Source organism: Lepidochelys kempii, chromosome 11 (genome assembly GCF_965140265.1).
Source record: "Lepidochelys kempii isolate rLepKem1 chromosome 11, rLepKem1.hap2, whole genome shotgun sequence".
In the NCBI taxonomy this organism is placed as follows: Eukaryota; Metazoa; Chordata; order Testudines; family Cheloniidae; genus Lepidochelys; species Lepidochelys kempii.
The window spans coordinates 48,036,684-48,180,862 of record NC_133266.1 but is presented as its reverse complement, the minus strand read 5'-3'; the positions used below and the strand labels follow the sequence as shown (position 1 = coordinate 48,180,862).

General features: G+C 39.5%; 1 long non-coding RNA gene across 1 annotated transcript; it reads left to right on the top strand.

Moving 5' to 3' along the window:
- The first annotated feature begins 67,210 nt into the window (after positions 1-67,210).
- On the top strand, positions 67,211-124,633 carry LOC140895314 (uncharacterized). The gene is made up of 4 exons (XR_012154166.1): positions 67,211-67,525; positions 90,101-90,271; positions 120,196-120,271; positions 122,683-124,633. It is a non-coding gene; the product is annotated as an uncharacterized lncRNA (long non-coding RNA).
- The last annotated feature ends 19,546 nt before the right edge of the window (positions 124,634-144,179 follow it).

The window sequence follows — 144,179 nt, the reverse complement described above, 5'->3', positions numbered from 1 at the left end:
TGAGAAGAGAGGTGGCATTGGCGTGATGAAAGGAGGCAGGATGCAATGCTGAGATTACTGGAGGATCAAACTGATATGCTCCAGCATATGGTTGCGGTGCAGGAAAGGCAGCAGGAGCACAGACTGCCACTGCAGCCCCTGTGTAACCAACTGCCCTCCTCCCCAAGTTCCATAGCCTCCTCACCCAGACGCCCAAGAATGCGGTGGGGGGGCCTCCGAGCACCCAACCACTCCACCCCAGAGGACTATCCAAGCAACAGAAAGCTGGCATTCAATAAGTTTTGAAGTGCAGTGTGGCCTTGGGTCCCCAAGGATAACTATAGGCATTTCAACATCCCCAACGGTTATTTTCTGGTCTGGAAAGTAAGTCCCTTGCTGCAGCTGTTCCCACAGACCATAGTTCCTGAAGATGCAAGCATCATGTACCTTTCCTGGACATCCCACGTTGATGATGGTGAAATGTTCCTTGTGATCCACCAGTGCTTGCAGCACCATTGAAAATTACCCCTTTCAGTTTATGTACTGGCTGCCTTGATGGTCCGGTCCCAAGATGCGTTCCGTCTATCGCAACCACCACAGTTAGGGAATCCCATTGCAGCAAAGCCATCCCACTCTGACCTGCACATTTCCCAGAGTCACTACCCTTGACAGCAGCAGCTCAGTGATCACATTGGCTACTTGCATCACAGCAGCCCCCACAGTAGATTTGCCCACTCCAAATTGATTCCCTACTGACCGGTAGCTGTCTGGCATTGCAAGCTTCCAGAGGGCTATCGCCACTCACTCATGAGCTGTGAGGGCTGCTCTCATCTTGGTATTCTGGCGCTTCAGGGCAGCGGAAAGCAAGTCACGAAGTTCCATGAAAGTGCCCTTACGCATATGAAAGTTTTGCAGCCATTGGGAATCATCCCCGACCTGCAACATTATGTGGTCCCACTAGTCTGTGCTTGTTTCCCAGGCCCAGCATCAGCATTCCACGGCATAAGCCTGCCCCATTGCCACCAGGATGGCCAAATTTCTGGGGCCCGTACTTTGAGAGAAGTCTGTGTCCATGTCCTCATCACTCTCCTCTCCGTGCTGCCATCACAACTGCCACGGTGATCTGAGCAGGCTCCACGCTTGCCGTGGTATGGCGTGAGCAGGAGAGCAGAGTGGCAGTGGAAGCAGCGGGTGGATGATGATGCTGACAGCAATATGTCGCCCGCACGGAAGAAAAAAGCACAAAATGATTGTCAGCTGTTGCTTTCATGGGGGGCAGGTAGGCTAGCAGCAGATGGGGCTGCTAGCTGGGAGAGCAGCCTGACACAGAATGGCCCCCTCAAGGATTGAACTCACAAGACTGGGTTTAGCAGGCCAATGCTCAAACCACTGAGCTATCCCTCTGCCAATAGGCCAGGAAGGACTGAATCTCCATTAGACAAAACTTAAGGAGGAGAATGACCTGAGTCACTCCCATTTATGTGCAGGCGCCCTTGACAGACTTTACCGAGATCTGCCAGGAGCACTCATGTCTGCCCAGGCACCCCGACTGACCAGACCAAGAGCACCCAGGAGACGAGGATGGCTACTAGTCATACTGCACTATCTGCTGCCACAGGCAATGAGCTGTTGCTGTGTCATAATGCAGTCCCACGTCTGCCAGCACCCAGGAGATGTATGGTGACGGTGAGCTGAGCGGGCTCCATGCTTGCCATGGTATGGTTTCGTAGTGTAGACATACCCTAGGAGAACAGTCTCCTCACCTGCTTACTCCCTTCCATCCCTGGAACAAGCAGGTTGGGATGAGCAGGGAATGGTGGAGCCAAAGCTTCATCCCCTCTTACCGTCTGGTCACAATTGCTGAAGCAGCACCGGGTAGGTATTAATCTACTGCTAGCCTATACCAGCAATTAATTACTATCTCCCAGGAACAAGGAGGAAACGGGAGAAGCTTTGTGATGCAGAGGTGTGTTTCAACTTCTTATCATTACTGATAATGCCACCCCCCTTCACTCAGAGCTACGCCTAAAGTTACAATCTAGCCCTCTACTGACAAACAAGACGACCACACAAGACCATCCTGTAAATTGCTAGATTTTACAGAAACATTAGGTTTTAGGCCCTATTACATATTCCAATGCTTTCCAGAGTCCTCTCACCAAAAACATTAACATTAGGTATCATGAGAAAATTGTGAATAATGTTACAGATATTACATCAGAGCTGTATAGATTCAACACTGAATTAATATAGGCAGCACTATGGGACATTGGTCCGATCTGATGTTGGAATTCTTGGGTTCCCTTGTTTCTAAGCAGAAAACAAAATTACAACATCTACATAGCTGCATACACCACTGTGGATAAAAATCAGCGAGGCAGGTCCTCTGCTGGTATAACTCAGCATAGATTCATTTACTTCAGTGGAGCTACACAGATTTACACCAGTTTAGAATAAAGCCTAGTCTGAGGTAGGCCCCATTTTAAAAGGAAGAGGCACACATTCTGCTCTCTTATTGTCCAGTGACAGTACGCTTGTGAGACTTCAGATTTGAAGTTTCAGATGGGATGGATTGAAAAAAGGTCTGCTTAGAGAACTGCCAATCAAATAAACCGACATCAGCACTTACTAGTCCTTAAAATCCTTAGTGAAAATACAGTTTTCTGACTAAGTCTAACTTTGAACTTAAAATGCAATAAGGGGAAACCCATGCAAATGTACCTGTTTCCCCTTCTTTTCTTATTCCAATTAGCTAAACTATTTACAGCTATTTTATAAGTGTCTTTAAAAGTATGGAGAGAAAGATTTACTAATGAAATCTGAGAACAGGAAGGTAATTCAATCAATATACAAGAGATTAGATGAGAAAGTAGTCCATAATAAACTGAACTCCCTAGGAAGCAGCTAACCTACATCAGTGGTTTTCAAACTGTGGTCTGCAAACCCTATGTCTAAGATTTCCAAAGGGTTCCGCATCTCCATTTTTTTTTTTAAATCAAGAGTCCTCAAATGAAACAAGTTTGAAAACCATTGTTCTACATCTTTTCTTCGCTGCATCTTACAGACCGAAAAAAAGAAGAAAGTGGAAACAATGCTATGCTCTAAAAAAATAAAAGTGAGTTAGTTATCCCAAAAGAAATCTGTTGGCAACGCTTACTTGACCTAAAATGGAAACTTTACTGTTTCAGAGAAGCTGTACATACCCAAGAGGAGCTCAACATTTATTTTCCTTTCTTTTTCTGTGGGGTTTAGGTCAAATCCCAAGGTGGAGTCTAAGTGGTATGAAGACCCAGCCGAAAAGGTCAAATTGTGTTGTGCAATATGTCATGCCAATATAGCCAGATAACACGGGCGCTGTCTTGTTGCAATTTTTTTTCCCCATAGTAAGACTATCGCAAATATTTGCATTTAATTTGTCTTGAGACCTATTTCCCACAAAAGACGAACAGGGAGGCTTTGGTGATGTAGGGTGAAATGCTGGCTTCATTTAAGTCGATGAAGTGTGGCCACAGACTTCAATGGAGTCAGGATTTCACCTACTCTTTCTGCAGACAAAAAGGAGGGTTCAGTAACTTAATAACTGTGCTAATACTGGTAGTCACACATGCACAGAATGGAATCAGGGAATTCTTCACCTAAAATATTTTCTTTGCTGGACTGTCAGTATAGATTAAAGGAGCATGATGAGCAGCTCCTTTTTGTGCACGGGCGCATACACACACACTTTTAAATTGTGATCACTGGGAAACTGCTTCCACAGGACTGCAATGCCAGTAGGTGCCAGAAAGAAATGTGATGGGCAGATAAAGGGCTCTTAACTCCACCTTTAAAATAGAACAAATAGGATTTATTAACTCTTCCAAGCCGCTATTTACATTTTTGCCTTCAAACATTATCTGTGGCATCAGGAAGAGAAGCCCGCTAACTTTCCTGATTGTATTCTACTGACAGTTTTGCTAGCTGCTATCAGCAGTGTTACACCTGTGTAATTACTGTGAACATTTACAATTCTTGGGATGCTTTTTCCTTTTTTTATAATCCTTGGTGATTTTCATTATGATATGTACCTGCTGGCAGACTTAACATCACAGAATCCACCAACCTCCATTTTCATCATTTGCATTCCTTATTGTGTTCTCTTGCTATCTCATGATATAACAAGGTGTCTCGTATCAAATCTCAAACCTTTTTCCAGACGGGAAAGCAAACAAAAACCCAGCCACAGCAAAACAGATCTATTAGTTCAAAAAGCGTCAAACACCATTCTCCTGTTCTTATTCAAATATTAATAAAACTGTACTGTCATTGGACTCAAACGATCTGTTCCTATTAAAAGTTTCAGTCAAGACCTGTGGACACAAGTGGTTTTAAAATCATTCCCATACTTTGAAACTGCTTTGTTAGTTGGCTTGTGCAGATATGAATTTCTTTCAATTATATAAAACATAGGGCAAGTAGATAAAAATATGGAAAGGAAAAAGATCAAAGGCTTCAACTCAAACCCTCAGAATAATTATTTTTTCAATGAAGATAAGTAAAAAGACTATCCATATTAAGATTTTTCTGGATCTATCTAGATTAAGAAACATATCAAGAATACTTGATAATATTCAGGATGAGTTTTGCATGTAGAAATTATTATTTTAAAACAAACAGCATTCTCTGTGAGACAACTGTTGTGTTGCATTTTCACATACTGTGCCCATGCCATAAAAAAAAAAAAAAAAAAAACACCCTTATTCTTCCAGGTATTGTATTACTGCTTTTAATACTCTCAGAGTAGAGTCGCACCAAGGAGAGTGATGGAAATGTAACTAAACTATGCCCAGATATCACACTTTATGATAAACAGCTTTGGGTTACTTTAGCTAAAGCATCAAGTACGGTCAATAAGTTATCATATTCTCTATATCACTGTAAAGGAAAAAGACTACATGAAGGAGTTTGCTTTGTTTTGATCCAGGAAGGATCCCCGGATGGCACAGTTGAGTGAAAACTGGAGCAACAACAAAAAAAGCCTATGTATTTTCTTTTGAATTTTTGACTGTTTTCACTTCATGCAACTAGTCCAGAAAATGAATTTACTGACAAGAATGTTAATCAAAAAACAGCAAATTTTAAGTAAGACTTGTGCAATAGTTATAGAAACTGATTTTAAAAGATTGTATTCCACAGACTTTTGATCAGGGAACAAAAAATACTATCAGGAAAGTTAGCGGACTTCTATTTCTGACGTCACAGATAATGTTTGAATGCAAAAATGTAAATAGCAGCTTGGAAGAGTTAATAAATCCTATTTGTTTGTTCTATTTTTTGTTCCCATCAAAAGTCTATGTGACGTTTGTGTCCAATAAAAACAGCTTCAATTTCAAATATCAAGCCTTTGCAATTAGCTCTGCACAAGAAATCTGTGCACCAAGAATTATTCACAGAAACAGCTTGACAAATATATTCAAACAACAAATACATTTGAGGAAATCACAATGCAATCATGAATTTTGAGAAGAAAAAGAATCCACTAGCTACATTTTAGTGACTAGATTATTCACTATAAATTATTCATTCAACTCTCAAGCACACGGAGCATGTTTGATATATGGTATCTGGGATACAAAAAGTAGTAAAATAAGTGATCCAAGAATAATCATATCTCCATTAATAGAAGAAGACAGAAACCTGTGGTGATGACTAAAATAAAGGGTATGGCCCCAGTATATATGGCCTCCAGTATATGCAAGAGTTCATTTAAATTAAAAGATTCCTGCAGACCCATGAACTGCTGAAAAATTTAATAGTAGTATTAGTCACATGTGTGTTCAAGTCCCCAATTAAAAATTATTTTTGAATATATAGATAAAATATCCAACAGAAGCTCTGAGGAATCACACAGTAAGCCTGTAGAGAGCTTTCAGTAGGGAGTAGGTAAATTACAGCAATCATAAATGCTGAAAGATACTGAGCAAATAAATGTACAAAGCTTGTGTGTATCAAATTTCCTGGAGAAACTTGGAATACCATCCAAAACAGATGTAAGAAAAATATTGCTACATCCCAATCCAACCTTTGCTCTGAGGACAATTTAAAAAAATGAACAACCAGGAAAGCATGAGCAGAACACAATGATCACTTGCTCTCCAACCAAATACTGGTTAGATTCAATAGGCCTGGTTATTCTCTCACTGGTAAATCAGGAGTAACTTATTTGAAATCAGTGTTGCCCTTGTTTAAAACTAGTATAAAAGTCAGATAAGAATCAGGTCCAATATGTCAAAAACAATAGCATTCAAGTTGATCTTTTGTTAACAACAAAAGGTTTTTTTGGCAGATGGATTATTCAACCTTGTGTCCTGGCAAAATTCCAGAATGGTTACACAATCTGCTTGCCTAAAGAGTCAGGGTATCTGAAACTTCCCATTTAGTGTCCTACACTACTCAACATCTCCCATGGAGTTGCTCAGACTTTCCCACAAATAGAGAAAACTTGAGTGGAGGCTTTTCAGGGAAGAAAGCTCCATGAGGACCCCCACATCATTCCATTAGCGGGAGGCAAAGTTTGCCCTTCTGTTCCCACTGACTTACTTGCAGGGACTAATAGGACTAAATATATTTTTAAAAATTAAAGGACAAATGCAAAGGATAAAAGTAGAATATGTAACTGCTATTTATAAGCCAAAATAGAAGCAAAATATATAGAAAACCCATTTTAAGAAAGTTAGACAAGAAAAAACAAACAATATTAGAACTAACAAGACATGTGCCTTTCATCAGCCTAGCTCTTTTGTTTGGATGTTGTATCCCATTATTCTGCCCTTCATCTGTTTTGTGTCTTTTCAGATAGTAAGCTCTTCAAAAACAGTTTCTTCCTGTATGTTAGTACAGCAGTTCCTGTGACAGTGCGCACTCACCTCTCATGAGCGCCTGCTCTTGGCCAGGTACAAACCTCCACACTCTCTGCTTGTGGTGCCCCCGGCGGGCTGTTGCCCTCATCAGATGGTCCACACACAGTCTAAACACATGAAGGACCCCTTCTGGGGCAAAAGGTCCAACGGGGCATGTCCCTGTGCTCTTGTTACCATCTTTAGCCCTGTCTCTGGGCTCAGTCCTCAGCCCCTTTGGGGATAGCTTTAAGTCCATGTCTGCCCTGGTATAGAGTAGTGCCCCCCAGAACTTTCTCCCTGGAGATTCTTTAAGTTCTGCCCTTCACTGGGGCCTCTAAACAAGCCTTATACCAATCTCAAGGCTTAGGCCACCCTGCCAGTAGCAGGGACCCGGACCCAGGCCCAACCCAATAAATAGCAGCCACTTGATGATCACTTTAGATAAGCTATTACCAGCAGGACAGTGGGGTGGGAGGAGGTATTGTTTCATGATCTCTGTGTGTATATAAAGTCTGCTGCAGTTTCCACGGTATGCATCTGATGAAGTGAGCTGTAGCTCACGAAAGCTCATGCTCAAATAAATTGGTTAGTCTCTAAGGTGCCACAAGTACTCCTTTTCTTTTTGCAAATACAGACTAACACGGCTGTTACTCTGAAATGCTGCTTTCTGTAATAGTTGCTGCTGCTATCCCATGGGCCACTTTCCACATGTTCCTTGCACACCACCCTTATGTCAAGGCTGAAGATTTCACCTCCTGTGCTTCCTCACCCTTCTAATCCTAACCAGCAGCAGAGCTCTTTAGCTCCTGCAGCTCCTTTTTAACTGGGCCTGCTGCACTCTGATTGGCTGCTTCTCTGCAGCCTTTCTAGGCAGCCCTGGAGGACCCACCTTCGCTGCTCCTTTTCTGGGGTGGGGTGTGGTAAGATCATGAGGCCTCCAGTAGGGGGCCTCAAAGGGCCCAGTACACTCCATCGCAGGTCCCTAATCCTGAGTGTTACTGCAGTACAAATTACATCAAACCCTCATAATTAGTAATAGTGAAATACAGACATAATTGAAGAAGAGAATGACTACTGATAGATATAAAGTTATGGGGCTTATATCATCCCACAACAAAGGAAAGAGCATTTATCTGCCCTTAGAAGAAATCCACCTGTCTCAAAGGATTTATGAGAAAATATGCAGGGAATGGGTTGGTAATGTTTTTATGTCTGATGTTGTGGCAAATAGAGTGGGGCCTACATGTTAATATACACAAAGCTAAAATGGGAGAATATTGAAACCCCATTGAATTACAAGCAGAAGGTGTCTTAGAGCTGGATCCATTTCCCAGTGAAGTCATTGAAAAGACTGTTTATTCTACAGGGAATTGTACTGGTCCCTAAAAAGCATAAGGAAATACTGTGTCTCTGTGTATGTCCCCAATGAGATTTTTATGAACTTTTACCATAATATACTGACAAAAATGGAAAATGGAGGAGGGTTATATCTGTGTTCTGCATAATCTCAAAAAAGATCAGACAGACTTGATAAGTTTTCCTCAGAGGCAAGAGATATGATAGTCTACAGCTGAGAAACTGGGATGGATTAAAATATGGAGGCATTTGCACACACTAAGGCCAGTGCATCTCTTATTACAAAACTAAATGTTTGTTCATTCTATTAAAAAAAGAAGAATAGAAGATTTAATGAAAGGGAAAACACAGGTAACTTTCAGTTTCTATTATGGAAAACCTCAAAACCAATGATAATGTCATACGTAATCTCTTACTCATCCCATTTAAAAGAAATTGCATGGAGTAATCAGACAGAATAAGAAAGACAATTATGCAACACAGAGGAGTGACAACAGACTCCAAGTTCAGAGATGAGATGAAATACACAGTGTTGTAACTGGGCACACTTCTGACCCTACCGCACAAATCAGTGTTATGAACAGAACAATAATTCTGGCAAACTGCTTAATGAGGAATGGAAATATGAATGTCCCAAGGTTCGGCACCAGGAGCTGGATTCAACTCCCCTTGAAGTCAGTGGAAAGACTCATTGACTCCAAGAGACTCCTAAAACAGCAGACAATCAAATTTCAACTAAAAAGGAAGGGAAGAAAATACTATACATTTCACACAACCTTTATACCATTCTCCACCATGTTAAATTACTCAGTGTCCCCTATTGCTATAATCATTTTAAATGATGTTTTAACATTAAAGGAATTGGAGGCGGTCAAATTTCTCTTCCTGGTAATAAATCACCATGGTCCAATAGGTCCTCCATAGATTGTTAAAAATGTCTTAAATCAGAGCAGACTGGGCAAGACGTGTTTTGTGATTCAGGAAAAAGAGAATTGTACTCTCTACTCTGCAGGAGACAAAAATTGTTCTGCTTCATGAAGATCCATTGCAATGTGCCTCTTACAGGCCAATCTGCTTAATTAACTCTGACAGTAAAGTATTAGTTGAAGTTCTGAAAGGATGCCTAACTAAAAGTCTTCCTTCATATAACTGACCCAGATTGGGCAGGTTTTGTACCAGCCAGGTGTGCGTGAGCTAATTTAAATAGTCTATTTAGTTTCATAGTTTGCAAAGAAAATTAATATAGATAATTTTATTTCAATGGGCACAGCTGAAGCATTTGGGTCATATTGAATGGCCTTTATATTTAGGATCCTAGAACAATTTGGTTATGATTAAGATTTTTGTAAGTAGAGCTGACTGCTTTACATAGTCTTGGAAGCCTCAGTGATAGAGAATGATATTGTCACCCTGCAGTTTCATCCACCTTGTGGGATCAGGAAGAATTTGTGCTCATGAAATCCACATGCAAGAGTATCCACTCCATGAGTGAATCTAGGGAGTATAATCTGGCCTAGACTAAATCCATTTGTCTCAGTGGTGTTAATTTAGATTTACTATGGTATAATCAAGAGTAGACTTGGCCCATGGCATGCAAAAATAGTCTAATGAATAATAATACAATATAGAACAATTTTAATTTTATTTTTTTCTTCTGTAGTACAGGTTTATTTCAATGACTACACAGATTTAAAGATATTTTAAGGGAACAAGAATTAAAATCGAATTAACTGAAAATTAATCCAGAACCACAAGGAGAAGATTGTACCATTCTTAAATACACTGAACTCTCTAACAAATAAATATTATATGCCAGTTTTTCCAAAACATAAGATTAGGCTATCAAACTGTAGGTAACAGATCAAACTAAATCCAAATCCCAATAGCTAAGAATGGACTGCTGATTGCTGAATTAAATAAAGTAGTTTCTTAGGTTAACAAAAACAGCTGTAAGTCCATACAAGATGCTATTTAAACAAAGCAGAGGAACCAGGCAGAGGAAATGTGCCATAGTAAAAACCTTGAGAACAGGGGAGATACACGTAGAAAGAATATTTTGTTGTCAGTGCCACATCTCTTGTGCTGCTTTAGATCACAAACAGAGGTACGCTCAGATGAGGTATTTTATTATCCATATATTTCTAATCTATTCTTCTTGTGCGTGTGCGAGAGACTTCCTTTAACCTATCTCTCTGGCAACATGATGTTCAAGAAACTCTTGCCAGAGCCTCTTATCTTTATCTTGAAACAGCTCAAAGTTATTTCGCAGATCACCACATGAGCATCCTGAGCCATTGTTGGGCCCTGTCTCTTGCTGACATTCAATATTTAGTCCTCCTTTTTTTTCTCCCAGTACATTTCCTCAGTTTCACTTTCTGCTTTGCAATTGCAAATAAATGGAAACTAGCAAGTTAATTTTTTGATGGCCCATGACATCTTGCAATGATGTGGTGCAGGCAGGTGTTTCAGTGCTGTCATGATTTATTGCCTGAATTATCATGAGATCTGCCATTAGTTATGTTGCATGAAAATGTCATAATAGATTGGCACATTAAAATTTGCTAAGGGATCAACTAGTTTAGATGCCAACATTTGACCTTCCTTAAACTATTAAAAATATGGTGAAAATGCCCTTTAGACTCCCCGAGCCCAAATAAAAACTCAATAATTCAGTGAAATTGAAACCAGTAGAGATACTCCCAAGTGATAATGGTGTAACTGACATCAGAATCTGACCCTAAATATATATGTATTTATAAACAATGCACTGAGGAGCAGCTAGACTATTGAAAAGAAAATATAAAAGGAAAATACCTAGGGAGTAGGTTACACAATATGATCCTGGAAAGGAGGCTGCTAATAGGATCTGGTTTCTTATAAAGTAGGTGATGATGATGCATGGGAACAGGTTACCTAAGGAAGTTGTGGAAGTCCCATCCTTGGAGGTTTTAAAGAACAGATGAGACAATCTGTTGTCAAGATAGTCTAAGCATACTTAAATCCTGCCTCACTGGGAGTGATGGGGGTGGGATGTATTAGATGAGTTCTTGGGGTCTGTTCTAGCCCCAAATGTCTATGATTATGGCAGAATGAAGGCTGGCTAATAGTATGGAAGAATATTCTACTGGAAAGCTGTAAGGTCTGACATACAAATGTAGCATTCCTACTACAAATTACTATTCTGCCCCCTCCCCAATATTGTTTGCAGTGTTGTTGCAGCCATGTTGTTTCATGATAGACGCAGAAGGTGGATGAGGTCATATCTTCCATTGGACCAACTTCTGTGGGTGAAAGAGACAAGCTTTTGAACTACACAGAGCTCTTCTTCAGGTCCAGGAAAGGTGTTCAGAGTGTCACAGCTAAATATAACGTGGAACAGATTGTTTGGCATAAGTAATTAATACATTTTGTAATAGACCAGTCAAGGTGAAGTTACCAGTTAACACCTCTGAAGTCATCAGAAGTCAAAAACAGAGAGTTGGCAGGTCAAAGAGTGTTGTAACAAGTTGTAAATCCTTTGTCTTTATTAACTGAATGCCTACACTTCAACCGCTATAGGAGCACCACTTCAGCTGCCCTGCTGTAGCTCTTCAGCATAGACACTATCTGCACCAAAAGGAGGAGTTCCCCCATTGGTGTAGGTAATCCACCTCCCTGAGAGGCAGTAGGTAGGCCAACAGAAGAATTCTTCCATCAACCTAGCACTATCTACATCGGGGGTTAGGTCGAAATAGCTACAGCCCTCAGGAGTGTGAATTTTTCTCACCTCTGAGAGATGTAGCCATGCTCATGTAAGTTCTTAGTGTAGACCAGCCCTAAGACTAGGATTTTTAGTATTGAGTAAAGTTTTGAATCTAAGCTCTCAGGCTTATCTTTGAAGGTGTTGTGCAGGGTTTTTGGGTTTTTTTGTTTTGTTTTTTTTTGGGTTTTTTTTTTTGAGGACCATGGTTAAGATGTCAGCTATGGTGTGATTGTTCTGTGAAATCACAGGAGTTACTGGATGAGGTACACCACGTATTGTGATATGGATGTGTAGGGCTCATGGATCTTGAAAGGGGTGTTGTGAAGGATATCTATCACCATGCCAGTGGAGATATATCTGCAGGTTTTGCATCAGTTGTTATGGAAGGGTCATGATGAGCTTGGTGAGGTTTGGCAATTGTTTGAAGGCCAGAAAAGGAAGTTTGGGAAAGATTTCTTTCAAGAGGTGATCCCCACTGAGTCTGGGTTGTAATTTTTCTCTCCCCTAATACAATGGCTCAAAATGTCCAGAGCTTGGAGATGTCTAAATCCAAGATCTAAAGTAATCAGACTGGTATAAATTGTTAGTTCTATCTCTTGTCCCAGCCTTTGTACTTCAGTGCAGTGAGTGGGGAAAAGGAAGAAGACAGAAAGAGCAGAGCTGATCCATATTTAGGGTTGCCAGGCATCTGCTTTTCTACTGGAAAGTCAGATGGAAAATGGCACCTGAAAGTGTCTGGTCAGTGTACTGACCAGAAACCAAAAGTCTGGATACTGTGGGTGAGAGAAGAGGTGCCAGGTCATCAACCTGCACCAGCCCCTGCTCAGTTGGGGTCACCTCCTACCTGCATCTCATGGGCTGAAAGGCAGCAGCCTCCCAGCTGGATGGGGAGGGAGGTGGAGAGGATCTAGCAATGAGAAAAGGGAAGAGGAGAGAGCAGGGGGCAGAGCCTTGGGGGAAAAGGCAAAGCATGAAGCGGGACCTCAGGGGGAAGAGGCAGAGCATGAGGCGGGGCTCAAGGGGAAGAGGCAAGGGGGCTTAGTTTTCAAACATCAGAAAGTTGGTAACCCTATTTACACGACCAGTAGAGGTGGTGACAAACAAAGAAGTAAACAAGACAGTGAAAGCTTGGTGTCTGCTTCACAGGAAACTCACATTAAAAAAGTACAAAGACGTGAAGGAAGGAAAGGGGCTTTCCAAAATATTACAACCAATGGAGATATAGTAAAAATTGAACTTGCACCATGATTGAACACTTTATGCAGTAAGACTCTGGCTGCTACTGTAGCACCTACAACCACAATCTACCAGATGGTGCAAAAAAACAACCAACAAATAAAAAAGCCAAACAAAAATTGTAGCTGTTAACTCTGCCTCGTGCAATGAGTCTGAGTGAGCACATGTCAATCTGTTTTCTCCTCCTCATAAATCAAAAATAGCTTTTTCAGACTTTCCCTGTTGTGGACACCGTTCCATACGAGCCACAAAACTGTTTCATTTTTCATCTGTGTGGTCTAGGTCACCCTTGGTCTTTTCAGTGAAGTAAAACAAAAACTCCAAACAGAAAATCTCTATAGACTTTTAACGATTTGTTAAAATTGTATTTAACCCCACATAATGCAGACCTGCCAAATACTTAAAGTGCATGAGGCCAAAGCCATCATGCCAACTTGGAGTTCTTCCATTGATTTCAGTGGGACTACTCCAGATTTACACCAATGCCATTGAAAGCAGGTGTAAGCCTTTGTACAGTACTATACTGCTTTATCATTGTGGGCATCATATTGCACATCTTAGGTACAGCAGAAGGATCAGACCCTATGTGTTTTTCCCCACATTTGTAGAATCCTAGAGTTTAATCTCTAAATACATTAAAGACATGATTTTACCTCCCTTACTCCTGCTGTTGTTACAGGACCCCTTGATAAAAGTGTGGGAGGAGAGGTGCAGTATAAGGGCCGTAGGGAATATAGATGCTATAAGTATTTCACTTAACACTTCATTCAGGGTTATAGGCTGTCCTTCAGTGAAACCTTAAACTGTTGATTATTGCAACGTTATGCTTGGCTGTGGGGGCTGGCGAAGTACAGAATTGGGAAAGCAGTCTCTCCTCATCTTGTTTTAAAAAATTGCCTTTCTGGTCAGTAAGCCTAAATAAATTTGGGGTCTGGTACAGAGCTCAACTTTCTGGGAGTAAATATAGACTACAGTAGAAAAAGCTAGAAAGGCATTTTACAATAGAGTATCTTATACCCCTATGCATATGGGTAGCTACTTATCCAATGAGTGAGAGGAGGGGCAAGCCCAGAGCTCCTCCCACTCCCCACTCATGTACACACAGGAAGTCATTTTGGGTAAGCAGTCCTCACTTTCTCTGGTGGGGTGGGCATCACAATCTGAGTGGGGCCAAAGTCATGGGGCAGCTAAGGTTTATTCGGTCTTACTCCCCTGCCAGGGGCAAATAAGGACCAGGACAGTCCAGCCCTACATAAATAAAACAGAATTAGCAATTTTTTAGATAAACATAAATGTGAAAAAGGTCAAATTCCAAATTTCAAACTTAGCTTTGTGCTTCTTTGCGTCACACACTGGGTATGTTCACTGGAGTTGAATTAAAAGAATAGGGATACCAACATAAAGGTAATGAAAATGTTGTATCGAAAATGTCATTTTGCAGCAATGCTCCCTCAGAAAGCATTTTTCTGTTTACTGTTCAGGGACTTAGACTACTCTGAAATCTAGCTGAAATTGTTTCTTAGGCTGGATGCTGTATTTATTACCAAAATGTCAGCATATTAGGAAAAAAGACTTTTATATCTTTATAGATTTAATGAATCTCCAGGGATTTCTAAGTTGCAGTATAAGTAACAGTAACAAACATCCTTATTTTTCCCACAGATACAAAGGCTGTTTATCAAAGAGGTTTACACACACTAAGTTGAAAGCCTTAAAAAAAAACCACACACACACAAAAAAAATCAATCATTTTTCTTCATTAGTCATTTAAATATACATTTAATCAATACTGTGTGTTATAAGTATTCATCACAATTAGTGGTAGAAGAATTTAGATGTGATCCTGGTTCTGATCTCAGTTAGAACAAAGGCGCTGGTAAAAGTAAAAAGTTTGAGAAACATCAATAACAAATCCATACTAGTAAACCAGCGTGGTAATAACACAGAAGAATAAGAACGGCCATACTGGGTCATACCAAAGATCCATCTAGCCCAGTATCCTGTCTTCCGATAGTGGCCAATATCAGGTGCTTCTGAGGGAATGAATAGAACCGGTAATCCTCAAGTGATCCATCCCCTGTTGCCCTTCCCATCTTCTGACAAAGAGAGGCTAAGAACACCATCCCTACCCATCCTGGCTAATAGTCATTGATGGACCTATCCTCCAAGAATGAAAAATTGAACTAATAAATGCCAGGTTCCAATACCTTTACTCACCTTTGGCTAGATCATCAGGGGATGTATATTGTCATTGCTCCATTGACCTCAAATCTATGACATTCTGGTCATCCAGCCCCTGGAATGGCATCTTACACCACTGACAATCAGATTGCTAATGGATCAACACAGTATTCAGCATGAGTATCAGTGTCAGAGGCTGGCTGTATGCTAACAACTTGCTTTCTAGGGCCAAATTCTTAAGTCTTTACTCTAGAGCACCTCCCCTTGACTGGTCCTTGGTGTAAGAGATCATTAGAACAATAGAGTAAGCACTTGACTAGTAAACTACTGTATTAAAATTTCAAAGTATAATTTTATATACATTCTGGACTTGGCTGCAATACAAAATTGCTAATGTGAAAATATATGTTTAGACTTGAAACTAATTGCATTAAAGGGATAGGAGAATGTAAACCAATTTAAAAGATGTAATAGACTGTCTCATAGCAAAATTGTCAGGTACTTCCTTCTTTAGTTTTAAATCTGCACTTCAGTTCTTGTTCTTCCTTTAACTGTTTCTTTTATGCAGACTCCCCTGTTTTAAAAGTCTCCAGTTTTCTCTTGCCTTTGTCCTCCTGTTTGTTTTGCTTTCTTCATTCTTAAGTTCCCTCTTTTGCACTTTGCTTTGCTTTCCTCTTATGAAATGGCTATAATCTAGTTTTGTTCCATGTTCTGATCTACCACTGACTTCAATAGGAGTTTTCAGAACATAACATGGGGTACAATATGAATGTAGTTTCATTAAAACAAATTGTGGTGAGTGCATTTAGTGAAAAACTAACAGACCAAGCCATAGACAGGCAAAATAAAGGCAGGTGTAGTGCAGAATTTATAACATACTGTTGACCTCAATCCTGACCTGCAACTCATCCTGCATTATCAGTCCTGAGCTCCTATCAAGACAGAATAATCCAGTCTGCAAGATTATTTTCTCATGTGGGCAAAGGTCCCACATTGACCCAAAATGAGACCACCAAGTTCATTTTCTTTTGCTAGTTAAGACAAAAGACATTTCCAGAGATGAGCAGCTAGTTATTACTCTAGTACTGGGGCTGCTAGGGCATGATAATTTCTATGGGTAAGACAACAAGGTCTACATATTGAACAGCCAGTCTCATTTTGCACCTGTGGTCAACTATAGGAACAATATTAATATTTGGACAGCTAACTACATAATTTGGACCATCGTTTGGGCCACTGAAAATTTAGCCCTCAACAGCGTATTCCGTATTAGAACTCACTGAAAAAAATCTCTCTCCACAAGAGGTAGTTTTAAAAACTACAAGTAACCTGATGGCTCTCAGGATACAATACATTCCACTTTAAAAAGAATCTTGGCTCAGGTTTTTCTCAAAGGAACCCAAAATTAAGCTCCTGTTATCCATATTCGGCATGGAAATAAGTGACGTGATTTTCAAAAAAAAAGCTTTCAGTGTGAGCAGCTGAGTGTTCACACCTCTTGATAATCAGGATGTTTATTTAGGTGCCTATGGATTTAGGAACTTGACTTTAGACTCCTATATTTGAAAACATAGGAAAATAGCAAGTATGTAGGAAACATCTCCATGTTCATATAGGTGGGCTGAACTCATTCTTTCATCTTTATCAGTAAGACCTTTACTGCTGCTGCTGCAGTAATCATGTATGTATCCATTTACATGCTCGGAGATACGTTTACACTGCAACCCCTGTTGCGGCGAGTCTCAGAGCATGGGTGAACTGACTCAGGATTGTGGGACTCACGCAGTTTTTTTTTTACCCCATAGTGTAGATGTGTCTACTTGGCTCAGACCCCCCTGCCTTGCTGGGTTTCCGAGCCTGGGCTTGAGCTCCAGAGGGAACATCCACACTGCTATTTTTAGTCCCGTAACGCAAGCCAACATCAGTTGACCTGGGCTCCGAGGCTTGCTGCTGAGGGTTTTGTTTTGTTTTTGCAGTGTAGACATATCCCACATGGCTGTCGTCGTTGTATTATCTGAGCACCATCCAAACGAAAAGAAACAACAATCAAATTGGCTTTTGTTCTTTTCACAAATAACTACTTCCGTTACATATTTTATACTATTAGTAGAGAGTTATTGTAATTGTGAATTTAGTGCAAATAATGGCATTAGTCAAAAATGTCGATGTCGGAAGTTTATGACTTAAAATGTAGCAAAAACCTCACCTCAAGCCATTTTTGTAGGATAACTAAGCCAATAAATTTAACAATTTTAAAAAGAGTTGAACAAAACATCAGGCCAGCCAAATTCCCATGTATATGAAATTTGACTTGTATGCTAACAGCTAAAGTTCCATGCTTGATGCTGCGTCTTGAATCTAGCTGTCTCAGCACCTTGTAGCTTAACTATCCAAGCCTGCCAAGATACTTATTTCAAGAAAGACAGCTAAATGTTTTAGGGATTGAATTGGATCTGTAAAATAGCTGCAACACATTTTCATTTGAATTATGTAGCCTTATAAAAAGAAGTCATCTTAAGCAAGTTGCTAAATTAGAGACACTTAGTATTGTTACATCATTGGGTAATCCAGTCCAAAGCATTATATATCATCAGTTAATAACTGCAGGATTTCAGCACAGAGACTGTAGCAACAGCAGCGGCAACTAAAACAACATTTTTGCTGCAGTTGAGTGAAGTTGGCTATAAAAGTGTGTCTGAAACAGAAGGGAAAGGGGATGAGTAATGAAGCATCATTTCATCCATTCAACAGTCACTAACCACTTAGACTCATTACTAGTAAATGGATTTTTTCATAGTGCATAAAATTAAAATTGTAATTTCAAGGAAAAGAACAGCTGCCACATAAAAGTTAGAATTTGAAACATATTTACAAGAAGATGACCAGATTAGCAGTTTATAAAAAGACGATGGCATATGGGGAAAGGAGAAGATGAAAGAGCCACTATCAGAGGATATTTGAGAAGGCAGGTCACCAGCCACTCTGATCACATTGTGAAAATTATATTTAAAATGGTTCACAGCCATTTTAGTTATCATCTGGAAAAGCAATATGTCAACATCCTTATGAGGTAGATAGGATGTATAATAGAATGCTGAAAATGCAGCAAAGCAAATGCCTTGATTCAATCAATAGCCTTAAAATAACTTAAATAAAAAAATCCATTAGACAGAGTTTATACATGAAGAAAAGAATGCTTTTTTGTGTGTATTTTTTCAGTATTTGTTACTACCTTGGGCTGAACAAGAAGCAGTCCATTTCCTAATACATAATATTGAACTTAATCAGGATGCACTTATCCTCCCAGATAATCAGTTACTCCACTGACAGAGAATATTAATGACTGCTTCTTGTTCAGGACACAGCCAAAATAAATTCCATGTATAGAGATGTACTTGGCCAATACATTTTGTTACATGGGGTTTAATTCTAAGCTTTGGGGCCAAATTCTGCTCAGTTATACCAGAGTGAAGCTAAAGGAACTTCTTGGACTTCATTGGCGTTTCTCTGGATTTATAACGTAACCAAGTGCAGAATCCAGTCCCTGTTTTCATAATATAGAAGACGGTGCTGTTGCAACAGCCTTTTTTATGCTTCACATAATAAGCACTGGACAGACAACAAAAAAATTAACCCTGATTGCAGCCCCTAAGTGCCACTGTAATAGAAATAATGAACAATAATAAAATTACAAGTAATAAAGATCAAATACAGACGAAAGAAGAAATCTAAATTGACAAGCATATTTCTTCGAAAACATTTATTAAGTGCAGTATCTTCTCATTTAAAGACTCAGATTTTTTTTTTAAAAAAAGTTGCATAGTTCAACTTAGTTTACCCATTAAAGAGTAAGGCAGTACTATTTTTACTGACATCACTGAAAGAAACACTCTATCCTCTGTGTCAGCCTGTGGGTAACCAAATACTCTGTTGGTTCTGCTGATATAGCTTGGAGTAAGGAACCACATTCTGATCACAGTTATACTGGTATAAAACCACAGTGACTCTCTCAAAATCAGTGAAGTTGCTCTGGATTTATAACATAGTTAACTGAGATCAGAAATGGTCCCAGATATGTTTATGTACCCCTTTAGATATAAATAGGGCCCTACCAAAGTCAGGGTCCATTTTTGGTCAAATGGGGGGAGGGAGGGCGACCAGATTTCACGGTCCATGACACATTTTTCATGGCCGTGAATTTGGTAGGGCCCTAGGTATAAATAATGTCGTTCTGACTCAAGTCAGATAGGTTTTGGGCCAGATTCTGCCACCACTACTCATGTTGGATAAAAAGCTTTTCTGCGCAAGAAGTTCTATTGAATTGAAATTATTGGAGCTACTCAGGAAGCAGAATTTGCCCTTTTATAATGGGCCAGATCCTAAAGTCCTAACTCAGACAGACTCAGTTTAAAAAAAAAATCTAGTTTATTAAAATATTTCATCTTGTTACTATGAGGGATGCCAAGAATAGAAGATACTTATAAAATATTCATCAAGATTGATTCGTCTGAATTTTATCCTGATACAAATATGATGCATATACATCAATGCATGTTTTTTAAAAATCTATGAAGTAATCTCTTATGAACAAATCACCATTTCAAATGTCATGTAGAGTGATGCCATTATGTCAGCTGCTATCAGCAGAGAATGAAACAATATGCCTCTAGCACAGGATTAAAACAATCCTCCCACATGAACAGACATGTGATAACACTAAAATTAATTTAATATTCTCTTCCCCATAAAGCCTTAAATAAAATAATCATAAAATATTAAATCAATAAACACTAGAAGGATGGATAGATAGAGATCCTCAGCGGGAATCTAAGCACCTTAGAAACATTAATTAATTAATCTTAGCAGCCTTGTAAGATAAGGACATATTAGCAGCACCATTTTACAGAGGTGCAAAGTGATGTCCAGAGAGGTTAGTATGGACCCTTGCACAGAGTCCTACTTAAGTCTATAAAGGATCAAGGTGTAAACGGCTTGGTATTGATGCAAGCTAAATTTGGGTTCGTAAGAAAGTGATGTTCACTGTCCACCTGTATTTTATCTTGATGTGAAAATATTTTGCCTGGATAGAGATTACATACCTACTTTTTCAATCTTTCACAATTTTAATTAGAATAAACCTGCATTCATTCAAATCATTTACCACAGTTATGGAAGATAATTTGGGGGTATAGAGAAAAACAAAACAAAAAAAATCAAAGAACAAAGGATGCAAAAACAGATTAATTTCTGTCTCTTTCCCTCTGTCAACCACACTCCTGCTCTTCCTCTTCTGCTTCTTCTTCTGGACATTTACCTAGGCAGCAGCTCTCACAGGCTGGCAGAGTCCTGTTAATACTTCAAGTCCACAGACATCCATCCATTCTTTAAGCAAAGATACCCATCAATCAGTTATAAACAAAGTTAAAAAACTGCAGTTCATAAAAAGATCCAAGCTTCAATATTAGTATTAATTCAATATTCAGTATTAGCTTCAATACAGTTGTTCCGTTTAAATGTAGAAACTTGCCATTTTGTGGACTTCAACAGAACTACACCAATTCACAATAGTTGAGGATCTGGCTACTACAGTAATGCTCAAATGTTCTGTGCTTCAGAAGGGTATCAAGTCTCCAGGCCATAAGTCTGCTGTCATTGTCATGTGGCAAAGAAGAAAGATGTTCCCAAATAGTGCTAATGTAGATGGTTTTTCTAGTTCAGTTTATCTGAATGTATAAGAGTTAGATCTTGAGGAAATACTTATTGTAACCAGTAGTGCTGTTAGATGTGGCTCTCATCACTCAAAGTCTGTTCTGACTGGATCTCTTGAAGAATTACTGCTTAGGTATAGCTGCTACTTACTGGATATACCCCTACATGCAAATAACACTATACAGGTTGTCAAAACATTACACTACACATGTACACAGAAAATTAATGGAGAGAGCTATGCTTGCTGTTGAATTCATTTTAAGTTTTAATATATTCCAGAACTAAAAAGAGAAAAAACAAACAAACAAAAAATAGACCTCTTGATCCCCAAAGTAATTCACATCAAGAGAAAATATTTTTGTGCCCATTAGAGCTATAAACCAATTAAAATTATGCCAGACAGACATATGGGTTAAATCTCCTGACACTAAAACTGTGCAATACCAGAGGCAGATGAAAGCCTCTCAAAGCTCCTGATATTTTCAAGTAATCTAACAAGAAGTACATTCCCTATGTAGCTTTCCAACAGGCAGAATTCGTGATAGTAAATACATTTAACAACTAATATCACAACAACCCTGAAATTCAATAAAATAAATAAGCCACTGAAAATACCTTAATCTGACTGGAAATACAGAACTTCAAGGCCTCAAGTCAGCCACCATACTAGTTGCTGGCAGTGTCCCTGGGGAGATACGGAGATATTAAACAAGACCCCTGGGGAGTTTTAACTGTTGGCTTATATTAATGCTGCACAGTATAAATGAAAACAGAAGCTGTAGCAAATGGAACTACACGTTCACTATGCTATAGCTCACATTTTATATAGTAATCAGAAAAAAAAATAAAGCCACCCAGAAGAAAGTGTCTACTATTAAATAGATTAGCAATTGAAAATAAAACAAGGGGTTTTAGAGCAAAATCCAGCCTGGCAAGTTTGTGCACAAAAGAAATCATGCCAATGTGGTGCACCAGCATGCCTGGGTGTCTGAGGCATGAACTGGGCGGGTGTGTGGGGAGGCGAGGGGAGTGAAAGAGAATAGAAGGAAACAGAAGAGAGGGATTTTCCAATAACCACATTCAAGGCTGCCTCTGCACTACTTCACTGTCATCTCTCCAGCTATAAAACATATTAGAAAGCAGTATTATTGCTAGGGGAGTTTGTAAACAAACAACCCTAGTATTTAGCCCTGATGGGACGCTGGTGGTCCTACAGCCCCTGGAGGTGGAAGAGGGACAGATCTCCAATGCTCAGCTTTGCAAAGATTAAAGTGATTTAGACCGCTAAATTCCATTTTCAGAAACGACTTAGGCACTTGGGAAATTAAGGCCTTTTCTAAACAGCCCGAAAGTTTGGATACAGGAATGTAAATTGCAGCACACTAGTGGTCTGAGCTGAAACTGTCTGTTTAGATCCTGTGAATGTGAACTCAAAAGGTACCTAATTGGCTTTAATGTAGTCCTGTTTGAAACTAGGTACCTTTTAGTTCGCATCTGCAGGGTCTATGTGGGGCAGTTATGGTGCAGTGTGTTAATACATGCTGCAATTCATACCTCCGTAGTCCAGACTCCAGGGCCATATAGACAAACCCTATGTCTCACTGCAAATTTACATGTATCAGCCAGGGAGAATGATCAGTTCAGGAACAGCATGCATGCTTTTCATAGGGTCTGAATGTGGAAACCTAAAGCGATGGTGCTTTGGGGAACAAAGTAATATACACCCTGAATTAACAGCAAACCTGAACTGTGCCAAATGAAGTGGACAAAACGCAGCTGGCATACCGCATGGAGGCACACATATTCCCAGTCAGTCCATTTCTACAGTATATTCAGACTTTCCAAGAGCCTTCTGACTCCTGCTGCCAAGGAGGACTAACAATGACTGACCTGTACAGCTGAAAATTTCAAATTAGCACTAAGAATGATTTTTAAAAAGAAATTCCACACAGTGAAAACTACATTAAAAGAACATGAAGATTATCAGCAAACCAGAGAAAAAAGGAAATTCTTTCAGTAAAAGATACTCTTACACAGTTGGGTTCAACGGGATAACTTACTGCTGTGTTTTATAGCTGGACTGGGCATTCTGAGAAGGGTGTGGGACTTTACCATAAGCAAACGTGATATACTTCTGCTATATTTCAAGCTTTTTGCTTTCTCAAATCTTTTTTTTTTAGGAGCTTAAAGGCTTTGGACTTTTGGCTTCTTCTGACCCAATTCCTGGATGCTGTTGAGAATATTTTGTTGGTAGACACCAAAGGAAAGATCCAATTTATAAATATGAAGGAGGCATTACTGCAATGAATTAGTCTATTCCTGATGTAGCCATATGGCTCGATCAACTTCAAGTGAAATTGTCATTGCTGCTCTACACCAACCATATGAAAGAAGAAGAATAGGAAAGATAACTATTCTTAAAACATCAGAGATCTGGGTCAAAAGTCAGGGTCCAAAACATTTAAAAAATGGCCAAGAGGCCACAAAATTGGAATATGTTATCTTTATTTATTTGTATCACCACAGCATCCAGATAATTCTGATTTCATTGTACTAGTAATATACAGGCCCTGGCCTGGAAAGCTTACAGTCTAAATTTAGCTGAACTACAATGTTTTTGATTAGTGTAGTGCCACACCGTCTCCAAGATACATTGCAGTGTCTCTTGCAAAGACAAATAAATTAATGGACACTATACAACATAAGCAACAAGGTGAAGATCCGTGGGTATTCCTTAGTCTCCTCACCACTACCGTTCAATGAGAAATTATATTGACTAACTATTGACACTGGTAATCAATCTTATTGTCAGCTGCCAACATTACTCAACTATCCTTTTCTTGGAAATCTCCTCTTCCTGTTTTGATTACTTGAATATTGAAAATGGGTTGACCTTGTTGATCAATGATTTTACATGCTCATCTGGGATCAAAGTTATCTACAGGCTCTTATCACACTAACAAAATCGCTGTTTTGAATTACTGTCAGTACAACAGTAACTGTCCAAATCATAAAATAAGTAATAAAATAAAAAGAAAAGAGTGAAGCTTGCTTTCTCCATCCTGCTTCGCCAGTTCTGTCCCTTCTGACTCACCTGGAGTGAAATTCTGACCCAACTGAAATCAATGGGAGTTTTTCAATCAACTTCAGTGGTACCAGGTTTTCACCCTTGATCACTAGGAGGAGGGTATTGTGCATGTAATCCCACTTTGTCCTCTAGTTCCTTGTGTTCAAGCCACAATTTAAGCAACATTAACACTTCATGACTACATTAGTAGTGGTCAAAAATCTAGCCTCAAATGTCCACTAATATGTGTTTAAAATAGTTTTAGTATCCTCCATGCATTAGTACTATAACCACTGTGGTTTCAATTCAGTGAAAAGTTTTCAGTTTTTCATTGAAAACTGGAAAAAGATTTAAATGAATCAAAAATTCTGTGAAAATTTTTATTTTGAAAAAAATTGTACAAAAATTTAAGTCCTAAAGCACGTAAATCCCTTTTAAAAATTATATTCAGGTTCCTAAATCAGTTAGTCATTGCAATGCTGAGCAACACAACGCCTAAAAATCTGGACCTTTTTGCCTTGCTTCTACTGGGCTTAGCAGCCTGTCCATTACAAGTGCTACCATGAGTGGTCAATGAAGAGCTTTAATCTGGGTTTCTGGAATTGAGTTGTACAACATTTCTAAAGATAGGGTGGTCTGGAACAATGTGCCTGGGACCTGCATCTGTCTTATTTTGCATGTTATACATACTACTGAATTCCAACTTGGATTAATACTCATGAAAAAAAAATCACATGAATTTAATAGACATCTTTTTTGCATCCCCACTGAATTTAATCTTCACTGTCAAAATATACCACCTATTAAAAAAAATCAAATACTGAAAATAGTTACAATTTTTGAAGATTTGCATGAAATACAAGATTAATTAATTATTGAAAACTTTCTACCGACAAAAGAAACACAATTTAAGTCATCCTTCATTATCAGCTACAGATTCATCAACAATGACTTTTCTAGCTCAAAAAAACCCCCAACCAACCAACATACATTAACAGGACTATAAGATCAGTTGTACTTTTACTAGAGCTGGAAGACATGTTGGAACAAGTGACATGGAAAGACTTTAAACAAGTGAAGCAATTTAGCCCAAAGGCGATGAAGAATTTGAAAGTAACAAAAACTATTAAGCAGAATATATTAAAAAATCCAAGAGCCATTGAAAATTATCTGTAAAATACAAAGTGCCCAATCCAATGGCTTGAAAACAATCATGGGATGAATAGGTCAAGGATAGGAAGTGGAAAATGCACTGAAGCAACATTCTAAACTAGCCAGTTCCCATGGGAAATAATCTTAAGTGGACATGAATAAAAGAGGTAAGGAGACTGCTCACATATAAATAGGAGTTAAGAATAAAGAAAGTAAAGCTTTAGATTGTTAGTACTCAAATACATTCCATAAACAATAAAGAACATAGAATGCAATGGGGGAAGCTAATGAAACTTAAAGGGTAGAACTGATTTTATTGTATTGGCCTGTTACATGCACTTGTAGATGAAACCAAACTATGTCCATGAAGTTAAGAGGAAAAAAGATCTCAAGAGTAAGAAATAATTCAGGCATGAGCTATTGAACAGAAATGATCAGAAACACTTCTAACAGACAGGAGAGATAGAGCACACTGAAAGCAGTAAAGTCACTTGCAGGAACAATATGAGGGCAACAAGTTGTTAGAAATAGAAAAGGAATGAAGACACACTAAAGAACAACAGATCATACACTGGATGAGCACACAGCCGTACAAAAAATTCTGGGTGGGGAAAAAAAGACTTGCAATATACTAAACAAGTTCAAGATCCAGGATCTTCTCAAAGAAAACCATTTCTACAAGGTTCAGAAAAAGAAATGGTGATGAGATAGCATCAACTGTCTGGAGTCGTTCACAGACAATGCCAACCTCAGGGCAGACTGTCAAAAAGCAGGACAGATGCCCCAAACTGGTGGTATGTTCTATAATTAGATTTCACCAACCCAGTAACAAATGTGAACTCCTTAAGTACTACAATAGTCTCATAATGGAGTCACAGACAGTCTTTCTTACTACCCGAGCAAGCTTGACTATGTGATAAATTGCCACTTACAGCAAAGATCACAAAATATTTAGGTTACTCTCAGTCCCAAGAGACTAGTCACTTAGTTCAATTTGTACCTAAGATCTCACACAAAAGACAACACTTGTAGCCAATCCTGTAATAAACAAACTGAAGATTTATTAACTAAGAAAAAGTTATTTACAGGTTAAAACAAGCAACATAAACAACCACCACAAATGAGTCTTGTCTACCGATTTAAAGGTGACAGAGTTGTAGCAATCTGTAAATTCAAAATGTCATGCCACACAGCATGGGAATCTCTTTGCTTATGTTTAGGAATCTTTGCCCCTCAGATTCCAGGCAGCATGAAAGATTCACTTTCTGCTTGTCAGGGATCTTTATCCACTCCACAGTCCAAACTGATGGGATGCTTTTATGCATAGATTTATGCATGCACTCTGGAGGGAGTTAGGAATACAGTCAACAGGGCCTCTATCCTTTGCTGCTACACAACATCTCATTTGCTTCAATGGGCCGTCTTGTATGCGGGACAAGCACTTTATCTTAATTAATGCTTCTTTTCTGCTTGGTAAGCTACACAATTACAAAAGTTTACAATGCAAACACTCAGTATAACTTTGTATTATGGGCTATAGAGGTTATAAAAGAGATCAATACATGCAGCATCCTAGAAGCATTTTATAAAGTCTAAACACATTCTTATCAATTTAATATCTAATCTCTATTTTGAAAATGCTAACACACAGGTAACCAAGATTGGTTTCAAGCTATGCATTTGTAAGGGTTCAATGAGGCCTGGGGCCTTGATGTGAGTTAGCACCTGGTCTGCCAGCACAACAGATAGCTATTGTTATTTTCTGTCTAGCATAATGGAAACAGTAATTAATGACAGAAATGACATCTAGGAGAAAAAATGTATTGGCAACATTTCAAAAATACACGTCAAACATGAGAAATATCAATATGATGTGAAAACTAATCATTTTCCCAGTTAACTAGGAGATAGATTAATGCAAAAAAAATGTTTAAATAAACTTAAAACAGTAAGAACAATGAAAGTCAAAGTCATGGATAGAAAAAGCTTGGCAAAGTGAGTAAGGAAGAAACGCTAGTCCCACATTTGAGTTTCGTAGCTTTGCAACCTTAACATTCCTGAAACACAGAGCCTGATTTTTAAGTCTACCTCTCTTATTGCACGTGTAATTTTGCAACCATAAGGGATATGTTGTAAGCATCAGATTACCTGATTTGTGGCTGCTGGGGTCGGTCCTGGGACCGGTTTTGTTCAATATCTTCATAAATGATCTGGAGGATGGTGTAGATTGCACTCTCAGCAAATTTGCGGATGATACTAAACTGGGAGGAGTGGTAGATACGCTGGAGGGGAGGGATAGGACACAGAAGGACCTAGACAAATTGGAGGATTGGGCCAAAAGAAATCTGATGAGGTTCAATAAGGATAAGTGCAGGGTCCTGCACTTAGGACGGAAGAATCCAATGCACCGCTACAGACTAGGGGCCTAATGGCTAGGCAGCAGTTCTGCGGAAAAGGACCTAGGGGTGACAGTGGACGAGAAGCTGGATATGAGTCAGCAGTGTGCCCTTGTTGCCAAGAAGGCCAATGGCATTTTGGGATGTATAAGTAGGGGCACAGCGAGCAGATCGAGGGACGTGATCGTTCCCCTCTATTCGACATTGGTGAGGCCTCATCTGGAGTACTGTGTCCAGTTTTGGGCCCCACACTACAAGAAGGATGTGGATAAATTGGAGAGTCCAGCGAAGGGCAACAAAAATGATTAGGGGTCTAGAACACATGACTTATGAGGAGAAGCTGAGGGAGCTGGGATTGTTTAGTCTGCAGAAGAGAAGAATGAGGAAGGATTTGATAGCTGCTTTCAACTACCTGAAAGGGGGTTCCAAAGAGGGTGGCTCTAGACTGTTCTCAATGGTAGCAGATGACAGAACGAGGAGTAATGGTCTCAAGTTGCAGTGGGGGAGGTTTAGATTGGATATTAGGAAAAACTTTTTCACTAAGAGGGTGGTGAAACACTGGAATGCGTTACCTAGCGAGGTGGTAGAATCTCCTTCCTTAGAGGTTATTAAGGTCAGGCTTGACAAAGCCCTGGCTGGGATGATTTAACTGGGCATTGGTCCTGCTTCGAGCAGGAGGTTGGACTAGATGACCTTCTGGGGTCCCTTCCAACCCTGATATTCTATGATTCTATGCCCTTGTGTGTGCAGAAATGGAGGCTGGGTTTTATAAACCAGGATTCAAATTTTCTTCTTTTGAACAGTGGGGGGTCAATGGGGTGAATTTATTATGGGATTAACCAGATGCGCCTTCAAAGCAATAAAGTCTATTAGTAGGTTAGAAGTCGAGCTACGAAAAAAAAAATCTGCTATATAGAGTTGTGTGTAGAAACTTCAGCCATTCTATTTCATTCAATTTTACATACCCCAAATTTTGCTTTAAGTGAAACTTTTTAGATAAGTTCCTTTCGTATCAAAACCATGTATGTATGTGTATATGCACACATGTTTTCAACTCAAATACAACTTTACTCAAAGATGAGCCTAATTTGGCTTGGAAATAGCCAACTTTGAGCAAAAATGGTCATAGATCTATTAAGGCTGACTGCCCCATCAAACTTTTAGGTCTCTTATCCAAAGTTTTGCTGGCTACTGGACAAACAATTCTTCCCAGCCCATTTCCTCTGGTCACCCAGTCTATTACCAAACCTATGTACTTGCCCAGATGGGAAAAGATTAATCATAACAGATTTACAGACCATAATATATGTGGCTTAGATAATTTCAGGGAAATGCTGTCCAAGAGCTATTCACTGATCTTGCACATGAATTCCAGAGTAATGTATATGCAAAAGAAAGTTTAAAAAGCATAAATAGAACTATTGTATATACAAACATGCATAAACCTTAGCTTCTCATTTCAGTTAGAATTTATAGAGAATAAATCAAGAGAATTGGGGTAGAATAAATAGCAGCTCGTGTAGAGAGATTGAAGGCATTGTTCAAAGCAATCTCCAAATTTAACAAAAATGAGCTGTCATAAATATAAAGGGAAGGGTAAACCCCTTTGAAATCCTTCCTGGCCAGGGGAAAGCTCCTCTCACCTGTAAAGGGTTAAGAAGCTAAAGGTAACCTCGCTGGCACCTGACCAAAATGACCAATGAGGAGACAAGATACTTTCAAAAGCTGGGAGGAGGGAGAGAAACAAAGGGTCTGTTTCAGAGTAACAGCCGTGTTAGTCTGTATTCGCAAAAAGAAAAGGAGGACTTGTGGCACCTTAGAGACTAACCAATTTATTAGAGCATAAGCTTTCGTGAGCTACAGCTCACTTCTTCAGATGCATATCGTGGAAACTGCAGCAGGCTTTATATATACACAGAGAATATGAAACAATACCTATCCCCACCCCACTGTCCTGCTGGTAATAGCTTATCTAAAGTGATTTCCAGCACAAATCCAGGTTTTCTCACCCTCCACCCCCCCACACAAATTCACTCTCCTGCTGGTGATAGCCCATCCAAAGTGATAACTCTTTACACAATGTGCATGACAATTAAGCTGGGCTATTTCCTGCATAAATCCAGGTTCTCACATCCCCCCCACCCCCATACACACACAAACTCACTCTCCTGCTGGTAATAGCTCATCCAAACTGACCACTCTTCAAGTTAAAATCCAAGTTAAACCAGAACATCTGGGGGGGGGGGGTAGGAAAAAACAAGAGGAAACAGGCTACCTTGCATAATGACTTAGCCACTCCAAGTCTCTATTTAAGCCTAAATTAATAGTATCCAATTTGCAAATGAATTCCAATTCAGCAGTTTCTCGCTGGAGTCTGGATTTGAAGTTTTTTTGTTTTAAGATAGCGACCTTCATGTCTGTGATCGCGTGACCAGAGAGATTGAAGTGTTCTCCGACTGGTTTATGAATGTTATAATTCTTGACATCTGATTTGTGTCCATTTATTCTTTTACGTAGAGACTGTCCAGTTTGACCAATGTACATGGCAGAGGGGCATTGCTGGCACATGATGGCATATATCACATTGGTGGATGTGCAGGTGAACGAGCCTCTGATAGTGTGGCTGATGTTATTAGGCCCTGTGATGGTGTCCCCTGAATAGATATGTGGGCACAGTTGGCAACGGGCTTTGTTGCAAGGATAAGTTCCTGGGTTAGTGGTTCTGTTGTGTGGTATGTGGTTGTTGGTGAGTATTTGCTTCAGGTTGCGGGGCTGTCTGTAGGCAAGGACTGGCCTGTCTCCCAAGATTTGTGAGAGTGTTGGGTCATCCTTTAGGATAGGTTGTAGATCCTTAATAATGCGTTGGAGGGGTTTTAGTTGGGGGCTGAAGGTGACGGCTAGTGGCGTTCTGTTATTTTCTTTGTTAGGCCTGTCCTGTAGTAGGTAACTTCTGGGAACTCTTCTGGCTCTATCAATCTGTTTCTTTACTTCTGCAGGTGGGTATTGTAGTTGTAAGAAAGCTTGACAGAGATCTTGTAGGTGTTTGTCTCTGTCTGAGGGGTTGGAGCAAATGCGGTTATATCGCAGAGCTTGGCTGTAGACGATGGATCGTGTGGTGTGTGTGTCTGTGTGTCTGTCTATATGCTGGTTTTCTGCAGGGGATAGACCAGGAATGGAGTCTTAGAACTTTTAGTAAGTAATCTAGCTAGGTATGTGTTAGATTATGATTTCTTTAAATGGCTGAGAAAAGAATTGTGCTGAATAGAATAACTATTTCTGTCTGTGTATCTTTTTTGTAACTTAAGGTTTTGCCTAGAGAGGTTCTCTATGTTTTTGAATCTAATTACCCTGCAAGATATCTACCATCCTGATTTTACAGGGGGGATTTCTTTATTTCTATTTACTTCTATTTTTATTAAAAGTCTTCTTGTAAGAAAACTGAATGCTTTTTCATTGTTCTCAGATCCAAGGATTTGGGTCACCCATGCAAATTGGTGAGGCTTTTTATCCAACATTTCCCAGGAAAGGGGGGGTGCAAGTGTTGGGAGGATTGTTCATTGTTCTTAAGATCCAAGGGTCTGGGTCTGTAGTCACCTAGGCAAATTGGTGAGGCTTTTTACCAAACCTTGTCGAGGAAGTGAGGTGCAAGGTTTTGGGAAGTATTTTGGGGGGAAGGACGTGTCCAAACAGCTCTTCCCCAGTAACCAGTATTAGTTTGGTGGCGGTAGCGGCCAGTCCAAGGACAACGGGTGGAATATTTTGTACCTTGGGGAAGTTTTGACCTAAGCTGGTAAAGATAAGCTTAGGAGGTTTTTCATGCAGGTCCCCACATCTGTACCCTAGAGTTCAGAGTGGGGGAGGAACCTTGACATGAGCTATCATTGAATCATTACACTACTGCTACATGGCTCAGAGGTGTTTCATACTTGTCAGAATTAAGAGATATATGGAGATGATGATGACAGAAAGTAAGAAATAAAATAAAACTGAATTAATAGAATTTGATGACAAAGTAAATTACTAGAATATTTTGAGAACAGCAAGGAGAAACAAATGATAAACTAAAGTAGAGATAACACATGGGGTATCAATGACTGTCAGAGTGACAGAAGAAAAAATAACAGTGGAGAAATTAAATATTATATTAAATATTATTGAGGGCTCAGCACAGATGCATAGCAGAGCGAGTAGGATTTATTTCAGCCAACTTTGGACTCTCTGGGAATAATGATGATGATTGAGGTGGTGATTTGAATGGTACAGCCAACTTGATTAGGCATGTCTAGGAGTTCAGCTATACAAAAGCAGAAGTGATAGAGACTTGGTCTACAGTGGGCTACATGTGATTGCTTTTCAGTAAACTGGTGATAAAACTTAATACTTGTCCCTGGGGTCTGCTCTCAAGGGACACAATCTAATGCAAGGTGTATGTCGACTGCCGAGCCAGACGGAGTGTGCAAGTTGATGGAGTCAATTTATTCAAGAAAAACATAATCCAGGAATAAAAATTTCCCCATGGAGTGTAGTAGAGTTACCCAGGGAAAGGGGAATTCATAAGAATAAACTATTTACTTCCCATATTCTGGCATGCTATATTCTTGATCAGTCCATTGTCTTCCGATTGAGACCATGGAGACTGTAGGAGGGCTCCATTTCAGAGCTGCCACCCAGAGAAAAACATGACTTCCAGGCTGCATCCCTTTTAAAAGTTCTTCCTTAACTGACCAATATTCAGTCAGTCATTTCTAGTCATTCCAATTAGACATTGTTATATAAGGTGACGGGGCTACTGGGCACATCTATAGGCATGGCATCTCCAGGATGCAGCACAGCAGCTCAGCAACAGGGAGAGACTACGGGGCACCATGGAAGATGCGGTCCAGCAGGAAACAGGAGGATCAATATGGAAAAAGGAAAGCATGAGGACCCCAGAACAGCCTCCAAGGGGCTTCATGGGGCAGATGTAGCAATTAATGTAAAAAATGAAACAAAATATTTCACTTTAATTTTTTCAGTGGAAAATCCTACCAAAAAACCCAATCTTTTCCCATGGAAAATTTCAATTTTGATGATACCCCATTTTCCAGTGGGAAAATGCTTTATTCAAAAAATGTTGACCAGATTTAATATTGAGCTTTTGGTCTCCAGTTTTGTTAAAGAATGAATCCACTTTGAGCACTGGATAAGAGGTGTCTAGACATTTTTGAAGAACTTTCAGATTTACATATCCCTGATATCTTGAAAGAGGGTCCCAAGGCTGTCACATTTTCTGAACAAGCAAAACCTATATATGAAAATTGTACCTGTGCAAAAGAGGTGACAATTAATCAGTAGGACATTAAATGAACACAAACACCTTTAATGTGCATGATCAGCTCATGTATAAACCCATGACATAACAGAAAAATAGCCTTTATTTATAAACAATTAAAATATCTTCATTAAAATTTTAGAGAAATTAGTTGTTACTTGTGATTCGTATGCTTGAGAAGGAAGTGACCCACAAACATCATCAGAAGAAATTACAGAGACAACTGTGAAACACACACAGTTTAAGTCTATATTATTTATTTCACTAACACTTCATTAGTCAACAATGAAGACTGAACTTGTATGAAATATTTGCCCCTTCCTTGGCAGCTGCTAATAAAACAGTGTTATTTCCTAGGCATAGTTTGATGTTTTCAGCCATCTTGTATAAACTGTTAGCACTGATGTTTTTCTGATTCTTCTTAACCTAATAAAAAGAAATAACCTTGTGTGTCAATTTTAATGTATTTATTTGCCAAGCTTTTGCATTTTAGGGGTATGTATGTAATTCCCATACCCCAACTTGGCTCCTATTAAATTATTACAACTTAATATGGTGAGCATCAATATCTAGTTTTTCCTTTTGCTTTCACCCCTGGTTCAACTCCTACATCCCATTAGTATATGTCTTCCTCATGGATTCTTCTTGGACGTATACACCAAAGTCATATAGTTGCCCAATTCAGAAGTAATAGTCTGAATCTATTATGCAGCAGTATAAGACACTGTATATGAATGCAAAATTAGGATAGGTTCAGGTATTAGAAAGGTTTCAGAGTAGCAGCCGTGTTAATCTGTATTCGCAAAACGAAAAGTGGCACCTTAGAGACTAACCAATTTATTTGAGCATAAGCTTTCGTGAGCTACAGCTCACTTCATCAGATGCATTCAGTGGAAAATGAATAGAGACTGGGAGTGGATGTGTCATTACACAAAGTAAAACTATTTCCCCATGTTTATTTCCTTCCCCCCCCCCCACTGTTCCTCAGACGTTCCTGTTAACTGCTGGAAATAGCCCACCTTGATTATCACTACAAAAGGTTTTCCTCCCCCCGCCCGCCGCTCTCCAGCTGGTAATAGCTCATCTTAAGTGATCACTCTCCTTATAGTGTGTATGATAACACCCATTGTTTCATGTGCTGTGTGTATATAAATCTCCTCACTGTATTTTCCACTGAATGCATCCGATGAAGTGAGCTGTAGCTCACGAAAGCTTATGCTCAAATAAATTGGTTAGTCTCTAAGGTGCCACTAGTACTCCTTTTCTTTTAGGTATTAGAAAAATGCTGTTTGATTCCACCTACCACTAGGACTAACAAATCCACAGGGTAAAAAGTTTTCCATGGCTGTGTGAGAAGGAAAAAGGTTTGCAGTGTTTCTAGACATTTTCAAAAATTTCACAAACGTTTTAAGACTCGTGGAAAAATAGGAAGAAAAATCTCTGCCAAAAATCACCCCTCCCCTGCAGAGCAAGAGCAAGGCTATTTTAGTTTTCTATAGCTCCCGTCATCATAGTGTTGGAGGATATGCCTACATAGCAAAGAAAAACCCATGCCTGGCCCACTCAGGATTGTGGGGCTGTTTCATTGCTGGGCTCGGGCTGGAACCCAAGCTCTGGGACTTTCCCATCCTGCACGGTCCAAAAGCTTGGATGTCTACACAGCAATGAAACAGCCCCACAGCCCAAGTTGCATGTGCCCCAGTTGGCTAGCACAGGCCAGCTGCGGATATTTCTTTGCTGTGTAGACATACCCCCAGCACTTCCTGTGTAAGGCTCCAACTCAGCAAAAGCACTTATGCCCAAGCTTCAGTAGGAATATTCATGTCCTCAAATTGCTTTGCTTGATTGAGGCCTAAATTAAGTGCCCATGAGACAGTCCCTAGTGAACTTTCAGGAATCTTCTGCTTCTCTCCCTTCCTGGGAGGCTCTATGTAAGATATAAGTGTATATTTTCTTCTTTTCTATCCCTTCTTCTGGTGGCACAGCTTTGTCAAAGAAGGCCTTTGCTTTCTTGCAGTGCATCCTGGAAGTATCTGTACTGTATTATTCTAGTTTCCTCTGATTCTCAAAAAAGTTTGATTTGAATATTAGTAACAATTATACTAACTACTGCATATTGCTTTGCACAGGGTTGAAGATAAAGCAAAAATGTACAATGGACGGGACTGATGTATTTAAAGAAACAGAAGCTGGCATGAGACCCATGTACTGTGCAGTATGAGGAAGGGGATAAAGAATGAACCATATGTTGCCCCCAGGATCTTTCTCCAACAAAAGCTGGACACTGTTGTGGCTGTTGAGAGGATGGACACACAGCAACCTGCTAGGGAGCCTCATAAAAGAGTTGTACAAAGGTCTTAGAAATCAGCATATTTGGTGTTATCTTAAGGTGTGTGTTAAGAATATCAACTATGTATAATAGAACTCTGCTCTTTGTCAGGTGTCAAACCTCCTGAGAATTCATTTCTTCCTCAAGACCCACAAACACTGGCTCACATCAGCAAAAGCTGTCACCACACCATTTAAAAAAAAAATCCCTGATCTTCCATTTAGTTAGACTCCAACCCTGTAAACACTGATGAATGTGAGCAGTCCCACTGAATTGATGAATGTAAACAGTACCACAGTACTTTTTGCAACATAAAGTTACTCACTTGCATAAGTTTTTGCAGGATCCAGACTTCAGATGGTAAGTGCCTCAAGGCAGGACCATGTTTTCATTTATGACTTGCACAAAACCATAGAATTAAATAAAATTATAGTGTATTGCTTGTTAAGTGCAGAATGTATTATCAATTAGCACTTAGACGGCAGAGGTGATTTACCTTTGAGTACCAAACCAGCCCTGTGGGAAATCAGCAACAGAAAAATAGAAAAGTATGTTCAGCAATATTGCAATTGCTACCCAAAGGAAAAATACAGCACAGTTATTACTGAAAGCACCTCTTGAATAATTTTTTTTCCATCTGTACCTTATTGTTCTTTGCTCTTCTGCATCAGTGCTGTAGATTCTTCTGGGTATATACATTCCCTGTCTTTCATATTCATTGCTGGATTTTCCATCCCTGGAAAGGCATCTGTGTTTACCATACCACCCTACAGATAATGTGTTTCAGGCCTCACCAGTCATCCAAAACATGTCTTTGCTCCCTCTCCTGTAACAAAATGATAGTGAGAAATGTCATGCAGGATTTCAGTTCCAGCAGCGTAAACTATGGTGGGAATATACAACTAAATGCTTTTGTCTTTTTATGCATGATCCCTAACATTGGTACACTCCCTCGCTGAACTCCTCCACCATCTTTCTACCCTCTCATCTTTTCATTGCTTTAGCAAAACCCATCAGACTACACTTTCATATACAGTAAAAACAAACAACCCACAAACCAGACTCTCCATGTAACTGTCAAAACAAGCGCACTCTTCACTCAAGAGACTACATGATGTATGTGTTCATCATTCTCATATTTTCTTCCACACCTCCACCCCAATCCTTATGTTCATCATCTTTTCCTGATTTCTGAATTTCTACACGGATACTTCAACGACTTCCATGTGGGTGGACTGCTGCACCTATTCAGGGCCTTACTGACTTCAGTAGAGCTTTGTGCAGGTCCAGGGTCTGCTCACATGTATGGGCTTGTAGGCTCAGGGCATTAGGAGTAGGCAAGCTCATTGGGGTAGGGACTATGGGCCTGATTCTCTTTTCAGTTATGTTGGTATGAGTCAGTGGAATTACGTAGATATACATGAAAGGAGAATCAAGGCCACACTTTGTTTTGTAAAGTACTATGCAGAGCTGGTCAAAAAATGGAGGGGAGGGGAGTAGTTTCCTGCAGAAATTTTCCGTTTTTCAGAAATTTGAACACCAAAAACTTTTGGTTCGGGGTGTTCATTCTTTGTCAAATAAACCACACACATACCACATCACACACAACCAACTCCCTGAAATTTTACATGGCAAGCAGACACTACTTTTTGAAAATTTTCATTTTGTCCTAAACCAAAATTTCCCATCCAGAGTCAGTTTTAGTGGAAAGCTTTTGACCAGCCCTAGTGCTATGTACATATAAAGTAATTTGTATTTAATTACTCATAGGAAAATAAATTAAATAATTACCATAGTCTCCTCCTCCGTTTATTTTTGTACATGTAGATTCCTTGCAAATATGGAACTTTTAGTAAAGTATTTTGCTATGGTGGCTCATTTACTCTATTTGAGCATTCCATTCATCTAATGTGGGGTGCTGATGGATTTGTTATAGGAGTTGGTCAAATTAAATTATTACATGGGCTTATTTAACAAACTGTCACAGCAGAGCTTACTGACTGACATTATGAAAGAATGGCTGATTGGATTGCGGAACTGAATTATATATATATATACACAACTTTAGTGCAGTCACACTGATTTACAGTAGGCAAAGATCTGGCCACTGCCTTGAAAAAAATCTGTTTATTACCTTGTGTAGGGTTCATAATTCTTTCTGGGATGAATTTTAATTTCAAATACATTTTCCATTAATATGAGTGGATTTTGTCATATGGTCACAATCAAGTCAATAGGGTAAGTAAGAGGAGAATGTGGCACTGTTCCTCCCCTAATGATTTAGTTGTGTATTAACTAATATGAAAACCTGATCTGGAATATATTTAAATAGACAGTGTGAGGGACAAAGCATGTGTAAGGGGAGCAAGAGCAATTTCCAGTATCTACAACATTTCCATTTACAAAATTGTCAAACATAACATACATAAAGACGAAAATTCTATACACTCTTTATTTAAAAAAAAATCTTTAGAAATATTTATAATGAACTTTTTCTATATGACACTTATGGAACTGTTTAAACAGCTTTTACAAGATTTTCTACAGACTTCCAATAAACCCTTACAAAAAAATTCTGTGGAATTCTGTAACAAACAAAATGTTTAGAAACTGTTTTAAGAAAATTAGCTAATTTTCTGTTGAGATTTCTTTAGAATATCTTTTACAACTAGAGCTGAGCAAACTATTTGCAGTGAGCAATTTATTCAACAGATTTAGCCTGGATTTGCCCCTAAATGAATGTGAACTAAAGAATTATATTACACAAAAATGGTTTTAACTAATCCTTTATAATGCACATGGGATATATGCAAATTAATTTGCTATTCAGGGCTTAAAACACTGCACTGGGTAAAACCATAAAATAATTGTCTGGCAAGTAGTTGTAATGTTTACGTCTGATAGTTCATATTACATAAAATAAGAGAATTTAACTACTAAGGGGACTTATAAAAATGTAATTTGTTCAATGTGAAATAATCAAATCATGTTAAGTCATGTAAAGAATAGTTATTATAGAAAAGCATTCTGAAATACTTTTTGGCATATTTATGCAGAATATATCTACAGGGAAACTTTAGATAGATTCTCTAAAGACTTTATATTAAAGTCAAGAGTTCATGCAGAAGCTGCAGAACAGTGTAGACATCTCAGAGTATTTTCCTTTGGGGACTGTTTGCAGTAAGTACTCCAGACAGGGACTAGCAAATGCTTTGTACAACAGTGATAACATCTTTTTTATAGATATATCCCTCTGATATACAAGAGGCTACCTTGAATGCCATTTTCACTGTAGCTACAACGGTCATCCTTACAAACTTTCTAGCTTTGCTTTAGACATGTAGATTACATATATATTGCATGTTGAATGTTAAAGTTTTATGTATGCCTCCTTTCAATTCACTGTCCTAACTTCTTGGTAAATAAGGCAAAAAATAAAAATAAAAAAGAACATGTGACTTGGTGTCACCTAGTGCATAAGGAGCTGGCAGATTTTTTTTAAAAAATCTATAGTTGTATTAGTGGTACATGTCTGAGCAACAAGATTATTACGATTGTCCACATCAAGACATAAAAGTCACAGCTCAATGCTAAATCGGTATTTCAAATGTAGGCAAAATTACCTTTCAAGTAGTGTATGACTTGAGCCAGATTAAGGTAACCTGGTGCTCTACACATCTGACATGGTCCTGCCCCTGTGTCATGGCAACACCCTCCTTATGGAGTGGTAGGGGCTACCTACATAGAAGCCATGTGCCACCACTCCTCTTCAGAGAGACTGGAGCTCCCCTCCTCCTCAGACTAGGGTGACCAGACAGCAAATGTGAAAAACTGGGACAATGGGTGGAGGGTAATAGGACCCTATATAAGAAAAATACCCCAAAATTGGGACCGTCCCTATAAAATCGGGACATCTGGTCACCCTACCTCATACAGAAGTGCTCCTTCTCCCCTCCAAGAGATGCAGCTAAGGTCCCGCTTAGGAGCGGAAAGGACAGCAACAGAAGTTCCCTCTCTCCACAAGAGACAGGAGTGGCAGTAGAGTGGACCCCCAATAGATGCCCAAGAGGCTGAGGTGAGCAGGCTGGGCCCATTGCACTATTCTCCTTCTGACACACAATGGGTTGGTATTGTTTGACTTCCTTTACGCCATAAAGCAACTAGTACATCATAGGCACCACTGGGACCAAATAGGTAATCCTCATAACAAACAGCTTATAATAAAAATTATATATGCATTCACTTTCTGGATAAAAAACACAAATAAAGATGACGCACTGGAGTTCTCATTGTTCCGACAGCTTCTTCTTGCATTTATAGCAAGGCTTGCTTAACTAAACTAACAGATCAAAAAGTCTAATGAATTAAATGAAAGAAATTCACATGCATGTATGGAACTGTCTTGGGATTCTGATACAAATCCAAGACTTCACTTACATCCCCTTGTTTAGAAATATGCCAGACAAAGGGATTCACAACTGCATTACTCTGGTTTTAGGACAGTACAACTCCATTGATTTCAATGGAGTTATTGAAAGCTGGAGTAACACAATGGTAAATCAAGTCCATTTACCACAAAGTAATTTTATAGGTCTAGAAAATAGTTTATTCCTGTCATAGACTGGTCATCTGAAGTGGTCAGACCTTAGTGGCAAATGGGATAGTGGCAGATTCTCATTCTGTCCAACTGGTTGTGTTTATTATGCCCAAGATTTCAAAGCTGACTGTACATAGGTTACAAAAATGAACCAGACAGTAAATAAAACATTTCTTAATGGTTTTTAATTTTGCAATTTATAGCTAAAGTTTGAAATGGCATAAAAGCTTTTAAATGTCAAAATCTGATTGGGCATCTTTTCTTCCCAAGTCAATTTGAGTTGATGCAACAATTTATTCTACATCGTATTTTCTTCCTTGCAAAAGTGTCACCCAGTGATTATGATGAAAGCAAAGACTGAATGTGTACTTATATTAATTAGCAATTACTAGAAGACAGGTCCAAGTGATTACTGCTTCACAGACATGAAAATGAATTCATTACTAAAAGGCCGATGCCGCCAAGTGAATATCAGACCAGTGTTGGCAGACTCAAAAAGCATATTAAATAAATGAGTAATCAAATGATAAAGTGTACCATTTGTATAAATTATTGAAAGACAGCCTCTCCTTCTGATTGAGACACAGCTCAAAGGATTATACATGTGATTTCATGCAATGTGCAACGCCTTTGTTAGAGTGAATCACACTTTTCAGAGAAGTGATTGTAAAGACAGAAAAAGACACTTACCTGACTGGTGTGATTTCTAATTGTTTTGTGGTGGCCATTCTGCATGGTCACTGAGCAACCTACAACAAAGTTGTTGAGAGTAACATTATGATTGACTTCATACTGTTCTGAACCACCCCGTCATTTTGGGTAGGTGACACATTGGGCTAGATCTTCAGTTGACGAGAGTACAAATGAAAAAAGGTAGTTTAAAACCACCTTTACGTCCTGATGATCCTGCAGCTGATCTGCACTGGCCCCTGGCATAACTGAGTAGACTCAGGGCTGTTCTGTATTATGGGCAGCTGTCCAAAGTGCCAAGGTGTTCCAGCATAAATAGTGGTCAATTTATGAATTTGCCAGGGTGCCAGTTAGATTTTTAAAGCTGAAATCTAACCAACTAGGTTTGCTAAAAAAAAAATCCAATACGATAACCCCCTTTTTTATAGGGAGTCAATGGAACATTAGCATTTTAGTTTTAATGCCGTGTTCTTTTCTGGTCAACATTTAACTTGAATAGTATTTTTCAAATCAGGACACTTGCCTATTCTTAACCAACCAATAATTTAATAATTCATTCAGATCCACAATAGTGTACAATCAACAGTTCAGCACTCAAGTGTAGATACAACCAATGCTCTAGATGTGTAGTGTGTACACACACACACTAGAGTCTTGCAAGAAATCATCACAGACTAGAGTTGAGGCTCAGCAATTACAAAGAACAGTGTAAATTACCAAGATTTCTTATTGTATTGACTTATAATCACAAATTCTCAATTTCTAACACTTCCAATGATGCACTTGCCTTTAAGACACCTCCTAAGAGAGTGGTTTCTACTTTTTGACTGGTCCAAAAAGGATGAGTTTAGAATATTAAAAGTAATTATTTAAAACAAATTATTTTCATCTTCTCTTAGGGCAACTGAATTTTTACAAAAGGAATTAAAATTTAAAATATGGTTACTTGAGGTCTCACTAGAGAGCACAGACTCAGAAAGATAACCCATAGTTATTTATATTAAAGAATAAAAGGGGAAATACAATCTTTTAAATGGAATCTCACTACTTCTTATCCTCTTAACCCCAGAATGCAGGGGAAGAGTCCTTGTCACACGGCTGGTCTGGTGTCAGTCACACTTAGGATTCTGCAGCTTCTTGTGTTGGGTTCCATCAACACTCTTGAGCACATGGTGACTTCAGTTAATACACCCTAGTTTCAGGGCTCAAAACAGGAGGCCACCCTCTTATTCTTGTTGGACACATATCAAGTGAGTACTAAGGTTTTAGCTCTTTTGGTCTCTTTGCTGCTTCTATTGGTATCCAGTTGATGGTGTTAGTGTAAAACAAATTTCTTCAATCCTTTTCTTATTGGAATCTTTTTAAGTTGGATTCATTTTGAGGATTGTATTTCATTATTTGCCCCTACAATCAATTAGGATCCCCCTTAAGCAATTTTTCTTAATATCCTTAAGTTATACCCTGGTTTTAACATTTATTCTTCCTTGTGCCAGGCAACTCCTGCTACTTCTAGAATGAAACAATTATTTAGAAATTAGAAACCAAAAAAATCCCTATACTCTGCTAAATTTGGAGGACATATTCTATACATTCTGTGATTGTACATAAGCATTTCACGTTATTTAGGACTTACAATAGAACAAGAGACTTTTTCACATATAGAAGGATGTAGATCTGACTGATGAGGCAAACAAGTGTGCAGATTCTAATTTGGGGTGAAAGATTATTCATGGGATATCTGATTTACAAGGGACACGATGTATAGTTAATACTTTGGGGTGAAATCACTTTGCATAGGAAAGCAGGATGTGACCTTCACTTGGTAACTCGGAGTTCTCTCTAGCTAGGATGGCAGACAAAAAGAGTTTCATGCAATAGGCAAATTATGAGAGCATCTTGCCTACGTTCTTAACAATACTTTCATTTAGCCGTTTTGGTTTCTATATTTTCTATTCTTGGAGACTGGAACTCCCAACCTTTGCTGATCTGTGGGTTCTTAGACAAAGTGTCTAATATGATGTGAACCATTTTCTTATTGTCTACTTCCTTGTTGGATCCTATTTTGGAATAAACAGAAGTGGATAGCTTTTCTAATTTTATTGAGGGCCAGAAGGAATCAGTAGTTATAATTCAAGGCATCTCTTCCATGTATCCCTTACGGGCTTTCCTATCAGCCAAGTCACAGGGATATCCTGGTCCCATCTGCTTTTTCCTAACTATGCACCCTTCTTTACTGGACGATTTCATAGAGGTAGAATCCTCCAGCTGACATTTACATCAGGTTTAAGACTGCCTCCCACTGCTAGATCAGCACAAATTACCCTTAACAGGGCTGAGGATATGGCCCTATATTTCAGAAGTTGCTGATAGGCAATAAAGCATTTTTACTTCAATGTATACATAAATAATAATTAAAAGACAGAGTCCAAATGCTTACCATATAATAAAGGCTGACATAGAACTCTGAATGAGAAGAGGCTGGTATTGGCTAATTCAAAAAAGCCTAATAAATGAACATTCAGGGTCTTCACACACACAAAAATCAAAAGAGGCTAGATTTTCACATGCATTTAAAATGACTATGGGACTCAATAAGCCATTATTTCAGAAGTAGATTGCTTCATCAACATGGGGCATAATAATTAACAGCTCTATTACGGAGGTTAATTGCAAAAACTATCGGAAGGCCATTATAGGCTGGGTAATATTCAGATTTAACTGAATCATATACAATGAAACATGAGCATATGTAACAAATGCTTAAAATCACTTTTCCATGGGACTCCATAACATTGTAAATTTTTCCGTAAGCAGCAAAATCAAATTTTAAGGTAAGCTTTCTTCTCTGCTGATGTTTCGGTCAAGCTGTGTGTAATGGCTCTCAAACATGGGTGCCAACCTCAGGACAGACTGTTACAGACCAGGGCACAAACTCCAAATTGGTTGCATGTTCTATAACTAGACTTCACTGACCAAGTATCAAGTGTGAACTCCTCAAGCATTATAACAGCCTTAACATGAAGTCACAGTCAGGCTCCTTGTGCACTCTGGTCTATCTTTTCACCCAGGCAAGACTGCTTTTAGAGGCAGCCAGGCAGGCGTGGCAGCATCTGGAGGGGGCGGACGGACCGAGCTGCAGGGGGAGCAACTTATTACACCAAATATCACAATAATATTCAGGTTACTCCCAGTACCAAAGGACCAATCACTGATAGTGATCAATGGCTCCATGTCTAGTTGGCAGCCGGTATCAAGTGGAGTGCCCCAAGGGTCGGTCCTGGGGCCGGTTTTGTTCAATATCTTCATAAATGATCTGGAGGATGGTGTGGATTGCACTCTCAGCAAATTTGCGGATGATACTAAACTGGGAGGAGTGGTAGATACGCTGGAGGAGAGGGATAGGATACAGAAGGACCTAGACAAATTGGAGGATTGGGCCAAAAGAAATCTGATGAGGTTCAATAAGGATAAGTGCAGGGTCCTGCACTTAGGACGGAAGAACCCAATGCACAGCTACAGACTAGGGACCGAATGGCTAGGCAGCAGTTCTGCGGAAAAGGACCTAGGGGTGACAGTGGACGAGAAGCTGGACATGAGTCAGCAGTGTGCCCTTGTTGCCAAGAAGGCCAATGGCATTTTGGGATGTATAAATAGGGGCATAGCGAGCAGATCAAGGGACGTGATCGTTCCCCTCTATTCGACATTGGTGAGGCCTCATCTGGAGTACTGTGTCCAGTTTTGGGCCCCACACTTCAAGAAGGATGTGGATAAATTGGAGAGAGTCCAGCGAAGGGCAACAAAAATGATTAGGGGTCTAGAACACATGAGTTATGAGGAGAGGCTGAGGGAGCTGGGATTGTTTAGCCTGCAGAAGAGAAGAATGAGGGGGGATTTGATAGCTGCTTTCAACTACCTGAAAGGGGGTTCCAAAGAGGATGGCTCTAGACTGTTCTCAATGGTAGCAGATGACAGAACGAGGAGTAATGGTCTCAAGTTGCAGTGGGGGAGGTTTAGATTGGATATTAGGAAAAACTTTTTCACTAAGAGGGTGGTGAAACACTGGAATGCGTTACCTAGGGAGGTGGTAGAATCTCCTTCCTTAGAGGTTTTTAAGGTCAGGCTTGACAAAGCCCTGGCTGGGATGATTTAACTGGGAATTGGTCCTGCTTCGAGCAGGGGGTTGGACTAGATGACCTTCAGGGGTCCCTTCCAACCCTGATATTCTATGATTCTATGATTCAATTGCACTTCAGATCACACAGCAAAAACATCACTTGTAGCCAATCCTATAATAAATTAACTAAGAAAAGGAAACAGAAGACTTTATGAGGTTAAAGCAGGTAAACATACACACATAAATTAGTCAGTCTTAGCTTCTAAAGAGTAATAGGAGCTGCTGTAATGTGCAAGTTCTGGGTGTGTTTTGGAGCTAACACAAGTTAAGCAGTTTGGGGATTGCTTAGTTAGAAATATTGCCCTCTCCAAATGCCAAGCAGCATAGTGATGACAATTTATTCTTGAGAGGGATTTTTATTCCCTTCCCAAGTTCAAGCTGTGATGAGACCAGTGTTTGTGCACGTCTTGTGTTTGTAGGGAAAACAGTCTTTTGTCCACTGATGTTCCAATGGTTTGTCTGGCATCTATGGTCTAGGCCTTCTTTGGTTGGGAAGATGACACCTCTTTTGGTAAACTAGTATTTCACGCTTGGTAATGCTTCTCTCCTGATTGTCAGGTTTTCAGTTTCATAGCAAATGTTTAAATATTACCTTATAATATGGAATAGAAATATAAGTAAAATTAATTCATGCAACAACTCACCAGCATTTCATAAAGTTCATAAACACTAAAAATAAAATCTCTAAAAATCTCATACCTTTAACAAATATTAACACAAAGATGAGCCAGACTGGTTTCCAGCTATGCATTTGTCATGTTCAGTGAGACCTAGGGGTCTTGGCATGAGCTGGCACCTATAATGCTGGCTGACCAGTTTCCTCTTCCTAAAGCTGGTAAATCAATAAATAATGCCATTTCTAATATTTTCATGTTTGCTTGGTTAAGTAGATTCAAAGTGATTTGGGTAAAAATGCTACTTTATTTTGTTCATCTGGTGATGTACCCATACAGGATATCTATCCACATCAATATTACAGATATATTTAAATGTATTTAGAAATGACACTCATATGCACATGCACAAAATATCCTGAATATACCTTAACTGAATCAGATGCATGTTTCCTCTACCGCCCATTCAAGTTCATGAAAAACAAAAAAAGCAACTTGTTCTATTCCCCTCAAACATGCTAAATGCAAAATACTTATTGAAAGTTGGGGGGGGGAGAAGATTAAAATTATAATCAGAAAAGTGCACAAAGAAAGATTCTAGGGAAGCAATGCATGAGGTTTTAAGTATTAATATCTCACCACAGTATATATACTATTACCATTGCTTGTGATTGAAGTAGAGGACCATGAAATAGAAGATTTGAGATCTGTCCCCAGCTCTGCCAGCACACTTGCTATATGACCTTGAGAAACTCACAACTTCTCTGCACCTCAATTATAAATAATAGTTCCCTGCTTCACAGAAGAGTTGGGTGGCTTAATTCATTAATTTTATTATTTAAAAAAAACACTGACATTTGCAGATGGAAGGTGCTATAAATGTTATATAAAGTCATTTCCAGTAGATAGATTATGCAAAAAAATGAAGTGATAGGTGAGAAGACCTAAGCAAAATTCATATTTGATTTGGTTTAAGTTGATAATTATACAGTCTAATAACCATCATTTTCATTACTATTGAATATATTCACTGGAGAGTGCACGTTATCCACCAGAAACATATCAATTAATAAAAAGGCTAGAAGGTATAATTGCAGTCAGAAGAGAGACAACCTCTTATACATATAGAGAGAAAGTCTGATCCCATTGAAGCCAATGGGAGCTTTACCATTGACTTTCAATGGGATCAACCCATAATGTCTACCAGTTTTAGGATCAGATTCTTCCTGCCTTACTCCCTTTGAGTAATACCTTACTTAGGGTGACCAGACAGCAAATGTGAAAAATCAGGATAGAAGGTGTGTGGGGGGGGGAGGGGGGTAATAGGAGCCTATATAAGAAGATGACCCAAAAATTGGGACTGTCCCTATAAAATCGGGACATCTGGTCACCCTAACCTTACTCCTCAACTAATCTGTTTAAAATGAATAAAAAGCCACTCAACATGAGCAAAGGCTTGAACCAGCACCCCCCTGAAGTTAACAGGTGTCTTTCCAAAGACTTGAATGGGCATTAAATTGGGATCTAAGGGTAGCAGAATTTGGGCTTTACTGAATAATTTCCAATAAAAGCAATACTTACATTAACTGCTCTTTGGCAGAGAGATCATTTAGTTTATTTAACAGTGTTTGGAATAATTTCTTAAGTATTTATTACACTAATTCCTGGAACACTCACAACTATGATATATCCCCTGGGAGTTCACCACAATGTCATACAAGGAAGGAGTAGTATTCATTTGTGGCAGGAATTATAGATATCATTGCATAGAGTGACAGCAATTCATGACATCACCAATATAAAGTTTTAGAAGAACTGAAAGACAGAGGCACAGTGGCTCTACATAGAAGTTGTGTTTGCAAGATAAACAAAGTGAATTTCAGCAGATACAAGCCTAGCTCAGTTCTTTCTGAGTTAGCTACCAGGGTTTACACCTGGTACAACAGCTGCCCATGGACTTCAAGAATCTCATGTGTCAGGTGTGATTATGCACAGAATACACAATTGACAAGCCCACCCACTAGATAAGGGAATGGCATTAATTGATTACATGTGTTCTATGTCTGATCACCAGCTGGCAGACAACATCTTCCATGCTAGACTCCGAGCGAAGCAAGCGAACAACAGAAATAAGAGGACACAATAAGAAAGACTTGATTTACAGCTGTGACTTAAATTGTTCAAGGATAAAGACTAATTGGCCTTTTATTCTATGATTCCTTCCCCACAGTGTGGGTTATTTCTTTGTGAGACACAGGTGACTTGTACAAAGGAGTAACTTTTAGTAGTTTAGAAGCTCCCTAGGGCAGATCACCTCTTCTGCATGCAAAGTGCCAAACTACCAGTGCACAATAAACAAAATAACAATATTATCACCAAACACTATTTTCATTGACAGAAAAACGAGTGAATTATCTTATTTAGTAAGAACCGTCTCCGGCTCATAAATTTCCTCTGATAAATATGCACATTATTCTCTTTACTCCAGTCCTTTGGCTTAAGGATTATTTATAAAGCTCAGAGAAACCAGTTAGGGATTGCCTTGAAAGAGTGAAAATTTTGCAAGTGTTATAATTTGAATGCAACACTATTATATCTTAGTTCATTATATCGATATTTCTTCTCAATATTCCATACTATTTGAGATTGCCATAATTGCTTCTGAAATATTGTATGCCAATATATAGACTCTAAAGCTTTAAATACTTTAAATCATTTTTTGAAAGAATTCTTAGTTTAGCAAGTGTAAGACCTGGCACAACCCCCATCTCCTCAGTTTTGATTAACTATTTTTCTTCCCATGGTTCTGATGAACTATTTTGTTGCTTCCCCCCACACCCCACCCACCCACCCACCCACAATAGGTATGTGAGATTAATTTTTCTACTCATTTTCTTAAACAAAAATACAAAAAGGTAAATGGACTTACAGCTCATATACATCACCGACCATCACACATTTCATAGGAAAGCCAATACAATTATTCGGTTATGCAACTTAGCTTGTGAAAGTTGCGGGACCAGACAACACAAAATCAGAATATTACACAGACATTACTTGTTCGAGTGGGATAACAAAAATAAAAAAAGACAGACACAAACAGGCAAAAAGGAAAGAGAGGATGGAGATAGGGGAGAGGGATAGGAAAAAGCAGAGAAGTCAGGTGGAATGGAAGTCTGGTATTATTTGAGCTATCACAGCATTCTTTACCGAAATGTAACAAGAAACAGGGTCTAAGTTTCTTCACATTCTTTTAATTGCTCTTTACATTGATAAACTAGTCTTTTGCTGCTCCCTCGGAGAAATCCAAATACCACCTATTATAATGAAATTTAGTTATTTCCTCTATCCTACTTATGGGCACAGAGGTGGCCCTCCCCTTTCATATACAATCTGTCCATTACAACAAAAAATAGTCAAGAGGGGCTTGAACTTCTTTAGGTGGCCATCCATCTCTTATTTTTAATTTCAAGTAGTTATTTTATTCCCATCCTTTTTCCAGTCTCTGGCCACCATAGCATAATTTATTGGTTTTCTAAAAGACTGATATAAATTGAGATAGATGTGCCGAACAACTAGTTAGCAGACAACTGGTTTCCTTAGCAACAATAACCACGTGAAAGCTCTCAATATTTCTCCACACACACGTTCATTTGATACTAAATATCTGATTATAAATGTATTGCAGTAGATAGAAAAGGAGTACACAATAAAAGTATTCAAGCCATCCACAAAGCATGGATCGCTGAATGTCTGAATTATTTTTGTAGCACTGCACCAAAGAGCTGAAAAAAGGAGTTTTTTCCTTTTCTCTGGTAGCAAAAGAAAGATAGTTTTTACAGCCCTTGAGACTCATTACTATGAAGCATTAGCCAGTTCTTTGACTTTGTTTCCATAGCGTGAGCTGAGATTCACAGACTTTAGGCATACAAAATAACAATTAGGTCATCTAATTCCTGCAGGACTGTTCCTGGTAATTTTATAGTGCTTTGTCCCATCCACTTTTAAATGTCCCAAGTAATAGGTTTCCAGCACTTTCCTTGGAAGACAGTGAAATTAGTATCATTAGGAGGAGAAGATTCCAGATATTCAATCTCAATATTTCTTTTCTTAATTTCATCCCATAACAACTGTGTCTAACAATAAAAACCTAACAATACCCTGCCTCCTTGATCTATACCCATTTCAACCTTTTCGTAGTCTTCCTTAAGTTTTCCTCTATATATACTTAGGTTTCAGAGTAGCAGTCATGTTAGTCTGTATTTGCAAAAAGAAAAGGAGTACTTGTGGCACCTTAGAGACTAACAAATTTGAGCATAAGCTTTCGTGAGCTACAGCTCACTTCATCGGATGTCTCACGAAAGCTTATGCTCAAATAAATTTGTTAGTCTCTAAGGTGCCACAAGTACTCCTTTTCTTTATATATACTTAGTTCATTTAATTTCTCTTAATTCAAATTCTCCAGGTTTTTCTATCATTTGTTCCCTTCTCTGGACTTCCTCTACTTTGTCTAGATCCCTCTAGTTCTTAAACAGGATACCCTGATTAAAATCACCTGCAACTTGGCTTCTTGCTGCATGATACTGGCAGAGTGTTGGTCATAGTTCTCTTCATATCTACATTGCCAAACCATCCCAACTTGCCCTCCCATACACCTTTTCTACATTATTTAGAGAGTTTACCAACCCTCTGTGCTGGATGGCATAGGGCTAGCTTAGCAGTCAAGAGCAGGCCCATTTTAACACACGACATATCTGAACAAAACTGCTGAACAAGCCCAAAGAAGTAATTGCTGAAACTACTAACTATTGTGAATGTTTAGAGTAAATAAGGGAGGCAGAAACTAACTACTATAAAAATACCCACAGTAATTAGTTTAAACAAAGTAGGCAGAAACATCCTAAATGGATAAACTTGCCTTAATCTGCAAAACAATTGGTCTTGATATGCAAGAAATAGATGTTAGTAACTAGGAAAGATGTATATAAATTGTGTGGTGAGAGACATGAATTGGAATTGGGTTATCACCCTGTACCTAAACCCCCTGTCTCTGGGCCTGGCCAGTGTGGACAAAGAGCTGTCATGTGCCCAATAAAGTAACCTGAGTGACAAACAGGAATTGAATGGAGTTTTTGGATCCCACGGAACTGGAAGAAATGTTTTGTCCTAAAAAACACAGTAGCTCCTGGACTGCAGTGACTCCCGAAGAGCTGCTGAACAGGGAAAAGAAAATGGGACCAAGACTAGAGATGATATATTATATAACAATCTGCAGGGGAAGCGAAAATTCACTAACCACTCAATGCCAAAATGTCATTCTTTCATTTAAATAAAACTAATTAAAACAGAACTTGTACCACTCAACCTCAGACCAAGGCTAACCAAGGAATATTTTAACTGATTCTCAATCACGAACTATTATTGGCATGTTGTGCACAGAGCAACCTGTTTTAACCATGAATGTGACAAATTAGCAAGTTTATTTTTAAATATATTTCAACCTATCTGAAACTTCTTATGGCTAGAGACTATGTATTAACCTCTAGGCTTTGGGTTTTTTTTCCTGAGTATAGTCCCTTTCCAAAATCTTTTTTATATATATATATATGCGCGCCTTATAGGTATAGGTGCTGGGGCTAGCGGTGCTCCCTGGCTTGAAGTGATTTCCATCATATACAGGACTTACAGTTTGGTTCAATGGTTCTCGGCACCCCCACTATACAAATTGTTTCTGCACCCCTACTTACAGGCATAGATCTGGATTAAGTCCAGGAGAAATCCCACTAAATCACCATATGATTTTGTTTGCTGAAAGTCTACACAGATTATAAAGTTTCCAGTAAACATGCAACAAGATTTTTTCCCATTTCTTTTATATTTACACCAAATTGCAAAACAAAAATACTCCAAACCTAACAAAAAGTAGGAAAACAAAAAGTAACTGCCACCACTGAAATCAATAGGAACATTAAATTGTCTCTGTACAGAGGGACAGATTCCAGCCATAAGTGGCCAGAGCAGAAGGGGAAATCTCCACCACTGTGAAGCCAGCAGAGATGGCTCTAGCATCTACCACTAAGACCCTAGGGTAAGGGGTTTGTCAAGGAACTCCCATATCTTCGTAGAGATCATATGACAACAGAATAAATTAAAGCAGCCTAGTGGCTTACTCCAAAGCTGGCATAAAGCCAGAAGTTTTAGTGCCAGAACAAGGGCCAGCATAGACTGGCTTTACAGAATGAGGGAAGGAAAACATTTGAACATGTTGAGAAAAATCACCTTCCAATGTATAAATCTGTCACTGTTTAATATTCTGATTCCAAATATACTTGCTGATTTGAGTTTAAACACACTCAAATATAATTCACAACTGAATTATTAGTACCTGATCCAAAGTCTAATGAAGTCAATGGGAGAATGTCCATTGACTTCAAAGGGCTTTGGATCAGGCCCTTATCCCTTTCACATACATCACTATTTGGTTTGTAAAAAGAAAAGGAGTACTTGTGGCACCTTAGAGACTAACCAATTTATTAGAGCATAAGCTTTCGTGAGCTACAGCTCACTTCATCAGATGCATATCGTGGAAACTGCAGCAGACTTTATATATACACAGAGAATATGAAACAATACCTACTCCCACCCCACTGTCCTGCTGGTAATAGCTTATCTAAAGTGATCATCAGGTGGGCCATTTCCAGCACAAATCCAGGTTTTCTCACCCTCCACCCCCCCCACACAAATTCACTCTCCTGCTGGTGATAGCCCATTCAAAGTCACCAGCAGGAGAGTGAATTTGTGTGGGGGGGTGGAGGGTGAGAAAACCTGGATTTGTGCTGGAAATGGCCCACCTGATGATCACTTTAGATAAGCTATTACCAGCAGGACAGTGGGGTGGGAGTAGGTATTGTTTCATATTCTCTGTGTATATATAAAGCCTGCTGCAGTTTCCACGATATGCATCTGAGGAAGTGAGCTGTAGCTCACGAAAGCTTATGCTCTAATAAATTGGTTAGTCTCTAAGGTGCCACAAGTACTCCTTTTCTTTTTGTGAATACAGACTAACACGGCTGTTACTCTGAAACCTGTCATATTTGGTTTGTGTGTCCACACATATGCCATCAAAAAAAGACCTTGCCAGATCATCCTACTTCAAACTGAACTAACTATAGACAGTAAATGATCATAGAGCAGGGTTCTGAACTCTCATAATCTGTTTTAATTGATTGTACATTTCATTCTCCCCTCCAACCCATGACCAGGCCAGCAAAGAGTCCTCATTAAAGTGTGAAATGGATATTGAGTGTCAAACAATCAATCCAAACACGGCCTCCCACATCAGTGGCACCCAGTGAGATGGATGTGAATACTGAACAGTTAAGCTGATTTTAGCATTATGATATTAGATGGCATTACTGTGCAATTTTTTTTAATGTATTGGCTTTCTAATACTCTGAAATATTTCCTAAAGGAAAAAGGTTTCTAGAATAAATCAGCTACCCTGTCAACAGTTTCCTAGTTTTTGATACAGCTAGAAGTGAAAGACAGAAGAAACACCAACTCAAACTTCAATAAGAACTGTGACTATTCTGCAACATAGCAACCTGAGTTAAAGATCTGAATGGCTTTTGCCAAAAATGAGAAGTGTGAGGCTTTGCATAATGATACCTTTCAGCTGATTCTGATCACTTACATTTCTGAACATAATAAAATGTTTTTAAAAGATAATCAATGTCAAAAAGTAAGTTTAATAATGTTCTGAGTACTACTGTACATTTAAATACAAGGTATAATAGTCCAGTAATAGTCATCAGATCATAGTGGTGCTTGGAAAACACAATACTGACTTGCAAACAAAAGCAGAAGTACTTATCTGCTATAACAGTGGCTCCAATAATTTCTAATGAGTGATTCATAGGAAGCAGGATGACTGGTATGGTTTAGGCATCTGGGAAATGCTGAACTTTCATTAACAATGCTGTTATTTATAGGAATTTTAATAGATGTCACCAAAATAAAAGCAGTGGATAAAGCTAGAAAAATGTGTTTGCAAACTACAGAGAATGGCATATGGTCCTCATAAACCTTGCTTTGAAATGTCAAGAGTATTTTATGAAATGAGCATAAAGAATTTATGACTCCGTGAAATAGGTAATGGAAACAAACTTGGAAATATGCTTGCATACCTGAAGGTATTAGCATAATTCATAGGAGACATCAAGATCTACATGTCCAGTGTTAACCAGTTGACAGTACTTCTTAATCTGGTGGTTTTCTTTTCAATTGAGATCCTGGTAAAATGTTTAAAGGCAATCAGTAAGAGATGAATTAGTTAGTAAATAGACCAACCATTTTATAAGGATGGAATTTACACTACTTCTAAGCAACTGTGCAGGTGATTCTGAGTGTGCAAAACACCACTACACCTCCTTGCATGACTATGTAAAGGTAACTGGAATTGTGGCTCTGGGTCCTCTGTAGAGAGCAACCATAGTTACTGATCTTCCAAAAAGAAAAGTATCCAGAGAGGGAGAAAGAGGTTGGATATAAAACAGCCTTCACAGCTGGCTGGGAGCAAGGAGAGAATTAAGATGCACTGCCTCCAGGCCTGTAGTAAAGTACTTCCCCCTTGGAGCAAGAAGGGCAGTGAGGAGTTGTGCCACCCCTGACTCCAGGGGTGGCACTGTGAGATGCTGCCTCTCATATCAGGGATGAGTCTGATGTCTTAATCCAGTCCTGGAATTAGCAATTAGAAGAAATATAACTAAGGATACAGTATCTTAACTGAAGGAAACTGCTATTCATAGATGTCTGATTTCTAGGCAAAAGTGACAAATTTGTTGAGTCCTGAAAGTTCAGTTGAAGGAAAACCTTTTTTCCACCCACAAGAAGAAAAGAGAAGAAGCTTCTTTGTGAACTGTTCATCAACACTAGAATCCATCCTATAAATTTGACTATAGTCTTGATTTACAGTATGTTCATGTTTATGAAACTGTACAAAGTAGTGCACTTCCTGTGGGAGTGATAGCCAGTGAATGACTTTTGAGAGTTCAGTACATGTATTGGCTTGATTTAGTTATAGATTAGGACCTGATCCAATAATCTTTATACTTGGGTATGGGGATATTCTAATGGGATATTCAGCCATTATAAAAATGTGCTCTTCCTAGTACAAGGAACGACAAAACTCCCACTGATTTCAACGGTGTATGACCAGGCCTCAAAGAGAGTTCTTCTCCAAAAATGGAAAAATAATTACACATAGAGGCATAGATTATAAAGCCATAAGGGCCTACTGTGATCATACAGTTGGAGCTCCTATATACAGACCACAGGCCATAGGAATTATTTGAATTAATTATAATTTGAACGAGAGCATATCTATTAGAAAACACATCCAATCTTGATCTAAAAATTGCTTGTGGAGGAGAATCCACCACAACCCTTGGTAAATTGTTCCAAAGGTAAATTATGCTCACTGTTAAAAATGCATGCTGTATTTTCAGTCTGAATTTGTCTAGCTTAAACTTCCAGCTGTTGGATCTTGTAACTTTCTCTGCTATACAGAAGAGTAACTATCAAATTTCTGTTTCCCATGTAGGTACTTAAAAATTGATCAAATAACTGTTTTTGTCAAACTAAATAGATTGAGTGCCAGGAGTTTACAACTATGAGGTATGTTTTCCAATCCTTTTAATCTTTCTTGTTGTTCTGTTCTAAACTCTCTTCAATTTATCAACATCCTTTGTGAGTTGTGGATGCCAGAACTGGCCACAGTATTCCAACAGCAGTTGCACTAGTGTCAAATACTGAAGTAAAATAACCTCTCTACTCCTACTCAATATCCTACTGTGTATGTATGCAAGAATGTAAGCCCTGGTGGCCATAGTGTTGCACTAGGAGCACATGTTCAGCCGATTGTCCACCACAACCTACAAAATTTCAAAGTCACTGCTTCCCAGGATAGCATCCCTGCATACATTTACATTTAGTCATATTAAACACACACATTGTTTGCATGCGCCCAGCATACCATGTAATCCCAATTGCTCTGCATCGGTGACCTGTCCTCTTCATTATTTACCACTCCTCAATGTTTGGATCATCTCAAAACTTCATCAGTAATGATTTTATGTTTCTTCCAGGTCATCATGAAAATTTTTTAAATAGCATAGGGCCAAGAAAACCAGGACCCCACTAGAAACACATCCTCTCAATGATGACTCCCCATTGAAAATTACATTAAGACCTATCTGTTAGCCAATTTTTAATTTATTTAATGTGTATCTTGTTGGTTTTGAATCATTCTAGTTTCATAATCAAAATGTTGTGGAGTACCAAGTCAAATGCCTTACAAATGGCTAAATATATTCATCAACACCATCATCAACTGGTAATCCCATCAAAAATGCATCACGTTAATTTGACAGTACCTATTTTCCATAAACCCATGCTTAGTGGCATTAATTATATTACCCCCCTTTAATTCACAAATGAGCCATTTATTATTTTATCTGGAATCGATGACAGGCTGCCTATAATTACCTGGTTCGTCCTAGTTAAATATCAGCACAACATTAGTTTTATCCAGTCTTCTGAAACTTCCCCCGTGTTCCATCACATCTGCCTTTTCTACATTATTATTGACAACTCTATCATTTCCATTTACTGATGGACCAATGCCATTGGTAGGTTTCTTTTTGTTTCTAATATACTTTAAAATCTCCTTCTTATTGTCCTTAACTATATGGCCAAAGATTTCTCCTTGTGTCCCCCAGATATATCAGTCAGGCACAGACATAAGCTGTTTGGGAAAAAAAGTCTTATCAACCAAATGGACAGCTTCCAATATGCAGTCAGCATTTCTAGAACTCCATAAGTAATACTGTAGGGGCAAGGTTGCGGAAGATTGGTGAGGAGCTAAGTGGTGGACTGAGTATGTGACTGGATGTAAGCGGAGGATACAGGCAGTTTCAATGAACTTTGTCCGACAGACCCTGCCAAAAGACATTGTAGCATAGCTCAGCATATTTTTGCCTGTAAACAAGTCAGTTTATGTAATAAGCGTAAATCGTACATATAAGAATGTAGCCAGCTGTTGACCCCATGTAATCCCGAGATAAGCGCAGAGAATATAGCGCTGCAGAGCCCCCCCCCCCCCCCCGCCCCCCGTCAGAGTCCTGCCTGGTCAGCTGTCCCGAACTGCCAGAATCCCCTGCAGTCCCTCCGTGCTTCCTAGGGGCTCCCCGCACAGATTGGAGTGTAAGTTCTTCCTTCCTTCAATAAAGCATAGTTTACTATTCTTAGGCCTGAGTGTCCTGCTTTTGCTGGTATCTCCCCCCCCCCCCGCCCTTGCGGGCACAAATACACTAACATTAATTTGCTTTCAGATAATCAGTCTATGAGGATACCAACAAATACATATAAAATGCAGTTATACTGGACGTCATCTCCCTTTTTTTCTATTTTATTTACCATGTACCTTGTTTTTTCCCCTTAGTTCTTGTTTATTTTTATTATTTTAATGATCTTTGATAACTTCTTAATATGCTAGATTTAATGTTAGTTTGTGTTAGTGTATATTAAAATATAGAGATTTCTATATTTATTTATGTGTTAACAGTTTTATGCAGAAGGAATCATTCATTCACTGAACTAATGCACTTTTACTAACCACTGCCCTGGATGTGCACTGGGGAATTTGGTGAGACACCACCAAATTCCATGAGATTGTAGTATCCATAGATACTGCCCAAACTCAGCGTCATCTCTATCAGAACCACAATGAGAGTAGTCATACCTACTGGTCAGAGCAGGAGTCAGGTATCAGGAGGCCAGAGTCCAAGATAGGCCAGAGGGCAAAATGAGAGTCAGGTGTCACTTGGCAAACAGGGTCAGATTACAGAAGAACAGGGTCAGGTGCCATGTTACAGACAGCAATCAAGGGGCAACTTCCAAGGACAAACCATGGTCTGAAGCCAGAGTCTAGGGTCTATCATGAGCAGGGTCTGGAGGAGAGACAGGCAGGCAGTCTGCATTGTTGCTCAGACAGCTTCCCATCATGGCTTTCCGGTTTGAGTGCTGTTACCAGCCAATCTGTTGGCTTCAAGGGGCTGCCATGCAGGTCCTGCTGGGCGGCACTTCCTGCCACACTCAGCCTCTTATAGGAATCCAGCCTCACAGGGTCCTTCTGTAGGAGTCCAGCCTAAGCCTCCAGTGGTGATGCGGCAGCATCAGCAGCACAGAATCCCCATGGTCCCAAGTTCTAGCCTTTCAGGTTCTTACAATCCCTGTGATGAATCAGAGTAGATCTCAAAAAAAAAAAAAAAAAAGGAGGACTTGTGGCACCTTAGAGACTAACCAATTTATTTGAGCATAAGCTTTCGTGAGCTACAGCTCACTTCATCAGATGTTAAAATTACTATGGCAGCTGCTGAGAATATCAACTCTTCCACTGGGTAAGAGGCCAGCAGCAAGTATGAACCCTGAGTTGGACTTCAGGCTCATGTCCACGGTGGTAAATCATTGTGATTCATCTAGGTCACTCAGAATCCAAGCAGCAGCAAGTTGGATATATCTCAGATTCCTGTAATTCCAGTACGCAACATAATAGGAAGACAAATGTAGGAGAAGAACATGGCAGTTTGATTGGTTCTTGGTAACATTTAATAATTTTTGTATGTCAGTGGACTTTTCCTTTCAGTGTTAACTGCCATTTTCCTGAGTGGACTCTTCAGGAAAGTATAGAAGATCTATTGTACTAACAAAGAGCAATATAAGGGGAGCAAAAGTGACCATCTACATTTAGATTGCATAATACTCTCCATTATACAAATTATCCTGGTATTTTTAAAAGCTCTAGCTCCATGATATACAAAAGGAAATTGAAATCTGACAGGAAGACAGACCTGGGGTCAAATATACAGAGAGAGAGAAAAAACATTGGTGTAGCTTATGAAAAATTTTAAAAACAAAAATATTTTTGAAAAGTACATCTTAACATAAACATACAACAAATCAAAATCCTCTATTATGTCGCCTGCCTTCCTCCGCTCTTGTATTAACTACTATGTTTAGGGTTTGATACTAAAAGGTCATATTCACATGACTTCAACTGTATATTGGGATCAGGCCCTTAGCCCTGATCCGATCCTGTGCATAACTTTACTCACATGAGTAACCCCACTGAAATAAGTTATGCAAGTGTTTATGCTTTTACAGAATCAGACCCTCAGGCCCTATCTACTTCATGGACGGGGAGGAGGTGGTTTTTTTTTCCCCCAACGGAGTTACCTCAATTGGGTTAGCTGAACATAACTTGAAATCTCCCTTAATATCCATGTAGACACATTTTCATTCATGTGAGCTAGTTCTTTTGTTGTCTAGCCACCTGTCTGGACAACAGTAAGTTCCTTGGGATAAAGATTTTCCATATTATACGTTATGTGCCTAGGGCACCTTTCGGTATTATAATAAACAGCATAAAGAAGCATGGCATGCATACGATTTACAAACCCCTGAATTTTCAAATGATGTAACTAAAATAATTCTGCACTGGAGAAAACAACATTTAGTTTTGATTCAGCAATTTGAATTAAGTGTCCTGACTGGAAATAATAAGGGGAGATATTTGTCTTTTAAACAAATTACTCTCAATCTCATTTTCAGCTCTTGCTCTGAATGCCCAGCACATCTCTTTCGCGTGTGTAGCATAGTGTGAATCGTTATTAATAAGTTCTAAAACAAAAATAAATTGAAGTATAACAATCTACCTGACATACATCATTTATCAGAAATTAAGAAAGTGCTACAGTACTTAACTAGAAATGCTAGATCATCCTGGCGCGAGCATAAGTTTAAAGCTTTAAAGCCAGTTTGAAACAGCCTTTAATTACATGTGGTTCAGAACAGAAATATGTTCAATGTTCACAATTACATCTTAATCTAGGACTTCATGCATATACCCTCAGGTCATTCACATGGACTTACTGAAGTATAACTTTACTCCTCTGAAGTTGGCCCCCAATGTTTCCCCAGAGTAGGTTCTTCACGTAAAAGTAATAGAGTATACTATAATTCCCAGTCACATTACTTCCCAATGATTTGCAATGCCTGATTTTTAGGGGTGCTGAGCATGTGCAACTCCCACTGGTTTCAGCTAGAATTCTGGGTGCTTGGCCCTTCTGAAAATCACCCCTTAAATGAAAAAAATACAGGTCCAACTTGTTATCTGGGGGAGGGGGGGTGGTGAGAGCATGGGCAAGAGAAGGACAGTTTGTACCCAAAATACACAACTGTAATCCCTTTTCATTTCAGAACACACAGCTTCCTTAAATGCTTCTTCTCAGCCTTTAGATCCATCTATTGGAATGGACTTAAACCCCATTTTTATTATCTTCTACAAGATTTTATTTGACACAGCAGTGCCTGCAAAGCTGTATGGTTGTGAGCTTCACAAGATGTATAGACATTGCTTCCTTTCTCCCTTCCTCACTTGAGACTGGTATTTTATGAAGATTATCTAAATCACTAATTAAAAAATAAAGCTACATTTAGTGACAAAGGGAATGAAATTGGTAAAGTAACTCCAGTGAGCAAATAAACCTGACCATATGTACAATAGTAAGGTAAGAAACTAATTTTCATGGCCCTCTGCTCAATTATTGTGAGCTAGCACACTGTTGTCAGTTCTAAAGGTTAATGCAGTAATGAAAGATGACAATCTCTCCTAAGTGATTACTGAATGTCCAAACAGGTATTCACAGATTAAATTAAAGGTGCTCAGACAGCCTGCAGGTGTAGAAGATTTCACCAAAAGATCTGCCATGGCCTGTGCAAAGTGTTAACTGAGCCTCAGCTGCCCTCAAGCATAATGTCAGATACCATCAAGATATAGAAGATTCTGGTGGTGCTCTTAATGCAAAATCTCACAAAGATAGAGCAGAAATATCCAGAGTACATCACCTTAGCCAAGGCTACTTGAATGAAATATTTCATTTTTATTTGATGTTTCAGAAAGAAGAAAGTTATTTTAGGAAAGATGTTTATGCCTGTGTATTGCTTTGGTCAGAGGTAAGGGCGTTCCTAGCATTACCTTTAAGTTATAGTTCTGTTCAATTAGATGTACTAGGTAGACAGGTAAATAAACTCTAATTAAAGATATTACAGTACAAGATGTTGATTCATGTGACATTTCTCTCTGTGGACACCCAACTCTACACTTTACCATTCTTAAATGGGAGAGTAGGTAATCTGAATGAGCTAATAAAATAAACTATTTAGTGTTTAGCTCATATTCATATCCATAATTAGCCTTCAACTCTGCTAGTAATTACATAATAAGTTCTAAACCATACCTGTTTGAACAAAGCATTGAACGTCACATTCTTAGATGTCAGATACACCTGCAAGATTTTCCTTAATCTGCACTAGAGACAAGAGCTTATTCAGATGATGCCAATAAAAGTGATAGTTATGATAATGACTACTTCTTTCAAAAGTGAAAGAGGTGTATGTATTTAATATAATAATCCATCTGAGACTGTGTTAATAAATAGTTCAAAGTCCTGGGTCACATTTTCAAGTCACTTGCTGCTAAAACCTTAGAAAGCATTTCCAAAAGAATAATTTTAGCTTCCTGATCATTTGTTTCAATTTTAAATAACAAGAAGGAAAATGTTTAAGGGAAAGAGGATATGTAAAATGTAGTCCCATTAGTTTCAGAAACAAACAAAAAGAGGCATAAATCTTTCAGACATTGTCATATTATCAGAAATTCAGAGATAATCAAACAGAAGGGTGCTGATGAAGCCAGTACCCTGCTTTATTACATTGGCTTGTGGCTTTTTCTACTGTCAGAAATAATGAAAATAGTAAATTCTAGACAGAGAACCACAGAGATAGTGTATATTGCTTGCTCAAGAAAGAGATATTATAGGACTCAAGCATACTATGCCCTAGATGTTTTCACTTTCTAACTTTAGCCTTTGTTATCACTACTTTTTGTCATCCAAATGGTATTAGCTGTAGACCTACTAATTCAATTCAGTCTCACTGAGGGTGTGGTAGTATGAAAATGTCACAGGTAGTGTTTTGGTTTTGTTTTCTTTAAACATTTTGAAGAATTTTGCCTGGGCACAGCCAGCAGCCATTTGGTTCTCATACTTGCGGCAGCATATTATACAGGAAGCATATGTATGCTATGCTCTCCAAATGAAATTTTACTTTTGTAAAGATTTTTCTTCAAGTGTTTCCAAATTGGCCAAAACAAATGAGTAAGGGAAATCTCATGAGGGTGCCTGTTTTTACAAGATTTTCAGACCAAAAATTCAGGTAATACTCAGAAGAACACATGATTTGGGAGGTGGGGAGGAAGAAGTCAAGGGGCAGGGATTGTTTCTTAAGCTATGTGGTTCATGCTACTCGCCCTCTTGCCCTTTTTTCCCCTTCAGGATCAACGTTCATAGGCTCAGAAATAGTTTTATTATGTTTAGTACATGTTAACAAACATTTACTTCCAACACCACAAGAGTCTGAATACCACTGTGACAGAAAATATATTAAGGCTGGAGTTAAACATAATGTGAATTCCTTTCACCTGTCAGTCAAGGGAATGGACCAGATTTGATGAAGAAAATAGAACACTGTTTTCAATATGTACAACTCAAAGTCATTATTGCTCTTTGTTGTAATTTTTAAAAAAAAGTCAGAGTAGCTACAAGTATGTTACACAATGTTTTCAGAAGCTGTACTGTAATATATTTCTAATCACTGTGGCTTTGCTGTACATGGATTACGGACAATGAAATAATCAGCCCCCAGGAAGCCTATAAAAATATCTCATCTTTTTACTCCTAAATCAAGGTCACCAAAACATAAGTGTCAAGCACTTCTACCCTTTTAGTCCCAATGGTCTCCCTAATGGAGCCATTAGTGTCGGCTGAGCCCAACCACAACTCTACCCCATGAATGGATTTCTTTGCAGTTCCAGCTAGCCCTGTGGGTAGATATCTGGCTGTTGTTCTCCTTTGATAGAGCAGGGTTTTTTTTTAACCATATCCTTGCCAAATACTGGCTAGGGCCTATACAACCCAATAGAGAATACATACATGGAAAACAGAAGCACAGTAAATCATCTGGAATAGCATGGTGCACTGAAACTGAGGTTATTTGAAGGATTTATGAGTAAATGCTATTTTTTTCTAAAACAGCGCGTTACTCTGCATAGCTCAGTTAATATTATAAAGCAATTAAAGGTTTTGAGCCAATGACAGCACTAGACTGACTGAACATTAAAAGGCCTTTACTTCTAGACAGGTTCCCTTTTGCAAACATACAGCATATTGTATCAAACCTCTCTACTCCCATGAATAAGCAATAGCTACTCAGAACTTCAGAGTGACAGCAGGTGTGGAACTCAGATGCAACTACCCCAGAAGCACAGACATTTATTAGCTGAGCTAAAGGGAAAGCTGTGTTTGCAATGTTGGAGCTAAGAAATAAAGGTATTTAGTTGCCTAAATCTGGGGTTTAGGTGCCTAAGTCCCAGTTTTAGGTGCCATTTTTATTCACAAAACTCCCTCTCAGCTGCTGCCTAATGCAGTAGGCACCTCAACTCCCTCAGGACCTAAATGTTTTAAGTTAAAATTGTCCTACTCACCTACGTTTCTGCTTGTGCCCTGTTGCCTCCCTCTAGGCATCTGGATGACTATCCCCCAGTGTGATCCACAAACCAGGTGAAGAGAGGTGGAAGAGCACCTAACTCATCCATGGGACCTGATCCAGTAGGGTACTCAAAGGCCACCCTGCTGGATTAGGTCCCATTCAAAATCGGGCCGGAGAAGACAGTGACCAATTCAATGGTTAGAGCACTTGCCTGGGATGTGGGAGACACAGATTCAGTCCCCCTCTCTGCCAGACAAGGAGAAAAGATTTAAGTGGGGACTTCCACACCTCTCAGAAGAAGTGTCCTAATCCCATTGAGCTGTGGGATATTCTGATGTAGATCTCACCTGAATCTCTCCTGATGAAGCTATTCCAGTTTGGATTAATAAATAAACAGTCATTGGAGCAAGACAACTGGACCCCAAGTCATTTGTCTCCCATGAGGGTACACTAACAACCAGGATATGGAGTTAATTTCTCTCTCTAGCCCAATGACTGTTGAATATTTATTTGTGGATTGCACAAGTATTACCTGAATATTACCTGAATTTTTGGTCTGAAAATCTTAGGTACCTATCTCTCGCTATTCATTGTGTGGGAGGTTAGGTGCCTAAATGAGACTTTGTGGATCACAAAATTGTTCCATTTATTTTCTAGGCTCCTATATTAGATGTTGCAAAGCCTAATTAATAGTTCTCAGACTGTGGATCGGGATCCCAAAGTGGGTCATGACCAGTGGTGAGCTGGAGCCAGTTCCCACCTGTTCGCTAGAACCAGTTGTTAAATTTAGAAGCCCTTTCAGAACCAGTTGTTCCGCGAGGGACAACCAGTTCTAAAAGCACTTCTAAATTTAACCGGCCAAAAGTGGCACCTTAGGCACCGACTCCATGGGTGCTCCAGGGCTGGATCACTCAAGGGGAAAATTTGGTGGGTGCAGAGCACCCACTGGCAGCTCCCCACCCCACCCCTGGCCCCAGCTCACCTCTGCTCCGCCTCCTCCCCTGAACGCACTGCCCCGCTCTGCTTCTCCGCCCCACACCCAGCTTCCCGCAAATCAGCTGTTCACGCAGGAAGCCGGGGCAGGCTGAGAAGCAGGCGGCGGCTTCGCACTCAGGCCCAGGGAGGTAGAGGTGAGCTGTGGCTGGGGGGAGGCACGAGGAGGGCTGCCCATGCCGCAGCAGGTAACCCTGGGGGGGGGCACACAGGGGAACCTCTCCCCACTCCAGCTCACCTCTGCCACCCTCGGCCTGAGTGTGAAGCTGCCGCCTGCTTCTCAGCCCTCTCAGGCGCTCCCGCCGAATAGCTGATTTGCAGGAAGCCGGGGACGCGGAGAAGCAGAGTGGGGCAGCGCGTTCAGGGGAGGTGGTGGAGGCGGAGTGGAGGAGAGGTGAGCTGGGGCTGGGCGCAGGGTGGGGAGCTGCCAGTGGGAGCTGCCAGCCCCGGAGCACCCACGGAGTCAGCGCTAAGGTGCCACTTTTGATGTGATCAGTGGGGGGAGTGGCTGCTCCCCCTGCTTCTCCCCCTAGCTATGCTCCCCCACCTCTAGGAGTCAGAGGGACCTGCCGGATGCTTCCTGGGAGCTGCCCCAGGTAAGCACCACTGGGACTCCCCACCTCGCCCCCCAGCAGGTCCCTCTGGCTCTTAAGGGTGGGGTGGGCACCCACTACGGTGGCCCAAGAGACCCTTCTGCCCGGTTCTGGGGACAGTCAGGGGACAGGAGAGGGGGGTCAGTGGGGCAGAGGTCCTGAGTGGGGGGCATCAAGGAACGCAGGGGGTTGGATGGGGCAGGAGTCCTGGGAGGTGGGGGTGGGCAACCAGTTGTTAAGATTTTGGCAGCTCATCACTGGTCATGACCCCATTTCAATGGTCGTGGCAGGGCTGGTGTTAGACTTGCCAGAGGTGGCGCCAAAGCCTGAGCCCCACTGCCCATACCCAAAGCCCAAGGGCATCAGCCCTGGGCAGTGGAGCTCAGGCTTCAGCCCTGAGTGGCAGGGCTCAGGATACAGGCCTCCCGCCCAGGGCTGAAACCCTTGGGCTTCGGCTTTGCCCCCGAGCCTGGGGCAGTGGGGCTCAGGCTTCGGCTCCCCGATCCGGGGTCATGTAGTAATTTTTGTTGTCAGAAGGGGGTTGGTGTGTAATGAAGTTTGAGATCCCCAGCCTAAAAGCCCTTTGTGTATTTGGGCCACAGAATACAGCATTTCTCATATCATACAGTAGAGGGCAGTGGTACACAAAATAATTATAGCATGAGACACAAAAAACACCAACCACCACATCAGTCAAACTGCTCCATTTTATAGTCATTATAGGGGATGACTAAAGACTTTTTAAACTACATTAAAATTTCAAATAATTATGAAAATGGTAAAACTAATTTGTAATATAATTATGTTCCCTACAGGGTAACATTTAATTTAATTATTAGACACTGGTATCAAGGAATCACTCAGTTTCACTTTATGGCTCTCTCGCTACCCAGAAACCTCTGAGATACTGCAATTAATTCATATGCATCCTGCAGGAACAATATCTATTGTATTAACAGTGCACTGATTATAGGGGAGTCTGGAAAACAAAACTTTTAAAAAATTAGATACATTGTTATGGTTGAGGCCTTACCTTCATGTCCGTCTGTAGAGTGTCTAGCACACTGCTCATGATGTAGAAATAAAATAATAAGTTATCAATTCACATCTTCAATGTGATGTGTTAAATAATCTCAAAATAAATACTAGTTCTAAACAATAGCCTTGTCCCCTGCCCCTCTTCCATTATCATTTTGCAAATCCTTCAAGGAAACTTTAGTTTCTCCATTTTTAAAGGTAACATTCCTCCGAAATAATGCCATCCTGTTATTCTTAGACCTCTTTCTGCCAGTTGCAGATTATACCACACACAATTTTAAACAATATTTAAAGGTCAAACCAATAAGCCACAGATATTGTTGAGCATCTTGTAAAATTCAAACAAACCTAGATAGAAGCCACAAGGGGGTACTTAGTAAAGCGATCAAGTACTTCTCAGTTTCACATATTTATTCAATGATTACCAGGGGCACAAAATAATCCACTTGTGCAGGAAACCGATGGGAAAGGAAAACTCTGCTGGAAATGCAATAAAAGTGTCCTTGCAGAATTTCTTCTTTATCTCTTTTTCAGCTTCATGGAACAGAGAGATGTTACGTGGCTGCAAAACTTATTGTCCCTGAGGATATATAGTACAATCAAATGGACCACGGGTCATCACCGTGGAGGAACTTTCCCTCCTCGCTTATTTTAAAATCTTCTTTTCTTACTGGCCTAGCCACAGCATGCATGTCCATTTGGTTTGTATGCTACCACCACATCCTTGGCGTTTAGCAGCTATGGAGGGGAGCGAATGTTGCTCTCACCATTCCTGATTCCCACTGAATTTAGGTAGGGGAGGATCCAGTAGAGTGTGGCTACCCTTCAGGTATATATGAAAAGCAGATCCTAGATTCTGGTTCTGTGTCCATTGAGTTTGAGGTTTCAAGCTTGGTTGTTTATTTTCCTTCATTTATTGTGTGATAAAGCTACATTGAAAAGGAAGCAGGTTATAATTTGTTTAGTTTATGGCATAATCTGTGATAATTCCCAGCTGTTTGAAAAAGAGTTGTAGAACTGCAGTTTGGCTGCCAGGAACACACCATCCCCTACATTTACAAGCTTCACCTTTTTATTGGATAATTCCATTGTTCCTGATGAACACAAATTAAACATTAAACCAGGGTCTCAAACTCAATTTACCTTAGGGCCAGTGCCAGTCCTCAAATCCTCCCAGCAGGCCAATAATGTCACTCATGCCGCCCAGAACCCACCTCCCAAAACTCTGCCCCCCACCAGCCTAAGGCTCTGGGAGGGAGTTTGGGTGAGGGAGGAGATCTGGGGTAGGGGATTGGTCTGCTGGCTCTGGGCTAGGGTAGGGAGTGCAGGAGGTGGGGGTAGGGGTGCAGGCTCTGGGAGGGTGCCCGGGGATGTGGTGCTTACCTGGGGCTCCAAGGCGGGGCAGTGCCCCTATGGCCAATGGGAAGCTGCAGGGGGGGTGCCTCAGGGCAGCACGGGAGGCACAGCCCCATCCCTCCCTAGGGCTGGCAGACACGCTCAGCGAGCAGGCAGACACGCTCAGCTCCACTGCACTGCGGGGGCCCCAGGCCATTGTAAATCGGCTGGGGGGGAAGGGGATAGTGCCTGGGGGCGGCAGGTGGTGCCAACAGAGAGACCCGGCCCCAAAACTGCTGGAGCCCCACAGGCCACATTGGGGAGGTTCGTGAGCCGCAAGTTTGAGACCCCTGCATTAGACCATGAACTCAGAGACGGGTCTTTGAGGTGACTTTTTCCAGCACTCACAATGAGGAACTGGAAAGATTTAGATTAGTTAATAAATAACCTTGGATTGCCATTAAAGAAAACAGTTCCAGACAATTGCAAAGGTAGGGGAAAACTCCATGTACATTAATATGTGGAAATTAACAAAGGACTTTCTGATCCCATAATTGTGGATGCGTGGTTTCTGACAAATAATGAGTTTGCTTTTGTTATATTATCTATGAAGTGCTAATGACTTATATTTAACAGATGAAGGAAGTGACCCTAGATTTTAAGAAGAAATTAAAGTTATGAAGTTATTCACTTTAAAAACTGTGATAAGTAGTCTGGTGTTGGGAACTCACTCAACCCTTTTTATTATGTAATGATCCTTACAATGGCATATCTAGGAAGAGACAGTTCTAAATGAGATAGCTCTGACGACAAATTCTAACTATAAAGAAAAAGATTGTTATGTATGGAAAACAAGAATGGGGGGGGAGTGAGAAAGGAAAAGAACTGAGACAATTAACAATAACTCAAACCTTTCTCAGATAAAGAAACAAGGAAAATCTACACAACGCACACATTTGCAGCCCTATATGGAATTCTCACCTGCTGTTGTTCAGAAATGTGTAACCAATTACTAATGTGGACACTCTACTGATTTTGTGGGTTTGGTGACCAGACAGAGGAGACAAGCTGCTTGTTTGGGAAGTTTTAAATGTTGGTAACTATTGTCTGATAATTAGCTCTGATTTTGGATTTAATTACACTTTTGGGTCCCAACTCAGAATAAACTTAAGCATATGCTTAAGTCAGGCATAAGCTCTGTCCTGAATAGGAATGCTTTTTTGACGAGGGGCCTAAAGAAGAAAGACAGAAATATTTGTTTTGGGTTGTTGTGGAGTTTTTGGGTAGTGGAGAAGGCAGTTGCTTGTGGGTTCTCCATGATTTGAAATGTTAAAAGTAATCCCAGAATAACAATAATAAGCAGACTCCAGGTGAGGCAGTCAAACATGTATGATACAAGGGTCCACAACTTAATTGGACACACAAACATTTATACACATAGCCATTAAATGTCATGTGTGTGCATGCATGCACATTGCTAGATATATTTATCAAGATATTGTTGATAAATATTTAAAAAAACAACTCAAGTTTTAAACCTTTTTATTCTGTCATGTTTCAGGGAGATTGCTCTGACTTTGTGAACCCTATCAGGAGTTATTCTTGGGGGAATGCTGTGTTGCTGCAAAATGTTGCTGCAGTTCTGCCTTTTGCCCACCAGAGGGTGTTGTGGTGATAGAACACAGCAGCAGCTCCAACCAGCTAGGGAAGAGAGAGGGAGCCTGCCTTCTTCACAGCACCTGCCAGGCCAGGTCAGGAGACAGGTGCTATGGGGAGACAGACAGCATGGGGTGCTGGGGGGGGGGGTGTCAGACAGGGGCTCTATAACAGCCACCTGACAACTATCACAGTTCAGAGAAGAAAAGAAAGGTTGGAATTCCAAGACTATGTGTTCAGCCTTTTTCTCATTTTGTGAAAACCCTTTAGCATTTCTATTGAATCCAGGGTACGTTCATACTTGGCTGTACAAATTGATAGCCTGCTTCACTTGGACTCAATAAGCACCTTCTCCAGAATCTCAGGTGTTTCTCGACAGAGAGCCCTCTGATTTAAACATCGTCAAGAAAACAAAACTATGTGATTAAATCCCTTCAACATCCAGTCTTGCTCTGCAGAGTTTAAAAATAGAAGGCACCCTTCAAACATCATACAGCAATTTATGCTACTTGTACAACAATTGGTAGGTGTTTGGGGCAGGGAGGAAAGAAGGCCACATTCTGCTCTCCTTTACTATCACTGTGGATCCCAAGTAACTCCATCGAGTTAGTAACAGAGCAGAATGTGGCCCAGGTTCTCCTGAGAATTCCAATCTTGTCCAAGAAGTTTGTCAACAGTATACTAAGAATGATTTGTCATATAAGTGTCCCCTGCTAAGGGAGCAAATAAATATTTTGTATTGAGCAAGTGGTAGATATCACTGAACTGACTGACTTTATAGTCGCTGACTAGCCAGATTGACTTGTCCAAGTTTGGTATGAAAATTGGTACCATCCAGTTTTCCCTCATTTTGGAGAGCATATGGCTGATTAATAATCTTTTTACAGTCAATGTCTCCTAAAGAGGATAGCATTCTAGATGCAATTTGTGAAATAGTGGCTGCACCACAATATAATCTAATCTTTGCTTTCAAGTTTTTTATGGAGCTAAAACCTTCCCTGAATTCAGTTCTGGAGCAATACAGAATTTCTTCTACTGCCTTATTCTGTGTTTATTCTATTTTGTTCACATGAAAGTTATTGGACTGGTTAGGTGAATATAGTTGAGCCAATATCTCCTCCCACCAATTTATTGCTACAAACTATTTACCTGACCATCATATTTAATTGGAAATTTTGTTGAGCCAGTACAGCTGTTTTCTTTTCCTGAATAGACTTTTTCCAATATATGATGCTTTCCTATGGGAAATGTATGGATGTGGTTCCTCTCCACACACACAGGAGTTTCTGAACCACACAAACACCTTTATTTTCCACACTGTATAGGCTGTAAACATTACCAAACAGTTATTTTTAGTGGAAATGAAGGTCTCAGAATGTTGAGCCATTCCCAGTTATATTCTACTAAATTAGTGCTTGATGCCTCCTCAGAGCTAGTGAACACCCTCAACTCTCATTGACTGCTTAATTCCCCTATAGGGAAGTTTTTGTTACTCAAGGTCATATAAATTCAGGGCCCACTGGGATATATACAAATCAAGCGGTCCAGATTATATACTCAGGCTAAAATTTTCAGTACACGAGCACCCTGAGCTGGGCATCTAACCCCATATTTGTAAGGAGATGGTTGAAATTGTTTGACAAAGTATTTATGTTGAAAAATGGGGTTTTGTGGAGAGTGTTTTTGTGAAGATTGACTTTCAATTAAATTTATACTTTGAAAATATTTCTAAACAAAAAGTTGGAGGGGAATCAAAAAAGTCACTTAAAAATTGTGGAAAATGCCCACATTCTCTATTTTCCAACTTCTTCACACACACGCCACCCTGAAAAGTGCAGAGGGTGTTTTATTATTGTCATAGGTCTTCAGTATTCAGAGTTCAGTAGAGAAACAGGGAAGCTACATTAAACTGAAATGTGCAAATAAAAGCAGATCACTCATTCATTTGGTGTTGACCAAGAAAATGTTTTTGTAAAGTGTTTTCCAACTCAGGATATGTATTTAAGAGTCACATGTAATGTATTATAGATGTTAGCCATATTACTATACTTTAATTAGAAATAGCCCCTGCAATATCAAACAGTTGTCTTTTGTATAGTGGGTACACACTGAGTAGCCAGAGAGACTATTAAAAAAATACAGGCTTTTTCCAAGTGCTAGCAACTAATACGAGCTCTGTCAACAACCATTGTAATTTTCCTGTTAGAAGTTAAAATCATGTAGATTGGCTGAATTGGCAGGAGGAAGATTTGGAAGAATGTTGACAGTTGATTGTTTTTGCTGGATTGGCCTTGGTACACTGGCATGTTGCAGTGAATGAGCACCACCTTTAAAGAAGAACATGGTATTTCCTTATTGGCTGTGCTCTTTAATAGTGATTGTGATCTATTTAGATTGTAAGCTGTTAGGGGGCTTATTCCTTCACCCACTTACTTCCCTGGTCCTTCTCGCATGAACAGAGAGCAACAATACCCGAAGTCCAAAGGTGCAAACAATTCAATGTTTATTGGGGTGAACTTCCAGCAAGCATGATTCCAGTTTCCTTCCTTAGTATCCTCCTTCCCAGCTCTGACACCACAGAGCCTTACACCTGTGTCCCTGTTCCCATTCCTGCCCTTAGCAAAACATTATTCCAATTTCCTTACCCCCATTCCCTGTTCCCATCTCCCCCACCCACACACACTCACTCCCTCATTGACTACAGATTATATAGTAAAACTTGAGTTCTGCTTAGCTATACCTTAACCAATCATTTTCCTGAAATTTAACTAACCAATCCTAACATATTGTAACACGGTTATGTAACCAATTATATCCCACCACCTTAATTAGTTTACACCCAGCAAAATTAATTATACAGCAGACAGGAACAATCACAGAACCAGACAGAGATTACACAGACAAACAATAGCAAAGTGGGAACTATAATGACAAGACAATACTGAAGTGAGGATTTCACATCCCAACTATTGATAAGTGAGTTCTTGCCAGACAGGATGCTACCAAACTAAGTTTCCTTTTACATTTTCTAGGCACTTCCCTTTCTCTGGAGGTGATAGGAATACAATCCTGTCCTGATAATTCCTAACAGCCCAATAGCACCTGATTTCAATGTGACTAGTTTGGAATGTGAGGATGTGACTGTTTGCTTCCTAGCTTATGGCTGCCTCTGCTGCTTAGCCAAAGGCCTTAGCCTAAGCACAGGGCCCCAGACTGTCACAGTAAGAGAAGGCCCTTACACCAGCAGACAGCGATTTTGATTCTTTCTTTTATACCTCTATAACTAGCCAAGTGATAAGAATACACCTAAATTCTTAGAGTATAGGCCTTTACAGACAGGCCTGAATATCTATATCCTAACATAAGCTCGTCAGGGAAGGGACTGTTTGCTGCTCTGTTGCAGGGGTACCTCACACAATGGGACCCCATTCTTCATTGGCTTAGGCCCTACTGTAATAAACATGATTAATAAATGAGTGATATTCTACTTTTAAATGATGAACAATACTAAGAGTATCCTAAAATAGGGTAAACATTCTGGGCTTGCTCATACTGGCACAGGGAGAGAGCAAGCAAGAAGATGGGAAACATCTTTCTAAAAAGGGGTTGGGGAAATGCAGGCAGTAGGTGGGGACGTGGTGCATTTAGTAGAATTAGGGCAAGCTGGGGTTGGTTTACTTTGCACTGCCATTTGAAAATATAGTTGAGTCAGCTATAGTACAGTGACATTTCCCCCTCTGATTCCATGCACTGGTTCTATGTGCAAGCTCCCTTTCTACCTGTCGCTGGCATGTCGCAGGCAGACATTACTGCCTGCCATGTTGAGTATTTGGGGGCATACTGATCACATGCTTTGTCCCAAAGTTGATGTTTCTGTACATATATTCTCATTTTCATAAACTATACTCTGCTCAGCTGGGGTGGGGGTAACAGGAACAAACTGTTTGTTATACAAAACATGAAATACATGAGTTACAGAAGCAGAGAGTTGAGGGAGGGGAGGATGGAGGGATGCAGCACAATTAACCCAACCTTTCTAGCTATATTAAAGTTACTAGTAAATACATATTTTCTAATGCAAGAATTAATTAGCAAAGGTAAAAGATTAGTTCTTAAGGAGCCACTTTTAAATGAAAATGTGCTGAAGAATCACAGAATATCAGGGTTGGAAGGGACCTCAGGAGGTCATCTAGTCCAACCCCCTGCTCAAAGCAGGACCAATCCCCAATTTTTGCCCCAGATCCCTAAATGGCCCCCTCAAGGATTGAACTCACAACCTTGGGTTTAGCAGGCCAATGCTCAAACCACTGAAATTCAGTTCACAAGGGCAAAACAAACAGGATCTGGATAACTGGCATCTTTCTAATTTTTCCACAATGAAAAGCAAGCTTATAAAGCATAGAAATTACACATTTGCAGTACAGTGATTTCATATTTCAAAAAAAACACATTTTCTAGGCAGGCTGTTTTCTTTGCTACAGTGTATCTGTGGCCATAATAAAATAAGTCTTGTGAAGATCTATGTTTACAGGAAAGCTAAGTATCTGTGAAATATTTAACACCTCTTTCCCATTTACACTGAAATTTTTCCATGGCTTTTTCTTCATCCTTTATTGCCCATTATAGATGACTATTTATTAGCATAAAAGTCATTTTGTTTTAGACTTAAGGAAAGTCACATTCAAATTGCACATACCTGTTGAGGACCTCTTTTTCTTTCTATTTGCCTTTAAAACAAGTCCCCAGATGACCTCCTCCTACATGTACTGCTTTTCAGCAGGATCCCTCTTCCAAAGTACTAGCAGTTTTTCAAGCTTGATTACTGTAGTTAGCTTCTCAGATATCATGTTCACAAGCACTGTGTAAGGACCTAAATAGAATGGAGTGGTGGTTGCCAATGATTCATTCTTCTGAGAATTAAAATTGGATCTCTTACACTACTTGGCCTAGGAGGAAGAATACCAAAGCTGACTGAGAATCTGTTGGCTTCCCCTGTGTCACAAGATGTACAAATAACTGAATTATATCCGCACTAGATCAGCAGCAAATATCCTTGTGCTTTTGGAAGATATTCTAGCTCTTGCAGGAACAGAGATAGTAGGATATATGGATCCAGCTCCTCAGCTGGTATAAGTCAACTGCTTAGTGCCATGGGCTTGAATGGAGCTACACTGATATATACCAACTGAGAATCTGGTTCTGTATCTTTAAGTTGCTGAATGAGGATTGAAGAGTAGAAGTTTTTAGACATTAGCATGTCTATTATTCATTGATAAATATGATCTTTCGCAGCGCCTCCTGAATGGATTAGCTAGATGAATGTTCAAAGTTGTCATGAACCATATGTTGAAGTCCTTACTCCATTTCTCTCAGACAGAGTTCCCAATGAAGACTGGTTGGATTATGATTTGCAGTAAAAACTGAACAGATGGTTCCCACCTTGTACAGAGAAAGGTGGTTAGGAACGCCTATCCTTTGTTCTGGATCCCACAGAGCAGTCTCCATTAGGTGGTGAAGGACAGGAGTAGGGAGGCAATGCACAGGTGAGTTGTATAGTGTTGACAGGAAATGCTTAGAGCAAGGACAATAAGATGGTGTAAACAGGAAAAAGTCAGTCTTGCATTCAGTGCCACCATCATGTGCTGGATCTCTAATCTCTATATGGTGTCAGATTTGGTGCAAATAAAGACCCAACAGACCACAGAACATCCCTGCCCACCTATCAGTCCACCCAGAACAGCCAAAAAGCTGCACAAGACTAACTGCAGAACAGGTAGAAAAGAGGCCTTAAAAGAGAAAAACAAAACAAAGAACCCAGGGTCCAGCTATGGTGAATCCAGGCTGCAACAGGGAACTATGATGGGAAATTAAGACACTGTAATAAAGGCTAGGCCCATAGCCACACCAGTTTGTTTTCCTCAACAGCCACACCCACACGTGGTGGCAACAAAGACAAAAAGGGGGAGGGGAAATCTATAGTCTGATCAATATAACAGCAGAGATTGCTACATCTGACACAGCCTTTGTCCAAGTACAACCCCGCATCAGAATTTGATTTCCATTGCCCTGAGGGATGGCCACTCCCAGTAAGCAGATTCCGGAGGCTACATCAGGCATCTGATTTAGATCAGCAGAGGAGAAACAAGTTAACAGCCTGCTCTATACAATGGGACCTTTAGCAAAGATTATTATCCTTCCAGAAGACTCAGCTGCTCAGGTAAAACAGATCAATACAGCTAAAGGAAAACTGGATAAGCATTTCATGCTATGCTGCAATGTGATTTTTGAACAGGAATGGTTTTACTTACACAAGCAAGAGAACAGTGAGTCAGTGAAGGATTTCATAACAGCTCTATACACCTTAATCTGACATGGTATCAAGTATCAGAGGGATAACTGTGTTAGTCTGTATCCACAAAAACAATGAGGAGTCTGGTGGCACCTTAAAGACTAACAGATTTATTTGGGCATAAGCTTTTGGTAGGTAGAGAAGTGGGCTTTTTACCCACCAAAAGCTTATGCCCAAATAAATCTGTTAGTCTTTAAGGTGCCACCAGACTCCTCATCGTTTTCTTAATCTGACACTGTACCTAGGGGGAGATGAATAAAGTACTTGCCATAGAGACTCATTGGGCGGAAGGACAGCCAGCTATCAGTGTGATGTCACATCTACTGTCCCTCCCCCTCTTCCACAAACATCAACCGCTCTGAGACTTTCTTGCTGTAAATAAAGTACATGCTGATGTTTAGTGTCTCCCTCCCTCCAGCAATACATATCCACGCTATTCTGGGGCCCTACACAGCCCTCAGACTCTAGGCCTCCGGGGGTAGGGGGGCTGGCTTGGGGGGCAGGGGGTTGAGTGCAGGCCTGGCCCTGCTGCAGAGCTCAGGGAAGTGGGGGTAGGAAGAGGCGGGGCTGGGGCTGGAGCAACACGCAGCTGTGCAGGGCACCAGGAAATTTGGGGCACCAAATTTCCTGGTGCCCTATGCAGCTGCATACTTTGCGTATGAGTAAGGATGGCCCTGCATGCATCCACACTTTTGCACTCTTTTCAAGCTATCTGACCCCTTCTCCTGAGGGGTGAGTGTACACTGATGTGTATCTACTCAGAGCTTCCCTGTCATGCACTCTTAGCCTTCTCTCACCTGCTTCACTCTCCCCCACCACCCAGCATTTTCAGCCAATGCTCTTTTTAAATACCTTGCCTGGTTAATGGGCTAATGAGCTCATTAACTGCCTAACCCCACTCTGTCCTGGTAATAAGGCACACCCAGTGGCGGATTAAAGATTTTGTTGCCCCTAGGCCCTGAAATAATTGTCGCCCCCACTGCCCCAGCTTGTCTCCGCCTCCTCCCCTGAGCACACCGCCAAATCCTGCTTCTCCCCGCTCCCTGCCCGTGCTTGCATGGGAAACAGCTTCGCGAAGGAGGGGGGAAGAGGGAGAAAACGCAGCATGCTCAGGAGAGGAGGCGGGGCCCGGGCGGGGATTTGGGGAAGGGGACCAATAGGGACAGGGAGGGGGCAGGGAATGGGTGGAGTTGGGGCGGGGCCAGGGGCGGAGGGCGGGAACCGGCACCAGGGGAAGCAACTTCTGGCTGCTATTATAAATTTGCCGCCCCTGCAAATTTGCCACCCTCGGTCTAGGCGTTAATACGCTGCTGGGCACACCCCTGACCAATTAGGCCTTTTATGGGGAACCTAATTAATGCTAATAGCAACTAGAGTGCTGGTACAAGTTCCATCTCTCACCACTGTTACAATCAGATTCTAAAATGATCCTAACCTCAGACTAGAGACAGTGAACAACATAGTTCCCTGAAGTCAATACATGAACAACAATCTTCTCAGGAATAACTTTGATGAGGAACCCACTGTAGAAGCCAAGGATATCAGGCGGAAAAACACCTCTGTCTGCACAGAAACAATAGCCATCCAGACCAGAATAATCACAAAGGGATCCAGAGAGGGCTATGCTTATACTAAATAAAGAAACAGAATGCCACAAGAGCATGGCAGACCATTTCTCTGTGAATGCCACTGTCCAGCAAGGGACACTACATGCAGAAAAAAAATTTAAAAAGGGATTATGCAGCGGTCTGCCAGTCTAAATGAATGATAGCCATTGCCTTTCAAGAAAAAGATCCAAAAAGACACAGATTGCATAACCTGAGGTTTTAGGAGATGATAAAAAGAACCACCATGGATCACCACAATCACACTGGGAAAGTATAAAATAGACTTTAAAATAGACAGGTGCTGATGTAACAGTTATTCCAGAATCACTTTAGAGATGCCAAGCAGCGTATGCCTCATGAGCACTCCCCAATACAGAGCAGCACGATGCCCAAATAGAAAAAGAAGCCATACCCACTACACAGACATTTCAGAGGCTTTCCAGTGGGCATAAGATTTCATGTGGAAACTGACCACAAACTGCTAGTTGCTCTTCTAGGTTCAAAAATCTTGATGAGTTACCACTTAGGATACAACATTTTCAGATAAGACTCATGAGGTTTCAGTTTTTGATTCTCCCAGGTACACAAGCAATGTCACCACAGGTGATACACCAGTGTAAACAGGAGGAGCTTCTCTTAGAAGGTATCATATATGCAGTACTTACTACTTGACCAACAGGGTGATATGAGTATCTGTGACTGGTAAACACCTCTAGCAAATAGATTCAGCTCTCTAGAACACTTGATGAGAAGGAAGTTGAGGTCCACTATTCCAACCATCCTTTCCCACCCCTGCTGGCCTGACTCCCTTAGACTTCAGAAATTCAATAACAAACCCATGAGAAGAAGGACTTTGTCAGTGACAAAGGGTCAAATCCTTGGCAATACTGACTCCAGGAGATCATGTTTGGGTGAAAGATTCTCAAAAAGAAGGGAGAGTGTAAGGATGTGCCAGGACATCTCAATTCTATTTTGTAAGGGTGTCAGCAGGAGTCATTTATCAGAATCAGTGTCATTTTGTGCTGTCACCAGGTGGACCTCCAATACACCCTAAGACTGAACCTGTGAACAACACCCCATCTACCCATACAGAATTACCAGCATGTCCTTCAAATCTTCTCCCTCAAAGGAGATATCCCACTAGAGAAAGTGTCTACAGCATTACTGGAGGATTACATAAGACATTGAGAATTAAAGAAAGTCAAAGGACTAGTCGCCAAATGTCTTAAAGCGGCAGAATAAATCCCTGACACAAGACTGAAGGTTCAGGTAGCATACCCTGTCTTTCATAGGACTGTTTACTCTTGTTTTGTGTAGATAATTTATTCCTACTATATGTTCAATATAATATTTGAATAAAGATTTTAATTGTCCTTTCCTTTTCTAAAAGGAAGGTGTGGTGTTTGTTGTGAATGGATAGAGTGGCCAATAGGGGACATAGACAAGGAGGTAAGACCATGTAAACAGGAAATAAAGTCAGTCAGTCTTGACTTCACTCCAACCACAGTGTGATAGGTCTCTAATTTCCTTGAGGATGGCAGATTGAGAAAAGGTAGATTTTTCTCTAGGATGCTAGGAGGAACAATTTAATATATCACTCTGGCCCAATATACAAATGTATGCAGATGAAACAATGTCTGCTGAGAGACTTATTACATTTTATCATTACAAATAAGAGATCCAGGCTATAGTGTATTTGTATTACCTGGTCTGCACACATTTACACATCCTAGGTCCACAGTGATTGTTCAGTAGTAGTACGACCACCTTACTAATCAATGTACGATCTTCATTATTAGTCTGTTTTTTCCTTCCTCTCCACAGTTTAGACATTATCTTCCACCATCCCCTATAGCTTCACTATGCTTTCCTCAAAAATATTTGAGGACAACAATCCATTCAGAGACCATATACTGTAAAATGTTGGTGGTATTTGCCTGAAATACACCACCCTGATAACAGGTATGAACTGGGAAAGGGTTAAATAGGTTAAGTCAACTTACTGAAGTAGATGACTTTTACATCAGCTGGTGTGAATGGGTTTCCCATTCTTGCTCCCACAAACACTGGCTGATAGGCCCCTTTTTATGAAAGGGCACCTCTAGCAAATGTTTTTATTGTAGTTTATGTTCCAGGAACATCACATTACAACACTCACACAAAGTCCACTTTCCTGTTTTCTGGTAAGGTCTTTTATATTGCTTGCTTTCTTCTCAGCGCTATCCAGCTGGTGAACTAATTAGCACATCAGGCTCCCTACAGGTGAAAGTGATCCCTCCTAAACCCAATCAAGCTACTTAACTCCCTCCTATGTCAGCCATATCTAGTTTCCTGGGTGATCTAACTGGCCCATATATTTGTCTTTAAAGGGCTTTGTTTGTAGCTGCTAATGGCACCCTAACACATCTGAAGATAAGAGAAGAAGGATTCGCTCCCTTGGAACAGAGGATTTAAGGTATCCTCAGAGAAGAGTACAGGATACCAACAACCATAGCAAGAAAATTTAGGTTGAATTTTATTGTAACATTGTTTCTTTGTTAATACCCAAACCCCTCAGAAGGGTGATGAATTTGGACTCCAGGTAGTATGGGTGCTTTGTTTGGAGTAATTCTGTATGTATAAATTTCATTCCTCCCATGTGAAAAGCACCTGCTCACAACTACTTTAGAACACTCATGTTCATACAAAACATGCCCTTTATTGTCCCGTGATTCACTTTATTCCTTGCTACTAGAGAAATTCTTATGTATTGGTTCAAAAAACCTCAACCCTAAATTGAAGCATTGGCTTCACAAGCCTTTCTTAAGGGTACAGTTCTTCAAATTAGAGAACAAATTTAACAGTAAGTTAGACTTTCTATTCCAGACTCAACCTAGTACTGTTTCATAAGATCCATTTTAATGACTTTTTTCTGTATTGTTTCACTAAACAGCATTTCACGAATGCTGGTATGAGTGAGTGTATTTTAGATTGTTGATATACTGACTGGTTGGGTTGGTAATAGTTTAAAACTTTTCTTGCATTTCATTCAAGCTTCCACTTCCTGTTGAGTAAATCCCTTCACGCTGTTGAAATGACTGATTAGCAGACTTTCAAGAGATACTTTATTGTTGCGTTCAAATCTACTGTGTCTTCAAACATTATTAGTTTGCTACCTGTTTTCATGGATCTTTATAATGAAACAATCCACTATGCTGGATGACTTTGTGTTCAGACCCAATATGCACATTATGTAGCTTACTCCAGTTCTCATATGACCTTTGTTTAGTAAAACCACAATATTGCAAAGAAATTGTATCCTCTGCAGGTATATTATCAGTTTTACAAATCTGTATTGTTACCTACTTTTTCACTTTGCAAAAGATTGAAAGGTTATTGGATAGCCATATTCTGTCTTTCATACCCTATCACATCTTTCTTGTCTCAGATTATGAATTCTTTGCAGTCAAACAATCCTTTCAGTTTTTTCACAGGATTTCAAAGTAGTCTCACGGAAGAAATTTATTTTCACCGAGGTTTTCATTAATAATAGACTCAAGTAAGGTCAACATTCTGAAATAAACAAGACTGTGGAGCTATAAGTCTACACTGTGCCAAGGTGTAAGCTACTCCCCTGGTAATAGAGTAACAGCCGTGTTAGTCTGTATTCGCAAAAAGAAAGGGAGTACTTGTGGCACCTTAGAGACTAACCAATTTATTTGAGCATAAGCTTTCATGAGCTACAGCTCACTTCATTGGATGCATACTGTGGAAAGTGTAGAAGATTTTTTATATACACAAAGCATGAAAAATTACCTCCCCTCACCCCACTCTCCTGCTGGTAATAGCTTATCTAAAGTGATCACTCTCCTTACAATGTGTATGATAATCAAGTTGGGCCATTTCCAGCACAAATCCAGGTTTTCTCACACACCCCCCCCCCACACACACACACACACAAACCCACTCTCCTGCTGGTAATAGCTTATCTAAAGTGACCACTCTCCTTACAATGTGTATGATAATCAAGGTGGGCCATTTCCAGCACAAATCCAGGGTTTAACAAGAACGTCTGGGGGGGGGGGGGGTAGGAAAAAAACAAGGGGAAATAGGTTACCTTGCATAATGACTTAGCCACCCACAGTCTCTATTCAAGCCTAAGTTAATTGTATCCAATTTGCAAATGAATTCCAATTCAACAGTTTCTCGCTGGAGTCTGGATTTGAAGTTTTTTTGTTGTAATATCGCAACTTTCATGTCTGTAATCGCGTGACCAGAGAGATTGAAGTGTTCTCCGACTGGTTTATGAATGTTATAATTCTTGACATCTGATTTGTGTCCATTTACTCTTTTACGTAGAGACTGTCCAGTTTGACCAATGTACATGGCAGAGGGGCATTGCTGGCACATGATGGCATATATCACATTGGTGGATGTGCAGGTGAACGAACCTCTGATAGTGTGGCTGATGTTATTAGGCCCTGTGATGGTGTCCCCTGAATAGATATGTGGGCACAATTGGCAACGGGTTTTGTTGCAAGGATAGGTTCCTGGGTTAGTGGTTCTGTTGTGTGGTATGTGGTTGCGGGTGAGCATTTGCTTCAGGTTGGGGGGCTGTCTGTAGGCAAGGACTGGCCTGTCTCCCAAGATTTGTGAGAATGTTGGGTCATCCTTCAGGATAGGTTGTAGATCCTTAATAATGCGTTGGAGGGGTTTTAGTTGGGGGCTGAAGGTGACGGCTAGTGGCGTTCTGTTATTTTCTTTGTTAGGCCTGTCCTGTAGTAGGTGACTTCTTGAACTCTTCTGGCTCTATCAATCTGTTTCTTCACTTCCGCAGGTGGGTATTGTAGTTGTAAGAATGCTTGATAGAGATCTTGTAGGTGTTTGTCTCTGTCTGAGGGGTTGGAGCAAATGCGGTTGTATCATAGAATCATAGAATATCAGGATTGGAAGGGACCTCAGGAGATCATCTAGTCCAACCCCCTGCTCAAAGCAGGGCCAATCCCCAATTTTTGCCCCAGATCCCTAAATGGCCCCCTCAAGGATTGAACTCACAACCCTGGGTTTAGCAGGCCAATGCTCAAACCACTGAGCTATCCCTCTCCCCATCGCAGAGCTTGGCTGTAGACGATGGATCGTGTGGTGTGGTCAGGGTGAAAGCTGGAGGCATGTAGGTATGAATAGTGGTCAGTAGGTTTCCGGTATAGGGTGGTGTTTATGTGACCATCGTTTATTAGCACTGTAGTGTCCAGGAAGTGGATCTCTTGTGTGGACTGGACCAGGCTGAGGTTGATGGTGGGATGGAAATTGTTGAAATCATGGTGGAATTCCTCAAGGGCTTCTTTTCCATGGGTCCAGACGATGACGATGTCATCAATATAGCGCAAGTAGAGTAGGGGCGTTAGGGGACAAGAGCTGAGGAAGCGTTGTTCTAAGTCAGCCATAAAAATGTTGGCATACTGTGGGGCCATGCGGGTACCCATAGCAGTGCCGCTATTCTGAAGGTATACATTGTCCCCAAATGTGAAATAGTTATGGGTAAGGACAAAGTCACAAAGTTCAGCCACCAGGTTAGCCGTGACATTATCGGGGATAGTGTTCTTGACGGCTCGTAGTCCATCTTTGTGTGGAATGTTGGTGTAGAGGGCTTCTATATCCATAGTGGCCAGGATGGTGTTATCAGGAAGATCACCAATGGATTGTAGTTTCCTCAGGAAGTCAGTGGTGTCTCGAAGGTAGCTGGGAGTGCTGGTAGCGTAGAGCCTGAGGAGGGAGTCTACATAGCCAGACAATCCTGCTGTCAGGGTGCCAATGCCTGAGATGATGGGGCGCCCAGGATTTCCAGGTTTATGGATCTTGGGTAGTAGATAGAATATCCCAGGTCGGGGTTCCAGGGGTGTGTCTGTGCGGATTTGATCTTCTGCTTTTTCAGGGAGTTTCTTGAGCAAATGCTGTAGTTTCTTTTGGTAATTCTCAGTGGGATCAGAGGGTAATGGCTTGTAGAAAGTGGTGTTGGAGAGCTGCCGAGCAGCCTCTTGTTCATATTCCGACCTATTCATGATGACAACAGCACCTCCTTTGTCAGCCTTTTTGATTATGATGTCAGAGTTGTTTCTGAGGCTGTGGATGGCATTGTGTTCCACACGGCTGAGGTTATGGGGCAAGTGGTGCTGCTTTTCCACAATTTCAGCCCGTGCACGTCGGCGGAAGCACTCTATGTAGACTGCTGTTTCAACCTTCAGGAGGAGTCCACCTAGAATCCTTCTTTCTGTAGTGTTGGTAGGGAGTCTCTGTGGATTAGTATGTTGTTCAGAGGTATGTTGGAAATATTCCTTGAGTCAGAGACGTCGAAAATAGGATTCTAGGTCACCACAGAACTGTATCATGTTCGTGGGGGTGGAGGGGCAGAAGGAGAGGCCCCGAGATAGGACAGCTGCTTCTGCTGGGCTGAGAGTATAGTTGGATAGGTTAACAATATTGCTGGGTGGGTTGAGGGAACCATTGCTGTGGCCCCTTGTGGCTTGTAGTAGTTTAGAAAGTTTAGTGTGCTTTTTCTTTTGTAGAGAAGCAAAGTGTGTGTTGTAAATAGCTTGTCTAGTTTTAGTAAAGTCCAGCCACGAGGAAGTTTGTGTGGAAGGTTGGTTTTTTATGAGAGTATCCATTTTTGAGAGCTCATTCTTAATCTTTCCCTGTTTGCTGTAGAGGATGTTGATCAGGTGGTTCCGCAGTTTCTCTGAGAGCGTGTGGCACAAGCTGTCAGCATAGTCTGTGTGGTATGTAGATTGTAATGGATTTTTTACCTTCAGTCCTTTTGGTACGATGTCCTTCTGTTTGCATTTGGAAAGGAAGATGATGTCTGTCTGTATCTGTACAACATAACATTCATAAACCAGTCGGAGAACACTTCAATCTCTCTGGTCACGCGATTACAGACATGAAAGTTGCGATATTACAACAAAAAAACTTCAAATCCAGACGCCAGCGAGAAACTGTTGAATTGAAATTCATTTGCAAATTGGATACAATTAACTTAGGCTTGAATAGAGACTGTGGGTGGCTAAGTCATTATGCAAGGTAACCTATTTCCCCTTGTTTTTTCCTACCCCCCCCCAGACGTTCTTGTTAAACCCTGGATTTGTGCTGGAAATGGCCCACCTTGATTATCATACACATTGTAAGGAGAGTGGTCACTTTAGATAAGCTATTACCAGCAGGAGAGTGGGGTGAGGGGAGGTAATTTTTCATGCTTTGTGTGTATAAAAAGATCTTCTACACTTTCCACAGTATGCATCTGATGAAGTGAGCTGTAGCTCATGAAAGCTTATGCTCAAATAAATTGGTTAGTCTCTAAGGTGCCACAAGTACTCCTTTTCTTTTTCCCCTGGTAATGTCCCTCAGGCATGTTTAATACTAACATATAGGTTCTTCCTATATTCAAGCACAACTTGTCTCTTGTTACAATCAAACCTTATATTATAACATGCAAAATACAGGAAGAAATAAAGTGTTGAAAAAGTAGTGTTAAATAGCTAATTTGTAAAAGTAGAAAAGTGACAAATTGTAAAGTCACATATACAAATTACAGGCCAGATTCTGTAACTCTTTTTCACATGGAATAAAACCTTACTCTTCAAATAGATCCCTGAAGTCAATAACTATACTCAGGGAGTAAGGTACTATTCAACATGAATGCGTGTGTCTGAATCTAACCAGCTAATAATAATCCAATGAAATAAAAAAAATCACATATTTACAGATGTACTCTTTTAAACTATAATTATTTTTCTCCGTCATGCCATAGTTAGGAATATGCAGCTGAGCAATAATTATATTCATTTTTTTTCATGATTACTGAGGTCCCTGATTGACAGCTTTAACAAGTGGAGTTCCCTAAGCAAAGAATAGGAACAGCTCAGACAATGAGTGCAAGCTGCCCTGCACTGCTCCTGCCCTGACATAGTTCAGCTCACACAACTCATTCATTCTTTGACTTCTCTGCTGAGATACCAACCAGGAGGACAAATTAGTTCCAACTGTGCTGGTGTCTTGATACTTACCCACAGCTGTCTGGACTGAGACCACTGGAAAGAGCTATTGGAAGATAACAGCTTTTAGTCCCTACCAGCCAGGATTGGATTGCTACTTGTAATCCAGAAACATCTAGTCCCTGCTTCTATTTTCTGACCAGTTGGCGGCATTAATAGATTCCACATTCATCACTGTAGAAGCTTCTTGCATTTATTCACTTTCTGCAGTGGAGTGGCATTGATCCATTGAGCATAATTTTAGAGACACTGGATATGCTTTCTGCTCTCATAATAAAACTGATGCAGTGGCATCATTGCATGAAAGTGTAGGGTTAGAGAACCCTGTGCTACAGGATGAGCTGCCAGGTGCCAGAATCAGTGCTGACTGAAGTTGAGGGTATGGAAAATAATACCTTTCTAGTACAGGTTGCTTTCTATATCTCCTGGAAATCATGGAACATACCTCACTGTCCTCTGCACTGCCCATCTTGCTCTGATACCAACTCATCTGTGGCCAGGATCCTGCTCTCTCACCCTTCCATGGCTATATATGACTTAAAAAGGCACCAAAGCGAGGACAGGATGGGGAGAGGTCAAACAGAGTACTGTACAACACATCTTGTGGACTATAGAACTGTTCTCCTTACCAGCCCTATCTACAGATGCTTAGAGGGGCATTACTGGTGCTGGATGTGTTAAGATTGAGCTGGGAGTAGTGCTGGAAAGTAACCAATAGATCTCTTACTATTAGTATCCACTGGCCAAAACTCCAGGAGTTGCTGTGCTTAGACACACAAACACAGCCGCTGGACCGTAATAGCAGGTCCAACACCACTCTTCCCCCAGCCCTGCAGGACTCTCCTGCACAGAACCCATTTCCTAGGTCTTTTTGCAACAGAGAGGATTTCAACTGAACCGGGGGGGGGGGTGACATTTTAGTGATGAATTCGAATGGAGAAATGTTCAGGTTTGCCCTTTCTAGACGATAATCCTCTTGGAAATTTGACCAGTATTCATCCTTGCCGTGGGCAGGTGACAGTGTCAATAATGACATATGGCATCATGTCATCAAAGTCAAACAAACTTCACTCCGCACTTGTCGACAATCTTCAGGCTTTAGTCAGTATAATTTCAGCCTGTGTACATTCCAGCTGTTTCATATTGTAAAGGTTTATCCTTTATTAACTACAGTGGGAGAAACGTTCCCTTTTCAGGCAATCTGCCAGGTATAGCTATGTCATGTAATAAATATAGTGTAGTCTCTGAGAACCATTCATTTACAATGCAGAGCAGATGTGTAAAAATACACCAAAAGGACGGTGACAAAACAGTAAAAACAAAAGACATTTGCAATTAAGGGTGAATTACTCTGAAATTGCTGCTCCCTACACGATGCTTCTCTGAGTCTCCCCACACTGCGTGACACTTTTCTTCAAAATAACTGCAACCAGCCGGATGATATCCCTTTCTTCCTTTCCCTCACCTATTTAACATTTTGCTCGGGGATGCTCTGTCCCCAACACCACGTTCTTAGAGCTAACCTTTAATACATAAGGTTCTGTGAATATAGGACTTGATATACTTCTCACTTACAGCAGTGTAAATCCAAATGAACTACACTGAGAAGCCAAAAGAAAAGAAGTACTTGTGGCACCTTAGAGACTAACCAATTTATCTGAGCATAAGCTTCCATGAGCTACAGCTCACTTCATCGGATGCATACTGTGGAAAGTTTAGACGATCTTATTATATACACACAAAGCATGAAAAAATACCTCCTCCCACCCCACTCTCCTGCTGGTAATAGCTTATCTAAAGTGATCACTCTCCTTACAATGTGTATGATAATCAAGGTGGGCCATTTCCAGCACAAATCCAGGGTTTAACAAGAACGTCGGGGGGGAGGGTAGGAAAAAACAAGGGAAAATAGGCTACCTTGCACAATGACTAAGCCACTTCCAGTCTCTATTCAAGCCTAAGTTAATTGTATCCAATTTGCAAATGAATTCCAATTCAGCAGTTTCTCGCTGGAGTCTGGATTTGAAGTTTTTTTGTTGTAAAATAGCGACTTTCATGTCTGTAATCGCGTGACCAGAGAGATTGAAGTGTTCTCCGACTGGTTTATGAATGTTATAATTCTTGACATCTGATTTGTGTCCATTTACTCTTTTACGTAGAGACTGTCCAGTTTGACCAATGTACATGGCATTGCTGGCACATGATGGCATATATCACATTGGTGGATGTGCAGGTGAACGAGCCTCTGATAGTGTGGCTGATGTTATTAGGCCCTGTGATGGTGTCCCCTGAATAGATATGTGGGCACAGTTGGCAACGGGTTTTGTTGCAAGGATAGGTTCCTGGGTTAGTGGTTCCGTTGTGTGGTATGTGGTTGCTGGTGAGTATTTGCTTCAGGTTGGGGGGCTGTCTGTAGGCAAGGACTGGCCTGTCTCCCAAGATTTGGGAAGCCAATGAAGTAACTGCACTGAGGCCAAGGGTGAAAAAAACAGTGTTACAGGTGAATCAGGGTGAATAAGTACTGTTTGCAGAACATAAGTAAATAAGCCTGATTGCAGTGATAACTGAGAGCAGAAGGTGGGTCAGAAGGCAGCTAGACAGATATAACTGGGGATAGCTAGATTGGAAAACCTAGATGGAAAGATTGAACAGGGGGAGTTGGACTTGTCTGTGAGAAGCTGTGGTTACAGAACAAGCTGCACTCTACCCCTTTTCGTCTCTCTCCAAAGTGACAGGCATGGCTTCCTCTCTCACGGTTCAACCACTCTTGTATTGGATCTCTGGGCTGCAGCCTGCCCCTTCTCCCCCATTTATCAACCATGTTAACATGACAGGCCCAAATGCATTTGGCCCCTGTAAGCACTTTATCCCCAGGGACGTGGAGCTGATTAAAATGCCTTTCCCCAAGGATGCTTGGTATTCCTTCTGATAAAACGATGGCAACAATAAGGTGTTGTTTCCTGTTGGTTTCCGTCTTACAGCCCCCTTTGGTTTAATCCCATGCATTCAGGCAGGATAATAGCACAGGTAACTAGAAAGGCATATAATAGTTATAAAAACCACACAACTCCCTTACTCTCCACAGAAGCATTCATTGATAATCATTGATTTAGGATTAAAAAGGAGTTAGGATCCAATTCTGCAACATTTTAGAACTACTGAACATGAAAATGAAGCCACTACTGTACCTAAGAATGATTAAAATACAATATCATCACTGGTTCAGTTTGTATAAAACTACATTGTAGCTTTACTTCTGTATTATTGTCTTTTTTTTTTTTTAATACACCTATCAGGTAGGAACTATGTACAGTGTCTAGCACAATGGGCCCCCTGGATCCTAACCGAGGCAACTAGACACTATCAAAATGCACATCATGATAGCATTCCAGCCTTTAGACTTGGTTAGCAACCTTGGAGGGGCTTCACTACTATTCTGCAGCCTTGGAGAAGGAAACTTTCTCCTCCAGTTTCACCCAAAGAGTTCCCAGAGGGCAGAATTTAAGTCTCAGTGTTTGCTTTTATTAGCATAGCTTTCAGTATAAGACACATGCTTATCTGAACACTGATGCCTTTGCTGTTTGAGAGTAATTGACATCCTAGTAGTTAGCTGTTTCTATCATTAGCTGAATTATATTCACTTAAAAATAAAGTGCAAGTTCAATACAAATTTGCATTGTATTTTGTGTACAGCACAGAGATTCCATTGTTTGTGCTCGTGGGAATGTATTGATATTTTAGGTTCTATTTCTCTTTAAAGACTGGTTGTGAATACTTGATATTTGGGGGGGGTTAAGTTTGCATTTTGAATAATTTGCAATATTTTGAAATCAAAATAACTGCATTAACATATCAAGTTGATTTTAAACAAACAATGATACAGAAAATGTCATGGAAAATAGTGGAAGAAATATAAATGAGGGTACTTGTAACACCTATGATATACAAATTCTATTTGACTAAGAATCCTCTGCTACAAAATGCACTCAAAAATGTATCCTAGATTCTTGTCTAGTAATGGCATGCTTCTAGACAATGTTGATCTGATGGGGCAGGATAGATACATTCAGGTTCATCCTCTCATTCCCCATCCAGCCCTAATAGCCAATTTTCTGCCTTAAGAGACTGTCTCACAGTGTCTTCGAACTTCTTGCTTCACATCTTAATCTCAGAATAATTCAGAATAACTCCATTGAATTCAACTAAATTACTCCACTGGAAGTGAGACTGAAATTTTGCCTAATGAGTATAATTTTGCTTCACTTTTATTAGGTCACTTGAGTTCATGTGATTTTTGTTGGTCCTTTATGATAGGATTCACTGGATTCTCAAATATAATACAGGCATAAATGAGAATGGAATCAAGCACACTGTATTTAACTGTATGCAAATTCCAGTTTAACATTTCAAATACTTTCCTAGCCTTTTTATATTTCATGTATGTCATTGTCAAAATGTAACAAAAGTTCAATCCCTGCAATGATCTAAATTTTCCATAGGGATAATTACCTTTTGCTATTTCAAGTTGTTATCAGCCAAGGAGATGGGAAAAAAAAGGTTATGCATATCCTGGGGGTTACATTCTTAAAAGGAGCAGAAAACTGAAGGGGAGATTTCTAAAGATACATTCATTTGTGCTCTGCTATCGGCAAAAGTGCAGGGTAGCTTCTAACAAATCAATGCAACCTAAAGCAAAATTCACACGTTGTCTGATATGACAAAAGTAAGCTGAACACCAGCCTTCAAGACCAGAGAGCTGGCAAAGCTAATAACACAATTTAGTCTTCTATTAACAATTGGTTGTGGCATAATATAGATGGTTCATTTTGAAGAAAAAAAATATTAAAACTCAAAATGCTTTGTAAAAAGAATTTACAATTGTTTTGTTCCTTATAGTTCACTCCTCTTAATCCTACCACTGGCCTCCTAACCTTGCCAACATCTCCTATTGTTACTTACCAGTTTGAACTACATAGACTACTAGTCATGTAGGTAGATAAAAGGCCATCAGTAGCTTCAGGTTAGGTTCCCTCTAGAAGGGAAGTGGAAACCTCAAATAGAGAGGTTTCAGAGTAGCAGCGGTGTTAGTCTGTATTCGCAAAAAGAAAAGGAGAACTTGTGGCACCTTAGAGACTAACAAATTTATTTGAGCATAAGCTTTCGTGACCTACAGCTCACTTCATTGGATGCATCAGATGAAGTAAGCTGTAGCTCACGAAAGCTTATGCTCAAATAAATTTGTTAGTCAAATAGAGAGGCCATTTGGAGATGATACTGTTGGCTTGTCTCTTTTGCCAATAGCAGAGCACAAATTAACAAATCAGTGCTAGCCAGACCATTAATAATGTTCAAAGGTCAGAGCCCAGCTACAAGCCTTCAGGAACAACGACATTATTACTCTCTCACACTTCCTTTTCTCATTCCAAACAGGCTGTGACATAACTACAATGCAAAGACAACAAAATCAGCAAAGTCAGTGTCTCTCACAGGAATTTTCATTCTTCACCCTTCTCGGCTCAGTCAAGTTGAATGTGAGAAGCGTGCTCTTTACAGCTAATTTAGATTCTTGCCTACTGTTGTTACTCCTACCGCATCTTGTCTGTAAGTATTCTTAGGTCAGTATTCTAATTTCCTACTGGAAAAAGTGACCGGTTTGCAAACATCTGTTCCTGGAAAAGCTTTTTCAGAGAACTGAATTTGGTGAAATGCCACCTTTAGGGAAGATATTTAATTTAATATATTGTTGATATAAATTTCACTGCAAAAATATTTTCTATGACCTTTTTCGTCCTCATAAAAAACACTGTTAGTTAGCAGTATAGTTTTAGTGATGACAAAGGGGCCGGATTCTCAACAGATGATTTCAATGGCACTATATCAGTTTATACCAGCTGATAATCTGGTTTTGGGGACTTTTGTTCCAGATCACAAGTATTTGGCAGGTTAGCCCAACCAGCTGTATCTTAAGGGCCAGTTAATTGGCTGGTGCAAATGGGCACTGATCCAGGAAATTCACCCACTTACATGAATTGTGGATCTGGCCCTAAATCTATTCCATAAAACATCTGCCTTCCTGCATCTAAAATTAACATTCTTCCCGCAAACACTATTAGACATCTTTTCTTATCCAAAATTAAAACTTGATTACATAAGTTTTATGTTTACAGTGAGACACTATTTATACAGCATATGGCTATCGTAGTGAAAAATATAAAAGTCATTGTAGTGGCACTAGTCACCTTTGGGCCAACCCGGCAGGTCCAAAGTAGCTCAGCAATATGATTTGGTGAGCCCACAGCATAATGACACTCATCCTAGACTCTCTTCATACCATCTTAATTCAGCAGCCCCCACTTCCTCCACAATTCCAACCAACCACCCCCTCCTCTTTCCTCACACCAGTCTTCCATCTTATCTGATATCCATTCCTTTCACACCCACATGAGTTGCTGGAATTGGCCCCAGGCAGTATTTTTTATGCAGTTCACAAATTCTGCATTAACTCCTCTCAATTTCCACAACTGTATATGTCTGTGAAATATAAACAAATGGATCATGTAAACTGGAGAGTCATGGTAGAATTTTATGGGAGGACCCTGATTGTGTCTGTGTATATCATTTTTTAGAAAGTATTGTAATATCTTGGCACTAAAAGCTATTCAAAATTCTAAAGTAACATTCTGCCTCGCTTTACTCCTCCTCCATCTCCTCTCCCTTTGTTTCTTCACTTGAGGTTTTCTTTCCTTCAACTGTATGTAGTACCTCTTTCCCTCCATCTATGTCAGTATCCATTTTCCTGCAATCTAACTATTCTCCCTTTACAACTTTCTCTTCTCCTTCTTCCCCCACCCCACCCTTTTTGCTCTCTTCTTCTTTTTGGATTATTCTTTCATTCTCTCCCTCTCTTCCCTAACTCCACTTTCGTCCACTTTCTGCCCGTTACATGTTCTCTCTCTTTCATATTCACTGATGCGCACCACAAAACTAGTGTCCTCAGTCATTCCCTATGTGACTACTGCCACTGGTTCCCCTGCATCACTCAAACACATTTCCGCTTGCCCTGATGCCCTTAGAGATTGTCATTGGACAACTCGTGCCCTTGCTCCCTCCCCCAGTCCTAGAAGGAGAACCACAGAGAGGATCCTTCACCCACTGTCCCTGAAGACATTATTCTCAGCAAATGGTATTGAGGAGGCGAACTGAACTGGGATCCCCTTGTTCTTGTTAGGAAATGGAGAATGGAGCATAGATCAGTTCTCCTATTCTACACCCGCAGACCGGCTTTGTGGTCCAATAATGGGATTATCAATTATGCATTTGTCCACTCTAACAGCCCAATCTGGACCTGGTGTTTTGGCTAAAACATAATAAAGCTATCTATCAAATACAGAAGGCATTTCCCTTGGATACCTGAGTGCCACAGCAGCACCCCAAGTAGAAATACAACTACAAAATGGAAATGCAGATTTTATTTCCTCCGTGATACAAATAACAATTTTATAGGGGGCTATGGATTGAATTAGTGACCTTCGGTGGGCAATGTTGCATCCTGGTATCAATACAGCTGGGCAAAATTTTTCAGATGAAACTTTTTGTTGCTGAAAAATACATATTCATGTTGGCTGAAACATTAAATTTGTGTCACTTAATTTTTGCAGTCAAAAAACTCCCACAATTTAAAAAGAGATGTTGTTTTGACATTTTGAAGAAACATTTTAATTTTTCAATTTGAAATGACATTTCATTTTGAATTTTATTTCAGTTTTATTAAAAAAACAAACCAGTTTTATTAAAAAAGGTTTAAAAACTCAAAAAGAAAAGATGATATTTTGTTTTGGGTTTAATTAAATGTTTCATTTGATCTACAATTAATTTTTTCAACTTCTGTGTCTAGAAGAAAGCTTCAAAAAAAAAAAAAACAGTTTTGTTTCCGGTTGACCCATTTTAGTATTCATGTCAATCTTTAGGTGCATTTTCCTTCTGCTTTGAATTATAACTAAATTATCAGGGTGTTTACAAATCTAAAGTGAATAATTTCTGTATACGTCATCCTTCTGCACTCCAACCCCCACCGCTGTTTGTCACTTCTACTTGTAGTGTCACACCTTATGTCTTATACTGTAAGCTCTTTTGGACAGAGACTGTCTTTTTGTCAAGAATTATAACATTATTATTATTATTATTATTATAACATTCAAAAACCAGTCGGAGAACACTTCAATCTCTCTGGTCACTCGATTACAGACTTAAAAGTGGCAATTCTTCAACAAAAAAACTTCAAAAATCAAAAACAGACTCCAATGAGAGACTACTGAAGTGGAATTAATTTGCAAACTGAATACAATTAACTTAGGCTTGAATAAAGACTGGGAGTGGATGGGTCATTACACAAAGTAAAACTATTTCCCCATGTTGCTGGAAATGGCCCACCTTGATTATCACTACAAAAGGCTTTTTTCCCCCAGCTCTCCTGCTGGTAATAGCTCATCTTAAGTGATCTCTCTCCTTACAGTGTGTATGATAACACCCATTTTTTCATGTTCTGTGAGTATATAAATCTCCTCACTGTATTTTCCACTGCATGCATCCGATGAAGTGAGATGTAGCTCACGAAAGCTTATGCTCAAATAAATTTGTTAGTCTCTAAGGTGCCACAAGTCCTCCTTTTCTTTTTGCGGATATAGACTAACACGGCTGCTACTCTGAAACTTGTCTTCTTGTGAAATTCCTAGCATGTTTTGAGTGCTATAAGATTATGAAAAATAATGATTTTAATCATAATTCCTGAAAACACTGATTAAAACTACAGCAATGAAGAATACAGACGCAACTGGAGGACAACAAAGAGACGTGGATGTCTGCTATCTAACAGCGGAAGAGCGAATCAGATGACAAAAATAAGGCTGGAAAACAATGTGTTCCCTCAGATTTCACTAAGTGAAATTACAGTTAAGATTAATGCTGTAGAGTGTTTTGAATATGAAAGTTCTATATAAGTATTAATTATCATTAATAAAAGGGATAAATACAGCATAAAGACACAATAGAATAACTAATGGGGAAAGTGAGATATTACAATGCAATACTGGGATCAAGGAGGAACAAGCTATAGAATGCCTAGTTACGATGACTATATTCAAATCAGTGGGACCTAATGAAATGAGCTCTAGAATACTCAGAAGTACTGGAATTACTGACAATGCTAAATGAGGTTCCAAAGCACTGAGACATCGTAGCTATTAAGATGTGAAAAAGAGGAGACCTTTACCAGGGGATTTCATCCTGGTATGTTGAAATTCAATACCTGATAAATTACTAGGTAGAATCTGGAATGCAGTTAATGTGGTCTCTCCTAAAGAAAAAGAAGATGATAAATAGAAATTAAAAGGTGCAACTGAAAGCCAGCATGAGGCTGTAGGCAGAGCACTAGGCTGAGAATCAGTCCAGGGTTCAGAACCAGAACCTGGATTCTATTCCTAGCCCTGCTAATGATCTGCTATGTGACACCGGACAAATCACTTCACTGCTCTTTGTCTTTGTTTCCTCGTTGTAGGACTTGTCTATTTAGATTGTGAGCTCTTTAAGGCTGGAGACTGTCTCTTATTATATGTTCCTACAGAGCCCAGCGCAATGGACCCTGAGCATAGTTGGGAGATTGAGGTCACACTGTAATACAAATGAATTTTATTTTAATTAAATAGACTCAATATTTTAAAAAAATGTTATAATAATTATATCATTTAAATGGCAAAAACAGCATGAACATTTAATACAAAATTATTAATTTATTAATTGTTTCTTTGCTCTATTTATTCAGTAAGAACCAAGGTCCAGATAGCTAAAAGGTATTTAGGTATTATTTACGCTCAGCATTTTGATGCTTAACTAATTTAGATGCCTAAATCTCATTTTCAAAAGAGAATTAGGTACATAGGTGTGCTTAAACACAGTCAACTGTCAAAGGGATTTTAGCTCCGAAGTGTGTAAATCCTTCTTTGAAAATGAGATTTAGGCGTCAAATTCAGTCAGGTGTTGCAACCCTGAACACAGCGATGCTTAAGTACTTTTTAAAATCTGGGCCCAAATCCTTAGCCCTGTGCAATGCCCACGTAACTGGGCTCTGCACTGGATAGCCTATAGGGAGAAAGGAGTGAGAAATTGCTCAAACACAGACTCTTCCTGCCAGGCTATTCCAGAGTTGTGACTTCATGTTTAGGGCTGCAGCAAACCCCATAGGTGAGAGGGAAAATTGCTGGTGGATCCCTGTAATCAATTAGCTACTAGCCCCTCTTCTCTCTCTCTAGTGCACCACCATGACTTGCCTGAAAGATCAGTATTGCCATTAGTTTATTGCCCCGTGGTTGGACAGTGATGTCATTAATGTAGGTTCACTTCTGCTTGAAGCAGCATTAATACCCATTAAGCTATCCTCTGCCCATAAACTTAAAGAACAATGGGAAGAGAAGCTACACTCCTCCTGCTCCCAAAAAACAGCTACAGCCCATGGAGTTCCAGAGAAAGTGCCTCTGTGGAGTCTCACAAAGGGAGTAGCATGCTGAAACCTCCCCCTCTACCCTCGCAAATTTTGCTTTCTTTTGCTGCATGCCAATTGCAGAAGCAGAGGAGAAAATATTGCTCTGTCAACTCAGAAATAACATAGTCCAGACTGCCTTGTTATAAGATGTTATATCACAGATAACAGCCATCAGTTTTAGTTCTGATGATGTACAGTGTGTCCAAAGATGTTGTATGTCTTAATTACCACACAACCTATCATGTTTGTTATGCCCACATATATATGGTATGTATATATAGTATGCTATATTACATATGCCATGTGATTTTTTTTAAAGAATGCACTGCACATTAGTTTGCACCTAGTTACAAGCCTTTTCTTTTGCAAGTGTGAAACCTGAAGGATTTGTCCATATTTCAGATATAATACAGATGCTGTCGCAAATATTTTATATAGAATGTGGGCACACTATCTTCCCAGCGAGCAGGCTGGGTGATTGTTTCACGACAAACAGTGAGTAGTATACATATTTGTGCCAGGCTGATCTATTGATCTGTTTAAAAAAACTCCTTACTATCAGGGCTTTTCCCCTTCCCTCTCTTGAACTTCTCCAGCTGAGCTGTAGCAGATTTGAATGGTGGTTGTGTTTTTTTTCTCTTTACCTACTTTTTTTTAATTCAAGATCTACTTTGTTTTTGCTACTTTATGTAGCAGACAGCTTGCTGTAAATAGATTTCACGTAATACCCATAGTAACTTGAGGCGTGTCTCAGGTAGAGTACTAAGAAGCACATTATTAAAATCCCAAATAAATTGAGACCCAACATCTAGCATGTCAGCAACGGCAATCCAACACAGAGTTCAAAAAAAAAATCTAAAATTACTCTTGGCATCCCCCACCAATACTTGTAATACAGGGAGAAGTACCATGAAGAGAAAGTACATTATCAGTTCTATTCAGCATAAGATTGAGATGGATGTACTGTACTTTCCAATACAAAACTGAATGGCAGTTTCATAAAACAAATCAGCCTAAATATAAATAGTAGCTGTCTATCTTTTCACTTAGTTCACAACATGGCAAATGAAAACCGTGTTCCCATCTGTCACAGTCCTGGATAAGTGCCCCTACTGGACACTCACCGGTTGTAATAATAATTGTGTTGCATCTTTAAGTCAGAGAACTGGATTGTGTTTGACAAACTGGGCCAGGACTGCAGCCTATAGGTATAAGTATTTGCTGAGTGAGGCACAGGCAGAAATTAAGGGTATAAAACAATCAGCCTACCTCCTGTAAAACAATAGCTTAAGCAGTTGGCACAAAGTTTTGAGGCCTGTGAACTTTGGCACGGATAAACGGCCCAACAGTCACCCTGAGGTTTGGGGAACTGGGAGAGGTGTGTTTAAGGGTGAAGTTTATACCAGGTAATCACAAGAACTTTGAACTGATACTACGCTTGGATATTTTAGGATAAAATTTTGGCAAATGCTCAAACGGGATCTTGTGTTAGCATCAAATTGACATATATGGCAATCGGTTGAGATCTTTAACATATTAACCTATAGGATAAGGGAACCCCAACATTAGTAGGGTGAGGAAATACAAATAAGGACGAGGGGAGAAACCCCTGCTGAGTATGCATTAGGTATAGTATCATCAGTGTTATGAAAGTTGTATCCCAGCCTGCATACTTGAGGAGGGAGAGATGTAGCCCCTGGACGGTGCCACAATGATGGCCACTGACGATGACTAGTGACTAACCTTTCAGGCTGTTCTGCAAGGGAGGGTGTGTGTATTTTGGTGTTCAGACGTATGTCCTGTATTATCTCTATCTACATTGCTGGGTTAGAGTGTTGGTAACTTTGTGAATTGTATCAATAAAACTATTACAAATACAGAAGTGTTCCTAAGTGTGAGTGTTGCACACCAGGGTTTCCAGCTGAACAGTAATTTTAAGAATACTGGGCCCAATCTTGGGACAAGAACCTATCGGAGTAACTGGGAATTCTTAAGTAATCTATATAATTAATGCACAAGCCATAGAATAGGCAACAGGACTATGCACTCAAAAGACTCCATAGGGAAAAACTGCAGTAGTAGAGTGTTAAGATGGCCATAGTATATTTTTCCATCTCTAATATTCTTTGAGTCTATTGTTCTAAATGTGTTTAATAGTGACACCAATAATCTTAGAAGCACAATACAATTAGGACTAAATGATTATCACTAAAGAAGTGATAGGTCAAAATATCAGGTCCAGCAGTGCTTTAGATAACAGTACATAATATTCCTTTTAAATACAGATATGTTTTCTTATTAGAATGGAATTTTCCTATTCATTTTCTGATAGCTTTGGTATGAGTGGGCCAGTACTGTTTTCTAAGTTACCAGACATGGAGAGCGTTTTCTTTTATTTTACAATGATTTCATTATGATTGTTATAGACCATCACTTACAAGAAAGCATATCTGGCCATTTGAGTTGCTAGCTCACAAATTACATAAATAGGCATAGTCTGTTAAGGAGGTGAGGAGGATGGAGACCTAAATGAAACATAACATACATTACTAAAAATGGATTTTGTGTGTGTGTGTTTGTGCTTCCATTTCATCATAGGGAAAAACATTCTCTCTCACAATGACTTTATGAAAGTTAAAAGGAAGTGTAACAAATAGCAATTTATCTATTGTGCTGTAAGGTAGTAGCAGCTGCTACATAAATTGGCCATTTCAGGAAATATTTTCATTTTTTAGAAGTGCCTTTTGTTCGTCTAAATAGGAAAACTCTGCCTTCCAACTCTGCCTTCCAGCCCTTTTGGCTTTTATATCTGTGGCTTTTCCCTTTAATCTCATCTGTATTGTAACCAGGACGTTGCTGGTCACTGGAGTAGAGCAAGTGTGATGAGAGGCAGAGGGTGTTAGCTGCTGCATCTCTGCTAATAAAACAGTATTAACCTTGTACCTGCATTTTCCAGGAATTCCATTCTCTCCATCATAATACCAAAGTAGCTATTTAAGTTGAGCGAGGCCCTGGTCCTCAGCTGTGCTATGGCTGCTTTGTGCCATGCTGCCACTGCAAAGCAGCCCTCTCCTCTCCCAGCTTCCTCCAATGGCAAGCCTCAGAGCCACTCCACAGTGGGCAGGGGCTGGAGAGCCCTCCACCACCATTGCATGGCCGCTCTGCTCTTCCCCATCTATGCAGGCTCACTGCAGAGCTTAAATGGTGTAGAGGACCTTCAGTGAGCCCTCTGCACTGGGTGAATTCCACCGTATGGGCTGATTTCTCCTTTTACTTACTTTAGTTTTACAGGGAATAACTCTCCTGACTTCAGTGGAGTCACCCTTTATTTATACTAGTGTAAGTCAGAAAGAATTAGATCCTTTATATTTTAAATCTATTGCTAATACCAGTAAGTAACAATGTTGTGTAAGACATGTTGTAAATATATTACGATCACATGTTGTCCCATAAAGAATGCTAATGAGTTCTGAGAGCATTTCTATTATTAAAACTGTTAGAAACCACAATATAATGGCATAATTTTTTAATGTGCTACAGACAAACTCTCACACTGACCAAGAAGTTCTTGGTAGACAAGTCTCCAGAGGAGAGCATGTAATGTATTACTCCTACTCAGAATTCATAGGTCATATGTCTAAATTACAGATATATCCAGAATTCCTCTGAGTTCTGTCTAGCATGTCAAGCATAAATTAGCCCACACATGCTAGGTCTGCAAGAGAAGTTTCTCAGCATGCCAGCACTCCTTTTAAAATCTTTGTTAGGTATTGCTTAGCAAGGTTCTGTCAAACTCCACTGATGAAATTCAGTGAGGATATAGATACACAAGTACAACCAGGTGAACAACCCGCCAAAATCCAAATATTTGACATAAGGTGGGCCAAATATCCAGAACACAGGAAGCAAGAAAATTAATTGGGGGTGGGGGACTGATCCTAATCCCAGTAAGTAAATTGAAAAACTCATATTAATTTCAATAGGTTTTGGCTCAGGCCTTTTGTGCAGAAAGTCTAATGTGTGGTATTAGTTTCCTAAGGAAAAAATAATTTTTTCATTACTTAATTCTGCTTCCACAAATTAAATATTGCCCTTTACCCTTTTCCAAGGCTTTCTGGCATTGAGTGTAGTCCTGTCACTTCAACTCAAACAAGCATTTCTTTTATCTCTTCACAGTTCACATGTTCTTTTCTGTGTGTTCAGCAGTAATGCTCTCGTTTTTCATATACTCTCACTGCAATTAATAATAATTATGTCATCAAAGAATTGTCAGAATATATCATTACTTGGGCCAATTTTTGTAAGAATTATAGTAAGGACAAAAACCTAATTTTGTAGGCTGCTCTCTACCATCATTATAAGGCTTTCTGTTACAGTATATAAAACCTTTTATTGAATGACACCGCACGCAGATCTTGCCTCCTAGCTATATGTATCTAGTAATAGTATTAATAATGCGGGTCCATTCGCCTTCCAGAGTGATGATACTAAAGGCTCAACCCTGCACTCCTAACTCTGGTAAGCTTTAATGGGAGTTTTTCCCCCTCTACAATGGAAATGAGCAGAAGGAGTGTGTTTTAATAGTTTCTCCCCTTTTTCACCACTTTACTCACTTAATGTTTAAAAAATTTTCTCCCAGGTTCTCTCCTTTCTTTGCACACTATAAACATCTCCTCCTCTGCCCTAAGCAACCAAAAGAAAAGCCAAAAAAGCAACCAAAAGAATTGTATTAGTTCTGCTTTCATGACTTCAAGAATTTGCTGAAATCATCTCACTCTGAGACATATAAAAACACAAAGTACTGTGATTTATGGAGCAGAGAGGGAATTTTCATTGTGATTGTAGTTAGTTTGTGACTTGCAATTCAAACCATGCAGGGCTTTGTACCTTTGTATGTGCTGTCTGTAATTTCATGTCCACTTATTTTTCCCTGTCGCCTTCCCCACTCCCTGAGCAGTGGGTGGAAAGTTGACAAGGAGCAGTGAGGAATGAATAGAAACAAAATGCTCCCACCCACAATGTACCAAACAGCACAGCTAAGACAGTCATAATTTGAGGTAGGCAGGAAACTGTTTTCCTGTACTGCAAAAGTTTGAGACTTTGAAACATTTTCCCTTCCCAAATTGGGATGAAAAGTCAAAATCTCAACCATGAACCAAAAATCCTAAAAACAACCCAGTTGGGGTCAAAAATTTTCATTTTGATCAAACTGAAGACATTGTTTCAATTTCAACCATTTTTAATTAAGTATAACTATCTTAAATTTCAAAATAAAGTCATGTCAAATCAGAAAACAGGAATTTTTCATTTAAAAAAGTGTCAAAATGAAACATTTCTATCGTTTAAAAAAATACCAATATTTGTTTTCAATTTAAGAAATTCATCAAAACTGACCCTATCCTGCAAAAAGTTTTGTTGTCAAGGAATTAACATTTCTGACAAACATTTTGTTAAAAAAAATCCCAACTAGCTCAAGGCATAATTTGCTGTGGGTACAGATCAGCAGCAGATTTCTACTACTTGAAATAAGAGGAAGGTAAGGAGAGGATTGTCCTTTTGGCTGGGTGTCTTTGCAATATAATGCCTCCCAGGCCTGTTTCGCCGGTGGTGCAATTTACACAGTCTTTACTCAAGGATGTGCATAGAGGCCCAAACAAGTGTCTAGAGTTCATTTGTAGGGTTTTTCTGTATTTGTTTGTTTGTTGGGGGGGAACAAATGCATGCTCTTGCTTCGTCCGTTTCAAGGTGTTCTTGCCTCAAAAAGAGAAATTAGTCATTTGCCATTTGAGATGCAGTCCAAGCAGCAAACCCTGTGAATGTTTAGCTCCAGAGATTTCGCTTGACCCATTGTAAAGAGAGTGACAGTTGCAAAACTCAGATGTAGATCTGAATTTTTCCAGAGTTCAAGGTATTTGGCTTCTGAGTTATGGTTAAGATCCACCTGTACTATTCATATCTGTGCTGGATGACACCTTACCAGGGCTATAAATAAATATTTCCCTTCTAATACAGAGGCTAGAGGAACATATGGTAGGGTAGTGCTGATGTTATAATAATTGAAGGAGTGTTCCAGATTCCACAGTTGCAGTAGAATATTATTTTTGGATGAAAATACCTGCCCACAGTTTAAAGCAGTGTCTTCTGCTGGATTTTGGTGGGCTTGGGGACATCTATCCCTACAGAAAACAATGTACTGTGATGCAGATTTCCTGCAAAATATCTCAGTGCAAGACAACAGCAAATCAATCTCCACTCGTATACTACGCATTGTGTTTTGGCACAATATCTATGAATGCTGATTGCTTGTTCACCTGACTTTGCATGACAGCATTGGAGAGCTAGATCCTGGCATCCTTTCACAGCAGAAACTCTGCTAGAATTCAGTGGGATTTCAAATGTATTGGAATTTTGCCTGAACAAGGATGCCAGGGCCTTGCAGTTTTTATTGCCCTTCTTTAATTGTGTGATATTGAGTTGGTGTGAATGTAGAGAAAGAGGATGGGGATGAGGAAAAATGGAATATATTAATTCCAGTTCCTTCAAGGCAAACAGATTTAAGCCATTTCCTATTTTAAAACTGAGATATGAATGAAAAGATGGTGGTAAATTCGACAACACCAACAGCATTGCTTGAGGGTAGAGTAAATTGATCCTTCATGCTTTCTTATATTTTAATTTCATTAGTAACTCAAATTGCTTGCAAAATGGAAAAAGCAATAAATGGATGATGATGCAGCTTTAAATAAATATTCTACCTAAATCTTAAATGTGTCCTCCAATGTCAGTTGAAATCATGAGTTCCAAATTTGGGCCTACTTTTGCCTACCAGATGAACTACCATAAATTTCAGTGGAATTGTGGGCAATATCTGGGGGCAGAAATGAGTCAGTTAAAAGAAAAGCTAATTTTGTTGGAGTTAATTCATCAATGACTGGGATTGTATTAGTAAAATTCACTACTTATTAATTCATCACCAAAAAGGAGGAGGGCAAGAAGTTAATCCTGATCTAAACAAATCCCCGTGAACTGGTGAACTATCTATATATGCAGCAGTCCCTCCCACCCCCGAGTCCCTCTCATTCAATGTCAAAAGCCTTTTCTTTTACTGAGACAATATCACAAATGCAATTCGATTCTGTAAAAACAAGGTGTTCAACGAAAGAGGTAAGCCACTAAAAACTAACACAGTTTAAATACAGAAAATACAGTATACAGTCAATGGAACTACTTAGGTCAGCCCGGGCTAAAGACCTTTGTTGAATTGGGACCTTAGACAAATTCAGTCTAAAATAACATAAGTTAGACTTTCAACCAGAGCCATCAGTGTGTACATTACACAGATTTAGTCTCACCCTTCTTTAGAATCAAACAGACTCTGTTAGACTCCCCTAACTCAAGCCCATTTATGAATGTGTTATTTACATGCCCTTATGCACCATGTCTGGGCACAGTGAATCATTACAAGAAACAGAGCTTTGAATCCCTTTCAACATATCATTAGGTTACTGTAGGCTGGTTTTAGTACCTTAAAGCCTTGTGTTGTAGCCTACTGCAGTACATCTTACTATGTATTCACCCATAGGACCAAGTCTTGGCTTGTGATAGGAACCCTTTTAGATGCAGTGCCATTACATAAAGCATAAATTACAGCAACCTCAGATATATTTTGCTAAAATGTAATTTAGAGCATATGTGGTGTTTATGACACTCAGGTCTAAAATGGTTGCCTCTGTTGTTAGTTATGCTATAACCAAATACTCCTGAAATCACTGGTCTCTCACTTCCTCTTCATTGAGAATATGTGCATCCTTTTCATATTGGTCATAAAACCACATGCTGCATTCGAGCTCAATATTCTTGGTTACCTAACTTACCAGAAGAAAATTCACATTCAAATTTCTGAAATCCCCAAATTGGTGTGGCTTGATCAGGTCTTCAGGAACAGGAGAAATGTGAACACTGAACTAAAACAAAAGTTATCATATTTTATGAAAAAGTAGGGGGGTGGAATTTTTCATTTAGAACAAAAGCTTTGGGAGTTTATGTTTTATTTCTTTAATGGGGAGGGTGAAAGATGAGTAATATGTAGCTGCTATTAATTGGTGTAGCCCCACTGAGCTCTATGAGAGCTACATCATTTCACACCAACTGTGGATATGGCTCGCAGACCCTTCCAAGTTAGCTTGGGAAATGGAAGTTGGAGTAAATGTCACTCAAAGTTTAAGTTGGCCAAGAAAGTAAACGCAGATGCAGCATCTGGCTTTCAGTGATGGTCTGCTTTTAATTTTAACCCAGTTTTCTATCTGGTTTGACTGATACACACAGGGATCAAGTAACTTGCTGGAGGTCACGGAGCGAATGTTCTCAGATTGTTAGACTGCAATGTTTTCCAATCTCTTTCTTTGTCTTATGAGAACAGATGTGCCCTAATGCGATCTAGACTGCACTTCAATCCCATCATTTAAGATTCATCTAGTGAAGGAATTAAATGGTGCACTGCTCCAGCTACAACGCAGCTTCAGGCCTCCACATGAGGGACACCATTCCTGACCCTGTCACTGCAATTTGTCAGTTGCTCCTGGTATTCATTATCTTAGACACCCACAGGGGACAGTCCTAAAGAGGTCTCATGATGTACTACAGAGTGGCAACATCATTCTGTCAATTGCTGGTTATAATGGACCTGTGAGTCCTTCATATAAGATTACAATTGACGCATGAACAAGAACATTCTTTCTAAGTGGGAACTGGTTCAAGCCAGGATGCTTTTCTTAAAAAAAAAAAAAAAAAAACACCTCACCAGAAAAGCCTGCTGGGCCTGTACTAAACCTGGAGAAAAATTATGCTTTGCTGGAGTAAAGAATGGTTATTAGAACCAGATGGGTTTATGAGGAGTTTGAGATTCCATATAGTGAAGTTTTGAATCCCCAGCATGATCTACAATCCTCAGAGGTTTTGTTAATTTCTCTTTAAATAATTTTAGCAACGTTTCTGTGAAAATTTGAGTTATTTTTTTTAATTGCATCAACAGTCTTGTTTCTGTGTTAAAGCAATGTTACTCTATCTCACACACACACTGGTTCCAATAATAGAACACTTAGCATTGGGGGGAAAATATCAGAAAATAATTGCAAAATCATAATAAATTTATAACTGAATAAAAGTTTGATGTTGCTTACAATCAAATTTTTTAAAAAGCAACCAAAAAGTTAATACTGCATAAATATTCCTCAAATCATCTTCACCATATATTTGTAAGGAATGAGTCTATTTTGATTGCTGTAATTTGTATTTTAAGTGCATTTTGCATAATTACTTATGCCTTTATGGAAAACCTAATGAGGAAAATTATAGACAAAACAGAAAATGCACTAACTATGTAAATGAAATTAATTCCAGCTAATTAATCAATCATTTCTAGGCAATAAATTTACATAAATAAATCAGACTAGGATTTCCCCTTGACTAATATTTCCTGTTGAGTTTTTAGGAGTAATAAGAAAACTGTTAAAATGTAAAATAAGAGTTTTAAAAAATATATTCTGTAATGCTCATGAGGTTGAAAAATCATTATATGGCTACAACATAGCTAGGCAAATAAGAAAGATACAGCTTATCTTTATTTGTGGACAGAGATATAAAAATCTATTACAACATCCTTTGCAAGACACTGTATAGAATGCTGTAAGTGCAAAAATATTCTTTTTGTTCTTGTTAAATTTAAAAAACTAAAACTTAGGCCCTGATTCAAGAAAGCGCTTACACACATATTGGTGTGGCTATGTAGAATAACACGTAAGCATATGCCAAAAGTTAGACCTGTTCATAACTGCTTTTGTGACTCAGAAAGCTTTCTTAAATCAAAGCCTATGTCAATATTAGTGGGAGAAATTACAATCTGAAATACTGGGTATTTCTAGATATTAAAGTTGCTCCGACAAAGATTAAAAAACTGCCACTGCATTTCCTGGAGGCCAAATTCTTACCCAGTCACACTCATTGATGCAGAGAGAGTCAGACTTCTGTCTTGTACCCACAGAGCTCCACTTTTGATTTTTGAAAGAGAACGGTGGGAAAGCACCTTTATGATTGCCAAACCTTTCCTCCTCCATATCCATTGCTCTACTCCCTAAAGCTAAGGAATGATGTCAGAGAGGTATTGGGCATGAATAGAGGCACTAAAGTAATTGCAAGAAGACAATGTCTCATGTAAGTTTTATTCTTGTATTCTACTTGATCTTCTTTTACAGGATATATATGTACTAGTTCTTAAAAATTAATTAGTAGTTAGCACATGGCAATAAGAAGAAAAGTAGAGGAAAAGTTTGAAGCAATAGTTCCTACAACTTCAAGACAACTGAATTTTTTAGGGAATTAGAGTCACTCATTGCATTACAAAGAGGCATTTCATGCCTGCCAGATTATGGTAAAAGGTATCTTTTGCTACCTTTTCCTAATTATAGCTCTGAGAATGCTTTGTAAAAATGCTTTAAAAAAAATCCCTGACTGCAAAGAGTTTCTGGGCCTGATCCATCTCCCAGTGGAGCCACAGAAAAACTGGAGTTTTTTTAATTGGAAGCAGAAGCTGGCCCACTCCTATTTGCCTTATAAAACTGAACAAAAGCAATTACAGAAATTCATTCCATTTTTATTTATGAAGCATCTTTGACTGAAAGATCATAAATTGCTTTGCAATAATTTAATGCACAACATAAAATCGAAGTTAAACATTTATTAAAAGCACACTTTAAAGGAAGATATTCAGACTGGTAATGGGTGAAAATAAAAAGGTTCAGAGGTTAAGCATCCAAAATTCTGCAGGCTCAAATTTCAGGAGCTGTATATCGATATGGAGCTACACTGAATTACTGGGCCACAGGAAGAAGGGGGCACTAGTACCCCTGCAATGGAAATATTGGGTGGGCTCTACTCCAGTGTAAACTCCTGCACACTGGCACTCATTTGCTTTTCTCTTCTATCATACAATACTTCCATGTATTTTCACTGGAATGATTTAAAACGGTACAAGCATAAAATTTCTGGTTTCTGATTCGCATGCCTCAAATTTGTTGTGATTGGTTTACCATTTGTTGTTGTTTTTCTACTAACTGCATTTTTGCTTAGAAAAATGAACTTTGGCCTATAAAGCCAAAGCTCGTAAATGCAGGTGTTTTCTTCCACACTTCAACACCTCCACTATACCTTACCAATGCTCTGAGCAGCAGTTTTGGTGAGAGTAAGGCCAGCAATCTGAATTTAGAATCTTTTTGCCTGCTTCTCTTCTTCCTCCAATAGATACTTTTCTTATTTTGTAGATGTAACTAAAATCTCCATCAAAATGTACCTCCACAGGTTTACTGCTCAGAGTCTCATTCATGCCATCCTGTCTCTGAACTTGTTTTGGATCAGTATGCCGCAGTTCCATATGCACTCTCTCTCCATATGAAGAATCTAGACTGGTTGTCATGAGATGAAGACCAGGATAGATGCTTCCTGTTATCTATATATTGAGGGGGTGACGGGTAAGGTACCCCTGCCCCCAGTCTCAGAAAAACCAGAAGCCTGCAAGGTTGCATCTCATTCCCTTTATTGGTGGAAACATGTCTCATTGAAATCATTGAGATTGCAAGTTGTGTTTATATTCATGTTATTCAGAACTCAAAAGACACCAATAGCAAGCCTTCTAGGAGGACGAAGATTGATTATTATAATTTGTGAACGGTCATCGATGTGTTTGATGACTGGAGAAGACATGAATCCTTCCCTGAGTGTCTTACAAGCTAAAATACCCAATCCGGTGAGGTGCTGATCACCCCGCGCGATGCTCAGATCCTCCAATTTCCATTTATTTCCATATTAGCATCTTAGATGGGACTGGAAGCTGAATATTTCCAAATATGTAACATTTGGTATTTGAACAAATGTAAAAAAGTGGAGTTGTCATTTTGCTAATCAAATGCAGGGCACCACAGTGGCCACTTACTGCCTTCCAAGCACCCCATCTGAGCTAGGGTTGCCTCTGTGGTTGTCCTGCCTCTATTTCCCCTTCAATTACTCACTGAAGTCTCCAGTGACTTTCTAAGCTCAATCTTTTAATTTCCTCTTCACCAGTTCTTCTCAGGCTGGTAACAGCATTTGTCAAAAAATAGAACTCAAAAGTCTAAAACAAATACAAAGTTCAGAACTCATCTTCCCTTCTTTAACTCCCACTCAAAGGCTGTAGCCGGCAGGGCTCTGCAGGAACTTGCTTCTTGTGAATGCTTTTCCCACAAGTCCCAGATCCATACTGTCTCCCAAACTTCCTGCCTCTGGAAGTTTCACTCTCTCTGTCCCGTACAGCTTCCTGCTACCTTTTATAATAGAGTCCCTGATTCCTATCAGGTAATGCCCATCTTGTAATCATGGCTGGCATATAGCTCCAGGCCAAGCCACCCTGTCACATACAGTACTAATAAGGTGCAAAATGGAAATAAATGTTTATGTTAAGTATTCTAATCTGTATTTCTTCTTACAAGTGCCAATCAACCTACTGAATACATTCTGCTGGCCACATAGCATATGGGACTAGGAAACATCAAGGGATAAACTGTTAAGAATTTTGAAAGATCTTTCAGTTTGTTAGATCTGCAGCATACATACAATAACCATCTTCCAAGATAATATTCATATGACAAAATGCAAAGAAATGATCTGCTGCAGCACTTGGGTGTTTAATAATGATGGTCTGTACCCAGTAATGATGATATATCACTGCTTGCTGAATTCCAGCAGTTCAGTGAATCTTTCCACTAAATGTCTTTGGTGATGTTGAAACAAACATTATTCATTTTATTTTATTTTGGAGAGAGAGAATAGACTAAAATAGATGAGGTGATTAGAATATTTGAATGCAATGGCCAGTTACTTGACATTCATTTGAAAAGTAGTAGATTATCATTCCAAGGAGCCTACTGCTATGCTAATCTCTCCTTGTTACAGCAATTTTATATTTCATACTTCTTTAGAATCTTGAATTTCTGATGGCAAGACAACGAGTAACAAAAAGAAACACTATTGAATCAGAGGCAGACATTGTTCAAGTGAATTTCAAACACAAAGCAATTCTTTCATGAACATTATTGGCAAAATAATAGAGAAAAGATAGGCAAGTAAATAGATGAATAGAGTAAAAGAGTGACTTTTAAAAAATAAATTACTCACTTTCATAGTAGTGTTAATTGAACTCAAAATAAGAGAGAGATGGATAAGAGGAAATCTTTAAACTACTCTGTCTCAATTTCATCATCTATGGGGATAATATTAAAACCAGACTTTGTGAAACTTAGTTCATTCAAGTATGTAAATAATTTGAGGTCCTAGGATGGAAGGTACTGTGGAAACATACTGAATATAATATGCAGTAAGTAATATCCAGAACACACAAGTACTAATGCCATCAAAATAGCTATACATAATCTTAGCAAACACTCTAAAATATTGACAGGTTTCAGAGTAGCTGCCGTGTTAGTCTGTATTCGCAAAAAGAAAAGGAGTACTTGTGGCACCTTAGAGACTAACAAATTTATCTGAGCATAAAATTTCATGAATATTAAATCAAGTCACCAACCAGTAGGCCAAACAGCTCTTTTGTGGGTTTTAATAAGATTTAACTATTAAGTTGTGTTGATTATACTGCCCTCAAATAAGCAGAATTACCTGTTCTTAAAATCAGGGCAAATCTGATTTTATACACTGTGGAAAAGCTCGGTTATTTTTTTCTATCTTTGGGAGATAACTGCTGCTAATTCCTGAGACTTGCAGATCCCAAGTTCTAGTTCACTACATCTGGTTAATAAAAATTCTCCTTCTGACAAAGTGCTAAGATGATGTCATATCCTTATACTGCTGACAATACTCCTCTGACTAAATGTGCACCAGGCTTATACACTAAGACTGCATTTTTAATCCAAAATGATGTTGGATTTTATCCAACACTGTTACTGTATTTGATCTAACAGGTTTGCAGGGACTGTTTGTACATACACCAACCCTCTAGTCTGAAGTAATCTCAGCATATTTTTCCCAACAGAAAAGAACACAGACTCATGGGTTTTACTTGTATGTGATAACACAGAGCATTGCAGTAATACAGGCTAACTGAGTTTTAGCTCTCCATCATGCAGAAGACATTTGTGTTTTCATGGATCTTTTCTCATTTAAGTGCAAATCATTTTTAAGAGACTCTGAAATTCTGTAAAATTGGTGGACTTGCATACGCTAGGAGACACTGTCAGTTTGTGAGAAGAAAAGGAGTACTTGTGGCACCTTAGAGACTAACAGATTTGTTCGGCTCCAAGGTGCCACAAGTACTCCTTTTCTTTTCGCGAATACAGACTAACATGGCTGCTGCTCTGAAACCTGTCAGTTTGTGGTGTTCTCTGATGTGAGAGGTGGAGTCAGTAAAAATGAGGAGCAGATTCTCACCTGGTGTAAATCTATTGACTTCAATTAAGCTGCACCCATTTACACCAGCAGAAGTTCTGGCCCAGAAGAATTATTTGAAAATAGATCAACAGCCTTAATGGAGTCATGTTTCACAAAGGACGCAATTCCATTTAATATTTCAAATTCCCTGATTCTGGTTACGCCTAAGAAGTACAGGCTAAAGCAGGTGTGTGGGTGACAGTAAGTTCACCCTCCTGTGTTACTGGCTAGACGGTCATTGATTAGGGGCTTGTTTCCTGAAATGGAATATTTACTGTTTGGGTTGGATTTTGCCAACAGAACAAAGTCTCTATATAAATTCTCATCTATTACATGGGTAGTATTTTTATAATCCGAAAACAGTCTTGCTAAAGTTGTGGAAATTCTGCATTTTGGAAGATTCCTTGTTAAGCACATAGTCAGAGAGCCTTTGACTACAGACCTTCTGTTCATCCTACATTTGGAACACTTTTTCCCTGCCATTTTCCCCGGGGATTGAATCCCTGACCAGATGGCCACTGGGACAGGATTGGAAGACACTTCTCTTCTAGATTGTCCTTCATTAACTTCAAGCATATCCTAGAGCAGGGGTTCTCAAACTTTTTCTTCCTGAGGCCCCCCCAACATACTGTAAAAATGCCACAACAACTGGTTTTCTGCATATAAAAGGCAGGGCCGGTGTTAGGGCGTAGCAAGTAGGGCAGTTGCCTGAGGCCCCATGCCACAGGGGCCCCCGCAAAGCTATGTTGCTCAGACTTCAGCCCCAGGTGGTGAGGCACAGAGTCCCAGGCTTCAGCCCCATACCAGGGGGCTTCAGCTTTCTGCCCTAGGCCCCAGGAAGTCTAATGTCAGCCCTGCTTGTCAGACCCCCTGAAACATGCTCAGGGTCCCCAGGCGGCCCCAGACCCCTGGTTGAGAACCACTGTCCTACAGCATAGGTCAGAGGGTGGAATGGCACTCTAATCATTATACACCAGCATGAGAACCTGGTTAGGAATACAGAATTTTGGGATTCAATGTAATGGTCCTCACTCAGGTTCTGGTTAGGGAGCATGGCCTAGTGGTCATGGCTACAACCCCTGACTGCCAAGGGGGTATGGGGAGTGAAGCCCAGACCCTCCCACTCGACCAGGCTCTGCCCCAGGGCCCTTTGTTCTACCAGTAGTCTGGCAACTAAGCCTGTCCTCCCAGGGCCTCTCACCCTCCTCCCCATAAGGTCAGCTTAGTCCAAGGCTTTCCCCTAGTGGGGAAATCAAAACCAAAATAAGTAGGAGCGGGTTACCAATGTCCAAGGTCCCTCTCTGGTTGTCTCCAAGGTGGTCCCTCTCTGGTTGTCTCCATAATATTTTATCTTGTGTATTTTTATCTACATAAAACATCTTTAATGTTATGGCCAATGTTGCTTGCTCTATTCCTATTTATTGAGCTTAAACATGATTAAAGAGCATTACAAAGCACAACAAGGCTGACACAAATACATTATAGAGAAATAATTATTAAAAGTATGTCACAGCAAGATGACACATCTCATTGGGATCAAGGGGCTCTGAGATTGGTGAGTACAGCCATGAGTGGTAGGGTTCACATCTTTGCTGCTGCTATTGTTTTACTGAAGACAGTTTTCTCTGAAGCTGGGTTGCCAGGAAAACAGTGCATTAAATACCCAGCAAAGGGCTGGCACAATACAAATAATTAATAACAATAAAGAGTTTGCCATGTGAAGGCTATCGTGGCACAGGGAAAATAGACTCTGTGGAAAAGAGCAAAAATTGTAGAAAGGCCTAAAATTACAGAATCCAAAATTTCCAGGCACCAGTGATTTTCTAAGAAAGACAATTCTATTTTGAGTTGAAAGCTGAATAATTTATCTATTGGTTCCATGCCTTATACTGAAAAATCCATCAGGATATTTCCATTTCTTCACTGAGGCACTAGTGAACATTTCATTTCTTCATTAAGGCACTAGTGAAGATTCAATTCACTAGATTGAATCATTTTATATTGTAGGATTATAATCAACATTTTGTTCTTAAAAAGTAAAATTATAGCTTCCTCTCTATCATATAAAAAAAGAAACTCAAGATGAGAGCTGTTATTTTTTCTTTGTGGGAAGCTTGCAAAATGTGGCAAGTCAAGGAAATTATTCAAAATGATAATATAAAATCAGTGGGAAACCTAATCACATCATTAAATGTCCCCACCAGAAATCTCAGAATCATATGAAAATTAAATTGGTTTACTATAATCTGTAATATTTACTGTAGTATGCAGTCTCCTGGTTTTCAGTATTAAATCCTAAAACACAATAATAAACCATTCATCATCTCTTTTAAGCTCTAGCTCCTACACCGTTTTTATCAGTCATGACAAGGATTGAGGTATTTTACCTTGGTTTCTACAAGCTATCATGCCACGTTTGTTTGTAATGCCCCCTCATGTCTTTTATTTTTTATCTCTACCCAGGGCTAAAAAATCCCAAATACACATTGACAGCACAAACCACCTAATAATCTAAAGGTCAAGCTTTCTCCATAACCTGCTTCTTTCACACCAATTGTCCATTGCAAAGTATTAGCAAATGCCATAATAGCTAATATCATACTAGTCTGTTCTTCCCTGGGGCTTGAAGCATTGAGGGCTGAAGACAACATACAGAAAAATAGAGGCAGTTTTCTTTTTTGGAGATGAAAACATTCTAATAAAGAAATGTGCCAAGAATATACAAATAGAAACTGCTGAGATTTGAAGTAAACAGTTTGTATTTAAAAAATTGCCCCTCTCTAGGAATGTTTAGGAAGTTTTCTGCAGATATATGAAGAAAAAACATAAGAACGGCCATACTGGGTAAGACCAATGGTCCATCTAGCCCAGTATCCTGTCTTCTGCTAGTGGCCAGTGTCAGATGCTTCAGAAGGAGTGAACAGAATAGGATAATTTATTCAGTGAGAGATCCTGCTGTCATCCAGTCCCAGCTTCTAGCAGTCAGAGGTTTAGAGACCCAGAGCATTGGGTTGTGCCCTGACCATCTTGGCCAATAGTCATCAATGGACCTATCCTTCATGAACTTATCTAATTCTTTTTTAAACCCAGTTATACTTTTGGCTTTCACAACATCCCCTGGCAATGAGTTTCACAGATTGACTGCCCGTTGTGTGAAGAAGTACTTCCCTATGTTTTGTTTTAAACCTGTTGCTTATTAATTTCATTGGATCACCTCTTTTTCTAGTGTTATGTGTAGGGGTAAATAACACTTCCTTATTCACTTTCTCCAAGCCATTCAGGATTTTTTAGACCTCTATTGTATCCCCCCCACCCCTTTGTCATCTTTTTTCCAAGATGAACACTCCGAGTCTTTTTAAGCTCTCCTCATATAGAAGCTGTTCCATACCCCTAAACATTTGCTTCCCTTCTCTGTACCTTGTCCAATTCTAATATATCTTTTTTGACATGGAAAGACCAGAACTGCACATAGCATTCCAGGTGTGGGTGTAGCATGGATTTATATAGTGGCATTATGATGTTTTTTGCCTTATTATGTTTCCTTTTCCTAATGGTTCCTAACATTCTGATCGCTTTTTGGACTGCTGCTGCCCACTGAGCAGATGTTTTCAGAGAACTATCCATGATGACCCCAACATCTCTTTCTTGAGTGGTAACACCTAATTTTGACTGCATCATTTTGTAAGTAGAGTTGAGATTATGTTTTCCAATATGCATTACTTTGCATTTATCATCATTGAATTTTATGTGCCATTTTCTTGTCCAGTTCCCCAGTTTCATGAGATCCCTTTGTAATTATTTATCCCTACCCTTTGTTTCCTATCTTTTCACCAAGTACTGATCCATCAGAGGACCTTACCTCTTATCCCATGATTGCTTACCTCACTTACCTCACTTATGGTGAGGGATCTTGTCAAAGGATTTCTGAAAGTCCAAGTACACTGTATCCACTAGATCACCCTCGTCCATATGTTTGTTGACACCGTCAAAGAATTCTATTATTGTTGAGCCATGATTTCCCTTTACGAAAGCCCATGTTGAGTCTTTCCCAACATATTGTGTTTCTCTATGTGCCTGATAATTCTGTTCTTTACTATAGTATCAACCAATTTGCCTGGTGACTCATCCACTTTAAATTATTCATAGAGAAGAATCACATTTTTATTTAAGGTTTCAGAGTAACAGCCGTGTTAGTCTGTATTCGCAAAAAGAAAAGGAGTACTTGTGGCACCTTAGAGACTAACCAATTTATTAGAGCATAAGCTTTCGTGAGCTGCAGCTCACTTCATCAGATGCATATCGTGGAAACTGCAGCAGACTTTATATATACACAGAATATGAACCAATACCTCCTCCCACCCCACTGTCCTGCTGGTAATAGCTTGTCTAAAGTGATCATCAGGTGGGCCATTTCCAGCACAAATCCAGGTTTTCTCACCCTCCACCCCCCCACACAAATTCACTCTCCTGCTGGTGATAGCCCATCCAAAGTGACAACTCTTAACACAAGGAGAGTGAATTTGTGTGGGGGGGTGGAGGGTGAGAAAACCTGGATTTGTGCTGGAAATGGCCCACCTGATGATCACTTTAGACAAGCTATTACCAGCAGGACAGTGGGGTGGGAGGAGGTATTGGTTCATATTCTGTGTATATATAAAGTCTGCTGCAGTTTCCACGATATGCATCTGATGAAGTGAGCTGCAGCTCACGAAAGCTTATGCTCTAATAAATTGGTTAGTCTCTAAGGTGCCACAAGTACTCCTTTTATTTTTATTTAAGTGAATCTCTTTATTTTTGCCTTTATTTCTTAAAAATGTACATTTAACATTTCCATAGGCCATCCTGGCACCAATGACAGAGTTTCAAGTTCAGCAAAAAACCATGCCAGCAAAGTTTAGCATCAGGTATACATTGCACTGTTCTTCATCAAGGGGCTGATATTCAGCAACAGTGCCATCATTCTTAATAGATTCATAGATGCCAAAAGCACGAAGGAGCCATTGTAATCATCTAGTCTGACCTCCTTATAATACAGACCATAGAACTTCCCCAAAATAGTTCCTAGAGCATATCATTTAGAAAAAAAAATCTACTCTTGATTTAAAAGTTGCCAGTGATAGAGAATCCACCACAACCCTTGGTAAATTGTTCCAGCAGTTAATTACACTCCCTGTTAAAAATTTACCCCTTGTTTCCAATCTGAATTTGGCTAGCTTCAACTTCCAGCCATTGGATCTTTTTATACATTTCTCTTCTAGGCTGAAGAGCACATTACCAGATATTGGTTCCCCATGTAGGTACTTATAGACTGTTAAGTGAGGTCAGAAGACAGTTGTGAAGGACTTAAAGGAGAGAAGGGGGTCAGAAGATCATGAGAGCAGAGGGAATAGCATGTGACCAGGTCTGATAAAAGGAAGAGAGAAAATCGGAGGTGGAAGCCCTATGGAATCCCTGAAAAGAAAATGGAATGGGGAAATAAGGGAAAGAGACAGTCTCTCAAGCAAAGAAAAAGGAATTGTTCAATGCAAGTGTTTTTAGTTTCTCTGTTTTTTGTGACAGCTCCAGAATATCTGATTGTATAAATGAAATATGAGCAAAATGTAGCAGTACAAATTAAAAAGCATTGATTTTTGAAAAAATAAATATTTGTTCTAGTGAAAATCTATTGTAATTACTTAAAGTATCCTATTTCAAAGAAAATTAATTAATCTAAGAATACACAGACTAGTTGCAGCGGCAGAACAATTACAGTGCTCTTCAGTATGAAATGATAGATCTCTTGCTATGTGATGCCCTTGAATTTTGTCCTTTACACTTCGTTCATAAAGAAGCAATATATGGATATATGGGGGGGTCTCCCCATTATTTTTCACAGCTAAATCTCACCCCTTTCTAGTGCCTAGTAGGACACAACTTTCACCATCAAAGCTAGTTCAAAATGTAGCATGTCATCCCCAATTTTATACAAAGATATTCAGATTATTACATTTTTGTGAAGAACCATTTGAATCACCAGTTGCCATTCCATGCTTAGAGATGCCTAAAGGTGGTAGTCTTGATAAGATTTATAAATAAGGATCAAAGCAGTATCAATTCAAAGCTTATTATTATTATTAATTATTAATATCTTTCACAACCCAGCTGAATAAAATTTGCTGTTTGACAAAAGGTGCATCCTAAATCAAGCAGGAATAATAATGCATGATTAAATGTGATTCTTTCAAAGAACTGTGTAAAAGAAACATGAAATATCTGAGTACTAATTATGGTATGTGGTAATAAATGCTAAAAATGAGGTAATTCCAGCTTGCCCATAAATAATGTAAATGATTTACAACTCCTAAGAATGTAAAGATTATGAATGACAATATGTTAACAGCACTTCATAGCTGCCTTTCTTTCCTTCTTTAAACAAGCAGTCATCTTGCATACAGACTGATTATAGTCAGTCTTTTTTTATGCATCTCAAATTCTGCTCTGTTTCATATTATCTCATAGACTTTAAGATCCGAAGGAACCATTGTGATCGTCTAGGCTGACCTTCTGCACATTGCAGGCCACAGAACCTCACTCATCCACTCCTGTAATAGACCCTTTTCTATTGGCCCCTTTCTATTGGCCGCCCCAGGCACCTGCTTCCTTCGCTGGTGCCTAGAACCGACCCTGCACACCCCTCTGCAGGATCCTTCCTGAGATTAGGTCTTCCCAGAGGCTCCAAAGTGGATCCAGGAGGGCTTTCCCTCACCCCCAGCAAACCCCAGACTTCTAATACCTTAGACCCCTCCTTAGATTCTTGGAACTCTTGGGGGCATCTGCTAATTGTTTTAATTCTCTCATGTTTTCACCCTCTCATATCAGTTCAAGATCTGTGGTGGAAAAGGGGGTGGAGGAGAGAGAGAGATGTAAGGTGGGAAGAAAGGGCCCTGCTTCAGAGAGGACAGCTGAATCAGGAACAATTGGTAAGTAGGAAAAGATAAAGGAGAAGGAAGGAAGGAGAAAAGGAAGAAAAAAATTAGCATGGAACTAATAGGATGGGTGCCAAACTTTGCCTCACTCATTTTGCTTTTATGTTATATCCATTTCCCCCAGCCTATTTAGATGGCAAGCTCTGCAGGGCAGGGATCTGCTGTTCGTCTAAAATGGTGGGGTTCCTTCCTAGCGTAGTTCTTGGCACCATATAAATAATAAATCATCATCATCAAGCAGCTAAACCTTCCCAGCCCTTTGGGGGCAGTCCCTCTACAGTCTTTGTCAGAGTTATTTCACTTGTCACTGCACAGTCAGACTGGCAGTAGCAAGCAGATTAGATTTCTCTCTTCAGATTAATCTTCCACAGTGACCAGTGGGATGCTAGGTGAACGCTAATGTGGTGAGAGGAAATGTAATGCTGTAAGAGCCCCACTGTTTTCCAAACTACCCACAGCAGAAGAGACATTTCCCTGAAGATAAGCTGTGAACATGTTTCACTTATGAAAGTGTAAGTGGCCTATGGGACTTTTTAGAAGTGTGTTAAAGTTTAAAAAACTAGAGTTGCTTTGGCTCCAGGAAACGTTCAGCAGATTACGGAGTCCTGTTTGCCATCCCCCAAACTCTGAAATTCTCCTTTAATTTAATGGATGTCATGTTGTCCTCCAGCACTCTCATTTTTTCATTCTTGGGCCTAACCTTACCAATAAAACTGTCTGTGATTCTCAACTAAACATTCATTTAACAAATCACAAAGCCAACAGACCTTGACTACCTTCAGAGTAAGGCAAATAAATATAATGAGGCACTCATGATTTCCTGGTTTTGTAGTCAAGAGGCATCCAATTCAATAAGAGTCCATTTAATCACACTAAAATGCAAGTGCCCCCAGGAGTCACATGGCACCTGAAAGCATGAACACTATTCTGTATAGCCTCAATGACTTTTGAGAATCAGTTTATATCAGACTTTTTTCTTCTTTTCCATATTTAGGTTCATCTTTTTATTATTCTACTGATGATCCCAGATCTCTCAAAAAACAAATGTTCTAACTTCTCAGAGCCTGATTAGGCTCTGAGATGATTAGGACCCATTTCTGCAACTTTACCCTGATTTGACGGGACTATTAACAAAATATGAGAATGTAGAGACCTTATCCACACTGAACAACATTTACTCATGAGAGTGGTTTCATAGAAGATTATTGGGCTATTTGTGAAATGAAGTGCTATTCAATATTAAGAGTATCAGAATCAGGCCCTTATAGTTTATTGGCAAACTCCGCACTCCAGATGCTATACTTTCCCCTCTCTTTCTCACTCACCCAATTCAATTCCATCCTAATATTGTGGCTTGAACTGTTCATCGCTTTTATGGGACTATTCACTGAAGTGCAGCACTAGCCACATAATTTAAAATTAACCAGATTGAAACAATGACTGGAATATGAAGTGTGACTCTTTTGTGGTGTTCATAAGTAATGTGCTTTAATTCTCTGGTAATAAAGCGAAATGAGTAGAAGTATGTAAATTTACTGAAAATCCATTTGTAGTTACCTATGCAACATGCTCTCTCTCTCTTTTTTTTTTTTTTTTTTTTTTGTTCAATTTGGAAATGGGCCCAAGCTGCAAAATTCAGATCCTGACCTGAATTTTTCCAAAGGAAGGAGACAGTCTTGTTTGAGATTTACTTTGGGCCCATCCAATTCTTTTCAGAACCACTTTCATATGTTCAGAATTCTTGTAAGCAAATAAACAAACTGAAGGGACTTCTATAGCATTAGGACCAGAACCAGCCAAAATTAGCCTCTATACCTGTCTGTTGGAATTTTTCCCACAAGACGGTTACACAACTGCCCCACTACATGTGACAAAGTCCTTGGGGATGATGAGGGATTTCACTGAGCTACTCATACTTGATAATATAATGTGGAAGCAAGCTCTTCATTAAGGGCCTGATTCTGTCTTTATTCACACAGAGAAGTGCTATTCCAAGCCTGATTGTGATCCCTTACTCTTATTGATGAGGTCAAGAGGTCCCAATGAAAGTAAAAGGGCTACCATCTGGCCTAGCTTGAGCAGTTCCATTTATTTCAATGGGACTAGTTGCAAAGTACAGTACTCCTCAGCATGAGTAAGGGTGGCAGAACCTGGCCTAAAGTGAGTATCAGTGAGCCAGGGGAGAAATTTAAAAGGCCTATGACCAAAGGGGTCTTGAGCTCTTCTGTCCCATGTATCAGCAAGAAAAGAAAAGGACCAAGAAGCTCAAAGATTGAGAATCATCCCCTCTACTTCTCCGCCCCCCCAAAATTTGAGGGGGACATGAAGCCTCCTTACTTTGAAGCTCTTTAGCAGTTTAGGGAGGGGGAAGGAAATGAAGATTTCTCTTTATCACTCTAAAGTAATTTTTATCAATTGTCTATCAGAGACAGAGAGCTTATCTACACTTAAAATGCTACAGTTGTACCACTGTAGTACTTCAGCATAGACACGACCAATCCAACAGGAGGGATTCTCCCATCGGTATAATTTGAAGGTTCTAAGACACAGGAGTAATGGCATGTTGAAGTGGGAAATTCTACACCTCTCTCAGCTGTGGACCTGGACTTTGTTTGTCCTGAACTAGACTTTCACGTCCAGCCAAATTTTATTCTAAATAAGTCAACCTCCTATTGGTTCCATAGCCTTCTGAAACTTGCCCTGCAAAGAAAGCTATAGATACTCTGGGCTATATCAGACCCTATTTATTTGATCTCACTAATAACAGCCATCAAATTAAAAAGTTATTTTGTTAACATTTTAAACTTCATGGCCTTAATATGCTTGGTAGCAATTTACTGTAATTGTATAGTCATTGTAAGTAAATAAATGTTAATGTATAAATAACAGAATATTTATTGAAGTTTAACAGCTACATCAATAACACACACAGTAATAAATCATACACATAAACACGCATTTGACCGCTATCTAATTGTTTAAAGTCAGAACATAGTTTTAATTAATTTGTATGTTATTAATATAATTCCCTCTACAGGATGGAATTAAAAAAATGTTAATCTTTGGGTCATAGGCCCTAACCAGCTAGGATCTAAAAGATATTTTCCTTTAGCTTATGGGCTAAGTGTCTGTGATTTGGGGGGTTGGAGAATATGAGCTCTTCATTGTTTCCACTGGCAGCATTCCCCTTTAAGTGACACATAGACTCTGTATCATCCCTTTGCACCAGAGTGAATTCCACCCAGTAAAAGGTCCAAGTGTCTGACTGTAAAGCAGAGACAATTGTGACACTGGACCACACAATTGTTCCAATATTGTATTCAATTTAAATGCCAATACACATTTTACAATGTATTTGAGGTTTGCAGATATAAACCCTGAAATGTTTTTTAAACTCAGGAAATCTCTTTGATAATGGGCTTGAGATTCTAATTGATATTACAGATAGTGAATATTGAACTTATTAAAATAAATCCAAAACCCTTATGAAGCAAGTACATTAAAACATAATCACTTTGTTAAAGCCACCATGTTCACCTCACCTGATGTTTTTATTCCTATAGTTTTATTTTTATGATAATTAACAAGATGATGATGTACCTGTCAGAAAACAGCACTAATTAAAGTATAAGAAACAAGGTAAGTGGTAAATGGAGCCCAGAGAAAGGGCAATTAACAGTAATTTGGGGAAGGTGGGGAGACCTTCTAAACTGTGCAGTTGCTTTTGTATTTTTCATCAGTGACATTGTCATTGTCATCATTAATCTGTCTCCTTACATTACTGGTACTTTATTGCAGTTAACAATCCATTTCCTATGCACCCTCATTCTAAATCTCTGTCTTTTTTTATTAAAGGAGTATTAAGTTAGCAAAAGCAGTAATGGTTGTATTGTCACTCTATGAGCCTTCCATACTACTACCCTATTCTCCCTCTTCATTTTAGCAGTAACTAGCTCTAGCAATTACTGTTACCTTTCTCCATGAGACAGGTAGAGAGTGTATTTATTTGTCCACACACAAATATAAAGGGAAGGGTAAACCCCTTTGAAATCCCTCCTGGCCAGGGGAAAGCTCCTCTCACCTGTAAAGGGTTAAGAAGCTAAAGGTAACCTCGCTGACACCTGACCAAAATGACCAATGAGGAGACAAGATACTTTTAAAAGCTGGGAGGAGGGAGAGAAACAAAGGGTCTGTGTCTGTCTATATGCTGGTTTCTGCCAGGGATAGACCAGGAATGGAGTCTTAGAACTTTTAGTAAGTAATCTAGCTAGGAATGTGTTAGATTATGATTTCTTTAAATGGCTGAGAAAAGAATTGTGCTGAATAGAATAACTATTTCTGTCTGTGTATCTTTTTTGTAACTTAAGGTTTTGCCTAGAGGGGTTCTCTATGTTTTTGAATCTAATTACCCTGCAAGATATCTACCATCCTGATTTTACAGGGGGGATTTCTTCATTTCTATTTACTTCTATTTTTATTAAAAGTCTTCTTGTAAGAAACTGAATGCTTTTTCATTGTTCTCCGATCCAAGGGTTTGGGTCTGTGGTCACCTATGCAAATTGGTGAGGCTTTTTATCCAACATTTCCCAGGAAAGGGGGGGTGCAAGTGTTGGGAGGATTGTTCATTGCTCTTAAGATCCAAGGGTCTGGGTCTGTAGTCACCTAGGCAAATTGGTGAGGCTTTTTACCAAACCTTGTCCAGGAAGTGGGGTGCAAGGTTTTGGGAAGTATTTTGGGGGGAAGGACGCGTCCAAACAGCTCTTCCCCAGTAACCAGTATTAGTTTGGTGGTGATAGCGGCCAGTCCAAGGACAACGGGTGTAATATTTTGTACCTTGGGGAAGTTTTGACCTAAGCTGGTAAAGATAAGCTTAGGAGGTTTTTCATGCAGGTCCCTACATCTGTACCCTAGAGTTAAGAGTGGGGGAGGAACCTTGACACCTTTCTCCATGAGACAGGTAGAGAGTGTATTTATTTGTCCACACACTACGCATATAATTTTATCTCCATTAGAATTGGGTAGTTAGGAAGAAATTTCTTTTATGGTGATTACAAGAGGCCTATTATACTCCCAATGATGAGATTTCCCATTGACTTCAATGGGAGCAGCTTTGGGCCCTAAATATGTACATAGAGTCATAGAATCCTAGAATATCAGGGTTGGAAGGGACCTCAGCAGGTCATCTAGTCCAACCCCCTGCTCAAAAGCAGGACCAATCCCCAGCTAAATCATACATGAGGATTGAGAGCCTTGTGCTTTGTATGTAAGTATGCATAACTGCAGTAGCTTTTCTTGTACTGCAGTGACAATTTTCAGATGCTGGCACCTACAACGTATCTGCAAAATGTGCACAACCACCTATTTAAATGACACAAAAAATTGCATGGGCATATTATCTGATTTTCATGCACAAAGGTTCACAGAATGACAATACAACCAGTATCATTTTTGCTCACTTATACTAGTTTAATAGCGACAGATGTAGAGTGAGGTGGTTTATTTATGTTATATAAATAAATAAACATGCTAACCAGATAAAATACCAGGAGTTGTTTTTCTACAAAGAGAATGATAAACATTACCCGGGGAGAGGGAAAAAAAAATCTCCAAAATGGACTAGAAAAACATTTTCAAACAAAGAAATGAGCTAAGATACTTCAAAATAATCCAATATGCCTATTTCAAATCTGCTTAGTGGTACTGACATTCTAAATCACCAATAGAGTGACATATAAGATCTCTAATAACTGCCTGTGTCACTCTGGCCATCAATATCGTTGTGAAATGTACGTACAGCTACTTTGCAAGGAGTTTGTGGGGGAGGGGTGCCCATGCATTCATACACACACACACACAGAGTATGTTCTTAAAGTCTATCTAGGGACTGATGACAAGACTTCTTCACACTAATGGCAAAGGTGGTGGTGAGGTGCTTCCCAACCCCGGGTACCACTGGGGAGTGTCACAACATCAGGGTTGTGGAAGCAAAAAGGAAGCAGGAAAAAAAAGTGATAAAACCATCTTAATTTGTTAAATTCTCTTTATCCTAGGAAAAGAGACAGCATGCTTGGCTCTTGTCAGAATGATCTAATTTTGTGTCCCTGGTTTTCCATCACCACTCCATTGAGGATGCAATGAATTGAAGGTGTAAATGAAAATATTCACTTCTAACTGAACCGAGGAAATTAAGTAGTTAAATGTCTAAATGTTGGAATTTGCTCCCACAATAAAAAATGAAATATCTCCCCTACCAAAATAAGATACTTGGCTGCACATGCTTCTTCCCCTGGGGCAAAGACAAAAGAACAAGCATGTGACAGATGTTAGTCATATTGGTTAATGCATTACTGGAAGGTAATAAGATTCTACAGTGATGAGCTTAGTTTAAGAACTTCTAAAGAATAGAAACATTTTGCACCCACAATTCACTATAGGCACAAACTGATGGACTATACTGAGGCTTTTAAAAATTGGCCCAGTGTATCTTCCACACTACTGATTATACTGATGTGGGAAAATTACTATAACTATCTGCCTTTTTCTTCTCATTGCTGAATCATAAAAAACAAACAAACAAACCCCACTTTATCATTTTATCATTAAAAAATGTAACTACCTTCAGGATGAATGCAAAACTTTGATGAAGCAACACTGGCATTACAAAAACTGTGCTGGCAGAAATAAGTGAAAAGGCCTACTAATACTTGTGCTCACAAAAGTTATGTTTTCTCTGGTAACAATTAATCTTGCCAGTGTTATCCATAACGGAAAGGTATATGGAGCCAATTTTATTCAGTCCTGACTCACCATAAATACATTATATTTTCCATACAGCACTGCAAATGACATTAGGTACTGCTAAGCAAACTGGAACATATTTCTAGTTTACTCCACTAACAGTGATAATCTTTGACTACATTTCAAAACAAAAGGATTTTGACTAGTGAGATATTTTTAACACAGGCTGGAATTTTTCTCCCAGTGTCAGCTGTAGCACCTACTAAAAAAGAAAAAGGGAATTCAGGATTTATGCCTGGTACATTCTCCTGGAGGGGAGGTAATCATCTGAACATTTATCCATAACAAAAAAACTGACTACCTTATCAGTTTCTTTGAGACTGCCAACTGTGATACATCATTTCACATTGCTACTCTGAGCCAAGTCATCCATCAAGGTTTTTAAAGCTTAGCTCACCACCTGTGGATGGAGAGAAGTAATTGAGAAAATAAAGTCGAAATTATGCTTGGTCATCATGTTAAGGGCAAAAATGTAACCTTTGAAGAGGATCTGAGAGGTGACAGCATTCACCATTCATTTAAAGCAGTTTTGGTAATAAAGGCACATTTTACCCACCTGGATACTTCCCTAGAAACAATACAGTTGCAAACATTGCCACTCATTACAAACAATTCACACTGAATTTGGCCACTTTAGTAATTTGTCCAACCCCAACCCCAATTCATGAAATGATTTAAGGCCTCACTTTTTAGCATATCTGTTTTTCACCAACTATATATGTATGGGGCCCTATCCCTTATTCTTTACTCAGGCAAAACTATTAATAGCAATGGGATTTTACTCTGAATAAGCCAGGATTCCTTATAGCCTAGTAATGCTTTGTATTGCATACTGTATGGTAATATATACCATATATAACCAAGGCTGATAAAGGCTTTTCCAGTCTGTACCAGTCCATGTTCTACTCCATTTCTCTTTTTAGATTGATAGTTTCCATTCTGTTTTTCTTCTTCATCTCTGTCTCCCATATCTGCCTGTATTTTGATTGCTGAAATTCTAATTATGGATTAATTGTTCAGATAACTGTTACCCTGAGGGGGTTGGAAATAAAACAGGAAGTGCTTTCCATATGCTTGATTGCTCTTGTGAATGTAACAACAATGTATTCCCAGCAACTACAAATGTTCTCTTTCGGTTACCTTTCCACCCCCTACATAGTATATTTGCACAAATTCTGATTGCAAGATATTTTTGTCCTGAGATGTACTGTAGTTAGTGTAAATATTAAAGTTTGGAGAAAAAGATGAAGACAGCATGGTGTTTGACACAGTATTTATAGAATAGCAGTTTTCCCCCAAAGATATCTGTGTAAAAGAGTCACAAATATTCCTCTGTTTTGCTTCTTGATTAAGGGATGTGAAGATAGCTAAGTCTCCATTTATCACAGTAGTAATTTTGTTCAATCCTCTGACACAAATGAAAGATGACCCTGGCATTTACTTGGAAGACAAATCTCTCTGATTTGATGGTCCACCTACAAATTTGTGTTCATGGTATGTAATAATACGGTTGGTGAAGGAGTAACTGATCATGGAACATTTTTAACAACTAAAAAGGTAAAACATCCCAGTTCCATCAATATCAAGCACCATAGTTTTCAATATATGTGTGGTATAAAAGAAAAAGAAAACTAGATTTAGTTGAGCATATATATCATAACTAGTAGTTTATTCCACAAATTTTGCTTTCTTTTCTTTTATGAATTGTTTATGAAAAACTTGGAGACTTCTGGAATGTAGATTCCTAGATACTAAGGTCAGAAGGGACCATTATAATCATCTAGTCTGATCTCCTGCACAACGCAGGCCACAGAATCTCACCCACCCACTCCTGCAAAAAAACCTCTCACCTATGTCTGAGCTATTGAAGTCCTCAAATCGTGGTTTAAAGACTTCAAGGAGCAGAGAATCCTCCAGCAAGTGACCCGTGCCCCATGCTACAGAGGAAGGCGAAAAACCTCCAGGGCCTCTTCCAATCTGACCTGGAGGAAAATTTCTTCCCGACCCCAAATATGGTGATCAGCTAAACCCTGAGCATATGGGCAAGATTCACCAGCCAGATACTACAGAAAATTCTTTCCTGGGTAACTCAGATCCTACCCCATTTGTTATTTGAAATTATTCACACATTGCTAGTAAATAATTATTGGTCTTTAGATCATTTGCAAACAGATGTTACGTATATATATATATATATATATATATATATATATATACACACACACACATATACATACACATACATACACACACACAATTTGTGTTGTATTGGTTAGTTATACCAGTCATGTAATATTGCTTCTATTCCCCAATTTTATCACTAACTGAATTAATCAATACAACATGAACTATGAATTTAGCAATTGCAACTACAATTCTAAATTCACTTTCAGCTAATATGCAAGCATTTGAGCTTAAAATTCACTTTTGGTGAGAATTAATATTAGTAAAAGTTGAGCACGCAAATATCTGTGGAAAGTGAACATGCAACAGTCATCATTATGACTGAATTAAAATCCATTTTCAGATTCAAATGAATATTTGCATCATTTTGTCTGCTATTCCGTAACTTCTATACCAAGGCATCATATGTTTGTAGGATAATTATCACCTACGTTCTATTCTGCAGCTATTTTTTTTTCAGATTATTTGTAGAGCTACGTAAAGAGGAGATGGGAAACAGAACATCTATAATTTATAATTATACATGTGAGCTGTTGTTGACTAAACTTTCTGGGATACTGTCCAGGCTTCCATGTGGTCAAGAAGAGTAGGTTAATTCTGAGCAGGTATATTCTTAAGTTAATTTATTCCTGTTTGGGAGTCAAATGAGCAAACACAAACTGACGATACTACCTCCTAGATTAAATATCTGTGAATGAAATACACACTTGAATCAGAGTTTTGTTGGCAAAACCATCAGCAATGTTTAAAATGCACAGATGCAGCTCCACTGTTAGAACTTCTGGTACAACACAGCTCTGGGTTCAAGTTCCCAAACCCAAAACAATGATTCACTCTCCTCTCCCAAAACAACGCAGATCTCATTCAGCCCATCTGATCCATCCTATTGATGTCAATGGGTGGGTAAGGGCTGAACCATCAATCTTTTCATTCCCAGTGCTGTTTTGTGCGACTGTACTTATTAACCCAACTGAAATACAGTGGACAATTTTGTCTATGGTAAATCAATTGGGAATAATTTAACCCAATCCAGCATGATTCCAAAACCACTGGGGTCACTTATCCTAGGCCAAAGGAAGCCCATTTGGAATCCCAAACAAACCCTATTGGACTAATTACCTGTGAGCAGTTCTTACTTATCTGTTCCAAAAATATCTAAATTCTCAACTACTGACCACTGAGAAGGTCCCCTTTAACAATTTTGATATGTAATCATTTTGCTAGTAGTTTCATCCAAAGCATTTATTTCAATGCTATTATAATGTATTTAAAGACAAATTTGAAAATTTACTTCTAAATAAGTAAATGTAACACCCCTAATCCACCCGATTGCTTCCTTTAATGCCAATCTCCTTATGGGTTTTGATGGACAGGCCTCAGTTCTTCTTGATCCCGCCTCCCACTCAGCAGGCTGTAACTTCTTTATTTTCTTCCCATATGAAAGTATTGGGCGGTGCCTCCATCCCCTTTGCTCCTTCCTGGCAGGGTCACCACGGCAGCTGGGTAAGAAAATTCTAACCACAGGGTAACCGCCACTTACTTGTCAGATAGTTGAAGACTCCCAAGAAATAACAAACACATACAACGTATTCAGCACAGTAATTATACTAAACAGGAGATAAATATAATATAGCAGGGTAAAACACTATTCTCAGGCTCCCCACTCTGATAATACTCGTGAATTCACCCAGTCACGTGTCCTGATATAGCAAATTTTAAAAATTAATATCCTATTGGTATGCATACTTTGTAGGGGCCTTTGATGACCTGTGACCACGATATCACAAGTGGGATAAGGTGGCAAGTCCCCCCACAGGTTCAATAGGTAATAAAATCCCCAAACCTTTACCCCCTGGCTTGAGGACACAGTTCAGGGAGTAGGGGGTCTCCCAGACAATTTCCATGACTAGCTAACAGATGGTGACTCACAACTCTGCAATGGATCCTCAGGTTCAGAGAGGATACTGGACTCCTCATTCACTGCAGAAAGGCTGATGACCGCTATTGGCAGTTGTCCTCTTCATACAGGGATCAGGCTGCTTCTGGCCCCTAGATTTCTCCTGTCCACAAAGGGGTGCAGGGCTCAAGGTGCAGGTTACAAAACTATACTAAAAATCCTAAATTTAGTCTCCTACCCTAGTGATCAGACACACTCACAGCAGGCAGGCAGCCCTGACCAACACCCAGAGCAGAGCTTGCCATGTGGTGACTGATTTCACCTAGAGAACTGGAGGGCTAACTCAGCTTGACTTGGGGAAGGGGAAGTTTTCCCAACAGAGCTCTCTACGATGGGAGTCACCTTGAAGAGACAAAGGAGCCAAGCTGAGGGATCTTTCTTCCAGGTCCCCAGAGACTGGTTCTCAAGGGGAACCCTGCATGCAGGCCTGGGACTCACCAGCTCCCCATACAGCCAGTCCTGCCCTTTCCTTGACTGGCTCCAGACTACTCCAAAATGGCTCTTCCCCCACTCCCCAGGGCTCCCCCAGGAGGGCATCTCACTTTTGATTGGTCAGGCTAGCCCTTCTTCCCATCGGAAAGTGAATAAGGGAATGTTATTTACTCCTTCACATAACACAAGGAACAGGGGTCATCCAATTACATTAATAAGCAGCAGGTTTAAAACAAACAAAAGGAAGTACTTCTGCACACAACGTACAGTCAACTAGGGGAACTCTTTGCCAGGGGATGTTGTGAAGGCCAAAACTATAATAGGGTTAAAAAAAGTACTAGAAAAGTTCATGGAGGATAGGTCCATCAATGGCTATTAGTCAGGATGGGCAGGGATGCAACAACATGCTCTAAATGTCCTATCCTCTGTTTGCCAAAAGCGAGGAGTGGATGACAGGGGATTTCGCTTGATAACTGCCCTGTTCTGTTCATTCCTTCTGAAGCACCTGACACTGGCCACTGTCAGAAGACAGGATACTGGGTTAGATGGACTATTGGTCTGACCCAGTATGGCCATTCTCATGTTTTTATGTCCTAATCATTTGACTCTGCCCCCTCCTCGGAGCAGGCATGCCTGCAGTCCTCCCACAAGCCAAATAGCGGCTCTCCTCTCTCCCACTGGGTTGCCTAACACACTGAGTTTGCCCTTGGCTCCTCCTCCCTACCAGGGACAGTGTGCCTCTCCCTGATTTACCCACACACAGAGCCCCAGGGATCCAGGTAAGTTCCTTGGGTGTTACATAAAAATGAATTTAACCTAACATGTGAAGATAGAGCAAAATCCAGACCCTGCCATGCAGACCAACACTAGATGGGAAAGACCTTCCGGTTGCTACCATATGGAAGGTCTCAGAACCACCCTGCTAGCTCATGGCCGGCTTGAAAAAGGCTGGGGTAGAGGCATAGAAGTGCATCACACCTTACACTAAAAGGGAACAGGATGCACCATTCCCTCATAAGCATTTGTTTCGCCCTTCAGAATACAGGAAATATACAAGACTGTCGGGGACTTGATAAACTATGTGATACGAGTAACCATAAAGAAATTTCAAACTGATTAATACCACACTGCAGAAGACTACTTTTCCCCTATTAAAGACTCTGCTTGATTGCAAACATGACAGGTCCTATTTACATCACACTTCAATTTTACTGCAATTTAGGTGTGAAACTGTAAACAGAACAGCACCACAGAAGACAAATGCGAAGTTAAATGCAACATACTGTTCTTGTTTCTGAGGATCACTAAATAATACAAGACATAAAATCAAACACAATGCTGAAAATGGACAGGAGGCAATGAGATTCTCACAAGCTTTTTCTCTGTAATGTGTTCACCTGGTATTTTGAAAAAATCATTTTGGCCCTGTTTAACTGGTATTTTTAAAAAGACACATTGTAATCTAATGTCCCTTTAAGATGAAATCATATGTTTCTGCCATAGCCTACTGGGTTTTAGGAAGTACACACACTACCAAATTCAGAAGTTAAACTAAATAAATCTAGGAAAAGTTTAAAGTTAGTATAATTTACACCTCCTTCCAGTCTCATCCCCCTCAACATATACAATATGTTACTCCAACTTAGACTGTATGGTCAATTAGACTCCCTTAGATCTATACCAATTTATCAACATGCAGCTTATGCTCAGCCCTCACCCCTTTCCACATCTCCTCTGACTTTGGTTCAGAGTCTAAAGATGGCAGCCTGTGTCAAGGTTCCTGTGTCAAGGTTCCTCCCCCACTCTGAACTCTAGGGTACAGATGTGGGGACCTGCATGAAAAAACTCCTAAGCTTATCTTTACCAGCTTAGGTCAAAACTTCCCCAAGGTACAAAATATTACACCCGTTGTCCTTGGACTGGCCGCTACCACCACCAAACTAATACTGGTTACTGGGGAAGAGCTGTTTGGACGCATCCTTCCCCCCAAAATACTTCCCAAAACCTTGCACCCCACTTCCTGGACAAGGTTTGGTAAAAAGCCTCACCAATTTGCCTAGGTGACTACAGACTCAGACCCTTGGATCTTAAGAACAATGAATAATCCTCCCAACACTTGCACCCCCCCTTTCCTGGGAAATGTTGGATAAAAAGCCTCACCAATTTGCATAGGTGACCACAGACCCAAACCTTGGATCTGAGAACAATGAAAAAGCATTCAGTTTCTTACAAGAAGACTTTTAATAAAAAATAGAAGTAAATAGAAATAAAGAAATCCCCCCTGTAAAATCAGGATGGTAGATATCTTGCAGGGTAATTAGATTCAAAAACATAGAGAACCCCTCTAGGCAAAACCTTAAGTTACAAAAAAGATACACAGACAGAAATAGTTATTCTATTCAGCACAATTCTTTTCTCAGCCACTTAAAGAAGTCATAATCTAACACATACCTAGCTAGATTACTTACTAAAAGTTCTAAGACTCCATTCCTGGTCTATCCCCTGCAGAAAACCAGCATATAGACAGACATACAGACCCTTTGTTTCTCTCCCTCCTCTCAGCTTTTGAAAGTATCTTGTCTCCTCATTGGTCATTTTGGTCAGGTGCCAGCGAGGTTACCTTTAGCTTCTTAACCCTTTACAGGTGAGAGGAGCTTTCCCCTGGCCAGGAGGGATTTCGAAGGGGTTTACCCTTCCCTTTATATTTATGACACACCTATATTAAGCTTTTTGTCTGCTGGAAACCCAAAGGCTCTATGAAGTATGAAAACACACTAAGATGGCTTGACACTGAGGGTAATTATCTTTGAATGCCTCAACTTGGAGGAGTGCAAATAAGATAGTCCAAGGAAACCAGTAAATCTGCAACTAAACTACCTGCATGTGTCTGTGTTATCTAGGCATATGTATTCATCACAACTCTAAGGAAAAAAAATCTACAAAAATTTTAATGTAAAGCTTCTACTAGCAGAACTTTTGTAGATCATGAGGTTTTTAAAACTATGTGAGTAACTTCTGAGTATTTCATCCTCACAGCTTTACAAAGGAATACATTCTAAACTTCTCCCGGACTGTGGCTCAGGATGCTAAATACCAGGATGATAAATACCTGGATGATAAATACCAGGAAAACCTGGAGAAAAGTTTCTAACATTCCTCTAGTCATTCACTTGTTTGACTACCTTCTTTTTGGGGCTGGGGAGAGTGCTCATTATGAATACTGCATGTTCACTGTCTTCTTCACATTGTGTGAGAGCAACTTTCTTTGTACTGTTAAATGTTAAAATGTCCAACATTTTTTCATCACAGGGAGCTCAGACATTCATACTGAACATCTGGTTTTGCATTACATACAAGCTGACAAGTTGTCATATTCAATATTTTTAACTGTTCTTTTCCTTTCTCGACATAGGCAATCACTCACTAGGCCTCCTATTATCATATCTGACTAGGTGAAAAGGGTAACAGTCAAGAGAATCATATGTCATGCATGATCTCCCTTTAAAGGACCATTCTGCTGAAGGAATCATGTGGCAAGACCAAAGAAATGGAGGATTCAGTTGTACAACCCTTACTCATATTGGTGGGAAATTTGCCCTGTTTAGAGTTCCATGTAGAAAGCTTAATAGAGGAAGCAATTTGAAGTGCACAAGTTTTATTGGTCCTACAAATCCATGAACAATGCTAAGTATTCTTCAGTGTTATCTCCTGACATTATCTATTAACATATATAGACATACAGACATCTGATTTATAAAGCATTTCTCTTCCTTTTGAGGAAATAGAATTTAAATTAACTATATAGTCTTTGAAATGGGTACGTAACTTTATGGCTCCTCCACTTCATGTGATTTTATTTTCAGTTCCTTCCACCTCTTCTCATTTGCCCCCAGGAAATTTCTGTGCTGCTAAGATTTTCTGTCATTACCTTTGTCAGCTCCTGGGGGGACTCCTTTCACAGTCTGCATGTGAGCAGACATCTCTCTTCTATACAGAAGAACTCCTCTAACAGGCCTGGCAAAAAGCCTATGCACAATTAAATTCAAATTAAGCTCCATTTTCAGGGTTTAAAGGGAACTTTAGTGGTAGGTAGGCGTCCTGGGCTAGCTTCATTGTGGCAAATTTTGCCCACGGTTGAGCTCTTACCACTCTTACGCATGAAAGTAGTCCCATCAAAATTAGTTACTCACCAATATGAGTAAGACTTGCACAATCAAGCCCTGAGTGCTCCAGTGGTAAGGAAGCAGGGTCAAGTACGAAGAGATAATATGCTACAAATTGATTGATTTTCAGAAGCAGATTCTCCTTTTAACTGTACATGTGATCTCCTGTTAGACATGTTGATGTGTTCATGGTTTGGAAAAGATAAACAAACATTTATATTAAGTAACCTACATTATGCGAGTCTAGAAAATCTGTGCTTAATTTCTAAAATAAGGACAATTGGCAGTGATTTGTTGTGAAACAATGTAATATTACAAATCATAGTATTATGAAGGGCTGCTTATAACTGATACTTTATATCCTGTCTTGAATCTCTGCTCCTGCATGGCCAGTAACAAATCCTCACTGCTCTTAAGAAAGTTTTCATTCCCTATGTGACTAACGCAAAAACTTGACCCTGGATAAGTTCAAAAGTGTAGGGTAGGAACAAAGAATACCTGTGACAATGAATGTTATCTGATTGACTTCCTGGTTCGGAATATCTTTTTACAAAGTGGATCTGGATAAATAGATATATTCAGAAAATCCAACCACAGTTCGTGCAGTAATGGTTGGGAATGCAGCAGTTTCCACTCTGATGGTCTGTGCAGAGCAGCTTCCAGCCTTTTAAAGTTTGTTGAAGTATTGGATTGGCAAGCAGAGATAATGCAAGACCACTTCCAAATGATGGTATAGTCAAAGCATGAGAGGGCAATTACTTCTCCAGCACTTCTGCAGAAAAAGCTGAACTAGCTATTAGTGAAGTGCTTTCTACTTCTCAAACAACTGAGATCGTACAATACCCCAAACTGAATACCATGTCTGACTACAAGTAAAAAGTTCTCATCATCGACAACTAACATTTTTAACCTTCAGATGGGAATCATAACTGGGCAACAGGCTGAGTGCTTTGAGGGGGGAAAATAAATTCAGAGTGGGCATATTCAGTGCCTCTGTTTTCTTTTCTCTCAGAGTTTGGGATTTCTAGTTTCTAAAACAGTAACTAAAATAATATTTTAAGAGAGACTGATTTTTGGATACTGCTTATAGTGGATTATGGACTATATACTTTTTATTACTATTTTTTATTTATACAGCACCAGTAAACTTGTGTGACACTTTAAGACATAAGCACATTTTCAAATTAATACAATTTAAGAGAATTTTAGTTTTCTTCTGTGCTAGAGGGAGTTTACAATCTACAGTAAATTATAGTAAATTACAATAACAGCAAGCAGTTCTGTGTTACTGGGAAGACTAGTGAATCTGAGTATTTGACTGGCTGGCATGATTGTTTTCTCAATATTATTCTGGATTTGACAATATCCTCTCTAACAGTACTGTATAATGTATCTTCTCTAACAAACTGTATCACGAGAGGCCTAAATCAGAATAGTCTACTTCAAGAACTCTACCTAACTCACAGGGATATTGACATTCGTTTTCTGTAAAGCACCGTGAAGGAAAACAATAGATATGTATAAGTGTATTATGAATTTTTCTTGTAAAATGAGTGTCCTGAAATTAATCAGTTGGGACCAGATCCTGCTAAGGTCCCTTTGAGCTGCTGCAGCAACCCCTGATAAAGAGGACATGTCTGAGCTGTCTGGAAGAGGGGCAGTCCAAGGCACAATGGCAGGCCGGAGGGACAGAGCTGGAGCATGATGTGCTTTCTCTGTTGATCCCCAGCCAGCTGAATGGTTTGATGAGGATCATTCTCATCAGTGCAAGTTAGAATAACCCTTTGGTTGCTCTAGCTTGTGCTTGGAGCAGATTCACCCTGTTGGCTGGCCCAGAACAAGGGAGGGATTAAGATGGTTTAGAGTCACCTTTAGTCTCCCATCTCAAGCTGGACCATTGAAATTCTAATTGAATGTCTATTTCTGTCAGAATACACAGTAGTTGAACAGTAACATTTGAAATACTTTTAGCTATAAGAGCCTAAAATGGGAAACACTGAGATGTTGACATCATGGCAAAGTTTTCTTTTTTAAAGTTTGACAATTTCTATACTTGGCATCAAGAATAATTGAATGTTAAAGAAATGGAAACACCACAAAATCTCTATCCATGTGTGGATTTAGAATTTGCAAGATGCACTCTATCAGGCAACACCTCCGTTATTTCCTATGGAATCTAACAGAAATTAGCATATTGGCGTATATACACTTCTCTACATTTCTCTGTGATTTTTCCTTGGGTATAGCAATACCTTGGCCATGTCCCTTACAATGGAAACCAAGGGAGGTAGGAGCCTAGGAACTGCTGTAGAGGCCCTACAGCAACTGAGGATTGCCCTCTGCCCAGTTCAGTTTTATGTCTAAGTTAAACTCACCAGTTAATGAAGAAAAATCACTTCTATGTTGTATGAACTGTTGTTATAGCCACTTCACCTTGAATGGTCCCTTGAACTATGTGTTAACTACTTACGCTAAACAATCTGTTCCACCTTGTATTCAGCTGTGACACTGAGTACATTTCCCAGACCTGGAGAAGAAGAAGACGAGCTCCGAGTAAACTCAGAAGCTTGTCTCTCTCACCATCAGAAGTTGGTCCAATAAAAGGTATTACCTTACCCACCCTGTCTCTCTTCCATGTTGTTTATTTGACTAATCACAGCTATTGTAAGCAACACAGCTCAAATTTTGAATATCAAATAAGAAGCAAAGAATAAAATGAAGTTCACAACAAATTTTGCTGAATCATTTTACATAATGAATCTGTTTAAGGCCTGATATTCGATACCTAACAAATCCGAACGTAGATTTGTCACATGTCCATTAGTTACTACTGTGTCAGCTATCTTAACTTCCTTGTACGGCTGCATTGGCTCTCCTTGTATGTGTACCATCTCTTCCTACATTTCTTTAACTAGTTTAAATGTTTGTAGACATGTAATTTAAACAAAGCAATCACAGAGACAAAGACCTTGCCACTTCCACTAGCCCTGCCACTCCCAAATATACCCTTTTAAGAGATTTGGAGACACATTCATCCTAGGTGTAAGTCCCCTGAAGGCAATGGAATTACACTTAAGATGAATTTGCATTGATCCAAAGGTGTCCAAATGGAGGTATGAGAAAAACTGTCAGTCCCTCTAAATTTTCCTCTGCTCTGGAAACTATATCACAGTAGCACCAATCAGAGGGCCTGATGGCTGTCTCACCATTGACTTCCAAGGGCACTGGGGCTCAGGCCCAGCGGTAGTAAGTTTCAATAAAGTTTTGTACATCCATATGTTTTTCTTCATCCTCCCACACCCTACCAATAACACTCCAGCTTCATTGTTAATGTAAAGGGGGAAATGACTGAGTAGTCACCTGTTGTGACACTTAGTAAATTAATGTTTTTGCAAAGAGAAATGAAATCTGTAGCTGAAAAGCACTTAGAGAAGGGCCAGGTACTAATGGCTTGATTCTGTTCCCAGTGAAATTAATGTCAAAACTCCCAAGGATTTCAGTGGGAATAGGAACAGGCCCTAGTACTGTTGCCTTTGGTAGGTTCTTATTATTTCACTAATACATAATTCACCTCTACATTCTCTGCCATACATGTCCTGACTATAGTTGCCAGATTTGAGCACTTTGAGATAAATAAAAAGGTAAAACAAAAAATACAAACCATACTTTGCAAGACAGTGTTTAAAAAAGTATTGTAATGGTTCTGGACTACTGGTTCCATCTGTCCTGTACACAAACCTCGTATTAAGCAAGATCATCTCACTATGAGTGAGAAATGAGGGATTTGTGAAGGCTATTGAACATGCCACTAGCTTGCAGTGTGGAGTAGCACAGTTATTTAGCACAGGTGTTTCTCTAATTGTGATACACTGGAGAATAATTGTGTTTAATGGCCCTGAAACTTACACTTTCACCTGCACAGTGTTATAATCTAGTGTTAGTGCAGCAATATAACACGCAGGTATATTAGCTGATCAAAGACTAGCTGAGGCTTCCCCCCTCCACTATGCCTGTGCTTATTCACATTGCCCTAATTGTTTCTTTCTGTATTTATAGTCATTTAAATTCATTCATTCATTATATTCATTTAAACAACATCAAGTCCTTTTGCTACCTAGGTTGTACACTTACCGACAATATTGACAAAGAAACTTCAGCACACTTAAAGTCAGCTTTCAGTCGTCTACAAAAAAGACTAAGAACAAGACGGGGATGGGGGGGAGGGGGTTAAAATGTCCCCAAAATGCCAAGTTTACAGAGCTGTTGTGCTTCCTTGTCTTCTATATACTTATTAGAGACCTGCCCCCTTTATCGTCGCCATAGCCAAAAATTTTACTGTCTGCAACAATGCCACCTATGTGGCATAATGGGAGTCAAGTGGTCGGACAAAATCACCAACAATGAAGTACTACGGCTGGCAGCCCTGCAAAGCATGGAAGCCATGCTAGCGTGGAGGCAAATGACTTGGGTAGGTCATGTTATAAATATGGATAACAATTGTCTACCTAAGAGAATTCTGTACAGTGAACTTGAAAAAGGCAGTAGGAAGGCTGGCTGACCCAAACTCAGCTACAAGGATTGCATCAAGCAGCACATATAGTCTGCTGGTTTGGACTTGATGACCTGGGAGGATATGGTCACGAGAGGTGAGCTTGGCACTCCACTACAAAGAAGCAGAATGAACAACAGAACATCATTGTGCCACCTTGGCCAACAGTAGGAGGGAATGTAGACACCAACTTGCCCTGGGGCACATCTCCTGAACCCTCCTGTGGAAACTGATTTCCAGTTGCAGTCATACTCCAATAATTCTTTCTTTCTGTATTTATACTCATTTAGCATGCTTGCAAAGAGAAATATATGTTTCAGAAATTATAATAAGCTAAAACTATGCAGACATATAAAAAACTGAAAGGAAAAATTGAAAAACTCGACTGGGGATATAGAAGGATAGTTTCAAACTAAGCTCTACAACTCATTTCAAAAGGCTACAGAATAGAATGATACAGAAGAAGCAAGAAAAGGAAGGCATTGAAGAGAAGGGTGATCTATAGCAAGTTCTTTAGCAGGATGATCTACAGAGCATTTCAAAAAATGGAGAAAGTTGTTCACAAAAAATTATTTCTATTAACATAAACAGGCTTGGCAGTAACACAGACAGCATATAATGGTCACCAATTCTTACAAATAAGGAAAAATATTTTCTTTTCCAGTCATGTTTCCAGTCACAATCTTCCAGGTGCTCGTACACAATGGTCTTTCCCTTCATTCCCTTTTCCTGATATTGGAAAAGGTGTTTATAATTGAGAGTCTTTTGCTGAATTCCTGAAGACTTGCTGATAAAAATCTTGCTCTCGGTGAGATTCTATTTCTATCTGTAATTACTGTTCCATAGTTGTTCCAAAGAAGAAACATCTGTTGTTGCTCATTACCGTTTCTTCTCATCACCTTATAGCTTTTATGCACTTTGAAAGCATGTTGGATTACATTGTTATGTTTTTCTGATGTTTTCTGCAAAGTGAGCCAAGCCAGTTAAAAATAATTCTGAAAAGCCTGAATATAAAGATGTTTTGTAGAGCTGGAGAACAAATGGGAATGTTTTGCACTGTTGTTCCAATTGGTTATAATACTTCCGTGTTTTCCACACTCAGCCCAGAAGTACCAACTTCAAGCGTAGTAATATCGGAATAATGGGACAGCAACAGATTAGCTGACTGGCTGGCATGTCTATGTTATTCATTAAATCATTGCCTTCTACAGGAAGCATTCCCAAGATTAGCCCTACAACATAGTGGATCAGAATTTTCAAAATATGCCAGTATTCTGAGCATAGCCACAATACTGGATGCATCCAAATGCATCTGATGAAGTGAGCTGTAGCTCATGAAAGCTTATGCTCAAATAAATTGGTTAGTCTCTAAGGTGCCACAAGTACTCCTGTTCTTTTTGCGAATACAGACTAGCACGGCTGCTACTCTGAATACTGGATAGAGCTCGTTAGTACTAACTCACGAGACTACTCAAATAATTAAGTGGGCAGGATTTATTCTATTCTATTCTTACATGGCATCTGTCAAACTGTCACCATTCAATCCTTGTGTTAACTTCTGGTTAGTTCTTTAGGCAGAAATTTGCCTGTTACCATGCAGCATTTCCAATTTTCTTCCCTTATTTCTGTCTCTAAAAATCCCATAATCCTTTGCTTGTTTTACTAGGCATTTTGTGCTGCTGATTTTCTATACAAAGCTGAAGTTTATTCTTGGGCAGATTGCTTAACTGGGGTTTATTAGGTTAACTTTTGTTATCTTCCTGTTAATTAGTTTAATTTCAGTCAATAAATATTTAATTTCTAAATAGCAGCAGCCTTATTTTACCTAAGTCAGTGCTGACTGAAGACCTTATTAAAAATAAAGGGACAATATCTCCAGCATAGAGGTTATGCTGATATCATTTGCTTTCAATTTTCTTTGTTTTAGCAAAATATTTAAGTTTGTGGAGACCTTAAGTTTTCTGTGATTCTCTAGTGAAAAGTTGTTGTTGTTTTTTTGATTGGGGAGAGGATGGAGGGGGTAATTAGTTGTAGTTTTGCTCCTTGCTTTGTCAACTATGTCACACGTTCCACTTTGAGATTTTTGACTCATTCATATTCATGCAAATGTCACATTTAAAAATTTTACTTAAGGGAATAGTTGAAATAGCAGGTCTGTAAATTATCTGAGAATCAAAATGGAATAAAACCAAAGATATGGGGAAGAAATGATAAAAATAACAAAAAGTTAAAAACCCTGTATGGTGTTTTCTTAGACATAGTAATGACAGTAGACATTGCTTTCTCTCAACCTAAAGATCAAAAATACTGCAACCACTAGCAAAAACTCATGTGTTATTATCGTTTTAGGTCACGACCAATACAATATAATAGATAAAGTATTGAGACATGTATGTTGAATAACTAAAATACCAGTTTCAGTCACACCTGAATTAGGGCAAAAAATCCCCATAATCTGTAGGATAGAGCTATTTTTGTGCATATATACATACATCCAGTTTTCCTATGAAATGGCGCCATGTAGTTGTTACTCAGCATCAAGAAACAAGTGTTGATCTATTATACACTGATATAAACTGTTCTAGTCTTTAAGGTGATTATCCCATCTGTGTTTCATAGCTGTTGAGAAAGTTTACACAGAGATAACTTAACTTAGGGGATAGTCTTCCACTTTTACTGGTCTAAAATATTGACAAAGCCAGCTGCTATGCACGTCCGTGAAACGATGGGGAACAGATGCAGTCAGTACATCCTCTGCCACATGGATTTTTCTAGCCAGATCAGGATTCCACAGGAAAGCTTGCTGCACTGTACTGTGCACACAATTTGGTGCTCCTAGTAGGAATAATGTACAAACCCATCATCTGCCAGCAGCCTAGGGGTTGGATGAGTTGTTGTGAGGGAAAGTAACAATCCCCAAATGGTAGATCAGACCTCTTGAAGATGCTGTGAAATTCACTGAAGTATCCAGGATCTCTGCAACCTCTTCTCCCACTGGTACTTAACCCCACTTTAACATAATGCATTAAAAGTGCAGAGGGCCTGGGCACTGGGGTGAACTTTCACTAGGACTCAATCCTGCATGGTGCTGATCATTCTAGCCACTGAAGTGAAAAGGACTGCTCAGGTGTTTGAAGTAAAGCACGTGCTTAAGTGCTAAATGATAGACTGGAGCTAGAGTGCTCAGCACCTTGCAGGATCAAGCCAGTAGTTCAAAGATTAACACATTAGCCATGCTCATTTTTTAGCAGACTCTGCCATACTATGGAGAGATTTTCTCCTGCTGAGTGTGTGTGTGCATGTGTGTTTGTGTAAGAAAAGGTTCTCTGTGCTCTCTTCCCTTACTCTCTTTGCAGACGGATGGATTCAAGACCTCATTATAAATCAAGGTGTGGTACAAGAGGTAGCACTTAGATCGGAACTGTGTCTTCGTATGTATTTGCACAGCACTTAGCACCATGGCCCTGGACTCAAACTAAAGTCTTTGGGCACTACTGTAATATACAGATTAGATAACAACACTGCTGCATAATAAATAAAACGTTGTTAAGGAATCAGAACTGTCAGCAAAACTGCTAGCTTTGTAACACAGCTTTCAACAGGAGCATATATTTTCCCGATAATATTTGAATAGAAATTTTTCATTTGTACTTACAATGCTTTACAGAATATCTGATCAAAATCCTGTTTTCAGTTAGCACATTTCATTTTCCACTATCTATGGGAGCTAAGATATTTAGATACATGTATTTATATTCATTTCTCTAGGAATTATTTTAGTATAATTGTCTAATTTATCTTTCTAATAGTAGCAGGGTATTTATTTGTAGTTATTACGCTTAAATGATTTTTTCCCTTTTCATTATTTTTGATATTGGTATAGTATAAATGCATAGGTCTACATGGGTTGGATTCTTTTTGAAAAGATGTCTGCAGCCACCATTAATTTCTCTTCTTTTCAATACTTTTTCACAGTAAAATGATCACACTGTAGGATAGCTATTAACAAAATAATTCTGATTCCACAGCTAATATTTTGACATGTTTCCTAGTGGCAACAAGTCACTGATCCAGTTATTTTAAATAGATAACTTATGAAAAAGCCTCTATGATTTCCTTAACATGCTGTTTTCCCATTGATTGCTAAAGAAAATCTGTACATTCTGCATGAGCAGAATACTGTGCTGTATGTGAATATTTTATGTTCAATATAATCGATTAATAACGTATTGAAGAGTTGCATCTTTAACCTATCTGGACTGAAAAGTAAATGTAACTACAATTAGGAAATGAGTTTAAGTTAATTTCACTAACTTCTGCATGCAGTCTTAGATTCTTCCTTCAAAGCTTAGAAGTTTGTATATTCTGTCAGTGTGTTTCAAGATATGTGTTCCAATGTAATTTAATAAGAATGACAGCCAAAAGGAGCCCTTTCCTATTGATAATCTTATTAAAACAGACCTTTTATAGTCATGCTTTAATACATTTTTATTATTTTTAAATGGTGCTCTATAAAACCCAAATGACAAGTCATCTTGTTCCTTGGAAGTTCTAGTGACAACATAAATACTAAATATTATTCAGGCACAGAATATCAAAAATCTTTAGTCAGACATTATAAAACAATATTCATATGAATTTTAGATCATTTTAAAATAAATCCAAATCTAGTTTAACTACTGTACATCTTTTCAGTCCACCATTAGGTCAACAGTCTTTTCTTAAACAATCCATTTCCCCTTTTGTATAGCTACAGTAGATGACAAATACTGCTATATAAATAATTCAAAGCAAGCCATGGCCTGAAGGAATGCACTAGAATAAGAATTTATTCAAATCTTCTACTTTATTCATCTCCCAGGAGTGCTCAATTGAGCATGATTTAGAGTCATACATGATACATTGTTTAGAAGTACTGAGACAAGAGAACCTTTGTATTCATAGACTAGGGACATAAGGACCTCCTGGTCTTAGGTACACCACTCTAAATCAAATCATATTAGATAATAGCATATGAAGAGTGACTTTGCAAGTGCAACATTTTGTCCCAGTCACATCATATTATCACACACTAAGCAGAACAGTGAAATTCAGAATCACATTTTCAAAGTTAAGTTTGTGCAACTGCATACATACATTGGCATATGTACATTACACATGCAAATACCCAAGGGTTTGGGGGGGAGTGGGGAGTGACAGTGCATGCCCAAAGACTCAAAGCAGATATTTGCTCCTTCTCTAGTTATGTTCATGCACAACCTTATAAAATGTGACCCACATGGTTCAAAGTATCTTTCCTCATCCCAGGACTTGGTTTCAAAGATGTAACCATTGGAATCAGTAAGTTAAATGCAGAGTTGGGGACCCTACTGCCACCAGTTGCCTCTGTAATAGCCGGGGTGTGGAGAACCTCATCCGGTTGAAGTGATCTGGGGAACTGATCTATTAGGCTACAGCAAGAAACATGTAGGGTAAACTGATGAATTCTCCTATACTTTTCCATTTTTGCATCTAACCTTCTGATTCAGTATTTATTCACTCAGGTCTAATAGTTGACACAACATCTGCCTAGATGGCCATCCTGAAGTCTTTCTGTTGTCAAAACACTGAGTTCAGGAAGGAAATCGATTGTGAATAAAGTAGAGCAAACCTGGTATTTCCCCTAATGTATTCATGCACTGGGGAATATGGGCCAGCCTAGCTAGCAAGCCCCTTTTTGGGGCGTGGAGGAATTTCTTCAAGATGTTTTGTAGAAATAGGCAAATGATGCTACACAACATATGCTGAGAATTAAAAATGCTGTACAAAAAAAGATGTGGAAGAGGTAAGATTAGGGATATGTTATATATAAAAAAAGAAATCCCCAAATCCTACTATCAATTACAATATTATCATACCTTGATATCTCATTATTGCATTCGAGGGCCAATTAGTATGACCACAGCAATCAAACTGTGAAACCTTGGCCTAGCGACTAAAGAAAGAGCACAAAGGCACTCTGAGAGAGGGAAATGCCTCTGTCATCCCAGGCAATGACTACAGAATTAAGTGATACCAAGAAATGTTGTCAGGGACTGAATCCGTTCCCAGTATGCTTCAGAGGGAAAGGGGGGCCAAAAGTGGTTCTATAGCCTTTCCCCGAGAAATGTTGCCTACAAAGAGCATGGAACCAGAGAGACAGGACAGGGTGAGATTCCGGAGTTAAATAAGAGAAGAATGTTGAGTCTAGGTAAAAGTCCTCCGCTGGAATAACAACAGGGTCCTTTTCACAAGCCATTTAACACCATGGTTAGGCAGGAATTGAAGATCCTCAGCCAAATCCTTAGCTGGTGTAAATCAACACTGTTATATTAACTTGAGCGGTGCACTGCTGATTTACACCAGCTGAGGATCTACCAGGACATCCCAAGAAGAGGTGTTACATGTATTTGTTGAGTGCCAACCATCTGAGTAGCAATATAGAGCAAACATAGATTGCATACTTTGATACTAAAGGCTAAACCTCTAATCTGTTTTTTTTAAACTATGCTACATAATTAATGGTTGATGAGAACATGGTCAATAAAATATCTGGATCTTAGTAAAGGAGCTGGCAGTGTGCCTCACAAAATCAACTCTCAGAATTCATTCAAATTGACCTAGATGTGAACACTGTCATATGGAATGGAAACTGGCTGAAATATTATAAAGAAAGGTTAACAATACAGGGTATAGTATTATGTTAAGGGAAATGTGTCTAGTGGGTGCATTTTGATAACGGATCCCCACAGATGACATAAACCAGGGAAGTGTTGGAAAAGCAGTGCGGAGATAAACTCCATAAAAAAGCTCGAGAGGTTGAAAATAGGGACAATAAACAGCAAAATGATATTCAGATCCTTCCTCTCTAATAGCTCCTTCAGCAGTTCATTCAGAGGCTCTTCGTCATTCCCCTTCTCCAGCTTCCTATTAGGGGGAAGAAGCGTGTTAGGGGGGTGTTCACAGTTCACTCACTGCTGTGGCATCTCCTGGTGTCAGGGTGGGGCATGCAGGAGTTCTTTTATTCTGGTGCCTCCTCTCATCAGCTAATCTGCTTCTGTCACTTCTTCTGGGTGACTCAGCCCTCTGGCCATGTCACACTGAAGTTCAGTCCTCTTCCTGGGTTACAAAAGTCCACCTAAAAGTTCATAGGTCCCAACATGTAATCCTTCTGGCCTCTTGGGCTTCTCCATCCCTTGCTCTTGAACCCCAGCCCGAGTTTAATAATCCTTGTGTCATGCTTTTATGGTCCTTCCTCAGGGCTGATAGGGGAACCCTGTCCCACTCTCTGCTGTGGGTTCTGGCCCAGGGTCCCTGTCTTAAGCAGCTACATCTGCTCCTTTACACATACTGCTGTTTCCCTGGGCCACTTCTTACTTCTAGTCCTCTTGCCTTGTTTTCCATTATCCTTAGTTACTTCAGGCCCCTTCTCTAGGCTTCTGGAAG